This window comes from Caretta caretta, chromosome 2, assembly GCF_965140235.1.
Source record: "Caretta caretta isolate rCarCar2 chromosome 2, rCarCar1.hap1, whole genome shotgun sequence".
Taxonomy (NCBI): domain Eukaryota; kingdom Metazoa; phylum Chordata; order Testudines; family Cheloniidae; genus Caretta; species Caretta caretta.
In genome coordinates, this window is record NC_134207.1 from 267,992,965 (window position 1) to 268,101,453 (window position 108,489).

The following is a 108,489-nucleotide window of genomic DNA, read 5'->3' on the forward strand; positions in this document are numbered from 1 at the left end:
CTCAAACTTTGCAGGCATCTAAAGAGTTTGGCACCGTTCCTTGCTATTGTCCTGTTGGATGGGTGGCAACACCCAGAGCACGCAATGCCCTGGCCTGCCAGGCAAACGCAGGCTCTGCCTCGGGCCTGAGAAAGGGTGACCTGGCTTGCAGAAGGGATGGGCTCTCAGAGCTCCTACCTACATTGGTGGCGAACTGGGAGTGTCCAGCCCTGCTGAAAAATCCGCCCATTCCTAGGGGACTCACTTCAAGCACCTGCATGTGGCCAGTGCTTCTTGGCTCTTATGAGCTGTGGCTTACACACATCACCTCGCCTTAGTGTTTGGGCATGTCCGCCACCTGCCTGCCCCTTGCCCTCTGTGTCTCGCTGGTGCCGACGTACGTGGATGAGGATTCCAGTTCTGCTCTCTCCAGAGCTGTATAGAGGGACTGACATCCTCACTCCATGCCAGGATGCTGCAGTGACTGCACCCCTTCGTCCTCCGTTGCCCACACCAGGCGTGTGCTGGACAGGCACAGCGGTGCCCTCAGGGCTGAGATGCTGTAACGCACAATGTGGTTTGTTACCAGCTAGCGTTTCCTGCAACAGCATACGTCTGGAACATAGCATCTTAGCACCAGTAACCTGATGGTGCTCTGAGCCCTTTAGAAATAGGAATCCTCACCCCCTGGCCCTTTTTCCGGAGGAGTACAGAGAGGCGCAGTGACTTGTGTGAGGGAATCCATGGCAGAGCTGGGTCTGGAGCCCCCATCGGATTTATCTATTGAGCATGATTCACAGGGATCTCTAGGTATTGCATGTCCTGCCTTCCCAGCCTGTACATTAGCTACGCTGGGGTCCCTCCTATAGGTTGCGCCATGTAGCCCCCACCACTACACCTGGAGTCAGACTGCTGGGAGAAGGAGCCCTTGGTAAGTTCTTCAAGGGGCTCTCCAAATCTGGGCCTCAGAGCCAGGTTGTGCCTGCAATGTGCCCTGGACTGGCCTCTGGCTGTGGTCCTGGCTCAAGAGTACTCTTGAGTGTGTGCTGGCGGTCAGGCACCCCGGCCTTTCCCAGCTAGGCTACAGCTTCAGCCCCAGCCCCGGCCCTGATCTGCTTGTACAGCCAGCTTCCCACAGCCCTCCCCTGGCTGCTTGGGCCAGCACTGGACTGGGACCGGTGGCCATTGCTGCTGCCCATGCAGGGCTCTCACTGTGGGGGTGTCAGGCTGCCTGTAGCTGAAGAGCCAGGCCTGCCCTGAGTCCTCTCCTCTTGGCTCCTGTCATATGCCCAGCTCAGGGCCTTCACTTACCCTCCCTCCCTGGCCCATGCCTGGCTGGCCCCTGCAGCCCTCCTCCCAGCTTGTGCAAGGACCCTATTGCTTGCCCCGCAGGGGAGGAGCCCGGAGTGGCTGTTATAGCATTACTGCAAGCCATGGGTCCCTGGTGGTTGATAGGAGAATTCAGGGGCACTTTGAACCCTAGCAATCTTCTTAAGTCAGCCCCTTCTCCCCTATGTATTTATTTGCTATTGCCACCCCCAAGGGCGCTACCCCTGCCTTGCCAGCTGGGATTGTTTAGCAAGTATCAGTAGGGGCCTGAACTGGTCGTTCTGGCATCTGCCACCCACGGAGCTGCTCTGAGCACGGCTCAAGGATTGTGACCAGAGCGTGATTGAACCAGCCACTGGCCGAGACAGTGGTGGAGCAGGCCTCTCCGGCTGGGACCAGCTACTCACACTCCATCCATAGTCCCAGTGGAGGTGGCCGGTTCTCGTCAAGTGCCCAACAGTGAAATATTTAATGCTAATGATGTTTAAATTGTCATCATTTGGGTTCAGACTCAACACCTCCTTGAGATGAATGGGGCACTTTACACCTTGCTTTTGGGCCTAGTCCTAAATAACAGAGGCCATGAATTGCAACCCAGAAAGAGGCTCCACTCTAAAAAATATTAAAATCGCACTGTAATAGGGATGCACCTGGCTTTTACAGCTCCCTACAAGAAACCCTGTGGTTCTACTATACCCTGCCCCAGGAGAAGAGCAGTGAAGGAGGGTCATCCAGGCCTGCCTAGGGAGGCCTCAGGGAAGCAGCCAATCAGAGCCCAGCTGGGTCAGATGAAAGGATCTGCAGGGGCTCAGCAGTCAGTTCCTGGTGGGGACCAGATGGGCGAGGCAGGGTGCCCTCTCCAGCTGCAGAAGTTTGAGGGACTACCAGAGTTAGGTTCTGGCAGCATTTGCTGAAGCTGGAGAGAGAGGCCCCAAGAACTTTTAACCCTGAGGTAAAGGGTGCTGATAAGAGGGCCGCAGGAAGGGCCCACGGAAAGAGCAGCAAAGACTTGCAATTGGGCAGCATGTGGCCTGAGGTGGAACCTGGAGCAGGGGGCATCTCAGCTTCCCCCACCGACAAAGTGGTGTAAACCTGGAAGCCTGAATGAAGGGCTGAATTTAAAGGGCCCAGAGCTGGGGCTGAAAACTCTGGGGAGGGCAGACAGTTCCACTGGACTTTGGAAGGGGTTTATTGTGACTGTGTGAGCCAGCCAGAGGGCTGAGTTCCTGAAGACCTGCCAAGCCTGGTCAACAACCTATGGGGGAGTGCCAGAAGCGGGAAAAGGACTGCGGTACCACACTCAGCCACCAGGAGGCACTCAAGAGGTGAATGTCCCCCATTACAAGCACATTCAGTGTGGGGATGGTGGAAGTTGATCCCAGTGATAAGAGGGCTGCTCTGACTCAACACACTCAGCTTATAACTAACTAGCCCCCGGTAGCTGGAGGGGCTCTCTGCTGCCCTTCAGATTCTGCTTCAGGGAAGTGAGGCAGAGTGCAATTTAACCACTTAGCATGGAAAGGAAGTTAAGATCGGATTCTACATCCATTGGACACCACTGGGCAGCTTTCCATGGGATCAGGCTGTCTCTGGGCAGAATTTAAGTACATTTTCAATACAGCTAGAGTAGGGATGGCCAGCTACTCTGGAAGGGGGGAAACACTGGTACAAATGGGTTAAATAAATGCATTCTACCTTGGGTCCGCATTGGGAGTTCATGGGAATTCTGCCAGAACACCACATTATGGGTTGAGGCTGCAGTTAATTTTGTAGTAAGTCCTCTGCTTTGCTGACTACAGATTCACACCTATGGGAATGCTGCTGTGGTGAACACTTATTTCCCTGCCTCCAATGAAATGGTGGGAGGAAAACGGGTCACTGCTGTTTCACTTCTTCCTATGGAGTTGGGTTCAAAAACACGGCCTCTACATTTGGCTTTTTAAAGAATTTATTTAAACTCACTCCTTCAAGTGGGCTTAGAATCCAGCTGCGTACATTTAAACACTCCTATGTAACCTTCAGGCTAGGGTCTGTACGCTCACACAGTCACATAACCTTCCTTGTCTTTGTTCCCCCCTCCTGTGACGACTCCTGCTGTCAGATTAGCCAGTTGAGGTCAGGACTCAGTATCCACAATGTCTTGCACCTGCTCCTTTATTATTTAGTGTCATACATTGGTTCAAAATGCATCAACACTTCTCCTTTGTAAGAGAGTAAAAAGCACTCGAGACGGGACTGGGGGCAGAGTGCAGCTTGCACTTGCCTGTCCATCTTCAGTGTCCTGCCCTTCATGACTTCAGTAGGTTTGGGAGCACCAAGAGGGTGGTTCCCACTAAGAGCCCTGGGGTTGTAAGCCCTGCTTTCCTCCCAGCATCTGTCTGAGCGGCCTGGGCTCATACGTAGGAATCGCCACCTCTTGGACTCTCGTTATCACTGACAGTTACTCAAAACTCAGTTTAAACCAATTATTTAGGAAATCAAACACGTTTAGTTTATTACCAATGAATGTAACAAAGTCACACATTATCCAAAGTCATGTACAAGCATGGCCACGGAGGCACAGTCCAAGGCCAGACAGGCAGAGCCAGGATTAGAATGCAGGACTTCCAATCCTATGCTCACCCAAAGAACCTATTTTTAGTGGCCAGGATAGGGCTGGCTCCAGCCCCCAGGGCCATGCATGAGCAGTCCTGTCCGGTCTCTAGAAAACGACATGCAAGTGAGCAATAGGTCACTTACCCTCCATTCTTTCCATAGAGTCTTTACACAGAGGAACAGTGGTAAACCACAAAGTAGCCTACAGCTCCTAGCTAGAAGAGAATGGACATGTGCAAACCTGAAACCATGGGGGCCATACACAAACTGTACATATAAAACAAATCTGTGATGAGAATTCTAACAAGACACCAGCTGCAGGATATGAGACACCCCCCTGCTGTACACGGGGGGGGGGGGGGCGCACGCGGAGGAATCTAGCTATCAAAAGTTTCTAGTCAGTTTCCAGTTTAGCCGAGTCTGCCACATAGGCTCAGGTCTCCCTCCCAGCTCCAAGGGTGAGCGATCTCTGGCAGTGAATGTTCCTCCAGCGCTCAGGTGGTTCTGTAGCTTTGGCTGCTATATGATAAATACAGACATGGAGACCGAACCTGCAAAAACTAAGGATGTGACTGGTCCCATGGAAGTCACATGCTTAAAGTTAATCACGCCTGTAAGTGCTTGCCAGATCAGGGCACGGTGAGTGTGTTAACTCGCTGTATTGTATTTGCTTTGCTTGTTGGAAGATATGTGGCAGGCTGGAACCTATGTCTGCATTAAGGAACCCAGGCTTCAGTCTTTGGGGAAGCCTCCAGGTGATCTGGCTCTGCTCCATGCACCCTCTGATGGTCTTTCAGCAACTGCTTATATCGGAAGCCTCTCCCGCATTCGCTGCACTGGTGAGGCCTCCCTCCAGCGTGGATCCGCTGGTGTTTCAGGAGATGTTCTTTCTGGATGAAGCTCTTCCCACAGTCACTGCACTGATGGGGCCGCTCCCCCGTGTGAACGCGCAGGTGCTGGAGGAGATGGTACTTCTGGCTGTAGCTTTTGTCACACTTGGTGCATTTGTAAGGCCTCTCCCCCGTGTGGACTCTCCGGTGGCGGGTGAGCTCCGACTGCGGGAAGAGCTTCAAGTGCCAGTCACTGCATTCGTAGGGCTTCTCCCTGCTGTGGTTTCTTTGGTGCTTTAAGCCGCTCTCCACGAGCCAGACGCTTTGTCCACACGAGGCGCACGGATGGTGTCCGTCGGCACGGCTCTGCTGGTGGCTTAGGAGGTCCTGCTTCCCCGAGACGCTCTTCCCGCAGGGGATGCGCCGCTCCGATCCTTCGTCCAGGTGGACACGCTGGCGATTCCGCAGGCGGTATTTCTCGGCATAGCTTTTGCCGCACTTGTTGCACTGATGTGGCCGCTGCCCCGCGTGAATCAGCTGGCGACGGAGGAGGCTGGAGAGGTAACCATAGTTCTTGCCGCACTGTGCGCACGGGTAGGGCTTCTCACTGCCATGGCTCGTCTGGTGCCTTACGAAGCTCACCTTGGGGCGGAAGCTCTTCCCGCACTGGGCGCGGCTGTAGGGCTTTTCACCGGTGTGGCTCCTGCAGTGGCTGGCCAGCTTGGATTTCTCACCGACGCCTTTCCCACACTCTGTGCATTTATAAGGCCACCCCCCTGTGTGGATCCGCTGATGCGAGACAAGCACGAACTTTTGACTGAAGCTCCTCCCGCAGGCGGCGCACTGGAAGGGCCTCTCCCCGGTGGGCAGCCGCTGGTGGTTCTGGAGGTGCTCCTTGCGGCTGTAGCTTTTGTTGCACTGGTCGCATTCATACGGCCGCTCTCCCCTGTGGATCGTCTGGTGCCGCATGAGCACCGAGTGGCGCTTGAAGCTCTTCTGGCGTTCGCTACATGGATAGGGCCGCTCCTTGGTGTGGCATCTCTGGTGCTTCACAAAGCTGATCTTGAGCCTAAAGCTCTTCCCACAGTCAGCACAGGTGTAGGGCCTCTCACCCGTGTGGAGTCTCTCCTGCAACAGGTGAATGTCCTTTCGAGTGAAGTTCCTCCCACATTGGGCACACGCATTGGGGGCTATTCCTGCATCGCCCCTGAGCTTGGCAGCAACAGGTTTGAGTTCTCTTTCATGCTGAGTAAGTTCCCCCAGGGTGTTGCCTGGAGAGCTGACCGAAGTGCGAGGACTCTCAACGGCTGCTTCCTGTTCAGCATCCTGGAAAGCTCCCTCCTCTGCTCGTCCTGGCAACGGCCCAGGAAGCTCCAGGTCGCTAGGGCCTTCTTCGGGGCGTTGCTCCTCTGTTTTGATCGTGAGCTCAGCATCTGCTGGCACAAAAGAGAGAATCAGGACATTGATGTCACCTGGCTCGGATGAAGGACGTCTCCAATACATAACGCAGAAAGGGCTGGCAGCAGCGTTAGTCTAGAAGGGAAAAGGTAGAGGAAAGAACAACTTTTATTAGAGCAAAAACCACAGTGTATAACACACAAGCTTGGTGGCCAAACCGTTTCCTCTCTGGGGCTTGTCATCTGGTACCTGCGCAGGCTCTACCTACAGCACCTCTGCTCCTTCCTGTCTGACAGACACTCCTGCTGCTTACTCACCTTTGCCCTCCCACACACATGCCACAGGATGTCGGAGCACCCAGAATGCTTTGCAGCAGACTGGCCTTCCTGCTGGGGCGTAGTGTGAGACACACAGGAAAGGCAGGTCAGCACGGCAGTGGGAAATCAGAGGTTTCAAAGTTGGAGTGAGGAATGGGATTTATCTACAATATTCTTGTCCACTGCCAGGGGAACACACTTCAGGGTTTGGAAATCTGTACACAATCAATGGTTTTAATCGGCTTGAGTTTGGGATGGCTACACAACTCAGGAGTCACCCCAAACAAGGGCCAGGTAAGCCTTTCAACAGGACTGCACCAACATGAATTCTGCATATGCCACAGGTTACAGAACTAACTAACCAATGCCTTTTGCTGGGATTCTTTTTGTATCCCTCTTCCTTTGATGCTAGTCTCCCTTCGCTACCATGATTCTAAATCTTTCAGATGAAGACGGAGTCATCAATATTGCTAACAGGGGCCTAAAATAACTTTTCTATATTTGTTTCTATGTTTATTCTCAGGACTTTGCAGGGCCAGAAGCAAGTGCTGTGCATCCTGTTGGGAAGCTGGGGATTTCCCCCTTCAGGTGAAATAAGCTTCCCCTTTCTAGTCCTGCAGAGTTGTAATACATTGGGCCTGAAGCCAGTCAGTTCTGAATCAGTGACTATCTGAGCCTTGAGCAGATGAGCAGGCTTTGATTTGAAGCTGCTCAGAGGTTGAACACTGCACGTTCCAGGTGAGATAGATAAATGGGCAGAGGGCAGGCGTGGTGCAAGATAAATGAAGTTTGTCACAAGGTTCTAGAATTCATCACATGCACACAATGAATTTGTGTGAATTTGTATAAGAGGACAAGAATGACAGAGCAGATTACAGGACCAAAACCAGAACCACTATCTAAATTGCATCAAAGCAGTGTAACATCAGACTGTTAAGAAGGCACCCCTGTCCTAACAAGACACGTCATCACCAGATAAAGAAACAGATCAAACCATCCCGATGTGTCGAAAGAATAGTAAATATGGCAGGCGACCAGCTTGGCTTAATGGTGAAATCCTAGCGGATCTTAAACATAAAAAAGAGGCTTACAAGAAGTGGAAGGTTGGACATATGACCAGGGAAGAGTATAAAAATATTGCTCGGGCATGTAGGAATGATATCAGGAGGACCAAATCGCACCTAGAGCTGCAGCTAGCCAGAGATGTCAAGAGTAACAAGAAGGGTTTCTTCAGGTATGTTGGCAACAAGAAGAAAGCCAAAGAAAGTGTGGGCCCCTTACTGAATGAGGGAGGCAACCTAGTGACAGAGGATGTGGAAAAAGCTAATGTACTCAATGCTTTTTTTGCCTCTGTTTTCACTAACAAGGTCAGCTCCCAGACTGCTGCGCTGGGCATCGCAAAATGGGGAAGAGATGGCCAGCCCTCTGTGGAGATAGAGGTGGTTAGGGACTATTTAGAAAAGCTGGACATGCACAAGTCCATGGGGCCGGACGAGTTGCATCCAAGAGTGCTGAAGGAATTGGCGGCTGTGATTGCAGAGCCATTGGCCATTATCTTTGAAAACTCGTGGCGAACGGGGGAAGTCCCGGATGACTGGAAAAAGGCTAATGTAGTGCCAATCTTTAAAAAAGGGAAGAAGGAGGATCCTGGGAACTACAGGCCAGTCAGCCTCACCTCAGTCCCTGGAAAAATCATGGAGCAGGTCCTCAAAGAATCAATCCTGAAGCACTTGCATGAGAGGAAAGTGATCAGGAACAGCCAGCATGGATTCACCAAGGGAAGGTCATGCCTGACTAATCTAATCGCCTTTTATGATGAGATTACTGGTTCTGTGGATGAAGGGAAAGCAGTGGATGTATTGTTTCTTGACTTTAGCAAAGCTTTTGACACGGTCTCCCACAGTATTCTTGTCAGCAAGTTAAGGAAGTATGGGCTGGAAGAATGCACTATAAGGTGGGTAGAAAGCTGGCTAGATTGTCGGGCTCAACGGGTAGTGATCAATGTCTCCATGTCTAGTTGGCAGCCGGTATCAAGTGGAGTGCCCCAAGGGTCAGTCCTGGGGCCGGTTTTGTTCAATATCTTCATAAATGATCTGGAGGACGGTGTGGATTGCACTCTCAGCAAATTTGCGGATGATACTAAACTGGGAGGAGTGGTAGATACGCTGGAGGGGAGGGATAGGATACAGAAGGACCTAGACAAATTGGAGGATTGGGCCAAAAGAAATCTGATGAGGTTCAATAAGGATAAGTGCAGGGTCCTGCACTTAGGACGGAAGAACCCAATGCACAGCTACAGACTAGGGACCGAATGGCTAGGCAGCAGTTCTGCGGAAAAGGACCTAGGGGTGACAGTGGACGAGAAGCTGGATATGAGTCGGCAGTGTGCCCTTGTTGCCAAGAAGGCCAATGGCATTTTGGGATGTATAAGTAGGGGCATAGCGAGCAGATCGAGGGATGTGATCGTTCCCCTCTATTCGACATTGGTGAGGCCTCATCTGGAGTACTGTGTCCAGTTTTGGGCCCCACACTTCAAGAAGGATGTGGATAAATTGGAGAGAGTCCAGCGAAGGGCAACAAAAATGATTAGGGGTCTGGAACACATGACTTATGAGGAGAGGCTGAGGGAGCTGGGATTGTTTAGCCTGCAGAAGAGAAGAATGAGGGGGGATTTGATAGCTGCTTTCAACTACCTGAAAGGGGGTTCCAAAGAGGATGGCTCTAGACTGTTCTCAATGGTAGCAGATGACAGAACGAGGAGTAATGGTCTCAAGCTGCAGTGGGGGAGGTTTAGATTGGATATTAGGAAAAACTTTTTCACTAAGAGGATGGTGAAACACTGGAATGCGTAGAATCTCCTTCCTTAGAGGTTTTTAAGGTCAGGCTTGACAAAGCCCTGGCTGGGATGATTTAACTGGGAATTGGTCCTGCTTCGAGCAGGGGGTTGGACTAGATGACCTTCTGGGGTCCCTTCCAACCCTTATATTCTATGATTCTATGATCTTAAAATCTTTAAAGAAAACTTTGTTTGACATTTTGTCTGGCAAGGAATCACTTAACTGTTGTGATTGTGAAATCTGTACTTCCATTGTTTTGTCTTTATGGTCCCCACTTCTCTACTGTTTATCTGTATAGTCTTTGTCTGTTTTTCTGATTGTTTCTGTCTGTGGCATAACTAATTTTGCAAGATTTAAATCAACTAAAGTGGTGGGATCTGACAGGGTAAAGAATTGTTTTGTAATGGGCTGTGATTGGTGAAAAACACTGTTTGGTAGTTGCATCCGATGAAGTGAGCTGTAGCTCACGAAAGCTTATGCTCAAATAAATTGGTTAGTCTCTAAGGTGCCACAAGTACTCCTTTTCTTTTTGCGAATACAGACTAACACGGCTGCTACTCTGAAAACTGTTTGGTAGACTTTCGTTTAAAACGATTGATTGGTTAAGGGAGAGCTAAGCAGGACTCAAGTTTAACTATATAAACTGGGGTCCAAAAGGAAGTTTTTTGGAACCTAACTTCAGGACACTACCCCAGATCAGAGTTGCCAGACCTCAACACCCTGTCAATCACACTACACGGGAAGCTGGAGCCCCTGCCGATCTAATCTTGAGTGGCCACCAGGAAAAGTTTGTCTGCCTTATTGGGAGTAGTGAGCAATGTATGCTTAGTGTGTGTATTCTGTTTGGTAACTGTTAATAACAAGAAGTTAAGGATAATACTGTGTACGGCTCCTTCATTGGTAAAAGGCCCCGCAAACCTGAGCCCTAGGAACTGGGTAAGGGTAGGTGCCTAAATTAACCGGGTTAGCCTGAGTCCACGGAAGGGTAAAGGTGGGTGCCCTAGAGTGTGTGGGTAACAGGAGGGTAGCTAATGTGACACCAATTTTTTAAAAAGGCTCCAGAGGCAATCCTGGCAATTACAGGTCGTTAAGCCTAACTTCAGTGCCAGGCAAACTGGTTGAAACTATAGTAAAGAACAGAATGATCAGACACTACGATGCACACAATGTGTGGCAGAAAAGTCAACACAGCCTTTGTGAAGAGAATTCATGCCTCACCAATTTTCTAGAGTTCTTTGAGAGGGTCAACAAACATGTGGACAAGGGGGATCCAGTGTACTTGGACTTTCAGAGAGCTTTTGACAAGGTCCCTCACCAAACGCTCTTAAACAAACTAAACAGTCATGGGATAAGAGGGAAGGCCCTCTCATGGCTCAGTAACTGGTTAAAAGACAGGAAATAAAGGGTACAAATAAACAGTCAATTTTCACAGTGAAGAGCGGTAACTAGCAGAGTCCCCCAAGGATCTGTACTGGGACCAGGGCTGTTCAACATATTCATAAATGGTCTGGAAAAAAGGATAAAACAGTGAGGTGGCAAAGATTGCAGATGACACAAAACTACTCAAGATAGTTAAGTCCAAAGCAGAATGTGAAGAGTGTAAGGGACCTCACAATACTGGGTGACTGGGCAACAAAATGGCAGATGAAATTCAATGTCGATAAATGCAAAGTAATGCATATTGGAAAACATAATCTGACCCAATTACACATACAAAATGATGAGATCTAAATAAGCAGTTCCAGATCTCTTTCTTGAGGGGTGAGTCATCATGGATAGTTCTCTGCTCTGCTCAATGTGCAGCAGCAGTCAAAAAAGCGAACAGACTGTTAGGAATTCATTAGGAAAGGGATAGAAAGTATGACAGAAAATATCCGATTGCCTCTATATAAATCCATGGTACGCCCACATCTTGAATACGGAATGCAGTTCTGGTCACCCCATCTCAAACAAGGTATCAGAGTTGGGAAAAGTACAGGGAAGAGCAGCAAAAATTATTCGGGGTGTGGAACAACTTCCATATGAGAAGAGATTAAAAAGATCAGACTGTTGATCTTAGAAAAGAGCTGGCTAAAGGGGGATATGACAGAGGTCTATAAAATCCTGACTGGGGTGGAGAAAGTGAATAAGGAAGCGCTGTTTACCCCTTCACATAACACAAGAATTAGGTCACTTGATAAAATTAATTGGCAGTAGGTTTAACACAAACATAAGGAAGTACTTCCTCGCACAATGCACGCTCAATCTCTGGAACTTGTTTCCAGGTGATGTTGTGAAGGCCAAAAGTATAATTGGGTTAAAAAAATAAATTAGAGAAGTTGATGAAGGATAGGTCTGTCAATGACTGTTAGCTGAGATGGTCAGGGACACAACGTCGTGCTCTGGGTGTCCCTAAACCTCCAACTGTTAGATGCTGGGACTGGACGACAGGATAGATCACTCAAACTGCCCTGTTTTGTTCACTCCCTCTGAAGCATCTGGCAGTGGCCACTCTCAGAAGACAGGACACTGGGCTTGATGGAACCAGCATGCCCATTCTTATGCACCGACAAAGGCTAGTTACAAAGTTATGACAGATGTACAAAACAATGGAATTAGGCTTTGAGGTTTGATTGGAATTAGGCTCAGGAAGGTTTGATCGGATTTCCACCGCTCTCTATTGTCATTCCTCAGTAGTTTAAATCTATTGCTCACCCATTCTAAGATCTTCAGGGATCTCTCTCTCCTCCGAGTCCTGCTGATCCTGGATATGCAGCTCCTCCTCCTGTTTAATCCAGGATGAAATCTCATGTGTAGGAACTGGAGAGTCTGTTCAGGGGAAAGAAGGAGACTGTTTTCCCAACATCCACAAAATGCTTAGAGATTGCTTTTCAAACACTTCGCTACCAAAAACCATTTCTTTCCTGAATAGATGTAAACAGGGTAATAATGAGGATTCAGAGAAAACTACCAGAGGACAATGGGCAGAAAGTCAGAAAGGGGGGTTATTACATTTAGAACCTATTGGGGTGGGTGGAGAAATCGAGGGTCAAAATTGTCTTGAGGATAAGGAACCCTGGGATATGAGAAATCCAAAGATCCTGCCAGGATTTTGGAGTTTTAACCATGTCCTTACCCATGCTGGGCTCCGTGGGGATTTCTGTCTCTTCTGGCTCATCCCCAACACATGGCTCCTGTCCTCGTTCAATCTGGGACAGGATGCTGGGTTTGGAAATCGCAGAGTCTGTTCATGGAGAAGAAGAATAGAGCTCTTTGGTATTTAATTACATAAAACTTGATGTGATTTTAAACGCCTTTTTGTCACTGAAGGTGCCTGCTCCTATGAACCAAGTTGCAGAAGTGTTAACGAAGAGCATGCAGAAAATGGAGATAGCTGCACTCCTGCAAAAGGTGAGCTGGACTCCTGGCAGCAGATTCAGGGCTCATCAGATGGAGAGGAACACAACGCATTGTGCATCCTGCATAAAGATCTGGAGGCAGGTACTCACCTAGTGTAAACTGTCACAGCTCCATTCATTTCAATAAACAATTTACATCAGTGAGGATCTGACCCTTGGTCAATAACTCTGAGCCAGAGCCAACCCAGCTCTTGCCACATCACAACGTCTGTAATAAGTGAGTGAGAACTTATCCTTACCCAGGGAGACCAGAGTCTCATAGTTCCCCTTCATCACGTTCTCGCAAAGCTCCTTCTGCCATTTGGCTGCACTCTCCCATCCCTGCTCAGAGAAATACAGAGATGCATCAGACGACACTGGGACTGAAATCACAAGCGCTGCATACTTTCCCCCGGGGTGGGGTAATACACTGATAAAATCAGCAGTGTAGACGGAGATGGAACTGCTTGGGTGTGCCGAGAGCCATGTAGGATACACACCCTAATGTTCTGGTGTGGTTTTACTCACCTAAACCGGGCCTCGCTGTCTACACTGCTGTTTATACCCAAGCTACCCATGAGGCGCGTGCAGTGTAGACACACTCTACATGTCCACAAAGAAGCGATCAAGTCGCTTCAGTTAACTCCCTTGTTGGTGGATACACCTAACAGGTCAAAATTCGAATGTGCACGGAGGCAGAACTATCCTCAGCCATAGAGGCTAAAGGCCAATTTCTCTGCTGGTGGAATTCCACTGATTTTAGTACACCTACATCAGCAGAGAGTTTGGTCCTAAAATAACATTGAGAGGCCATGAGAAAAGACAACACAGACGGAAGAAAACCTCACCAGCAGGAGGTCAGCAATGTGAATGAATTTAGACACATAGGGACCCCTCCTACCGTAGGTCTCTGGAAGATGAGCCAACACCCCAGTAATTTGCATGAGAAGAGGCAGAAGATGATGTCAGAGTCTTTTTGAGAGTTACATCAGGGCTGACTGGGAGAATGGAACCAGAATTAAAGGGACAGGCAATCTCTCCCCCCCCAGATTTTATTCCTGGGTACAAAAGTATCTATCAGTGAGATCCATATCGGCAGTGCCTTAAAGAACCTACCAGCCACAAGACACAAACACCCCTTTCATATCTGACAATAAGCTTTACCTCTGCACCAGCTGGGATATTGGGATATTGACTTCTCCCTTAGCGCCTGGGGGGAGCCTCAGGATCCAGAAGTTCCTGTTCTTCAGCAGGTTCTCCATGTTCTCCAGCCTCCTCTGCAGCAGCCCATACTCCTGGATCAGAGTTCCCAGCACAGCCCACTTACTCTCCAGCTGGTTTCCAAACTCCACCATTGTTTCCTCACAGCGGACTAGTTTCTTCTCAGCTGTCCCCATTCTCCCATTCAGATTCAGCAACTGTGTGGCCTGAGAATCCACCTTCTTCTCTATGGCTTGAACTTCAGCCTCCATGGTCATGTTTGCAGCTGGGTTTCTCTAAGGGGAATTTCTTCAGGGCCAGCAGGTGGCTGCAAAGGCACCATGACTCTGCATCCCATTCTGGAGCCTATGTGAAAGGACAGAAATGGAAAGATATCTAGCAAGGTAAACAATACACAAGCTGTCACTCCCAGGATCTTTGTTCTAAGAGAGTCACTCTCCAGATGTGTCAAAGTCTGTCGATATTTTCATCATCAGCTGTGTTTTTACGCTCTAACAATTTAACCTGCATCAGTCTGAAATTCAACACATGAAAACTTGAACTCCACCTGCCATATACTTTCAAACTGTTCTGATGTTTTCTGAAAAGGCCCCAAATTGGTCTCATCAACAGGTTCACATATTTTGGAACCTTTTTTTGGGTCAATAACTTCATATTACAAAACAGACTTTGTAGACAGTCAATACTCTGCCTGCGTTGTGCACTTTTCCCTATTTCAAAGCACTAAAGCTTTTGGTTTGAAAACTATGACCGTTAGCTTTTACTCCTAAGTTTCTGCTTAGAGCATGACAGGACAACATCTCCACCAACATGGTCTTCTGCCTGAGTGACCCTGGGCCCAAAACGGAAGGAGAACAAGGATGGGTTTATAGTTAAAGTACTGGACAGGGACTCAGGAGATGTGTGGTCTATTTCCATCTCTGCCACAGTCTCCTTGGGTGAAACTGAACAAGTCGCATTCCTCCCTAGATCAGACCCCACTGTAAATGGGGATGAGAAGAGTCCATTTCACCTGTCCTTGTTCAGCCTTAGCTGTTTAGACTGCAAGCTCTTTAAGGCAGGGCCTGTTTCTCATGATGTGTAGATACAGTGTTCATCACAATGTGGCCCTAATCTCAGTTGGAGACCCTAGCAGAGGTTGTAATGCATATCCTAATGCCATATGAATGAATGGCAGAATTATTTTTTTACTATTATTTAACAATCACCTTAAGCGGCCAAAATCAGCATCATCAGACAGCTCAGGGCATCTCCCCTGATTAGAAGGGAGGCAGGCCTAGTATTACAGGGGTGAAATGCAGGTTTCTCTACACTTTCAAACCAACATGCGTTGTGCTGGCCCAGGGACAGCAGCCTATGCTCCCCCAATGCGGTTAAGAGTCTGGGCCTAATATCTGGTCCCCCAGGCTAGCAGAGTGCGCTGTGCTGCAGGGAGAGGCCTTCACAAGCCTCAAGTGGCCCACTTTGTGCCAGCAGGCATTGCTCTGAAAGGAGCTGCACCCAGATCTTGACTGAAGGGAGAGTCCCGATGATCTGGGACTTGAGAAAGGCAGGTCAATCAGGGAGGATGATTGGGATGGAGAGGAGAAAGAAGACTAGAGAACCCAGCCAGACTCCTTGTATGAAACATTTCCTCCCTCCGCCACCAGCAATCTGCACTCAGGATCAGTTCAGGATCAGAGCTGGAATTTAGATCTCACTCTTTCCCAGCGCTAACAGCCAGGATGGTACACACAAACGCTCCCCGCACCACATCCCCGGGCAGTTTTAGGACACCAGAGCCAAAAGACTCCGCCAGGTCTAGAAGTTGCAGGACAGAGAAGACGGGGCTATTGTCCTTGACCCAGAGGGGACAAGTGAGACAAAAGCCAATCTCTGCCCGGGCCGTGGGGGGGAGGAGTGCGAAAGGGGTCAGAGACAAGGTAACTTTGGAACCTCCCCCCTCTTCTTCCCCACATCAGGGCCGAGCCCGCCCCTGGCAGGGCTCTGAAACCCTGGGAAACCGCCGCGGGCGAGGCAAGCCCCCAGGGGTGCTGCCTGGCTGGGAGAGCGCGCAGAGGGCGGCCGAAGCAGGCCTTGCCCCAGGCCGGAGCCGCGGCCACTCGCCTTCCCAGCAGGCTTTAGCCCCGGGGCCACGGCAAAGCAGCCGCGGCCCCGGACGCCAGCCGGCCCCGAGAGGGGGCGCAGAGAACGCGCCGCCCCGCGCTCCCGGGGCAGCCCGGGCCGGGCGGGGAGAAGCTCCCGGGGCCCGAGGCCCCCCCGCCCGCCGGGCCCTTACCTGGGCAGCGGCCCGCTCGGCCATGGCGCCCCCGGGCGGGGCTGCTCCCGCGGGCCCGGCCCGGCCGAGCCCCGCTCCCGCTGCGGGCTGGGCAGAGTCCCGGCGCCGCCTCGCCACGGGCCGGCCCCGCTGCCGGGCGGAGCAGAGCGAGCGCGGCCGGGAGGGAGGGAGGGAGGGAGGGAGCCGCGGCCTGGCTGCCGGGGCCGGGAGCGGCGGGGAAGGGCCACGCACCCCGCCGTTCCCGCAGGATTTGAACCCGGGGCCGCCCTGCGGAGCGGGCCGCTGTTCGCACGAGCCCTTGTGGGCACTGAGCAGCGCCGGGGCGGGTCTCCGGGGGTCTCTCTGGGGAACGTGCATCCTCCTCTGGGGCGGGCGATTAACCCAGCCCTGGGCTGACAGCCCTGGAGGTCCGTCCCCGCCCTGCCTTCCACATCCACAGCCCGTTTTGCATCTGCCCAGTTCCACACCCACGGTGCCCGCGGCCAGGCCCACCCCGCTCCTGTCTGGGGCAGCCTGTCTGACGCCAGCCCTGGGCCCTTGCCGATGACCGGCTCCCATGCAGGGTCCCTCCCTCTGCAGGAAGCGCAGGCCTGTCTTTATGCTTAGCTGCTGCGGGAATTAAAGGGCGAACTGCACATCCCGTGCACCAGGCTCCCAGTGATAGATGCCGCCCCCACCCCCAGCTGTTACTGCCTCTAAGGCATAAAAATACAACAGCAATTACCCCCTCCCTGCAGCATTGCTGTTGGGACCTGCAAGGGTTGAAGCCCTGGCTCCAAAATACTGTGGAATTGTTTCATACAAGTGAAACTTCACAAGGCCCCTGCATGGGGGCAGGCAGGATGTACGGGGTGAGAATGGGAATGAGTATTTTTGGGTATTCTCTGTGTGTATATAAAGTCTGCTGCAGTTTCCACGGTATACATCTGATGAAGTGAGCTGTAGCTCACGAAAGCTCATGCTCAAATAAATTGGTTAGTCTCTAAGGTGCCACAAGTACTCCTTTTCTTTTTGCGAATACAGACTAACACAGCTGTTCCTCTGAAACCTATTTTTGGGTGAGCTCTTATCCTTGTCCATACCTGTCGCACCACCACACCTCTCCCTACGCACACCACACCAGCCACACAACCTGTTCAGACAGGAGCCCAGTGCGGAGCCACCTTACAGCCCCTTTCCTCCCCTATAATGATGGCCAGCATTTGGGCCTACCTCACTACTGGTTCCATAATTCATTTGGGCTGTACCGTCCAGGAGAAAAAAACCCTAGCTGTACTTTGTGAATAGATTAATTTTGTCCCTTTAATTTCCCATGCTGCTCTAATCGTCTCTGGCAGCAGCCCCCACTGCCAAAGGCAGTACATGGTTTGTAGGTGAGCCTGACGCAAATAGTCATACAGTTAAAAGCTAGAAGGGACTAGCAGATCTAGTCCGACCTTCTGTATATTACAGGCCACCCGTCTACTGTTGAAGAGCATTAATTCCTGTTGACACAGGGCAGTGGAAATGTAAAGCACTAAAGAAGGGGCATTAGGGCACCACCCTCTGTTATAGAGCTTTCAGACTCTTTTGTAAAGGATCTACATGCTCTTTAAAAAGTGTATTTCTGTTCTGAAAAGCAACTCTCAAATTGGCATTGTAGGGGCTTGTTTACTGTCATTCAATTATTTCTCTGTAACATAAGCACAGTTAATAAGTAAAATTTGTTTTTCCCAGCCCTGGAATCTCAGACTGGATTTATCTGAATCAGGCTAGGTTCTGTCTTATATAGCCCCAAATTAAGCCATCAACGGCCATGAAACCTCATTGCTTTTAATGGGTTTACAGAGGTGTAACTGCATAGGATGTAGTAACAATGATGCACATGAAGGAATAGACTCCAGCTCCTTCTCTTAATTGTGTTGGCTCTGCAGACTTAAACAGGCTAAGCAGAAGAAAAACTTAGTTTTGTTAATGAAGTCAGGAGCTAAGGCTCTCAAGACACATAGGAGCAGAGCTTTTGAGTAAGAAGTTGCTATTTTCAATTTCACTTTTCAGGGTAGAACAACACCTTCCACTGTTCTTGCTGCACCAGTTTAACCACACATCCTGATAAACAGTACAAGAAGTTCTGTTCAAAAATAATTTCTAATTCACTTAAAAGCCCTCTTTCCACACTGGTGAGCTAAAGTATATTTACACGTTTTCAACTAGAACCATGTTTTAAACTGTGCCAAAGCGGTTTAAACATTGTTTAAAGCTACAGGCCTTATGCAAGATTGAAACATTATTTATTTGTATGGCAGTAGCACCTAGGAGTTGCAGTTATGGAGCAGGACTCCATTGTACTAGATGGGGTACAAACAGAGTAAAAGGAATCCCTGCCCCAAAGAGCTTCCAATGTAAGTAAGCATGTTTTTTTCTCTTCCATTTTGCTGCTTGCCATTTACTGACCCAAAGGAAGTCCTTTGACTAACTGCAGCACACTTAAAATGGGAAGGAAGGAGAGGTGATGACAAGAAAGAAGCTGCTAGGAAGAGGATTTTAGCTGCAGGAGAATCTATCCATCTTGGGAAAATGCTCATGCTTCAGATGACCTCCTGTGTTACGTCAGACTGACAAAACCTCTAATACAACGTGTTAAAACACAGCAGACAGGATAAATCAGGTAATAACATTTATTGGTCCATAAAAGTTAACACACAAGCTTTCTCATGCCAAAGATGTTAAAATTATTCAAGTGCTGGCAGTTTATACAAAAGCAGAGACTTTATACAAAAGCAGAGACTAAAAGGTTGTATGGATGTGTTCACAGTGATTTAAATGAACACAATGGTATCGACTATATATCAAAGTCGCTGGATGATTACACCCAGGCTGCTGAAAGGTATTCTCTGCACCCCCATCTATTTTCTAGAGCAGACTGACAATAGCAGTAAACAGGAATGGACATACTTACTTGTTCATGTGCGTTGAGGTTTAGAAAAAGGGGGAAAACTGTTGCCATAGTGACTACTGATGGAACAGAAGGCCTGAAACTGCAGAGTGAATGGCCAGTTACCCATTACAAGTAATTCCTTTTCATTCAACCTAACTATAATAGGCCAAATCCTGAGAGGCCTGGACAGTGCTCAGAAACTCTTAAGCCTCAGGTCAATATTCTCCTGAAACTAAGACCTGAGTCCAGTATATACTATAATCTTTACAAAGATGTTTTTGACCTGAATGCACTGCAGTAGCTTCATGTTAAGTCCACAGGGGCATGCACTTCTCTGATGCGAACACTTATTAGCAGCCAGCTGCAATTAATGTAAGTGAAAAACAAAATTGAGTTTTCAGTGTTACCCCCTCACAAATTTTTGTTCTGATTCAGAGATTGAAGACCTGGCTCCTAAGCATGGTGGAAGATATTTATCAGACTTATTTTTGCAGCGATTTTCCCCCCCGGACTTTGGTTCTTTACAGGATAACTAGGAAGCCTAAAAACAGCAGCCAAGCAAAAATTAGAACACCCACCCCCCCACAAGCCCCAACTCTATACTAAATGTCACAATTGCAGGGTCTTTTTGGTCCTTGTGCTGAGTTTTCTATATTTTAGCACACTGGCAGCCTGCCCCTGCCCTGGAAAAAACTCATTGGCTTCAGGGGAGACTGGATCAGGGCCTTGGTGCATATACAATCAAATTTAGGCCCCAATCCTGCAACTTCCTCCATGTGGGCAGTTGTGTCCGTACAGAGCCGCACTGTCTTCAGCAGGGCTTGATGCAGCAGTCTGCTCAGTCTCACAAAGTTAAATGATCAGAACCTTAATTTGGTGCTAGGCTAGCAATAGAGCAAAATTAGTTTACACTTTGCACACGTGACTAAGCCATGTAATAAAGAGCTATGCAGAAGCATACACCCATATTATCCCGTCCATCAATGTTTAAACAAAGGAGAACAAAGTGCCTCAGAAGAATTACATTCCCTACCCACCAAAGAATTCTTTCCCCCCTGGAATCTGTGTACAAACAGCACCATTTACAGGCTGTAGGGCCACTAATATCCCAGCATGGAGATGTGTTAGCTAATGGAGTGATCACAGTACTACAACATTATTTCAGTTGCATGGCTGGAGAAAAAAAAAATCTTTAAAACAAAAGTTCTTGGATAATTTTTTATGTAGTTTTCTCATTTCCCATATGTACAGAAAACCCACTTTGTTTCCAGTCATTAGACTTTTAAATACTGAGGAATTGCAAAAATCTTGTCTTTTTTGAGAGAAAGAAAACCCAACACTTAATAAAATCACATAGTAATAAATGTTTGGTTTATAAATAGTGATCTTACACTTAATATCGGCAGTGTTATGCACGCAAGCAACACTTGACTATCTTATAAAAACTACATTAACTCTGTAGCATTTTTTTTAAAATCAGCGAATTCTCAGAAGGGACCACTCAAGTTTTCCAAGACATGGTTCATGTTGATGAGGCTCTTTTGGAAAGTGTTTAATCTGTAAAACATTGCAGGATCCTAACAGTATTGTTTTTTAAAAACAAGTGGATTATTATTATTTTTTAAAAAGTTCTCACCTGGGTCACATCTAACCTCATGTTCCTGTTTTCCCTAAAATAAAGTCCAAGAACTAAAGAAAAGCATTGACTGCTCAAAATAAAGATTCAATACATTTTTATACAGTGTGTGTGTGTGTGTGTGTGTGTATAACAGATTGACATACACAGCAAGGTAAGCTTTAACTGGAAAGGTCTTCAAACAGGAGTTGGACCAACACTAAAGTAAAAATCATCTCAATAATGAGTTTGACAGATATAAAGCCAAGGTTCATGCCCTCCCTTCCCCTTTGTAGAGTTCACGTGAGCACACTGAGCATCCTTTCTTCTCAAGGGCTCATGGATTTAGAAGCTCATGAGTGTGCTCCTCTAAGAGAGGGAAGTTTGAATGTCTGCTTTTACTTACCTTTATAACGCGATAACATCCTCTTCCAATTTGCTGGAGCTGATGTACTTTTATTAGGCAACTATTTACAATCATGCTACCATGTATTTTCTATTTTAACATCAAGGAGCCCAGTTTCTATTTCCTGCAAAAGGCCCTGGGAAATTTCCGGCTGCCTCTGCTCTGCGCTATGAATTCTCAGGTGATCTTTGAGCGACTGTTTATACCTAAAGCTTTTGCCACACTCGGCACACTGGTAGGGCCGCTCCCCCGTGTGGATCCGCTGATGTTTCAGAAGATGATGCTTCCGAATGAAGCTCTTCCCGCACACCGTACATTGGTAGGGTCTCTCTCCCGTGTGCAGTCGCTGGTGGTTCAGAAGATGCTCCTTCCGCATGAAGCCTTTCCCACAGTCTGCGCATTTATAGGGCCGCTCCCCCGTGTGAATCATCTGATGCCTGATGAGTCCTGAGTGACAATTGAAGTTTAAGCCACATTCAGTGCATTCATAAGGTCTTTCCTTGGCGTGGTTTCTCTGGTGAATTATAAGGCTTATCTTCAGACTGAAGCTCTTCCCGCACTCGGCACAGGTGTGTGGCCTCTCACCTGTGTGGATTCGACAGTGGTTTGTTAATTTGGATTGCTCGGTGAAGCCCTTCCCACACTCTGTGCACATGTAGGGCCGCTCTCCCGTGTGGACTCTGTAGTGGTAGGTGAGCCTGGACTGGTGGATGAAGCTCTTCCCGCACTGTGAACACACATAAAGCCTCTCACCTGTGTGGAGCCGGAAGTGGTTGTTCAGATTGGATTGCTGGGCAAACTTTTTCCCGCACTCGGAGCAGGAATAGGGTTTCTCAGCGGTGTGGGTTCTCTGATGTGATATGAAGATGTCTTTCTGGCTGAAGCACCTCCCACACTCACTGCACAAATATGGTCTTTCTCCCAGTTGGCTTCCCTGTTGGGCGGCGACGTTTGGAAACTGACCAAACTCTGTTTCACCTTGAGTGGATTCCCCCAGACTGTGTGCTGTAGAGGTTGCGTTTGAGATGAGCTGCATGTTTGAATTGGGCTGATTTTCGCAGCTGGCTACTTGGAAAACACATGCTTCTGATCTTCCTGATAAGGTCACAGGCAGTTCCTGGTTCACAGGACCTCTCTCCTGAGGACGCTCCTCATGTTTGACCAAGAACCTATCATCTGCTAGAGGGGGAGCGGGGGGAGAGTGGGGGGGGGGGGGGGAAGGAGGAGATAATCCTTACGTTACTTATGCATCAATTTGAAATAAAGAAACCCCTTAAGATTTGGAGGTTTCTGATTCATAATGGAATCCCATGAAGTTGGATTTCTCTTCTACATGTGCTACAGAAATGCTCGGAATGGTCTGTTGAAACAGTGCCAGGTAAGAAAGACTTCACTCTCAATCTGTAGGTACTAGAACAGGGGAGGGCAAACTATAGCCCGTCAAGGCTTTCAATCTGGCCCGCAAGAATGCCAGCCCATGGTGCAGCAGGGCTAAGACAGGCTCCCTGCCTTCCCTGGCCCCACACCACTCCTGGAAGCAGCTGGCACCATGTCCCTGCGGCCCCTGGGGGAGCAGAGGGCTCCGTGCGCTTTCCTTGTTTTCAGGCACCGCCCCTCGCAGCTCCCACTGGGCGGGAACGGGGAACCGTGGCCAATGGGAGTTTCAAGGGTGGTACCCACAGGCGAGGGCAGCGCGCGACAGAGCCGCCTGCCCCACTCCACCCCCAGGAGTCACTGTCGGACATGCTAGCTGCTTCTGGGAGCGGCACGGGGCCAGGGCAGGCAGGGAGCCTGCCTTAGCCCCACTGCAAACCGCTGCCACCCCAGAACTGCTCAAGGTAAGTGGCACTGGGCCAGAGCCCGCACCCTAAACCCCTCCTGCACCCTGCACCCCAACCTCCTGCCCTACCCCGCACTCCTCCTGCACCCCAACCCCCTGCCCTGAGTCCCCTCCTGCACCCCAACCCCTTGCCCTGAACCCCTTCCTGCACACCGCACCACCTCCCACACTCTACATTCCCTCCTGCACCACAACCCCCTGCCCTGAGCCCCCAACCCCCTACCTTGAGCCCCCTGCTGCACCCCAACCCCCTACCCTGAGCCCTCTCCTGCACCCCCACCCCTTGCCCTAAGCCCCTTCCTGCACACCGCACCCCGTCCCATACCCAACCCCCCTTCCCTACATTCACGGCCCTGCATATAATTTCCCCACCCAGATGTGGCCCTCAGGCCAAAAAGTTTGCCCACCCTGTACTAGGAAGTTACCCATATCCAGCTATTTACAGAGAGTTCTCCATTGGGCTAGCTCCTCACCCCAAACTGGCCTCTAGATTGACGAGTCAAAAATGAAGCTCTAAGAATCATTCTTGCCATGTCCCATCATTTTTCACCAAAATTACAACACAGCTGGCTCTAAACCTTATTTATTGCCTGATCATACAACTGGTGTGGGACAGAAGCCGAGTGAAAATCTTCCCCTTTTTTTCTAGTGCGTTACACCAAGACGACATTTTGAGCTGAGTTATTTTGTGATGAGTTTCACTTCTAAGAAAAGTCTAAATCCAAAGCTTTGGAACTAAGAAGGGGCAATACATGTGTCTAGATCTGTATTCAGTCACACCAAGATAAAAGGGGACACACTCTCTCTGATTTCCTAGTGCTTTTCAAAATACAAGATCATTCCCCGTGATGTTTCCAAAGATAAATTGAGGACTTTTACCTAGAAATCAGAGTCACAGAAGAGCCTTGTGCTGTATGGAACCAGCCTTCTATGTACACGTGATTAGTGTTTTAAGCCCCCATCTTGCAAGATGTTCTGCACAGGTGGAGGACTGTACAGAGCTCAGGACAGGATCAGGGTTTATCTGTTTACAGAAAGTTTTATATATAGGAATAAAAACTGGTATGGAGTGGAGTGAAGCTTTCACTGTTATGGAGAGAGGAAAAACAACATTCCCAACTGTATAAGAATTAAGGGACTTACAAGTGCTGTCAAAAAATCGTTTAAGTATTAATATTCATTTTACCTGGCAAGTGGTATAAGGTGATATTTACTGTGTGGGGCATGGATGAATACTTAATGAGCAACTACTGGTTCTTTTATCAATAAAGCACCTTTAAAATTAAAAAAAAATTAAAAACTGAATGTTACAAGGCCCTCAATCCCAACACTGGAGGAAATCGGTCATATTGCAGTCTGCCTCCTTCTGGTTCTCTACACCATACTCTGCCTTCTGGGCCATTTTTAATAACAAAGAAACTGAAGGCCAAGTCCAGTTCTGTGGAGATCAGTCACAAGAGATGGGCACTCTTTCCAGGAGGAGAGGAAAAATTAGTCATATCCCCACTCTTTTTACGCTTGGGCAACTAGGGTTCCTAGCCCACACAGCTGCTGAAAACTTTCCCCTCAAGTGGATTCTCCACCTGTACCCCACTGGAAATCTAACAGCTGCCCCTTCACCTCCGACTCATTAGCAAAGCCCTGCCTCTGTCTTTCCATTGGAGCTGCATCCATGGGGAATGTCCTCCCTCCAGGATGACACTCTAAACTCAAAATGTACAGAGAGATGGCTCTGCCTGGGCCTCCCAACAAATCCAGGGGACCAGCCACCTCAGGAAAGTAACTCTCAGGCAATTTACTCACTGTTCCTCAGTTATTTCACTCCTGTACTCACTGGTGCAGGTACTTCTATGCGTTTCTTGTTCCTTAGCATTCTCTTGAGCTCGTATGCTCTGCTCCTCTTCTTGTTTAATCCATGAGATAATGTCCGTGGTAGAAATGGGAGATTCTGTTCAGAGGAAAGAGGGTGACATCACAGCTTATGTATAATCCACGGAACATCTTATTCAGTATTTGAGAGCTGATCTGAAACCAACACAATGGACCAAGTATCCGGTTGGAGCAAACTGGCACGACTCCACTGAGAGTTGCATTAACATATACCAGTGGTGAATTTGACTATTTCTTTGCTGGAAGAGATGCACGTTCTGACGGTTTGCACATGTTAAAATGGAAATTAAAAAATATGGGGTGAATATATCAGATGATCAGAACACTCTGAAGAGCCAGAACAAGGAGAGATTGGTGCAAGAGCAGGATAATAAAAACCTGCTCACAGGAATTTAAGCTGTGACTACATGAGCAGGATTCTCAACATTAACTGCAATCAGTGTTCCAAGTGGATTTTATGTATTACCTGTGCTGGGACCGGCAGAGACAGAAGTAACTGGGGCAGGTGGAAAGTCATGAATGACGTCTGCAATGAAGATAAGAAAATGGTCAGTTAAAACGTATCAAACTCATGTGTTTTTTCCTCATATTTCTATTCTTTGGTGGAATTCCCTACTTTTAACTACACTCACTTTTCCATTTCAGTCCATTACTCACCTGTGCTAGATTCTGTATGGATCTCTCTCACTTCCAAGTCCTGCAGCTCCCCAGCACAGAGCTCTTCCCCTTGTTCAATCCGCGATAAAATATCAGGCTTGGAAATTGCATGGTCTGTTCAGGGAAAAGAGGTATTGAGGATATAGTAAGTACTGATTTTAGTTTTAAAGGGGTTCTCCTGGTTTTAACCCAACCTCCTTGCCTCTCTGGAAGAGACAGATAATCTGCACAGATGTAAGAAATGGTGAACGAAGATCATGCAGAAGAGCAAATGTCTGCTGGAAAATGGGAGCTCCTTACAGGATGGGGGGGGGGGGGGGTTCCCTCACACAACCCCAAAGTGCAGACTGCTGGGCTTTACTGGGCTGCTGGAGAATAAAGGCAACCTATAGGATATCAAGGAACTGGAAGGTCTCTAAGTGTGTTGGACACTTCTCCAAAGCTCATCATCATCGTATCTTGAGAGAAAAACCTGCCACCATTCATGAGCAGCTGTCAATCCACCCACAGCAAGATATGCAGACATGTCAAGAATACCGTGAGGCTGGCAGTATCAAAGGTATCTGGCAGATCTAAAAGAATCAGACTAGACACTTGGATCTTCATTTCTTTCCAGGAAGAGATCACTGACTAAGGAGCCAGTCTAAAACAAAGGTGCCTGTGCTCAGATTTCCTTGGCTCCTACAGATACTGCCAGAGTTGCCTTGCTATAATCCTCATCATAGAAAGGGGGATTCAAGACAAGTCAATAATCAGAAAGACAGTCTGTACCAAGGGACAGTTTCCAGAGCAAGGACCTAGTAATCACTTCCTCAAAACTTGCTGGCACTCTCAGGTTTGCATAAATTAACAGCACCTTAGTCCTCCCAAATATCAGGTGGGCCTGGGTTCTTGTGTGAACCTTTTGCAAAGCCCTAATTTTAAAAATGTGTGTTTCTAGTATAACATGGGCAGAAACCTTGAGACAGCCATTAATGCAGAAGATCTTGCAACACCTTCACACAATGAATAGGTCAGGTTTTTGGACATGGCCGGAGCTTACACCAAAACAATTAACTCAGTACCAGAAAACTCAGAAGGTGGGGGGATCAGGAACCCCGTTAGCTTTTTGAAATCTCTCTAAATTGGGAAGATTTGTGGAGCTGGTCTATCACACAGGGTCTGAGATAGGTGCTGATCCACCAGAAATCAGAAGAAGTTGAGAACAGCCTTGGGATAGAAGAAATTCATCAAGTCAGATTGCAAAGCCTCCAATAAGTGTAAAATGCTCTTTACCTAGTGAGATCAAAGACTCATAGTTGCCCTTCATCACATTCTTGTAAAGCTCTTTCTGCCACTCTTCCAAATTCTCCCACTTCTCCCGGGGAATTTGGATTGAGACATCATCAAACGCCACTGGGACCTGAAATCACAAGTGTCACACACTCAGCACCTTCTGCTGCTATCGCCTCCTGACACCAGCTATCCTTTCACCTTGTAGAACAGACAAATGGGTTGGAAATTGCAGAAATTTAGCTTTGGGATGACTGCCCATTGGTCTGTATATAAGCAGGTGGGTCTCCCTCCCATGTCCAGTCAACAGGTGTCCACTCCAGAATAACCATCATGAAAACTGGCACCAAATGATGGCCTTGCTAGAAGTCTCTGCATTGAGACTGGAATGGGCTTGGAGAGTGAACTACTTGCTTACCCTTAGAGGTGGTCTCTCGAGATCAGGTACAGTAGGAGCGACAATGGCACTGTGAGTTGGGAGGCAGTGGGAGTGGATTAGTCATGTTTATATGGAAAACATTTTAAATAGTATTCCCACAGAAACTTTAAAATTTTTAAAAAATTAGACAAAGCATTTTAGAAGTCAGGAGCATGTAGTTATGGCCTTTGATTTCAAGAGGATCTATATACATCTAGTGACTGTTAAAGGTATTATTTAAAAATGCCTTTCACTTCTGCTTGCTAACCAGCCCCCTAGTGCTGACATCACTACACGTCAAAAATCTACTTTGCTTTATCCAGTACTGAAGAACACTGCATGCACTATACAAACATTTGTCTTTTGAGTATTTATACAACACATCACCCTGGAATCCAAGCCCCTCTCAGTAAGATTACTTCACTATGCATCTAATCTAATGGCCCAAAAACCCTTTACAGAACACACATTACTCGTAACTTGGCTATTTAACATGGATCACTCAGTTTCCGAAGTGCTGGAGAGGCTATGGACCAAGAGGTGACTAACTGCACATGGTAATTTTGCCCTATTTTTAATCATATATTCTAGAATCAAGTATTATCCCATTGTTCTCAGATACTGTACTGGAACAAGGTACAGCTCAAACACCATTCTTGTTCGGAGTTTGTGGAAAGACAACAGGTAAATACTGTAGACTGGAAGCCATCCCAAACATGGTGGTTTTTCACAGTATGGGACTTTGGGCCAGATCCTGCTTTCACTTGCAGCAGAATCTGGAATAGTCAGTGAAGTTAATGGAGTCATTCCAGTTTTACAATAGGAACTGGCCCATCAGCTCTCCCTGTAGAAAGTGACATGCCTCTGAAGAGAGCATTAAGACCATTACCTTTTATGAACAATGTAGAAAACTATAAAATATATAATTTATATAAAAACAGATTGAATAGATTTCCTCCCCATTTAAATATTTTTTTTTAAAAAACAGATGAATACCTGGCTGTGGATTATAATGACTAACAGTAGATTGTATTCATTGTCATCTGTCCTTTGCTTGGTTAATATACCTATGTCCGCAAAATATATATATTTTTTCAACTTAATAGAAATTGTTTAGATGGTCCTTACCCAGAAAGTCAGATCTATAGCTTACATTTCTTAAAGTTTGGGAGACTTTCAGGAGGAGGTTATGGTTTGCTTCTCTCTTAGATTTTTAATTTAAAAAAAAAAATGTTAATAGTTTTAAGCCATGTACTTATCCTGGAAAGCAGCATTACTCAGCTGGTTGAAGATACGTTGAAAAATGCATCTAAAATTTGAAAGCATCCAATATCCCACCCAAAGAGCTTTGTTAAAAGAAGGTTATGTTTGCAAGCGTAGCCTATGAAATGAAAGAGAACTTTGAAGCAACCAGCTCTTTGGGCAGCTAGGCAGCACCATCTGCTACCAGAGCCATAAAATGCTCTCATACAGTAGGGGCAGCATGCCTTTAATGGCTGGCAGCTGGTCACAAGCCCCACATGGAGGGCACAGGAGCAACTGGTGAGATGAGGAAGGCGGAGGGGGCAGAGCCTTCCCCTTTCTGCGCACACGGTGGCGGGCCAAATAAAAAGATCTGGCAGGTTTCATGTGCCCCCCGCCCGGGCTGCCAGTTGCCTATCCCTTATTATGGTCCAGTGGTCAGGGCCCCCCAAAACAGAGGCCTTGTGCGAGTATGCATTGGTTAATTTGGGCCTGGCTATCCACCAACAGTTTTCAAACAGGCTGTTAAGATGGAATTTTATTTTGTCCATCCTGTATGCTAATTCCTGGGGGCGGGGGCATGTCGCATTAACAGAGGTGAACCCAAAGGGGGTCACGGCATGATATAGTCTGGGATAAACACCGCACTAGATAGTGCCCACCTTTATTGTGTGAGGCAGGGGTCCAGGGTCCCAGGGAAAACAGCATGTAATCATGCCCACCTAGGGACTGTACTGTAATGCATATGGATAAAGAAGCAGACTTAAGTTTAGGGGAGCAACGGATTTTGGCATTTCCAGACTTAAGTGTTTCACTTTGGAAGCATAAAATTATTTTAACATAGGGATTTTTATATGAAATTTCTTGTTTTGTTTTTAAAAAAAAAAGATTTTTCTTTTTTTTATATTGAACTGTTCGCTAGACTGCAGCAGAATGCTCATTCTGCATGATACACCGGAGTAGGGCAGTGCAACATGGGTATACATTTCATAATTGCTTTCACATATCTTGTGGATCAAGTACTAGCTTAATAAGCAATACAGCTAGCAGCCAGTCAGACTGCTCCTTCCAGCCAAGCTATTTTACAATGGTGATTTATAGGGACATAAAAACTTCTCCGATACAGTATACATTAGTTTTACACGAAAGTACTAGATGGGTTACTGTTACCTTTGGGTCTTCTCCTTTACTAGCAGGGGGAATTCTTAGGATCCAGAAGTTCCTATTCTTCAGCAGGTTCTCCATGTTCTCCAGTCTTCTCTGCAGCAGTCCATACTCCTGGATCAGAGTTCCCAGCACGGCCCACTTACTTTCCAGTTGGTTACCAAACTCTACCACTGTTTTCTCACAGTCCACAAATTTCTTCTCAGCTGTCCCTGATCTCCGCTCCAAATTCAGCAATCGCATAGCATGAGACTCCACTTTCCTCTCCACCGCTTGAACAGCAGCTACCACAGTCCACAAGGAAATAGCCGCAGTCTGCAGTTGGGTTTCTTTCACAAAACTTACATCTGGGATAAGGGGAGCTTGTACCTCTGTGTCCCATTCTGATGCCTGTTTGCAAGGACAAAAATTAAAGAGAGCTGGGTTTATGTTCCCAACTAGCAAAATAAGCTACAAAGAGAAACAACATAGAAGTAGATCACGTGCTACAGGCTGTTCAAACCTTGCAATTAGATCTTTGTTTTTAATAGGGTCAAATTTAGAGTTGTGCAAAACAGTCCCAACAAAACCAATATATGATCTAGTGGACTGATAGTCAGGAGACCTGGGTTCTATTCCCACCTCTGCCACTGATCTGTGTTGTAACACGTGTTGTGTAATTTCACCTCTCTGTGACTGCTTCTTGTCTACACGGTTAGCACTTCGGAGCAACGACTGTCTTTTACTATGGGTTTGTATAGGCTGAGCACATTGAAGCTCTGATCTTGGTTGGGGCCTTCGGGCATTATTGTAATACAAAGCAAACACCACCACACCAACCCATCTGTGCTGGGATTATTACGAAGTGAAAACTCAGATGATGTGCACCACTAAGGTTCATAAGCCTTGCTAACACACCTGGGACAGTTTGCAACAGAGCCAAGCAAAACTCTGGTTACTACTGAGATTTGATTTGAGGCTTTGGGTCTGTTTGACACTCAAAACGAGATTTAGAGGGGTAGCCAAATTAGTCTGTATCCACAAAAACAAAAAGGTGTCTGGTGGCACCTTAAACACTAACAGATTTATTTGAGCATACATTTTCGTGGGTAAAAAATCCACTTCTTCAGATGAATGGAGTGAAAATTACAGATACAGGCATAAATAATATATATTGGCACATGAAGAGAAGGGAGTTACCTTACCAGTGGAGAACCAGTGATGAAAAGGCCAATTCAGTCAGGGGGGATGTGGTCCACTACCAATAATTGATGAGGAGGTGTCAATACCAAGAGAGGGAAAATTGCTTTTGTAGGGAGCCAGCTACTCCCAGTCCCTCTTCAAGCCCAAATTGATTGTGTTAAGTTTGCAAATGGATTGTAGTTCTGCAGTTTCTCTTTGAAGTCTGTTTTTGAAGGTTTTTTGTTGAAGCATGGCTACTTTTAAATCTGTTATTGAGTGTCCAGGGAGATTGAACTGTTCTCCTACTGGCTTTTGTATGTTACCATTCCTGATGTCTGATTTGTGTCCATTTATCCTTTCACAAAGAGACTGTCTGGTTTGGCCAATGTACATGGCAGAGGGGCATTGCTGGCACATAATGGCATATATATCACATTAGCAGATGTGCAGGTGAATGAGCCTCTGATGGTGTGGTTGGGTCCTATCATGGTGTTGCTAGAGTAGATATGGGGATAGAGAAGGCAACTGGGTTTGTTACAGGGATTGGCTCCTGGGTTAGTGTTTCTGTGGTGTGATGTATAGTTGCTGGTGAGTATTTGCTTCAGGTTGGGGGCTGTCTGTAAGCAAGGATTAGCCTGCCTCCCAAGGCCTGTGAGATCGTTTTCCAGGATAGGTTGTAGATCGTTGATGATGCGCTGGAGAGGTTTTAGCTAGGGGCTGTATGTGATGGCCAGTGGTGGTCTGTTATTTTCCTTGTTGGGCCTGTCCTGTAATAGGTGACTTCTGGGGACCCATCTCGCTCTGGCGATCTGTTTTCTCACTTCCCCAGGTGGGTATTGTAGTTTTAAGAATGCTTGATAGAGATCTTGTAGGTGTTTGTCTCTGTCTGAGAGACTGGAGCAAATGCGGTTGAATCTTAGGGCTTGGCTATAGACAATGAATTGCGTGGTGTGGTCTGGATGAAAGCTGGAGGCATGTAGGTAAGCATAGCGGTCAGTAGGTTTCCGGTATAGGGTGGTGTTTATGAGACCATCACTTATTTGCACTGTAGTGTCCAGGAAATGGATCTCTTGTGTGGACTAGTCCAGTCTGAGGTTGATGACAGGGTGGAAATTGTTGAAATCCAGGTGGAATTCTTCAAGGGCCTCCTTCCCATGGGTCCATATGATGAAGATGTCATCAGTGTAGCATAAGTAGAGGAGGGGTGCTAGGGGACAAGAGCTGAGGAACTGTTGTTCTAAGTCAGCCATAAAAATGTTGGCATACTGTGGGGCCATGCGGGTACCCATTGCAGTGCCACTGACTTGAAGGTATAAGTTGTCCCCAATTTTCCGTCTCTTGGTATTGACACCTCCTCATCAGTTATTGGGCGTGGACCACATCCATCCTGTCTAAACTGGCCTTCAACATTGGTTCTCCACTTGTAAGGTAACTCCCTTCTCTTCATGTGCCAACATATATTTTTGCCTGCATCTGTAATTTTCACTAAAGAAAATTTTCACATGCATCTAAAGAAGTGGGTTTTTTACCCATGAAAGCTTATGCCCAAATAAATCTGTTAGTCTTTAATAAAACAATATTTGGGATGGGAATTTCATAAGGAGTCATGTGAAAGAAAATCTTCACATAAACCCTATTAAGGCAAACTTTTGAGCACTCTGCAGTTCTAATTTGGATAGAATAGTCAAAAGATCTGTTAACATTTTCACTATAGGTAATGTTTAGAGGTTTATAATACATTGGTCTGGGACTTGACCCACAGGTTACATCAGCAGAGCTGCCGCTGATTTGCTAAATTCATTACAGCAATTCTGCTATTTTCTTTCTTTAGAATATTCTGGCCTGACCAATTCTTGTCTGCCAAGCTGAAACACACACTTCACTCAAACCCCTCCTTAAGACTCACTTCTTCCACAATGCCCACAAAAAGCAACTCGACAATAGTAATGTTTTATGAAAAAAAAAAAAACCACACTTAACTGAACCACCAGAATATGCATACATCCAATACCTAAATCCTGCAGGCTGCTCTGTGTGGGCAGAACCCTGTGCATTGCCCCACTGAAATCAACAGGACTAGGGATGAGCGCAGAAGCGCCATCACCAAGGAACACTGTGCAGGACCAGGGCCTAACTGGCTGACTGACAGATAATCCTATAGCTGTGAGAGCCCCATATCCATTCCCTTCTCCTTGTTACACTCACTCGTCGTGTCTAAAAATCAGGTCCCAAGCCTACAACTGAACCCGCAGAGGACGACCCTGGCACCCCATGGAGATGGCGCACAGTCTTCCCCAGGGCGCTGGGGGCCGAAGAGCGGCAGCAGCCCCTTAGGCGGGAAGGCTCCTGACCGGCCCGCGGTTTACTGTGCGTCCAGGGGAGCAGGGCGCAGCCCGGGACACTCCCCGGCCAGACAGGTTCCGCTCCGGCACCTGCGCCACCGAGCGCGCAGCCCACAGCAGCCTCCGGGGCTACTCCGGACAGACGCTCCAGCAGCCTCTGCGCCCCCGGCAAGAGCAAACCCCGGGCGGTACCTGGCACGGACCCGACACCTGCCTCAGGGTATTTGGGCCGAGCGGGGGCGCCGGTCCCTGCAGCGGGGGAAGCACCAAAGCCCCGGGCCCTGCTCCCAGCCGGAGCCACCCCCGCTGCTGCCCGGGACCCCGGGACCGGCCGCCCCCGCCCCGGGGCTCAGCCCCAGCCTGGCCGGGCAGCGCCGCGCTCCCCGCGGGCCGCTCCCGGGGCCCGGGCCGGGCGGGGAGAAGCTCCCGGGGCCCGAGGCCCCCCCGCCCGCCGGGCCCTTACCTGGGCAGCGGCCCGCTCGGCCATGGCCCCCCCGGGCGGGGCTGCTCCCGCGGGCCCGGCCCGGCCGAGCCCCGCTCCCGCTGCGGGCTGGGCAGAGTCCCGGCGCCGCCTCGCTAGGGGCTGGGGCTGGGCAGCGCGGCCACGCCGGGGAGGCAGAGTGCATGCCGGGAGTTGGCGCCCCGCCCCGCTCCTGCAAAGAGAAGGGGTCCCAGGAGCCTGCCCGCGTAGGAACAGCGCCACCTACCGTGGGCGGAGCGCAGGGCGCGTGTCGCGCGTTCCGTCTGGGCCGGCTCTTGGGGTCTGCGTCTGCCCCCTGCCCGTGCTGGGGGCGCATCTACCCCCACCCCTTTGCACAGGGCTCGGGTCTTCGTGCCTGAGCAGCGCTGCTATGAACTCCCAGCCAGCTGCCCCCATCAGACACGAGGAGCCCTGGCTACCCCTGGGGCGAGCTGTGCCTGTGGCCTGGTCTGGGGACTAGCCTAATAGTTTCTTGTTGAAAATCGGTGAAATCGCCTATTTGAGAAGATCAAGCTAGTGCCCGGTTAGGAGCTGACCTAGGGCGACCAGATGTCCTCATTTCATAGGGACAGGCCTGATCATAGAATCATAGAATATCAGGGTTGGAAGGGACCTCAGGAGGTCATCTAGTCTAACCCCCTGTTCAAAGCAGGACCAATCCCTGACTAAATCATCCCAGCCAGGGCTTTGTCAAGCCTGACCTTAAAAACTTCTAGGGAAGGAGATTCCACCACCTCCCTAGGTAACACATTCCAGTGTTTCACCACCCTCCTAGTGAAAAAGTTTTTCCTAATATCCAACCTAAACCTTGCCCACTGCAACTTGAGACCATTACTCCTTGTTCTGTCATCTGCTCCCACTGAGAACAGTCTAGAGCCATCCTCTTTAGAACCCCTTTCAGGTAGTTGAAAGCAGCTATCAAATCTCCCCTCATTCTTTTCCATAGACTAAACATCCCCAGTTCCCTCAGCCACTCCTCATAACTCATGTGTTCCAGTCCCCTAATAATTTTTGTTGCCCTCTGCTCGACTCTTTCCAATTTTTCCACATCCTTCTTGTAGTGTGGGGCCCATAACTGGACACAGTACTCCAGATGAGGCCTCACCAGTGTCGAATAGAGGGGAACGATCATGTCCCTCGATCTGCTGACAATGCCCTTACTTATACATCCCAAAATGCCATTGACCTTCTTGGCAACAATGGCACACTGTTGACTCATATCCAGCTTCTCGTCCACTGTAATCCTTAGGTCCTTTTCTGCAGAACTGCTGCCGAGCCATTCGGTCCCTAGTCTGTAGCAGTGCATGGGATTCGTCCGTCCTAAGTGCAGGACTCTGCACTTGTCCTTGTTGAACCTCATCAGATTTCTTTTGGCCCAATCCTCTAATTTGTCTAGGTCCCTCTGTATCCTATCCCTACCCTCCAGTGTATTTACCTCTCCTCCCAGTTTAGTGTCCTCTGCAAACTTGCTGAGGGTGCAATCCATGCCGTCCTCCAGATCATTAATGAAGATAGTGAACAAAACCTGCCCCAGGACCGACCCTTGGGGCACTCCACTTGATACCGGCTGCCAACTAGACATGGAGCCATTGATCACTACCCATTGAGCCTGACAATCTAGCCAACTTTCTATCCACCTTATATATTCGGGGCTTGGTCTTATATAAGCACCTATTACCCCACACACACACACACTCCCTGTCCCCATTTTTCACACTTGCTGCCTGCTCTCCCTAATCTGACACCCCCCCTCCGGGGGACTCTCCTGCAGAGACAGAGTGAGGGGCGGCCCCAGGATCCCATGCACCCAGCCCACCTTCCAGGGGGGCGTTGTGCAGGCGGGCGGGGAACAGCCCAATGTGTGCGGGCACCGCTGCCCTCTAGCGGATGGCAGCAGAGTTACACACAGGGGGAGCGCTCGGAGGAGACGGGCGGGCGGGCGGGGCGTGGGCGGGGCTTGGGGCGGAGAGTGGGCGGGGCCGCGGGGAGGGAGGCCTGGAGGGGGCGGAGCCAGGCGCCGCTCCTGGTTGGCTGCCCAGAGCGGCCCCCGGCAGCCAGGCCGCGGCTCCCTCCCTCCCGCCCTGCGGGCCGCGCTCGCTCTGCTCCGCCCGGCAGCGGGGCCGGCCCGTGGCGAGGCGGCGCCGGGACTCTGCCCAGCCCGCAGCGGGAGCGGGGCTCGGCCGGGCCGGGCCCGCGGGAGCAGCCCCGCCCGGGGGGGCCATGGCCGAGCGGGCCGCTGCCCAGGTAAGGGCCCGGCGGGCGGGGGGGGCCTCGGGCCCCGGGAGCTTCTCCCCGGGCTGCCCCGGTTGGAGTTTCCCAGGCACTGGGGGCGTCTCCGGCCTGTGCGGGGCCCCTTGCGGCCGGTCCGGGGAGCAGGGCCCGGGGCTTTGCTGCTCCCCCGGCTGCAGGCACCGCCCCGCCCCAGTCTCCCCGGCTCCCGCTGCGGAGCCCGTCATGGCCTCGCGGCGCGGCCCCCCCGGTGCCCAGCGAGCCCAGTCCCCACCCGGTGAGTGTGCAGCGCTGCCCCGGCGAGCAGCCCGGGGCCCTCCCGTCTCCGTGCCCCGCGCGCCTCGCCCGGGCCCCCGCACCCGTAGCTGGGTCTTTCTGCCGTGCCCCCGCAGACTCCGGGGGTCTGCTCAAAACCAGAGCTGCGCGCTCCACGGGCAAACACCCGCGGCTCCTGCTTTCGGCTCCTGTCAGCCAGCGCCGCTCGCTGGAGTCTGTTTCCTGTGGGTCAACAACGGACTTGTGTAGGTCTCGTGCAGAGTCACCCCTGTGAAAACCTGCTGAAGGCAGTGGGGTTATAGGTGTGCCCAAGAGGGTATAATTGATGTATCATATACATAATTTAATATGGCCAAAATAGCCATAAGGGTAGAAGTTGCTTTGCTGAACCCTGACTACTGGCAGTAGTACATGACTGGGAAAGAAGGTAGCCTGGCTCTCATTTCCATATTATATTTATTTGGATCACAGTAAAACCCTCTTCCCCTCATTACAGTTGGAGCTGCATTGTGCTGGATGCTAGACAAACACCTGACATGGGGAAAGGAGACTGCCAGATTTGTCAGTGTCACATTCCCCACTTTCAATTTCTGTCCTTGCTAACAGGCTCCAAAACGGGACCTAGAATCTCAGCACCTGACACTTTTGCATCCCCCCTCCGGCCTCAAACAAACCTCGCAGAGAGAGATGCAACTGCAGACTGCAGAGATTTCCCTGACTCTTGTGGCTGCTGTTCAAGACATGGAGAGGAGGGTTGATTCTCATGCTGCATGTTTGCTGAATCTGGAAGGGAGAACAGGGATGACTGAGAAGAAACTAGTCAGCTGTGAGAAGACAGTGGTGGAGTTTGGGAACCAGCTGGAGAGTAAGTGGGCCCTGCTGGGAACTCTGATCCAGGAGTATGGGCTGCTGCAGAGGAGGCTGGAGAACATGGAGAACCTGCTGAAGAACAGGAACTTCTGGATCCTGAGGCTCCCCCCAGGCACTAAGGGGGAAGTTCCCAAGGTAACAGTGTCAGAGCTAATGATGAAGAGTAGATACAAAGCCTAACCATGAACTACTGAAGTGTTTTTTTTTCCAGAACTTGGTATATTGGCCCTTTAATTCACCATTAATAAAATAGCTTAGAACAAGGGAACTGATCTGGCTGCTTGTGTTGTGCTAGTTCACAATTAAATATGTTTAGTATTTTATTTCAAAGGAAACAAGAGGGAAGTCTTTTTAATGGAAGATAAAAGGAAGCAAGGCTCAGAATGTGATCACAACACAAGGCGCTGAATTTGTGATATTTGTGATTCCAGGTGCCAGTAACATTTGATGACATCTCAGTCTATTTCAATGAGCAACAGTGGGGGAATTTAGACGAATGGCAGAAGGAGCTTTACAAGAATGTGATGAAAAGCAACTATGAGATGTTGATGTCACTGGGTAAAGATCAGTTTTTGCTCTTTTGTTAGAAAAGTTCTGATCTTTGAAATATTACATTCTCTTCCAGATTTATTCTGGTCCTTTGATTTCTGGTGATTGGCCATTCTAGTTATTGGAAACTTGGTGATATGGGCTCAGCTCCCTTTGCTGTCTGCATGACAAGTGGCATTCCATTCCATTCAGCTTTTAACACTGTAGAGTTTAAAGCGCCAGCTCTCTGCAGTGTGGAATGTGCACATGCTGCATTTATCTCCATGTTTATGCATTTAAATGATGGTATATTTGGAAATCATAACTTTGTAAGTATACAAGTCAGGAACAATCCATCTCAACTTTAGATAACACTGTTGTTTAATAAGCATTGGGCTGTTCCTGGCTTGACTGTGGCCTCTTACGGGACTGAACTCTGTGCAGGTTTACAAGGTGCATGGATACTGAAGTGGTGGGAACAGTGTGAGACCCTACATAGGTAGCAAGTGGATTAATACTTGTGTATGCATAAATCCACCTGTGTGTGGAGATCTCTGGCACCCTTCCAGAAAGCACACACACATCTCCCTCTGTAACAACTTAATGTGCGACTGACAACTGACACAATTGCTTTATAAATCTCTTGTATCCCTGGGACTGGGACCCTGCTACTTCAGCTGTAGAGACCCAGCCCTCTACCACTTGGAGCACACCTATATAGCAGTAATCCCTTAGCCTCTGTGTGAGGCCAGGCTAGAGGGCAGCATCAGACAGCGTACTGTCTCTGACTCATTACTTCATAGCACCTGGCATTTCCCCCTACAATGCCTTCAGTAACACTTTTGCTTCTGTTCTAATTTCTAGCAGTGGGATGAACTAAAATAACTCAAAATCTTTAATGAAAGTTAATAGTGTACTAGCTGCTACTCCTGAAGGATACATGGATTGGTAGGGTTGTGATATACTGCTGTGCTGGTAAGAGGCTTGTCTTTCATTCCTGTCCCTAGTTGCCTGGCATGGGTCAGGCTTACAGACGGTTAAATATCTTTGTTATATGGCACTGGGCCCAGTATTCTCGGGCTCTTGTGGCTAATATATGTATTACAAGCCTCTGTTGGATGGGATGTAGGTGTGGCTGCTGCCGTGGAGGAGATAAGAGGTAACTGGAGGGGAGGAAGCAGTAGCAGAAGTTGTTTTCTTCCCCTCCTTCCTAAATCATTCTGTGGTGGCTGCAGCCCTCAAAGGATACACCCGTCCAGTAGAATGCAGTGATATACATACATACATACATACATACTGTGGGAAGACAGACTCATGCAAATCTAGCCTATTACTATACACTGTCTCTTAATATCTTTCTCCATGAACAGACTATGCCATTTCCAAACCTGACATCCTATCCCGGATTGAACGGGGGGAGGAGCTGAGTGTCGGGGACCAAGGAGACGCAGAGGAGAGAGGAATTCCTACAGACCCCAGCACAGGTAACTGATATGTCAGAAGCACTCGCACAGTTAATACAGTAAAATGCTGGAAATCCAGCAAGACTTTTGAACTCTTCTTGTGGCGAGAGATTGATCTCTTCATAGTTGTGGCTATGACCAGCTTTGCATGATCAGCCTGACTCTTGGCATGTGCCTCCTTCCCCAACTCTAATTATACGAGAAGGCTTGAAATCATAAACTCTTTACTATCCATGGTAGTTCTTGCAACTGTGCACGTACAGCCCTCAAGACCCTTGCAATTAAGCTATATCTGCTTTGCCAGATAAAAGGGGAGGTGATCAAAGATGTTCTAGCTGTGGACACTGAGCACCAAAATACTATATTTGAGGACTAATGTCTTCGGCTCTCTTGGTGCCTGATTTAACATGTAACTTAGCTGTGATCTTATAATACTCTTCATAGACTTGTAGCTCCAGTTTACGTGGAGGGTAGACAGAGTGGCAAGCATATGAGGGCAGAGTTAAGGCTGTTTGAGGTACCTTAACTCTCTATTTCTGTATGTTCCAAAATCAATATGGTTTTTAAGTGTAGCTTTATCTTTGAATTTCTGGTGTTCATACTAGTTTGTAAAACTGAAATGCCGTATCAATGTTTATTTCCTTATTTGTGCCAATGTAACATTTTGTGTGTGCAAACCATTGGTCTGAATCATTAATGGAGTTGCCCGGGTGTAAAACTGAAGTAACACAATGGTGAGTCAGGCCCTGGGTCTCTTGTTATGTTTTATCCGTGTTTTCCTACTCTCTTGACATAACACAACTGAGACCTTTTCTAACTCGAGCTAATCCCTCATGAGCTCTTTTCTAAAGAATATGGTGCATGTTGGAAAAACAATGTGAATTTTTGTTCCTGTGAACAGAATCTCCAGTTTGTACACAAGAGGGTTTATTACTTACTAAACAAGAGGAAGAGTTGTATGTTGGGGATCAGCAGGATTTGGAGGGCAGAAAAGTCTCTAAAGAGCTCTACACAGGTGAGTTAAAGTTGCTCAAATGGGGCGTGAAATTGAAAGGTTAATAAACTTTGAGCTCTTATCTTTTTCTACATATTCCAAATCTACAACCAACACTTGTTCATATCTCCATGGCAGACGTCAGTCAGGCTTTCTATCAGTCCTGACTGATTTTGGGCATTTTCTCTTTCTCATCTTCCATCCATTTTCTGAGAGTTCAGAATTGGTGACTGCTTCTTTCCTGTGCAGAAGGTAGTAGATGTAGGAAATAGTTTTCCTCCCTTAACCCTCCTTGCTTGGCGTCTTAAGCCCAGGTGGCCATGAATTTCTGATTTATGGTGGTTACTGTGATTTCAGTCTTTCTAAATAAGGCTTTTGGAGCAGGGCCTTATGTGATTAGTCTTTTCAGGCAGATGGTGCCAGGGAGCATAGAACTGATACCTTAACCTGGGGAAGGAAAGCCAATTTTGTGCATGTATTTGTGCATATATATAAAATTTAACACACACAAACTATGTTAAAAGAACATTTAAGATTGCAAAGTCAAACACTCAAAAGTTAAGAAATGCCAGAATTAAGCCTTCCTGTGCAAGCTAAATTTGGCCCCCCTGTGCAGATGCATTATGATACAATCTTTAATTAAATGATCATACTATTTTTTTCCACAGGAGCCCTGCCTCATTTACTGAACAGGATGGACTGTGCTGTGGGGATGAATCAGGGTTGTGGCTGATCAGAGGCTTATAATTTGGTCAAATGTGGGTGAATTTTCATGGGGGAGGCAATAAGCACATCCCTGACACCCGTGGGACCCTGTACCACAAGTCAAGTCCTTGCTCCAAATCAAGGAGGTGCAGGAAAACGAAAAGGTTGTAAGAATTATTTTTATCTGGGTAAAATGGTTTCCCCCCTTAGTCTTGTTCTTGGAAATGGCTGAACTCTTTTAGCTGAAACTTTCTATTAAAATTCAGCCTGAAGTAGACACCTGGCGTGGAAAACATCAACCCTAGCAGTTAAATTTTGGCAAAATTTATAAGCAACTGAAAAGAGGGTCTTATAATAGGAAGTATTGGGTAACTTTAACAATAAGTGGCATTACAAGCTCCTCCTATAATATACAGTGCATGAGTAAATACACACGTACTGTATAAATGCAATGATAGTGGGTCCGTCTAGCACATCAGTTTTGAGCTCCAGCACCCATCTTTCTTTTTCTGTTTCTTATAACTTTCTGAAACAGAGTCCTTTGTCTTAGCTGCTTCTGCCCAGAGCCTAACTGCTTTGTTTTTAGAAATTTTGAGGAAATATTATCTATTTTTGGGGGGGGTAGTGGAAGAGATGGGAAGTGTATTTTAATAAAACACAACCAGATTCCCTTATGTTCTAATGCTAATTGTTTTTACATTCAATGCCCAAACTAAACTCCCATCTAAACTAAAGAGCTAAACTCTGACTTGGAGTTCAGGGAAGCTGTGGGGAGTATCAAGCCAAACTAATACAGATCAAGAAATATATAAGCTCCACTGGCAACTTCTCTTTTGAAAAAAGAAATTTCTTACGAAAATTTCATAAATGGGGCGTGTGGAATTAAGGCTGAAAAGCTCAATCTTAACATTCACTCCTTTTGGTTATGCCTTTAATATGATTCTCATATCTGCTAAATAATACATGATACAATACAAACTGGAATTTTATACCCCCTTATGTTGAGAAAGTTGTATAAGAACTTGGGTATGCGTGTGTGTTTATTTTAAGGTCTAACTGAGATTTACAAAGCACGCCAGGTTTGGGGAGGGGGAAAAACAGATTTTGCAGCCACTTTTACATTCACAATACTTGTATCTCCATCTTTCTCCTTGACTAGACCATGCCGTTTCCACGTCTGACACTGTATCCCAGACTGAGGAAGGCAACAAGTTATGCGTCAGGGCCCTGCTAGAGTCAGAGAATACAGAAATGCCTGTAGACCCTTGCACTGGTAAGAGATCAGAACAACTCAGATGGTGTTGGCCAAAGCTGGGCACCCAGCAATACCTTTGGTAGCTCTTATAACCATGTCTTTCCTGCTGCTTTATCAGCACTTTTGCATGACAAATGTGACTTGCCAAGAACCTCAACCAGATGTAATCTGGGGTTCCTAACTATTCCAAAATCCTTCGTTTTCCTAACTTCTACAGTGAATGCTTTGTAATATAACTCTTTCCCATGAACAGGATTTCAAATTTGTGCTACTGACATTTTATCACTGATTAAACAAGAGGGAGAGCCGAGAGTCTGTGAGCAGCATGATTCAGAGGAAAACAAAATCCATACAGATCCCAGCACAGGTCAGTAAGGGAATAATACTCCCAATGGAAAAGCTAAATTAATGCCAAGTTAAATTAATGTAAATGCAGAAAATTCAGGACCTTTTTAGTTGTGTCCACACAAATCCAATAATTCAGTGCCATCCTCTTGATATAGGATGAAGCATCCTCCTAATGTGGGTCATGGATTAGCTATAGTTTCTACAAAATAGACACAAGTTTGGTTAAAAACTCAGAGGAAATGGTTGTCAAATAGGAAAGAGGTATCAAGTAGAATCCCATATGGTTTAGACCTAACACTATTCAGCTTTCAACCTGCCAGGACCCAAATATAGGAAAAAAATATTTTGAAAAAGACCCAAAATGAAGGACACCCAAGAATTATTCACACAGGAAATTGCTAATAGTGTGGCGTTAATTCCCTTAGTGTAAATGACTTTCTGTAAGCTGAGCTTCGTGTGTGCCTTTATTACTGATGTAAATAATTGTCAACAATAGAAGTGAGGGGACACCAAATTTGTGTGGAACATAAGTAACTGAGACTAAAACGAGTGGTATCCCAATATGGTAGTGTGAAACAGATGCCATTCAGTCTTCTCATTAACAACCTAGCAGGTGTAGTGTGGAGCCTTAATGTATTTAATGCATGGATGAGACAAAGGTGGGATGGATTAGATACACCGAGGAGGAGACTATTAAAATATAGTGATCATGATCTACTGGACGCCTCTACTGAAATCCATTGAAAAACTAATCTTTAAAGCTAAATGTCAAATGATCAATGTGGGGCGGAATAATTCCTTAGAGAATGCGGGAACGTGCCCACAGGGTGGCAGTACACTAGTGCAGTCGCAAGAATGTCACATACTCTGTTGGGCTCCATTAACAGGAGTATCAAGTGTATAATAAGACCCTAGCCCTGCAATGAACTCTCAGCATGGTTACGCTATAGACAAGAGCCCAGAGCTCTGGGTGTGCGCAGGGGGTTGCCCTATACAAAGTTTGTTGTGGGATCAGAGCTCTCAGTGAGGTTAATGTTCTGCTATGCTCAGCACTGGGTAGGCCTCAATTGGGTAAGTTTTCAGGTTAATGGTGTTCCTTATTCGGGCCTGTAATGTAAACTGATTGTGTACTGACTGTAAATTCCTGATTTTCAGAGGTGCTGAGCATCCACAGATCCTTGCCTGACTTTATTTGGAGGTGTGGGTTCTCAATGTCTCTGAAAATCAGGTCCCAAAACTTTTGTGTATTTACTGATCCAGTGCTAAGACTAAACTCTTCCAAGCAGGGCACAGGTCTTGCCGTAGGTTTGTAAAGTGCTGACCAAATCTCTGACTCTGCAATAAGTGATTTTTAATAGACCTGGTTGCAGAGACTAAATGTTTTCTATTTTTCATCAACATTTTAATTTCAGTGAAAACTTTCCAAGCTGTTCTACTCAGTAATAAAGCCTATATTTTTATTTAACTTGATTATCTGTGCTTCAGAAACAATATAGCCACAAACATTTTTCTGGTTAAGGCCTTTGGTTGGTTGCAATCGGAAGAGGTTTCCTCAGTTGTTTTACCTTCTTGTGATTGTATGTTTATTTCAGCGAAAGATGGAAGCACAAACAAGGATAAGCTCCCTGAAAATCCTCTTGAAAGCATCGTGTACGAGTCTAGTTTATACGGAAAACTTGGAGAAGAGTGTTTGCCAAATCCCAAACAGAGAGTGACATGGAAGTGTCTGTACAATTCAAAAATGCAGCAGGCAACTGCTACTGGGAACAGTCTGGGGGTTTCATCTCACTGTGACAAAAATTTATTAATCCATCAGGAAGAAGCCTACCCAGAAGAGAGACTGTATACAAGTACTGAATGTGAGAGAAACTATACTCAAAAGGTGTATCTTCAGAATCACCAACAAGCCCACACAGGAGAGAGATTGTTTGCATGTGCTGAGTGTGGGAAAAACTTCCAGCTGAAGATAAGTTTGACAAAACACCAAAGGAGCCATGGAATAGAGAAACCCTATGAATGCAGCCAATGTGAGAAGAGCTTCATTTGCCACTCATGGCTCATTAGACACCAAATGATTCACAGTGGAGAGAGGCCATATAAATGTACCGAATGTGACAAAAGCTACAGCAGAAAGGATTATCTTCTAAATCACCAACGCCGGCATTTAGGGGAGAAACTATTCCAGTGTAATGTGTGTGGGAAAAGCTTTGTGCTGAAAAGAAGTTTAGTTAAGCATCAAAAAAGTCACATGAAAGAGACCCAATCCACTTAGCCAGTTGAGTTGTCTTAGACACCAGGTGATTCACACGGAGAAGCTAGAACAATCATTTTTTGAGGGAAAAACTGAGTAGGAAATCTATGATCCTCAAAAATAGTCCTGTCACAACTTCATCTGAAGGCTTCACAGGGACCTGGATACACAACAGAGAGACCAGCCTGATGTAAAAAGAGAGGATGCATTAGTATCTGTTCACAATCTACTATGTGAGACAGAGCTAACTGAAAATAGGTCAGAAAATGCATGTTCGTGTGACACACAACAGGAAAAAGGGATAGCTGGCTCTTTACTGAGAGGAGGGACTCCTACCATTTGAAATTTAGAACCCATTTCTGAACCCCTTCAGAGAAGCAGCAGATACTTAGGAATGGAGTTTGGGAGGTCAAATGCACCCCTAGCTCCCATTTAAGTCAAAGGTAGCTCTCGGTATTCAGTACCTCTGTAAATCAAACATTTAACCCATTGAAGCCAGGCAAATGGAGCTATCTGAAGATTTCCTGGCTGACTCTCCTTATGACTAGAGAAAGCTTACGGTATAGATCTCTTTTTGGACAGCCTGAGTTTTCCACCTTCCAAATGTAATGTTCCATATTACAGACAGTTGTATATATGATTTGATGTGTGCATTACTGAAGATTTTTATATGATGATTGTCCTGGTTTTGAGACACTTTTTTCTTAATTTTCACTACATTTGGGTTTTGTAGGAAACATTATGGGGAATCAAGTGGATAAGCGTTTGGCTCACTGCAGCAGCTTTAGGTTATTGGTGTCGCTACTTTTCACGGGAAGGACAAAAATGTACCTGAGACAGGAGCCAGCCCTCTTCAGTAACACCAGGTTCTTGATAAAAGAAAATTTCTCTAATCTTGCTTTTGATGGCACTATGGCCCTCTGGGGGGAAAAAACCTTTAGGGGCAGCAGGGCTGGGTAGTTAAGTTGAGCAAAATGCCATGAAAGCCACTATTATCCATAAATAATACAAGTCAGCTCCTCAGCTGGTATAACTTGTCATAGCTCCTTTGCTGTCAGTGAAGATTTTAAAAGTTACAGCAGCTAAGGATCTGGCTCTGTATTTATAAACTCTTACTGAAGTTCATGTGAGACCGTCTTTAGTTTTTTGTTTTTGTTTTTTGTTTTAAATAAAATTGTCAAGAAAAATCCTCTTGCTCAAACTTGCCAGGATTGTTTCTAGCACCCCCTGATGCCTCTTCTGGGGGACTGAGCTATCTTATAGAAAAGATGAGGGGAGGGAAAAATAAACCAACAGGGCAAAACCTAATTCTGGCAGCAACCATCTTGTAAGCTCCATCCAAATGGCACCCCTTCACAATTTGTTTTGGTAAAATCCACTGATGAGTTACTGTTGGGGAAAATGCAAACAAAAATTAAAAAAGCAGATTCTTCACAATCACGTCTTCAGCCTATTTAGACCACCCCAAATCTCATGTTACAGTCTCACAGGGTGGAATTCAGTTTGTGAAGTCAGTGGAGGTTGTGAGGAGCATTTTGCCCTTCATGGGATGTAAACTGAGAATTTTCTGCCGCTTGAGGTGCAGCGTTATGTCAAATAAGTATGGCTTAGGATAAGAGTTCAGCCCAACAACTGCGCTTAACAAAACGAAGGTAGTCTCAGCTGGAGAATTCGGAAGACAGCCATGGAACAAAATGACTGTGTGCTATGCCCAAAATAGAGGCGTGAGGTATTCTTTATAGTGTATTCTTTGTGAAGGAAATGGATTCTGCTTAGTTACAGAAGACGGAAAATTGGTATAGGCACGTGTATTCAGCAAAAGAATCAACATTTTATGGTCTTGGTAAAATCTTTATGGGTAATTTTGTTACTTTTCTGTTAATATGGACCTTTCACTCAGTCTGAGTAGAATCTATTTTTCTCTTTCTCACCCCCATTAATTAGCTGATGAGCTGTTGTGATTGTTTACTAGAGGTGTAATTCTACCATTCTTATCTTTGTGGCACCTTAGAGACTAACAAATGTATTTGGGCATAAGCTTTCATGGATCTGATGAAGTGGAGTTTAGCCCATGAAAGCTTATGCCCAAATAAATTTGTTAGTCTCTAAGGTGCCACAAGGACTCCTTGTTTTTGCTGATATAAACAAACAGTTACCACTCTGAAACCTGATTCTTATCCTTGTGAATGGATTATCTTGTGTGATATATTGCCATGGATAACATTTTGTTCCTAAATTAATACTGTTGGGGGTAGTTACTTGCCACAGAACATGTAGTATTTCCTACCCTCAATTAAAGGAATAGGTAGTGTAACCGATCACTGGAGCTGTCCAGATACATTTGGGCCTTACCTCCAGCCCTAGCTTGCACGAGGAGTTCTGTAGACCTTAGTAGGGCTACTCCTACGAGTAAGAGCTGCAGGACGGGGCTTTCAATGTGTGTTTGTTTTATGAAATACAAATACTGGTAAATACAGTACATCAATCTTACGAACAAGCAGCTATACCAATCATTTTTCACAATTGGGGGTGGGGGAATCACACAATGGAAGTGATGTTGAAGAACAAATCAACATCACTTCAAATTCTGATGCCTCCAATGGAAATTACCTTGCAGTGGTTTGAAGGACAGGAAGAAAACAATGCAGTACACCATACTGCAAAGGCTAATTTTGAGATAATTAATTTTATGAATGATTCAGTCCACAGTTAATTTAAAGATAAAGGTTCTATGGTGTAGTTTAAATATAATGCAGTGGTTTCATTGCCTTTTAGAAAGGGAGATTTAACATTTAAAGGAGCAGTGTACAAAAGGACTATGTGCCACTTAAGCCTATCAGTCTCCTAAACAGTGCATAGTAGTCCTTGTAGCAGATCTTTGCACATGAGTTATCTTCAACCTTAATGAAATACCCTTGGTGGGAAGGTTATCTGCATGAATGATGTGTGTCTCTCTCTGGTGGCCATTGGTATACTGGATCCTACTCATAACAATGTTTTATACTCATGTTCTATTTTGGATACTATGATGTAATTATTACAAAAAAAAGTTTAAGAACAGTAGAAGCTGTTCATTTACTAAATAAATAGAACTCAAATAGTACTCCATTAGTAGGAGGGTTGTGTTTATCAAAATAAACTGACCCCTCTTTTTTAAAAAAACAACAAAACACAAAAATATACATGTTTCAGAGTAGCAGCTGTTAGTCTGTATCCGCAAAAAGAAAAGGAGGACTTGTGTCACCTTAGAGACTAACAAATTTATCTGAGCATAAGCTTTCGTGAGCTACAGCTCACTTCATCGGACACATTCAGTGGAAAATACAGTGGGGAGATTTATATACACAGAGAACATGAAACAATGGGTGTTACCATACACACTGTAAGGAGAGTGATCAGGTAAGGTGAGCTATTACCAGCAGGAGAGCGGGGGAGGGGTTGGGGGGGGAGCCTTCTGTAGTGATAATCAAGGTGGGCCATTTCCAGCAGTTGACAAGAATATCTGAGGAACAGCAGGGGTGGAGGGGGGGAGGGAATAAACATGGGGAAATAGTTTTACTTTGTGTAATGACCCATCCACTCCCAGTCTTTATTTAAGCCTAAATTAATTGTATCCAATTTGCAAATTAATTCCAATTCAGCAGTCTCTTGCTGGAGTCTGTTTTTTTGAAGTTTTTTTGTTGAAGAATTGCCACTTTTAGATCTGTAATTGAGTGACCAAAGAGATTGAAGTGTTCTCCGACTGGTTTTTGAATGTTATAATTCTTGACATCTGATTTGTGTCCATTTATTCTTTTACGTAGAGACTGTCCAGTTTGGCCAATGTACTTGGCAGAGGAGTATTGCTGGCACATGATGGCACATAGCACATTGGTAGATGTGCAGGTGAACAAGCCTCTGATCGTGTGGCTGATGTGATTAGGCCCTATGATGGTGTCCCCTAAATAGATATGTGGATACAGTTGGCAACAGGCTTTGTTGTAAGGATAGGTTCTTGGATTAGTGGTTCTGTTGTATTTGGTTCAGGCTGGGGGTCTGTCTGTAAACAAGGACTGGTCTGTTTCCCAAGATCTGTGAGAGTGATGGGTCGTCCTTCAGGATAGGTTGTAGATCCTTGATGATGCGTTGGAGAGGTTTTAGTTGGGGGCTGAAGGTGATGACTAGTGACATTCTGTTATTTTCTTTGTTGGGCCTATCCTGTAGTAAGTAACTTCCGGGTACTCTTCTGGCTCTGTCAATCTGTTTCTTCACTTCAGCAGGTGGGTATTGTAGTTGTAAGAATGCTTGATAGAGATCTTGTAGGTGTTTGTCTCTGTTTGAGGGGTTGGAGCAAATGCGGTTGTATCGTAGAACTTGGCTATAGACAATAAATTGCGTGGTGTGGTCTGGATGAAAGCTGGAGGCATATAGGTAAGCCTAGCAGTCAGTAGGTTTCCGGTATAGGGTGATGGTCATGTGACCATCGCTTATTAGCACCGTAGTGTCCAGGAAGTGGATCTCTTGTGTGGACTGGTCCAGGCTGAGGTTGATGGTGGGATGGAAATTGTTGAAATCATGGTGGAATTCCTCAAGGGCTTCTTTGCCATGGGTCCAGATGATGAAGATATCATCAATATAGCGCGAGTAGGGGCATTAGGGGATGAGAGCTGAGGAAGCGTTGTTCTAAGTCAGCCATAAAAATGTTGGCATACTGTGGGGGCCATGCGGTTACCCATAGCAGTGCCGCTGATTTGAATGTATACATTGTCCCCAAATGTGAAATAGTTATGGGTGAGGACAAAGTCACAAAGTTCAGCCACCAGGTTTGCCGTGACATTATCGGGGATACTGTTCCTGACGGTTTGTAGTCCATCTTTGTGTGGAATGTTGGTGTAGAGGGCTTCTGCATCCATAGTGGCCAGGATGGTGTTTTCAGGAAGATCACCGATGGATTGTAGTTTCTTCAGGAAGTCAGTGGTGTCACAAAGATAGCTGGGGGTGCTGGTAGCATAGGGCCTGAGGAGGGAGTCCAGATAGCCAGAGAATCCTGCTGTCAGGGTGCCAATGCCTGAGATGATGGGGTGTCCAGGATTTCCAGGTTTATGGATTTTGGGTAGCAGATAGAATACCCCTGGTTGGGGTTAGCAGTGATAGGCTAAGGAGAGGAGACACATCTTTGAGGCTAAGATTCAAGTGCTGCCACTCAAACCATCTGTAGTTTGCTGGTTGAGAAGTCTAGGTCTGAGGAGCCAGAGGATGCTTTATCTGTTCAGCATTGCTGTTAGAGGGGAAACAAGTTATTTGAGCCCATAGTGGCATTCATTTGGGATCAGGACTGGGGGAGGATAGATGCTTCTGATCCTTATGTTGGGGGATAGTGAGAAAGAGAGAGTGGTAATATGGTGGGAGAGATGTGGCCAGACAGCCAGAGTTGAGGGAGACAGTGGGTTAGGTTTACCTGCCAGCCATCTAGGCATACCTTGTACCTCATATTCATACCTCCTTAGGGTTGGGAGTGTGTCCTCTCACAGGGCCAATGTTAGGGAAAATGGTGCCATAGGCAGACTTGAATTTTTGCACTTTTTAAGCTTAAGTATGTAGTGATATTAACGAAAGTTTCAGAAATTAAGCTGTAATCTCAAAAGTTTTTATCATTTACTAAAAAATACAAATGACAATTCAGTTTTATTCAAATAAATGTCAAAAAATAATCGCTAAATGACAAACAGTAAACTAAATAAAAAAACAAACGTTGTTCACCAAGACTCAGAGGGCAAGTCTGTGTGCCTTTGCTGCCGCAAATTCTGATATTGCTTGTGACAGGCCTATATTTTGAGCCACAGCATTCTCAATACACAGGATGGCCAGCGAAGATTGTCTGTCATCTCCCATGGTCGATAGCAGATATGTTTTTATGAGCTTCAACTTTTAAGAAGCTCCAGTCGTTGCTCGCCGCTGTTACAGGTACGGTTAACAGGATCCTGAGTCCTATCCATGTGTTTGGGAAGTTGTCATTAAGTTCATCGTTGTAAATAAATGGTAGAATTTCTTGAGGAGCACTACAGTCCATTGGAAGCAGACTTTGGAGATAGCAAAGTTCTTTGCAGAGGTCACTGCCATTAATGTCCGAGCTCTCTCCATATGTCAGTGCACTATGAAGGTTCTTACAGTGCTTCATCAAAATTTCTTTGTCAGAGTTGTGGTATGTTATATAGAAAGCCCCAAAGATTCACATGTTGATTCATTTGCTCAAACAGTTCTTCCAGAGACATCAGTGTCTAAAAGCTCGTTGAAAAATTCAATTTTAAACTTGACTTCTGGATTAACTGTTTGTTTCATCTTCACATTCATGGCTGAATTGATGCTTTTTACGATGAACATGGTTTAAACTCTACATCAACACCAAGATTTTCAGCTATTTCCTTAGCTGTTGTCAGAGCTCCTTTGTACCTGACTTCCCTGTAGTTTATCAAGTTTGTGGCTGCAACAATGTTGACGTTTTTCTTGCTTTGCATGCTTTTGTTCACCACATTGACTTGAAAAAGGATATCGTACCACACCACAATGGAGACAAGAAACTTGAATTCAACTAGTTCACATGCCAGGGTGAGTGCTTCATGACAGACACCTGCATCTGCTTGCTCTGATTCAGCCAATGCGATGAGGGCATCATGGACTTCAGCTGTTTGGTATCAAACAGCTTAATTCTGCAGTCCTAGTGTGTTTCACATATTGGCTTCACAGTGATATTGACATGATCTGTGAGAATCTCCCAATGATGAACAGAGGTAGAGAACAGAAGGTAGATCCTTTTGCAGAATGCCACAGGGGGAGATGGACTCTGGTGAAGATGTTGCAGCATCCCCCACCACAAGATTGAGCAAGTGACATTCACATGGAACAAAAAATGCTCTTGGGTTTTGGTTAAGGATTCTTGCCTGTACACCCTTGTTTTTCCCCTTCATGTTTGCACCGTTGTCCTAACCCTGGCCCTGGCAGTCTTGGATATTTATGTCACGTTCCTTCAGAGTAGTAAGTATAGTATCAGTTAGTCCTTCCCCTGTGGACTCGTCCACTGTTTTAAAACCAATAAAGTGCTCCTGAATGGTCACTTTACCATCTGAAGTATCAAGGAACCTAATAGTGAAAGACATCTTTTCATAATAAGAAAAGGAGTACTTGTGGCACCTTAGAGACTATCAAATTTATTTGAGCATAAGCTTTCATGAGCTACAGCTCACTTCATTGGATGCATTCAGTGGAAAATACAGAAGTGAGCTGTAGCTCATGAAAGCTTATGCTCAAATAAATTGGTTAGTCTCTAAGGTGCCACAAGTACTCCTTTTCTTTTTGTGAATACAGACTAACACAGCTGCTACTCTGAAATCTATCTTTTCATAATGGCGCTCATCTGGAGTGCAATCCAATATAATGGAGTAGAACTTAGTACTCCTTAACCTTTTAAGAATATCTTGCAGCACTTTCTTCACCAATAATTCAATTATCTCATTCTGGATTGTTTTTCCAGAGTAGTGATCTGTCACCTCCCTGGAAAGTATGCGTCGCAAATGTTCCTTCATTACTTTATTGTACTTTCCTAGTAATTCCACCAAACCTAGGAAATTCTTGTTCATCGTGAAGAGCCTGTCAGATAAACCTTGGAAAGCCATGTTATTTTTAGAAAGATAAAGTGTTATTGTCATGAGCCTCTTTACAATGTTCTCCCAGTGTTTTGTCTCTTGTTTAATTACACATTGAAGATCCATGTTCATGCAATTATCCTGTTTTAGCCTTTGCTCTGCTTTGATCCACATTTGGTAGGAACTGAACTGACTAGGCGACTTTTCATGATGCATGAGAAAAGCTGAGACATGTTCTTCAATCATTCAACCCCTTGAATGCTAGGGATGATTTTGGATTCAAGTCAAAGAGCTTGCAGCAGAAACAGAAAACCTTGTCAGTGGAATCTGAGTAAAGCAGCCAGCGCCACTTTAAAACTTTGCCATTTTCAAGCTTTCTGTATAAAAACATCATAGAAAAATGGCAATTCTGCTCATCCAGAGGAAAATCCATGTCCTTTACTTTTGGTGGACCATTGGTCACTAGCAGAGCTTGAATTTTGGGTGTTATACTGGACCATAAAGCAGGATCAGAAATGGTATTGCTAAAAAATTGGGGATTGGTCCTGCTTTGTGGGGGGAGGGATAACTCAGTGGTTTGAACATTGGCCTGCTAAACCCAGGGTTGTGAGTTCAATCCTTGAGGGGGCCATTTAGGGATCTGGGGCAAAAATTGGGGATTCATCCTGCTTTGAGCAGGGGGTTGGACTAGATGACCTCCTGAGGTTCCTTTCAACCCTGATATTCTATGATTCTGTGAATGCTTATAATGGGAATCATTTAATCTCTGTCACTAGTGGCATCGTCATTATTCTGGTTCGGATAAAGAATTTGTTTTGTTTGGATCTCTTTGTTTTTCTTTTGCTGATCCTTGAATGTTCAGTTGTGGATTCTCTATGCATTTTTCATCTGATGTCTCTGCTGTGACAGTCTTGCGGCTACTACTGCAAGGGTTGTTAACCTATATTAAGTATTTTTTCATTGTATCTACATCTTTCTTCATTGCAGTCATTAAATGAGCTTTTTGTTTCCTTTTCTGTGTCCCTGACATCTCATCTTAGGTACTTGCGAAATTGTCCTTCCAAGTTTCATGAAATAAAAAAAATATATATCTCTTTCACTACTTTTAAAGATGTCCACCCTCTCTGTGGTACAGTCAAATGAATAGTGCCTTCAGCTAAACAACTTGACGACTGAAGAGCTCTGAGACTTATAGGTATATTTTCAAACAGGGAGAGGAGGTACTACCAGGAAGAAAAAATGTGGGGTGGACAGAAGGGAAAGTTGCTAAGATCTGGATACGATGCTGTGACATTGCACTCCATAATGCTTTATAAAAATATTTATAAATGTGAATATGATGTAACTGGAATATGCATTATGCAAAAGGTCTCTTGTAAGGTATCATTACAAATCTTATCTGAGTGTGTTCATCCTATTTGTATATATGTATCATTCTTTTATCTAAAACTAAAAATATGAAGTATTACTCTGAAATCCTACCGTAATTATGCAAAGTGTGGGCCATTAATGGTTGCTTGGAATTTTGATGGATCCCATTAACTAGAACAGTGGTCTGTAGATGGCTGTTTACCTGCAAGCCTCCACTGTCTATGTACAGGCCAGTCCTGAAAGAATGGAGGGTGGCTCAGAGGACTTGTGAACATGTCACATGACACTGAAATCCATCTTTAACCTGGTGCTTTTCCATTTAGAAGGAGGGGTGGGAAGCCAGAGAGACCCAAAGGATACTTGCCTTGTGTCAAAGGTATAAAAGGGGATGAAAGAGAACAAAGCGGGGATTCCAGTCATGTGGAATCCCCTGCCTTTCACCTAAGATGCCTGCTGGAACTAACAAGGTCTGTATCAGGGGAAAGGATTGGGCCCAGACTAGGAAGGAGTCTAGTCTGTGAAAGAAGCTTATTGGAACATCTCTGAGGGTGAGATTTCATCTGTAATCAGTTTCTTAATGTATTAGGCTTAGACTTGCATGTTTTGTTTTATTTTGCTTGGTAATTTACTTCTGTCATTACCTGAAACCACTTAAATTCTACTTTTTTTTACTTAATATCACTTTTGTTTATTAATTAACCAAGAGTAAGTGATTAATACCTGGGGGAGCAAACAGCTATGCATATCTCTGTGTTATAGAGGGTGCACAATTTATGAGCTTATCCTGTATAAGCTTTATACAGAGTAAAACAGATTTATTTGGGGTTTGGATCCTATTGGAAGTTGGGTGTCTGGGTGCTGGAGACAGGAGCACTTGCTAAGCCATTTTCAGTTAAGTCTGCAGCTTTGGGGGCATGGACCAGACCTGGGTCTGTGTTGCAGCAGGCTCGTGTGTCTGGCTCAACAAGGTAGGGTTCTGGAGTCCCAAACTGGCAGAGAAAACAGGCTCAGAGGTAATCTCAGCACATCAGGTAACAGTCCCAATGGGGTCTCTGTGATGGAACCTGTCATAAATGCTCCCTCTACATTTCCACACCACCATGCACTTTGATCTCCCCTAGTCCCTTGCTGAGAACAGTGGTCCTACGTTTAATGCTGCTGCACTGGGGTCACCACGCTCCATGTTGGTTGAGTGGGGGGGGCCCTCCGGGTTGCAGGGTAATGAGCTGAAAGTGGGGAGGGGTCTGAGGGAGGCAGAAAGGGGCTGTGGGCCTGCTGGAGGAAGGAGCTGGCTATGTTTGAGGGGAGCTTGGGAGAGGGGATGGGGCCGTGTCTGGGGATAGGCAGTAGTGTCTGTGGGAGACTGATGGGTGGGGCTGGGCGAGAGCTGAAGGGAGCTCCAGGGGCAGCTGGCGGGGTGTGACTGAGGGGAGCTCTGGTGGGGTGTGGGGGTGACTGAGGGGAGCTCCAGGGGGAGCAGGGGCATGGGCTGGGTGCAATGGAGGGGAGCAGGCTGGGGGTGACTTGGGGGAGCTCCAGGGAGAGTGGGGTGGGTGCGACTGAGGGGAGCTCTGGGGGGTGGGCTGGCTGCCATTGAGGGGAGCTCTAGGGAGAGTGGGTGGGGGCTTGGGCTGGGTGTGACTGAGGGGAGCTCCAGGGAGAGCGGGGTGGGGGTGGGATGAGGGTGACTGAGGGGAGCTCTAGGGGGAGCGGGGGCACGGGCTGGGTGCAATGGAGGGGAGCTCCGGGGAGAGCGGGAGGGGAGCAGGCTGGGGGCAACTGAGGGGAGCTCCGGGGAGAGCAGGCGGGGAGCAGGCTGGGGGCGACTGAGGGGAGAGTGGGATGGGGGTGGGGTGGGGGTGACTGAGGGGAGCTCCGGGGAGAGTGAGGGGAACGGGCTGGGGGTGACTAAGGGGAGCTCTGGGGGATCCTGGGAGTGACTGCGGGGAGCTCCGGGGGGAGCGGGAGGGGAGCAGGCTGGGGGCGACTGAGGGGAGCTCTGGGGGGCGGGCTGGCTGCCATTGAGGGAGCTCCAGGGGGAGCGGGTGAGGGCCTGGGCTGGGTGCGACGGAGGGGAGCTCTGGGGGGTCCTGGGAGTGACTGCGGGGAGCTCCGGGGGGAGCGGGAGGGGAGCAGGCTGGGGGCGACTGAGGGGAGCTCTGGGCGGTGGGCTGGCTGCCATTGAGGGGAGCTCCAGGGAGAGTGGGGGGGGTGGGATGGGGGTGACTGAGGGGAGCTCCAGGGGGAGCAGGGGGGGGTGGGATGGGGGTGACTGAGGGGAGCTCCAGGGGGAGCAGGGGCACGGGCTGGGAGTGACTGCGGGGAGCTCCGGGGGGAGCGGGAGGGGAGCTCTGGGGGCCGGGCTGGCTGCGACTAAAGGGAGCTTTGGGGAGAGCGAGGGGGCCGGGTGCGGGCGAGGGGAACTGCGGTGGGGAGGGGCGATTGAGGGGCCGTGTCCGGGGGGCGGCGGGCGGCAGAGTCTCTGGGGGGCGGGGAAATACCAACCACCAGGCAGCGTGGGGGCGAGGCGGGAGGCCTGATTACAAGAAACCTCAGTTTTTCCCAGCCTGCACCATCGCCCGACTCGCGATCTGAAAGGCTCTTCCGCAAGGTCGACAGCCGTCTCCACCAATCACAACTCGGTCCTGCCAGCGGCGGGCCAATAGGAATGCCCAGGTCGGAGCAGCCCACCACTGTCGCTGGTAGAGGAGACTCCTGGGGGAAAGTGGAAGAGTCAAGAGGCTGATTGGTTCCTCAGGCCCGTCGATCACCAGTCAGAGGACAACAGCCGGAAGAGGTTGGCCAATCAGAGGAGAGGACGGAAGAATGGTGTCGTCCTGGTAAGACTGAAGCTTAGAGCCGTTACGCATCCTAGCTGGTGTCGATTCTGATTGGTCGTTGTCCTCGCTCCCTACCGTAACCTTCCCTGCTCACGGGGGTGGGTGGTCGTCTCCCATTGGTGGGCACTGGGCGGCGACCAGAGGCGCGCGCAAGGCGGGGCCGTTACAGGCTGCTGCGCGCGCTGAGGGAGGGGAAGGGGGAGGAGGGAGTGGGACGGTGATGAAGGGAGGGACTGAGAGGGGGAAGATGGCTGTCCGGCAGTGGAGGTGAGAGACTCTCAGGGAGCCCCTCTGGAAGGGGGGGGGAAGAGGCTCCGCTTCCCATGATGCCCCGGGGCGGGGTGGGGGGATGCTCCCCAATAAGTCTGTGTGGGCTGCTGGACGGGGTGTTGCCCATCCCCCCCGTTAGAGTGGGGCTGTCTGCTCCCCGACCCCTAACGCACCGGGGCAATGGACTGCGTGTGGTGGGTTGTACATTCCCCACAATGCACTGGGGTGCGGAGTGGGGCTGCTTTCCTCCACTCCCCCCGCAGTGCGTCAGGACAGTGACCTGGGGCTGCCGTCACCCCCGCAGCCTACTGGGTTGATAGATCAGGGCTGCCTAGGCGTAACCCCACAATGAAACAGAGAGGAGGGTTCACTGTTCCCCTCCTCCCCCCATTGACGTGCTGAGGTGGTGGAGCAGGGCTCTCTGCATTTCCCCAGCGCGATGGAATGGTGCTTCTCCTTGACAGAATAGCTGGTGTAGGGCTGCCCGTGTGACCAGAGTGTCGGGAACTTCAGACACTTTCAGGCATGTAGGAATGGTGGAAACGGTCAAGAGATTTATTCCAGGGAAAGGAGATATCCCAGAACCAGTTCTGGGGTGTTTGGGATTAAATTTGCTTGTACTATGCATTCCCAACATTCTCCCTTCTAGAGTCCCTTCTCTTGACATTTCCTTTGCCTTCACACATGCCTTCGTCCCAATTTAAAACGTAGGTACATATCTGATTTGTTGACTACAGTCCCCTGTGCATCAGCATATACTTGAGTTCTTGCAGTCCAACGTGCTTCTTCCATATGTCGATCCTCTGATATTTGCTTCTTCTCCAATGTGCAGCCAAAGTCTCCTTCTCTTCCCGACAAGTATAAAGCTGACATTTCCTCATATGAATTGCTTCTTTTTGGACATTGTACATCATCCTTCTGTTGCTGCCTTCTGTGTAACCCATATGTTATAAATATTTTTTTGCTGCTGAATATGGCAAAATTTTTAGCAAATATCCTGATTGATAGGGTGTTCTTGTGTGTATGCATAATACAGGGGTGTTTAATATATGGGAGATGTACATGGTAGTGTTAAATGTTAAAGAAACATTTTAGTTTGGGGGTGTAAATAGGTACTTGGACTTGCGGAAACTGTATGCCAGTATATGGTTTAAGGAAGAGCAGTATATAATTTAAGAAAGCAGGAGCCTGACTTTTCTCTGTATTTTACAGATATAAACTATGCTGAGGTCCACGTGTCCTGTATTGAAGTCTGGCTCCACAACTACATTTTGCTTCACTGTGAACTTAATCTTTTCCTGTATTATACAACGCTGTATGTTGTTGAGGTGCATATATCTACTGCTCTTAATATTAAAGCAATAGTTGATTATAAACCCTGCAAACTGACCTCTTGGCATCTTATTACTGTTTTAGATTTGTTTCTACTGCTCATTTTACAATGGTTTATTGCTCAGCTTTGAACTGTCAAAATGCTACAAGTGGGGTATATAAGAACAGTACAGTTACTTTCTATGGTTTTCCTTTACATAACAAACCTCTCTTGAAGCAGTGGATTCACAACATGGGTCGGGAAATGGGAACTCCATCAAAACATCAGCGACTATGTTCTAAACATTTTGAGGACAGTTCTTTTGAAATTGATCCTCTAAAAATTAGGAAAAACCGGCGCCTACTGAAAGAAGCAGTTCCCAAAAAATTCATTTTGGGTGAAGACGGAAACTGGCTTGTTGGAACACCTCAAAGTTTCTGTGGTGGAATAAGTAATAAAACTCGAAAACGAATCCGGAATCCTGAACATTTGAAGGTAATTTAAATATTTGATATTCTATTTGTTTCTCTTAAATTAAGAGAGCATAATAAGAGAATACTTGGATGGGAATTCTCCAAGGGAACACCTAGGTGCTGCAGGAAATAAAAATATAAATGATTCAGTAGGTTGCACTTTTCCCTTTGAGTTGCTACTTAATCATTGTGCACCGTGGAGTTAGGAGGCACATTGTTGCTGAGCTCTTGTGAATACAGACAATATTATGGTGCTTCTCTCTTGATCCTGTTTCAGCTTGTGCAATTACATTCTGCCCAAGTAAAAATTTCTGTTTGGCATTTCAGTTGGATACTATACTCTTCTTTACTTCCTGCTCCAAAATGAATCCCAATCCTGCAAACCTGTACTCGTATGAGTGAGTAGTCCTTACTCATGTGAATAATCTCATTTGATTTGGGATGACTTGATTGTAGTATAGAGCTTATACTGTGTATGTTTGTTGGATGTAGTATTGTTGTAGCTCTGTTGGTCCCAGGATGTTAGAGAGATAAGAATGGGAGATTATATCTTTTATTGGACCATTTATGAGGGTGAAAGAGGCAAGCTTTTGAGCTACACAGACCTCTTCTTCAGATCTGGGCAGACCTTGTTAGGGACTGTTAAATAGTGTCTAAGTTTCAGTTCAATTCAGTATCTTGTACATCAGTTTTGGTTGGTGATCCTGTTTAGAACCAGATATTACAAATCATCATCTGAGTAGTGCTTACTCATGGAATAGTTTTCTAATGTAAAAGTGAATACTCATATGACTACAGATTTGTAGAACTGGATCCATAGGTTGTACAATTGATAAAATTTGTGAAACACTTAGATACCCATTTGAATGAAAGGCAATACATAAAGGCAGAGTGTTCACTCCTAATATTACCAAATGGATACAAGCCACGTGGGAACAATAATACTGATCAGGCAAGTATTGATACAACTTTACATGTAGTTCGTGTCCTTTAATATTAAAATTAATTGGGTGGAGAGCTACAGGCTAGATGTGAAATTGGCAGTCTTGGATGTATTTGCACTAGCTTTTCATTGAAGTTTTGTTTTATTTTCAAAATTTTATGTTTATAACTGTAGGAGCAAAAATACTGGCAAACGTCATCAGAGATTGTTTAATCTTTGCGGAGGTTGTGGGCATTACACAAGATTCAAGGCCAAAAGAAGGACTTCCTATCTGGGAAATGAAAGAGGAAGTGGATTTAAGAAACTGCAGCTATAATACTGCACTCAACTCTGGTCACCTCAAATCAGAAAGATCTAGATGAGTTGGAAGGAACTGAAAAAAGGAGCAACAAATTAGATTAAAGTGTTGGAGGGTTTAATTTATAAGGAAAGATCTTTTTAAAAATTTATCTTTAAAATATGTATTGGTGAAGGAGTGATACAACAGTCTGCCAGTATTTGGAAGGTATAAATGCTAAAGAGAGAGCAATAACTCAGTTTGGTGCAAGACAGTATGCTCGTTTACAATCCCTTTCTTCTAGCTAAAGGAAAATTTAAGTTGATCACCAGGAAAAAGAAATCCTGGTAGTGAGATCTATTGAACTGTGGAGTTGCCTCATAGCTTGAGTCATTTAAAGTACATTGGACAAAGAAAGCACTGAAGAATGTGCTGAAGAGAACAACTGCACTGAGTTTCAGAGATTGGCCAAGATGACTTTGATAGTCTTTACTTCTACCTTTTTGATTCTGTTGCTTGGGAAGTCATGATTCAGTGAAGAGCTACGGAATACCACCTTGAAACGATTATACTGACTTTGAGAGCAACATAGCAGTATAAATATCTAATTCCTCTTTGTAAAGGTGATATACAGTAGCTGTCAGATATAGAGTGCCATCAGAAACACCCGGCAAATGACTGCATATGTAATATTCTAAGTAAGGCCCTTGTCAGGATGTAATTGTATGCAATACTTTTTATTTCAGGTCCCAGGGACATTTGATAATGTTGCAGCTCCTGACGGGAAGAATTTAGAAGAGTGGCAAAAGGAGCTTTACAAAAAAGTGATAAAGGACAATTATGAATCTTTAATCTCACTGGGTAAAGGTCAGTTTTCACTCATTCTCTGGAAGTTGTGAAATGTGTACAGTTCTTGGGCTGGCTCCGGTCTGTTTTCTCAAATCCTTTGATTGCTGGTGGATCAGTTCTTAGATGCTCCAAAACCTTTGTGATAGAAGATCAACTCCATACGTCCTTTTCTGTAAAAGAAGATTGATAGACACAGTCATGTTTCTAATACCTCTATATCCACCACTTTCCTGCTGTGAATAATGCTTATACACTATTCAGTTGTGTATGTTGAAGCCACATGCACAGATGCTACTTTCCATGTGTGATGTGGATGAAGCACTCCTTCAGTAAAGGATATTTCAAGAATAAAGTATTTAAGTAATTTGTGATTATATCATTTCTTAATCTATATGCCAACTCTAAAACAAGAAAAAATGGCAATGGGAAAGATGTCTGTTCTCTTCCTCTTGAAGGGGATCTGGACTTTCAGCTGACTTATAAACTGCCAAGTGGTTTAGTACATATGGTGTGATTGGGATTCTCCCTGAATTTCCTGAAGGGAGCAAAACTGATTTCTGAGCAAACATTCTGCCTTTCTGCAGGATCTTTATTCAAGTAATCTGCAGATCCTTTCTGATGTTTTCTAGGATTACTTACATTTAAGCATTTTTTTTTTTTTTTTTTTTTACTTCTAAGATTTTTTTTTAACTCCCTCCACCCTCACCCCAATTAAAGTGTGCCTTTTGGGCACACGCTTTCATCCTTGGCAGTTTTTGCTTAATTTTAGGTGAAAGAATTACATCACAAACCCCATGGATCTTTTAATCATGAAGTTTTAGTGTGAGCTGCTCCTACTCTGATTCCTCCCCACCCCACCTCCCAGTACCTGGTCTGTATACAGTTTTTGTACTGACTTAACTGCTGCTGTGGTGGTGATGGTGGTGGTGTGGGGTTATCTAAGTAGTTAAATTGGTACAACCCTGTGTGTGGTGCTGTTTCAGAAAATTAGGAACACCTGCGGGGAAAAAAATAGCCACTTGTGAAAATTTTGGTTTAAGTGACTTGCTCAGCATCACATAGGAACTCTGTAGCAGAGGCAGGGACAGAATCCAGTTCTCCAGGGCAATATTCAGTGGCATTAACCGTGAGGCTACTCTTTCTTTTCCTGCAATTCTCTGCCTCATTCGCTGCACACCATCCAACTTCTGCAACAAATGAAGCAGGGGTCCTACAGACAACAACCTCTTTCACAACACAACCTTGATCTATTGTCAAAGCACAATCAGTCTTTTAAAAGGAATGGGGCAGGAGTTGTGTGAAAACAGTATATCGTCACATAATTAAAGACTATCATAATGCATATGCACAAGGGGGCTGAATTAAGGTTATAGGTGTCCTTCATGCTAGACTTTGTAACCTTCATGTTCTTTTAATGTAATTTTTTGGATGTAATTTCTTAAGTATTCTTTTAAAAAAAAAAAAATCATCCTGAGGAATAATATTGTCCCTCCCACATGGGTCATCAGCAGAATTAGGATCTTTGGATTCATGCAAACCTCTACCACTTGAGGTAACGGAGTAAGTGGAAGGAGTAGAAGGCTTTTATCATTTGTGAGGGTGTGGCACTAGAAGGGGATGGTGATACACACTTAGCCAGTGGGTTTCACAGGTATTTGCTAGATGGCAAAAGAATATTAAATGGACTGAATTACATGTTCTTTGGTGAGTGTTTTCTAGTGACTACAGAGCTTTCCACCCCTGTGCTCCCTTCTGCTCTTATTCCTTGGCAGACTCCTGCCCCTTCTCCTAGCCTCCTGTGTCTTCTGTCCCATTCCCCCCACCCCAGCTCTGCATCTCTTTTCTCCTCACCTGTCTGCCTTTGAATCAGGCGCTTTCATTCTTCTCCACACTGCCTAGGTGTCAGCAGTAGGAGCATTGAAAGCATAGAAGAGAGAGTCTCCTTGCTCTAGTTTTAGTGTCTGGTGTTATAGTGACCCCCAGCAGGTAGGAGGAGCAATTGCAGGGAAAGTCCTGCTCAGCCCATGCATCCCTGGGATAGAGCATGCTCAGTTGCTCCGTAGGGATGGTGCATGTGCCATCTGTCAGTACATAGGAGTTGTGTGGGGATGGAGAGGAAAATGCTATTTGCAGCTGCAAGGTGTGCAAATAGCAGTGATGTCAGCAAGGGGCAGAATTTAAATTCCAGTCCCTTGGGTTTTCCTGGGGAGGTCAAAGCCACTGTTTTTAAACAGATAGTAATGAAAACCGGGATTTTGACAAAAATAAATAAGTCAATCAAAAGTCTCATAATCTGAACAGACTCAAAAATGGTCACCTTTAACACTGTTACCTCTGCACAATTTACCTACTACCACAGCAATGTAAGCATTAATTTCAGATAATGTGACATTCTTTGAAGTTTAAAAAATCAGTGAATATTAAGAAGATATTATGGGACTTTTTTTATTCTTTGTCCAAACTATTCAGTCTCCAAACATGATATGCAGTCAAGAGAAGAGCTACGTGTCAAGGCTCAGCAGGGCTTGGAGGAAAGAGAAATGTCTATGAATCCTAGCATAGGTGAGTAATGGATTCAGACCTCTCAGAAGAGTAAATGACTTAAAGCTGGCAAGAGAAACCATCATGATGAACACTTCTGTAGTTTTTGTCTTTTCTCATGTATTGCTATTTTATAACAAGACCTTGTCATAAGTTCATTGTAGATATGGGAACCAGTGAACTTTCTGGTCTAAGGCAGATTCTCTCCTTTCATCCATCCAATTTCTAAGTGTTTGGATAACATGTTGTGTTATTACTAGTACTCTTTAATACTAAAAATCACATACTGATATACATATACATAACCCTTTTTAAACAAATGGTATGACACATGCCCTACCTTGCAGAACATGTGGTCTAAGATGAAGCATCTCTTGGTACTTATATGGCCACCATTACTAACATAGTGGTTGAGTGACATGGAAAAATAATTTAGGGTGATCGTGGTGAAGAATTATTAGTAAGGAGCATGAGGTAGGAAGAATTCCATAAGGTGTTTTAACAAAAGGTTTGAAAGCGCCAAGACAGGGTGCTTGGCGAAGAAGAGGGATGATGCCCCAAATGTAGGGGTACTGTAAGGAGCAATGCTAAGAGTCAGAGAAGGGAGCAGTAAGGTGAGAGAACAGGGAGGAGCATGGGAAATACAGAGGGAGTAGGGGGAAAATGAGAGCAGAAATGTTGGAGACAGGATGATCTATGCCTTGAAGGAAAGGGCATATTTCTATTTAATGCAGTAAAAAAGAGGGGCAGGGAGTTAGGTGATTCAGTTTGAGTGAGAGGGAGAAAGATGACGCAGCAGCTTTTTGTATGGAGTAGAGTGGAAGAGATTAGAATCAAGGCAGCCACAGAGAAGGTTACAGAAATCAACAAGTAAGATGGCAAAGGTACGGACAAGGGTTTTGTCAGTAGCAATAGAGAGGCACAGGTAGATTTTGAGGGTATTAAAGTTGTAGAATCATCATTACTGGTGATATTCATGGCTTCTACTAGGGATGGTTTACGAAGTCAAATCTATCTTGTTAAAATGCAGGGAGATAGATTAGATGACATAGCATGGAGTTCTTTCAATCTAAATTACTTAAACTTCTGGAATTGGCAGTTTATGAGAGGCATTTTATATGCAAAAGTTTGAGTGACATACATTATTTACTGGTCCAATAAGTTATCACTTTTCTGTTTTTTGTTTCCCTCCAAGGAGCAATATGACCTACAAGCATTTTGTGCATTATGGATCAGGAATGTTTTATTCTTAGGAGATTTCCTTTTCCCAAACAGATGAAATGAATGTTTGGATTCTTTTTATTCCAGTGGATGATGGGATTGTGATCAAAACTGAAGTGCAGGATAATGAGGAAGCTCCAGAAAATGTGGAACTGCATGGATCGTTTTCAGGAAGATCAGAAGACCTGGTTTTCCAAACTCCTGACAATGGAATAACTTGTGAGAGTAATTGGAGCACAGAAACAGAGCTGAGGAATCTTACTGGAAGCAGAATGGGTAACTCTACTCTTGGGAAAGGAGATTCCAATAAATTCAAAGGTATCCTTTTCTACCAGGAGACACCCACAGGAGAGAGACTATATCTATGTACAGAATGTAAGAAAACCTTTAAATTGAAGATAGGTCTTTTAAAACATAAGCGAATTCATGCAAAAAAGAGTCCGGTATCATCATACATATGTACAGACTGTGGAAAAAGCTTTGGTCGCCATGCAGATCTTATTCGACACCAGAGAACTCACACGGGAGAGAGACCCTATAAATGTACAGAATGCGAGAAAAGCTTTACTGAGAAACCAAGACTTACTAATCACTTACGAACTCACAACATATGCCTGTAACCACTGTGGCAAAAGCTTTATGGGAACTGATTTTCCACTCAGTCATCAACAAATCCATCTGAGAATATGAACCATACATATGTACCAACTGTAGGAAAAGCTTTTGTGTAGAAGACCTTTTATAACACTGAATTGAACTCCAGCATGGGACGGACCAGTCATTTTAGCTCATCTGTTTAAACCGTGAGAAGCAACTGAGTTTATTAGCTATCAAAATGATTCATGAAAGGGGGGAGAACGGACACATAAAAGCGTATTGACTATACCAAAAATTTAATTCAAAAAAGCATATTCTAGAACACCAACTAACCTATACTAGAGAGAGACTGTATCATTGCAGAAAGCGTGGGAGAAGTTTGACGTGAGGAACCTTTGACACATCAGAGAATTTACGGAACAGAGCAAGATCATTCACAGAATTTTAGATAGAAATTAGAGCTTCAAAGAGCCTTAGATCAGTTTAAGAGATTGGCCTTCTTGATGTAAAAATAGGAAATAAATGGGAAAGTCCATTAAGCACACGCAAATGATAGTGGTGCCAGCAGTGCATGTTAGTATGGCCAAAGACAAAATGTAGTTCAAACTTCCACAATTCAGAGTAATTTATAGCACACGAGATGCAGGCTTCATTTTTGAGCTCCTGGAAGAGAAAACAGAAATGGATAATGTTCTCCTTTCTGTCGCTTCTGTGCAACATGAAAGATGAGAGGCAGAACTGATGTGGGATTATTCTTCTCTCTAAACCAAAAGCAGCACTGGCTCCAATTTAAGAGGAAATGTCAGCAGATGGAGATAGGGGGAAAAAATAGTGGTGTCTTCTGCTTAAAAACATAATCAAACACAGGTCAGAAAATCTTACCAAACCTGTGCATCTTGTTGAAAGCCTTGCTTAAAGGTGGCCTGCAAAGGATTAAAAAACACCTGTTTTTTGTGCCGTTTTTTTAAACCTTATGATGTGGACTTTCTTGCTGGGGGGGAGGGCGGCGAAGTGGATGTTAAAATAAATCCTCCAAATTCTGTGGGATGTTGATTTTAACATTGCCCAATTGTGCCTACATATGAGCAGTTAGGGAGAACTAAAGAGGGGGAAAAAGAGTAAAATTTTATATTGTATGATCATCTGTTACAATGAAGAGTGCTATGTTGTAGTATACATAACATTTGTTTTCAATGAATGATGCCTGATGATCGACTGGAAAATCCAGTCAAAAAGGGGACCTGACAGTGTCCAGTCAGATCTACTGATGGACACCCAAAGTCCCATCACAGAGGTCAGGGAGGTGCCTGGTCACTAATCTGTGCCAGCTCCTACTCAGCTGCCGCCTTCTCCTACCTGTGTTGGGCAGCTGCAGCTCCCAGCCCTGCCTTTGCAGACGTGTACCTCCTGACCAGGGCAGAGAGGGGAAAAGCAGTGAGCCACTGAGGTGGGGCCTTGGGGGAAGAGGTGGGCCAGGGGTGGGGTCTTGAGGGCAGGGGCAGGGTTGTTCCAGCTGGAGTGTCCAGTTTTTAAATACAAAGTTGGCAACCCTACTGGTAACTGAACTGATGGGGAGGTTCGCCAAGGTTGTTGTTATTCTAATTGCTCTAACTTAATCTTATTTTTCCTCTATTAAATGTTTGTATTATTAACTAGCAGGTAAGCAGTTAAAAGAATTAATTTTGCAAGATGCACATTGAATAGAGCAAAAGGTGGTCCACGGACTGCTTGGTGGTGGGTATGCAGAGAGTTGTCTGGTCTCATGTTGCTGACTTCTCCTTCCAACTGCTAAATCGCATGAGAGACAACTAAACCTACATTAAATGCTTTCCAATTATTACTTTCCCAAATAAGCAGTTCCTGGAGAATGATATGCGCTCCTAAATAGGGATTCTCTGCAACCACGAATGTGTGGGCATTTGATCCCCTAAATGATCTCTGCATTAAAATGTGATTCAAACCATGAAATGGTTCGAGAACCCCCTGAAATAGAGGGCTGAATCTGGCACTCTAGTTACACTCCTGCAATTGGTGGCTCAGGTGCAACCCAGAGCAGAATCTGGTCAAACAACTCTGTAGAATGTTTCCCCCTCTTGATCAACAAGTACAACAGCAAAAGTAGTTTCCTCCCTTGGGAAGGATCCATGTGGTAGCAATAGCTCAGTTCCAGAGGTCTTATTGAGCAAATATTGATGATAGGTAGAAGATAAATGCAGAACTTCCAACATCACAAGTAAACAATAGCTACTGAGGATGCAAAACGTTATCAACTTGTGGAGCATGACCCTCATGCTCCACAAGTGCTATGCAGAATAATAGTAGGACCTAGCATGTATATATAGGCTTGGCAGAATTTGATTTTTTAAATATACTTTTAGCAGATGAGTGTATTTTAAGCATTTGAAATTTTTTTAATTGATTTACATTGTCACTCGTGAAAATATAGGTTTTAAGCATTTTTTGTTTATCAGTTTGAATTTTCACAGTTGTAGGAAACTGGGGGATCAGACAGTTATTTAAAGATGGTAGACATTGAGATGCAAAAAGTTAAAGCTTTATAAACCATTAAACACAAATTTTCAACATCACATGTCAAAATATCCTTAAATCAACAAATCCTACCTGTTTTTATTATTCATTCTCTAGTCCATTTGTAACAAGCCTTATTCAGAAGTCTGTCACTGGATTTAACTTTAATAAGTTCTCAATCCACATTTTTCTTACTTTGCCTATCTGTAAACAGCAGTTATTATTGATGGAAATATTTTTTGTTGATTTGTGCTTACATGTGGTGAAATTGACATTTTCTGACATTTATTGATAAAAGTCCAATCTTTCCAAGCCTTGTCATATAGCACTTTATATGTTCAAATGGTAATCAAATAAAACATTAAGCAGAAAACATTGAATACTGAAGAGGCTTTGCAATAAAATTAGATTCTCCCACAGAATAGAGTGAAAGCTGGTAGGCAATAGGGGTGAGCTACTGTTGAATGCAATGGGAATTAATAGCTAGAGGAATCATGAATTTTGGAGAGGTATAGAAATGTGGCATTCTGTTTTATTTTTTGACCAACAGCTCAAAAACTGGAAAGGAGACCAAGAACCAGACCCCTTTTTTGTTGAAATGGATTGTTTTTCCTTAGTTGGAAATGAGACCCGTAAAAGAATCTGGAATCATGAGCCTTTGTATCTGTCACGTTGTGAAAATTGCACTTGCACATAGAATCATAGAATCATAGAATATAAGGGTTGGAAGGGACCCCAGAAGGTCATCTAGTCCAACCCCCTGCTCGAAGCAGGACCAATTCCCAGTTAAATCATCCCAGCCAGGGCTTTGTCAAGCCTGACCTTAAAAACCTCTAAGGAAGGAGATTCTACCACCTCCCTAGGTAACGCATTCCAGTGTTTCACCACCCTCTTAGTGAAAAAGTTTTTCCTAATATCCAATCTAAACCTCCCCCACTGCAGCTTGAGACCATTACTCCTCGTTCTGTCATCTGCTACCATTGAGAACAGTCTAGAGCCATCCTCTTTGGAACCCCCTTTCAGGTAGTTGAAAGCAGCTATCAAATCCCCCCTCATTCTTCTTTTCTGCAGGCTAAACAATCCCAGCTCCCTCAGCCTCTCCTCATAAGTCATGTGTTCCAGACCCCTAATCATTTTTGTTGCCCTTCGCTGGACTCTCTCCAATTTATCCACATCCTTCTTGAAGTGTGGGGCCCAAAACTGGACACAGTACTCCAGATGAGGCCTCACCAATGTCGAATAGAGGGGAACGATCACGTCCCTCGATCTGCTTGCTATGCCCCTACTTATACATCCCAAAATGCCATTGGCCTTCTTGGCAACAAGGGCACACTGCTGACTCATATCCAGCTTCTCGTCCACTGTCACCCCTAGGTCCTTTTCCGCAGAACTGCTGCCTAGCCATTCGGTCCCTAGTCTGTAGCTGTGCATTGGGTTCTTCCGTCCTAAGTGCAGGACCCTGCACTTATCCTTATTGAACCTCATCAGATTTCTTTTGGCCCAATCCTCCAATTTGTCTAGGTCCTTCTGTATCCTATCCCTCCTCCCAGTTTAGTATCATCCGCAAATTTGCTGAGAGTGCAATCCACACCATCCTCCAGATCATTTATGAAGATATTGAACAAAACCGGCCCCAGGACCGACCCTTGGGGCACTCCACTTGATACCGGCTGCCAGCTAGACATGGAGCCATTGATAACTACCCGTTGAGCCCGACAATCTAGCCAGCTTTCTACCCACCTTGTAGTGCATTCATCCAGCCCATACTTCCTTAACTTGCTGACAAGAATACTGTGGGAGACCGTGTCAAAAGCTTTGCTAAAGTCAAGAAACAATACATCCACTGCTTTCCCTTCATCCACAGAACCAGTAATCTCACCATAGAAGGCGATTAGATTAGTCAGGCATGACCTTCCCTTGGTGAATCCATGCTGGCTGTTCCTGATCACTTTCCTCTCATGCAAGTGCTTCAGGATTGATTCTTTGAGGACCTGCTCCATGATTTTTCCAGGGACTGAAGTGAGGCTGACTGGCCTGTAGTTCCCAGGATCCTCCTTCTTCCCTTTTTTAAAGATTGGCACTACATTAGCCTTTTTCCAGTCATCCGGGACTTCCCCGGTTCGCCACGAGTTTTCAAAGATAATGGCCAATGGCTCTGCAATCACAGCCGCCAGTTCCTTCAGCACTCTCGGATGCAACTCGTCCGGCCCCATGGACTTGTGCACATCCAGCTTTTCTAAATAGTCCCTAACCACCTCTATCTCCACAGAGGGCTGTCCATCTCTTCCCCATTTTGTGATGCCCAGCGTAGCAGTCTGGGAGCTAACCTTGTTAGTGAAAACAGAGGCAAAAAAAGCATTGGCAGAAGCACGTTGATAGGGTGTGTAAATGACACAATATGTGCTTTCCCCAATCTGGGACTGAGCACGTTTGCAAAAAGAGAAGTACTCCCCTTCTTAAGAGTCTTCTGCTCAGTGTTTAACTGAATTGGTATTATATCCTGCTAAAAAACAGTCTGCTGTGCTAGTCAAGTGCAGTATCTTTATGTGTGATAAAGAAAGTGCAAAGACTTCATTGAACCCAAAATAAAGTGAAAAAGAAAACATGGCTCTTCAGCAGGCCATTTGGAGCTAACGAGATAAGTTTTATGTTTTGTTTCCAAAGATATAGGGTCTGTTCCTGATTCCATTGAAGTCAATAGGAGTCTTAGACCCATAGTGGATAAGTGAATAGTTTGTATGTGAATTTAACCTCCTCCCCCCAAAGCAATAAATGTTATACTGTGTAAAATGAACAGGTATTTTTCATATTTTATTAGTGGTCGGCATAAATCTGAAGTATGTTTTCAGGATCTGTGTTGATAGACTAGGGTTGCTTTTAGCAGAGATTCAAGGAACAAACATTTAAATAAGAGGTTAACTGAACTCAGAAAAGATACCTTCAGAAATAGCGGTAGTAGTAAAGACGACTAGCCTCGCATGAAAAATACCTGTTCATTTTACACAGTATAACATTAATTGCTTTGGGCGGGGGAGGTTAAATTCACATACAAACTATTCACTTATCCATGTGAATTTAACCTCCCCCGCCCAAAGCAATTAATGTTATACTGTGTAAAATGAACAGGTATTTTTCATGCGAGGCTAGTCGTCTTTACTACTACCGCTATTTCTGAAGGTATCTTTTCTGAGTTCAGTTAACCTCTTATTTAAATGTTTGTTCCTTGAATCTCTGCTAAAAGCAACCCTAGTCTATCAACACAGATCCTGAAAACATACTTCAGATTTATGCCGACCACTAATAAAATATGAAAAATACCTGTTCATTTTACACAGTATAACATTTATTGCTTTGGGGGGAGGAGGTTAAATTCACATACAAACTATTCACTTATCCACTATGGGTCCAGTCTTGCTCCCATTTACGCCATATTTGCAGCTCACAAAAGCTTATGCTCAAATAAATTTGTTAGTCTCTAAGGTGCCACAAGTACTCCTTTTCTTTTTGCGGATACAGACTAACACGGCTGCTATTCTGAAACCTATATTTGAAGCTAGTTTGCTATTACGATTCAATAAAGATTTTTTTAAAAAAGTGATTGCCTTCAAATGACAAGTTACAGCATGAGCAAAACATCTGTGAGCACAACACAATAAGCAATTGTCCTAGTCCAAGGGGACGTTTTAGAATATATTATAGTAGATCTGAACTCTATCAGAGAAGTACAGGGAAGATGCCAAATATAGTAACTGTCTTATCCCGCTTTTGTTAGATGGCCCCTGTCAAGGTTCGTTCCCCACTCTGAACTCTAGGGTACAGATTTGGGGACCTGCATGAAAGACCCCCTAAAGGTTATTCTTACCAGCTTAGGTTAAAAACTTCCTCAAGGTACAAACTTTCCCTTGTCCTTGAACCCTATGCTGCCACCACCAAGCATGTTAAACAAAGAACAGGGAAAGAGCCCACTTGGAGATGTCTTCCCCTCAAAATATCCCCCCAAGCCCTACACCCCCTTTCCTGGGGAAGGCTTGATAAAAATCCTCACCAATTTGTACAGGTGACCACAGACCCAAAGCCTTGGATCTTAAGAACAATGAAAAAGCAATCAGGTTCTTAAAGGAAGACTTTTAATTAAAGAAAAAGTAAAAGAATCACCTCTGTAAAATCAGGATGGTAAATACCTTACAGGGTAATCAGATTCAAAACATAGAGAATCCCTCTAGGCAAAAGCTTAAGTTACAAAAAAACACAAAAACAGGAATATACATTCCATTCAGCACAGCTATTTTACCAGAGCTAGATTACTTACTAACTTTTTACAGGAGTTCTGAGCTGCAGTCCTGATCTATTCCTGGCAAAAGCATCACACAGACAGACAGACCCTTTGTTCCACCCCCCTGCAGCTTTGAAAGTATCTTGTCTCCTCATTGGTCATTTTGGTCAGGTGCCAGCGAGGTTATCTTAGCTTCTTAACCCTTTACAGGTGAAAAGGTTTTGCCTCTGGCCTGGAGGCATTTTATAGTTCTGTATACAGAAAGGTGGTTACCCTTCCCTTTATATTTATGACATGTCCCCCTCCCCCTAATCACAGATAGGGTGAAACACCGGCTGTGATTTCTTCCTGGAGCTCTAGGAGAAAACAGAGTCAATAAGACACATGCACCTCTACATATACTACCAAATGTATAAAGACTAACAATATTTTCCACATCTCAAGGACGATTTTAACCAGTTGATTCTGGGAAACTTTCACGGGAGAGTGCATCAGCCACTTTGTTAGAAGCTCCTGAGATGTGTTGGATGTCGAAATCAAAATCTTGGAGAGCTAAACTCCACCGAATAAGTTTTTTGTTATTTCCCGTAGCGGTATGAAGCCACTGTAGCGCAGCATGGTCGGTTTGCAGGTGGAAACGCCGTCCCCAAACATATGGACGTAGCTTTTCCAGAGCGTAGACAATGGCGTAACATTCTTTTTCACTGACTGACCAGTTGCTTTCCCTCTCAGACAGCTTCTTGTTGAGAAACCCTACAGGGTGGAATTCTGGATCCGGTCCTTCCTGCATTAAAACTGCTCCCACACCACGCTCAGACGCATCTGTGGTTACTAGGAACAGTTTGTCAAAATCTGGGGCCCTTAGCACAGGGTCAGACCTGAGTGTCGCTTTAAGCTCGTTAAAGGCCTTCTGACACTCTTCGGTCCACTGAATGGCATTTGGCTGTTTCTTTTTGGTTAGGTCTGTCAGTGGGGCAGCGATTTGGCAGTATTGCGGTACAAATTGCCTGTAATATCCGGCCAAGCCTAAGAAGGATTGGACCTGTTTCTTTGACTTTGGGACAGGCCACTTTTGGATAGCATCTGGTGTCCAAGGTGTAAGTCACTCTGTTTCGGCCTATTTGACACTTCTTAGATTTAACAGTTAGTCCTGCCTCCCTTATGCGCTCAAGGAGTTTTTGTAGATGTTCCAGGTAGTCTGTCCAGGAATCCGAAAATATGGCCACATCATCAAGGTAGGCGACTGCATAGTCTCCCAATCCCGCTAGGAGACCATCTCCAAGTCTTTGGAAGGTGGCGGGTGCATTCCGCAGCCCGAAAGGGAGTACATTAAATTCATACAGCCCGACATGTGGTGAAGGTTGACCTTCCCTTGGCGGATTCATCTAGCGGTACCTGCCAGTACCCCTTGGTTAAGTCCAAGGTAGAGATGAACTGGGCCCGTCCCAGTTTCTCCAATAGTTCATCTGTGCGTGGCATTGGATAGTTGTCTGGGCGAGTTACAGCATTTAGCTGATGGTAGTCGACACAGAAACATATCTCCCCATCTGGTTTGGGAAATAGAACCACTGGAGATGCCCATGCACTGCCAGAGGTGCAGATTACCCCCATCTGTAGCATATCCTGGATCTCCCGTTCTATAGCTGTTTTAGCTTGAGGAGACACCCGGTAAGGTTGGACTTTAATTGAGTGAGCATTACCTGTGTCAATGGAGTGGTATGCCCGTTCGGTCAGTCCTGGGGTGGCTGAGAATGTCGGTGCGTAGCTAGTGCACAGCTCCTTGATCTGCTGTCACTGCATACGCCCAAGGGTCATAGAGATGTTTAGCGCTTCTACGCCACCATCACTTTTCCCTTCATAGTAGACACCTTCAGGACACTCAACGTCATCTCCTCCCTGGGCTGTAAACTGGCAAACCTTTAATTCTCTGGAATAAAAGGGCTTTAGAGAATTAATATGGTATACCTTAGGCTTTCGGTTGGAGTTGGAGAATGCTATGAGATAATTAACAGCTCCCAGGCGCTCTTGGACCATGAATGGCCCTTCCCACGACGCTTCCATTTTATGGGCCTGGAGCGCCTTTAAGACCATGACCTGGGCCCCTACTTTGAAGAAACGCTCTTTGGCATGTTTATCATACCAGGCTTTTTGCTTTTTTTGAGCATCCTGTAGGTTTTCTTTAGCAAGGGCTAAAGAGGTTCAGAGGGTGTTTTGTAGGTTGGTTACAAAGTCCAGATTGTTAGTTCCTGGAGAAGGTGTAAACCCCTTACATTGCTGATTCACCAACTGTAATGGCCCCTTAACCTCGCGGCCATATACAAGTTCAAATGGGGAAAACCCTAAACTGGGATATGGTACAGCTCTGCACGTGAAGAGCAACTGCTGCAACACAAGGCCCCAGTCATTGGAGTGCTCATTTACGAATTTACGTATCATGGCCCCCAAAGTTCCATTCAACTTCACCAGGCCATTTTTTTGATGATGGTTAGGGGTGGCAACCAAGTGATTTACCCCATGAGCTTCCCAAAGGCTTTCCATAGTTCCTGCCAGGAAATTAGTTCCTGCATCTGTGAGGATGTCGGAGGGCCAACCTACCCTGACAAAAATGTCTGTTAGTGCCCGGCACACACTTTTAGCCCTGATGTTCCTTAGAGCTACTGCTTCTGACCATCGGGTGGCAAAATCCATGAAAGTCAGTATGTACTGCTTTCCTCTGGGTGTCTTTTTGGAAAAGGACCCAGAATATCCACAGCTACTCGCTGAAATGGAACCTCAATGATGGGGAGTGGCTGGAGAGGGGCTTTGACCTGGTCTTGGGGTTTTCCCACTCTTTGGCATACCTCACAAAACCAGACATAGGTAGAGACATCCTTGCCCATTCCCTTCCAGTGGACCGACTTTCCCAAATGGTCTTTGGTTCTGTTCATCACGGCATGGCCACTAGGATGATCGTGGGCTAAGCTTAATAGCTTTACCCGGTACATAGTTGGAACTACCAACTGTCTCTGAGGATGCCAGTCTTCCTGGTGTCCGCCAGAAAGAGTTTCCTTGTATAAAAGTCCTCTTTCTACAACAAACCTGGATCGATTAGAAGAGCTGAGAGGTGGTGGGTTGCTCTGTGCCACCGTCCAAGCTCTTTGGAGGCTTTCATCTGCTTCCTGTTCGGTCTGGAACTGTTCCCTTGATGCTGGAGACATCAGTTCCTCATTGGATTGTGGATCTGGGCTTGGTCCCTCTGGAAGCGATGTAGGGGATGGGGCTGTTTCCGTTGTCTGTGAACCACTTTCCACTTGTGCACTACATTGGGGTTCAGGCTCCGGCTGAGCCTCTTGTGTAGGGTTATCGGCTGCTGCCGGTTCAGGTTCGGTGGGGCCCTCTGGTGGTGAGGTTGCAAGTACTGGATTCAGTGCTGGCAATGGGTCTGGTGCTGGTTGTTCCGCCAGTTCCGGTTCTGGGACCGGCTCTGTCTGGGTCTCTGGGACTGGATCCACTACTGCCGTTGCAGATGTTGGCCTGGGGTCCAGTTCCATCACCTCTGACCGGGTCCTGGTAGAAGTTTCCGGAACAGAGCTAGGGGTGACAGCTTGCTTAGCCTGGCTGCGGGTGACCATTCCCACCCTCTTGGCTAGCTTCACATGATTGGCCAAGTCTTCCCCCAACAGCATGGGGGTGGGATAATCATCATAGACTGCAAAAGTCCACGTTCCTGACCAGCCCTGGTACTGGACAGGCAACTTGGCTGTAGGCAAATTGAAAGAGTTGGACTTGAAGGGTTGAATCGTCACTTGGATCTCTGGGTTGATTAAATTGGGGTCCACTAAGGAAGCATGGATAGCTGACACTTGTGCTCCGGTGTCCCTCCATGCGGTGACCTTCTTCCCGCCCACACTCACAGTTTCCCTCCGCTCCAAGGGTATCTGGGAGGTATCTGGGCCTGAGGACCTCTGGTGTGATTCTGGTGCAATGAACTGTAATCTGTTGGGGTTCTTGGGGCAGTTGGCCTTTACATGCACCAGCTCGTTACATTTAAAACATCGTCCAGCTGACGGGTCACTGGGGCAAGGTGGGTTGCTGGAGAACGGTGTGGCAGGACGATAAGGTGTCTGGAGTGTTCCTTGGTGTGTAGTTGGGGCCTTGAGCTCTCCCCGGAAGTAGGGTGAGGTCGGAAGTTGTCCCTTCTGGTCTCTGCTCCAACTGTGACCAGGATTGTTCCTCTCTCCTCCCTCCACCTGTTTTGTTCCGGTTTGCCCCTTCTGATATTCGCCCCAACTGCTACTAATTTTTTTCTTTTCTGCCACCTCCACCCATTTGGCTCCAATCTCCCCCGCCTCAATTACAGTTGTGGGCTTCCCATCTAGGATGTACCTTTCTATTTCCTCAGGAACACCCTCTAAGAACTGCTCCATTTGCATTAGGAAGGGCAACTCTTCTGGAGATTTAACACTTGCTCCTGATATTCAGGCATCCCAATGTGGTAGGCATGTTGGGTAAATAACACATCTGGTTTCCACCTTAGGATTCTGAACCGCCGACGGGAATGCTCGGGTGTTAGCCCCATTCTGATTCTCGCCTTGGTTTTAAACTGTTCATACTTGTTCATGTGTTTCTTAGGCATTTCAGCCGCCACCTCTGCTAAGGGTCCACTGAGCTGAGGCCTCAGCTGTACCATGTATTGGTCGGTAGAGATGCTGTACCCAAGGCAGGCCCTTTCGAAGTTTTCTAAGAAGGCCTCGGTATCATCGCCTGCCTTGTAGGTGGGGAACTTCCGGGGATGTGAGGCGGTACCTGGAGAAGGATTGCTAGGGTTTGTTGGTATATTCTGCTGAGCCTTTGCCTTCTCCATCTCCAGTACATGCTTCCTCTCTTTTTCCTTTTCCTCCTCAGCATGCTTCCTCTCTTTTTCCTTTTCCTCCATAGCTCTCCTGTGGGCAGCCTCCATTTCATTTTCCTTTGTCTCTGCCTCCATTTCTCTCCTGTGGGCAGTCTCTTTGGCTTTTTCTGCCTTGGGTTCTGTCATCTTAGCCTGTCTGTTTTTAACTAACTTTACACCCAAGAGTTAAAAAACAAAACAAAATTGGCTTGTAAAATTTAGTTGTGCTGATACTTGTGTTCTGTGATAGCTATTCTCAGCCTACAGAAAAATCCTCTAGCTGCTCTTAGCTAAAAAACAAACAAACAACCTCTTCAGGTCTGTGAAAAACTTGTGAGTTTCCCTGCAGGAGGTTAACTACCCTGCCTTTAGGTAGAGAAAACTCCAGCTCACAAAAGGAAGATCCCTTTGTTATGCCTGCTGATGTCCCTTTTTTCAAAACCCTTTTAAAATCCTGCTGTGCTTCTGGTTCAAAATGATCTAAAAAAAAATCTCAAAATGATCCCACCGCTCTGCCACCATGTCAAGGTTCCTTCCCCACTCTGAACTCTAGGGTACAGATGTGGGAGCCTGCATGAAAGACCCCCTAAGCTTATTCTTACCAGCTTAGGTTAAAACTTCCTCAAGGCACAAACTTTGCCTTGTCCTTGAACCCTATGCTGCCACCATCAAGCATGTTAAACAAAGAACATGGAAAGAGCCCACTTGGAGACATCTTCCCCCAAAATATCCCCCCAAGCCCTACACCTCCTTTCCTGGGGAAGGTTTGATAAAAATCCTCACCAATTTGTACAGGTGACCACAGACCCAAAGCCTTGGATCTTAAGAACAATGAAAAAGCAATCAGGTTCTTAAAGGAAGACTTTTAATTAAAGAAAAAGTAAAAGAATCACCTCTGTAAAATCAGGATGGTAAATACCTTACAGGGTAATCAGATTCAAAACATAGAGAATCCCTCTAAGCAAAAGCTTAAGTTACAAAAAGACACAAAAACAGGAATATACATTCCATTCAGCACAGCTATTTTACCAGAGCTAGATTACTTACTAACTTTTTACAGGAGTTCTGAGCTGCAGTCCTGATCTATTCCTGGCAAAAGCATCACACAGACAGACAGACCCTTTGTTCCACCCCCCTGCAGCTTTGAAAGTATCTTGTCTCCTCATTGGTCATTTGGGTCAGGTGCCAGCGAGGTTATCTTAGCTTCTTAACCCTTTACAGGTGAAAAGGTTTTGCCTCTGGCCTGGAGGCATTTTATAGTTCTGTATACAGAAAGGTGGTTACCCTTCCCTTTATATTTATGAGAGCCCCTGAAGTGTGTAAATGGGGATGGGAGAGAAGTGATGTTACAGGCACACAGTAAACATTGTTATTTACTATTTGTATTACTGTAGTGCCTAGGAGCTCTAGTCATGGACTAGGACCCCAGTGTGCTATGGCCATATTACGTCTTTACCTGTATAGGGGCCATATAATTCTGTGAATTTCCTCAATGGCCATGGTTACCCTGAAAATGTAAAATAAGCCTTGGGCCATAGCATATTATTTTGCCAAGAATCGTAGTGAAGCAGACAGTAGAATAAAACATATATAGCCTTCAGAGTCTTTACTTCTGCTGAGTAGCCAGATTAAGGTCTGGAAATACCGTGTAAAGATTTTCCGCCCTTCATATTTTAATGGGTTTGAATTGTCTTGCTGACATAAATAAACTTCCTCTGTCACACTGATCTGTCCAGTTTGTGATTACAGTACAGTCTGACAGTTCATTAATGCTGTCCATCGGTGATGTTTATTTTTAAAAAATCTGTAATGTGCCTAATATGTTGTGGGTGCTAAATAATAATAAATAACAATACTGACTCCTCAGGTTGTAAACTTGTAGCCGCATTTTCAGGAAGAGGATCCCTATGTACAATAACAAATAAGCTCCTGGTCCCTCCCTGCCTCACTCTAAGGGGGAATGAAAAGCAGATAACAACTCGACCTCTATTTGTTGTTCCTCTGTTGTGCGACTAAAACAATGAGAAGTAGATAACTATGTCTTGCTAAATTGGGGTTGGGCTGGTGCCATCTTCACATTTCAACATTGTAAGGGAGAATGCATGCTGCATACACGTATCTGAGGATTCTGCCCCTGGATTTGGTTCATCCATGTTTGGCTGGGGGTGGGACTGGCCAAATGCCCAAATAAACTTGTTAGTCTCTAAGGTGCCACAAGGACTCCTCTAAGGTTGTTTTTGCTCCGACAGACTAACACAGCTACCACTCCGAAACCTGGCTAGATTGAGACTCCACCGCAAACGGATCCTGACTCTTGCTGTAGCTGGACCCCCTGGCCGCATGGGGCACTGCTGCTGATCCCTGTGGTACTCCTTTGTTTGCTTCCCCCGTGCAATCTTTGTACATTCCCACAATTCTATGACCTAGGGTGACCAGATGTCCTGTTTCTATAGGGACAGTCCTGTGTTTTTGGACGTTTTCTTATATAGGTGCCTATTACCCCCCCCCGCCCCACCGCTGTCCTGTTTTTTCACAGTTGCTGTCTGGTCACCTTACTGTGACCAGTCTATAGTTGTGCATCCACAGCCTCTTTTCCCCACAGGAGTTCACAATGATGACGGGAGCAGTCACTGTGGTGCATTGTGGGATAGCTGCTGGAGGTCGGTGAGGTGTCTGCACTCACACTTCATTGACCAGAGCCGGTACATTGACCATGGCTCCACTTCCTTCCGGTTCATGCCTGGTGTTATTGTGCCTTCATAATGTAGACACAGTGTAGACACAGGTGCAAATGCAGTGCAGAGCATGTGCAAGGGGGACTTACAGGCTGTGTAGTAGAGGGCAGGGCTAAGAGTCGCATTTTAATTTAAGGTGTAGCTGAGGGGAGGCTGGAGGCCAAGGGCAGTTTAAACTTGATGCTAAGGGGAGCAGCTGCTGCAGCAAGTTAGAGGGAGAAGCGACGTCTCAAGGCCTCGCTCAGGGGGTTGGTTTGGTTCCATGGCCGGGCAGGAGCCGGCACACGAGAGCCTGTGGAATGAGCCCAAGCCTCAGCACCTGAGACACGGGGTCCAACTCGCAGTGCTGGGACTCTGCCCAGCCTGGAGTGGGAGTGGAGCAGAGCTCGGCTGGGCTGGTTGCTCCGTGTAGGAATGTGCTACCAGTAGCAGTTACTGATACACAATGGACTGTAAGAAACTGCTATTATAGTAAACTGCTACCTGATGCAGCAGATGCCTACAGGTAGCCGTTTCTGGCTCTATTGTATACGTAAAATTGCTCTGCGTAGAAATGTGCTGCCTGCAGCAGTTATTTATACGTGTAGAGTGTAAGAAACCGATTCTGTAAAAAGATGCTACTTCCCTCCTAGGTCACGTTTTCCAGACCTTACTTTTTCTTTTTTTCTCTTCTCTGGACTCTCTCCTATTTGTCCACATCTTTCCTGCAATGTGGTGCCCAGAACTAGACACAATACTCCAGTTGAGGCCTAATCGGCACAGAGTAGAGCGGACATCCCAGAGTGATGTTCTGGTTTTTTGCAGCAGCATTACACTGTTCACTCATATTCAGCTTTTGGTCTGCTAGGACCCCTAGGTTACAGTACAGTCTTTCCAGATCCCTTTCCACAGGACTCGTATTCAGCTTGTGGTCCACTATGACCCCCAGATCCCTTTCCGCAGTACTCCTTCCTAGGAAGTCCTTTCCTATTTTCTGTGTGTGCAGCTTATCATTCACACACTCTATAATTGTACTCTCTATGCCATTATCTCAATCATTGATCAAGATTTTGAATAGAAACTTATCCAGAACTGATCCCTGGAGAACGCCACTCGTTATGCCCTTTCAGCCTGTGAATCACTGATAACTACTGTCGGAACTGTTTTCCGACTAGTTTTGCACCCATCTTATTTTAGCTCCATCTAGGTTGCATTTCCACAGTTTGTTTATGAGAAGGTCGTGGGAGACCGTATCAAAAGCCTTACTAAAGGCAAGATAGACCATGTCAGCCACTTCCACCCATCCACAAGGCTTGTTACACCATTAAAGAAAGCTATCAGTTTGGTTTTACATGTGAGACTGCTTGAATTAGCTACATCAGATGTCCTTTTTTAGCAAAGTAGGACCTGTCGCTGCTGCAGGTAGCCTGGTCCTACAGACAGCATTTACACACACACACCCACACCCCTGCAATCTATAGGGATGTGCTACCCAGCATACACTGCCAAACCAAAGCTTCCCAAAATACAGTGGGATATCTTTCAGAGTAGCAGCCGTGTTAGTCTGTGTTCGTAAAAAGAAAAGGAGGACTTGTGGCACCTTAGAGACTAACCAATTTATTTGAGCATAAGCTTTCGTGAGCTACAGCTCACTTCATTGGATGCATGTAGGAAAAATACAGTAGGAATATATATATATATATATATATATATATATATATATATATATATATACAGAGAACATGAAAAAATGGGTGTTACCATACACACTGTAAGGAGAGTGATCACTTAAGATGAGCTATTACCAGCAGGAGAGTGGGGGGGGGCGGAGGTAGAGAGAGGAGAGGATAAACATGGGGAAATAGTTTTACTTTGTGTAATGACCCATCCACTCCCAGTCTCTATTCAAGCATAAGCTAATTGTATCCAGTTTGCAAATTAATTCCAATTCAGCAGTCTCTCGGAGTCTGTTTTTTAAGTCTTTTTGTGGTAATATTGTGACCTTTAGGTCTGTAATCAAGTGACCAAAGACATTGAAGTGTTCTCCAACTGGTTTTTGAATGTTATAATTCTTGACGTCTGATTTGTGTCCATTTATTCTTTTATGTAGAGACTGTCCAGTTTGACCAATGTACATGGCAGAGGGGCATTGCTGGCACATGATGGCATATATCACATTGGTAGATGTGCAGGTGAACGAGCCTCTGATAGTGTGGCTGATGTGATTAGGCCCTATGATGGTGTCCCCTGAATAGATATGTGGACACAGTTGGCAACAGGCTTTGTTGCAAGGATAGGTTCCTGAGTTAGTGGTTCTGTTGTGTGGTGTGTGGTTGCTGGTGAGTATTTGCTTCAGGTTGGGGGGCTGTCTGTAGGCAAGGACTGGCCTGTATGCCAACATTTTTATGGCTGACTTAGAACAGTGCTTCCTCAGCTCTCGTCCCCTAATGCCCCTACTCTACTTGCGTTATATTGATGACATCTTCATCATCTGGACCCATGGAAAGGAAGCCCTTGAGGAATTCCACCATGATTTCAACAATTTCCATCCCACCATCAACTTCAGCCTGGACCAGTCCACACAAGAGATCCATTTCCTGGACACTACGGTGCTAATGAGTCACATAAACACCACCCTACACCGGAAACCTACTGACTGCTAGGCTTACCTACATGCCTCCTGCTTTCATCCAGACCACACCACACGATCCATTGTCTACAGCCAAATTCTACGATACAACCGCATTTGCTCCAACCCCTCAGACAGAGACAAACACCTACAAGATCTCTATCAAGCATTCTTACAACTACAATATCCACCTGCTGAAGTGAAGAAACAAATTGACAGAGCCAGAAGAGTACCCAGAAGTCACCTACTACAGGACAGGCCCAACAAAGAAAATAATAGCACACCACTAGCCGTCACTTTCAGCCCCCAACTAAAACCTCTCCAACGCATCATCAAGGATCTACAACCTATCCTGAAGGACGACCCATCACTCTCACAGATCTTGGGAGACAGGCTAGTCCTTGCCTACAGACAGCCCCCCAACCTGAAGCAAATACTCACCAGCAACCACACACCACACAACAGAACCACTAACCCACGAACCTATCCTTGCAACAAAGCCCGTTGCCAACTGTGCCCACATATCTATTCAGGGGACACCATCATAGGGCCTAATCACATCAGCCACACTATCAGAGGCTCGTTCACCTGCACATCCACCAATGTGATCTATGCCATCATGTGCCAGCAATGCCCCTCTGCCATGTACATTGGTCAAACTGGACAGTCTCTACGTAAAAGAATAAATGGACACAAATCAGATGTCAAGAATTATAACATTCATAAACCAGTTGGAGAACACTTCAATCTCTCTGGTCACTCGATTACAGACCTAAAGGTCGCAATATTACAACAAATGACTTCAAAAACAGACTCCAGCGAGATACTACTGAATTGGACTTAATTTGCAAACTGGATACAATTAACTTAGGCTTGAATAGAGACTAGGAGTGGATGGGTCATTACACAAAGTAAAACTATTTCCCCATGTTTATTCCCCCCCCCCCCCCCCCCAGTTCCTCAGACGTTCCTGTTAACTGCTGGAAATGGCCCACCTTGATTATCACTACAAAAGGTTTTCTCTCCCCCTCCCCCGCTCTCCTGCTGGTAATCGCTCATCTTAAGTGATCACTGTCCTTACAGTGTGTATGGTAACACCCATTTTTTCATATTCTGTGTGTATATAAATCTCCTCACTGTATTTTCCACTACATGCATCCGATGAAGTGAGCTGTAGCTCACGAAAGCTTATGCTCAAATGAATTGGTTAGTCTCTAAGGTGCCACAAGTCCTCCTTTTCTTTTAGTGGGATATCTATTCATGGTGCACCTCACTCTGAATCTACACAAGTGCTTCTGGTGAGTACCCTGACCTGCTGAGACAAGGAGTCCACGAGGCATGCACACGAGTGACATAGTAACCGTAGTGACTCTATGCTGACATAACTTGAGTTAACACACACTTAAAGTGTAGATATGGCCTTAGGTATATTAAATGTTTGGGAGAGGTAACAGGAACAGTATGAGGGTAGACGAAGATTCATTCAGGTGTTTAGGCTCAAGGCATTGGAACTGGCCTTGCTGCACCCTACAGGCTCAGGAACAAAAAGGCACATAAAAATAGATATAATTTATTTATTAAAATTTCTTGACTCAAGGGTGTATAACTCATGATTTTAGAATTCTTGTGGTTGTAAAGGTATCTTGGAGTTGTAGATGTGTGTTCATTATATTTTGAAAGGCAAAACTATGAATGGGTTGAACAAAGAATTAGATCAGTCCCTAAGGATAAGTACATTGGCTATTAGCCAAGATAATCAGGGATGCAGGCCCATGCTCTGCCTGTCCCTAAACCATCCTTTGACTGCCAGATGCTGGGAGTGGACAATGGGATGGTTCACTGAGTCATTGCCTGGTCTGATCATTCCCTTAGAAGCACCTGGCATTGGCCACTGTCACAAGACAGGATACTAGATTAGGCAGACTATTAGTCTGACCCACAATGGCAGTTGTAATTTTTGCAGAAAATTACAATAGATTTTTTTCCAGGGAGAAAGATGTTATAGGAGATAGTATATGGCCTTTATTGAATATTTGAGAATCAAGTACACAATGGCATGCGGAAAAACACTAGACTGAAAGGCAAAATAACAGTTGCAAAAATGCAATCCCCATTGGTGGACTGACTCAAAACAAAGTTTTGACACTAGACCAGAAATTCAGTCAGCTCTAAAATGAGAAGAAAAAAATTAAATTTAAAAATTCAGGGAACCCCAGCAGCAGATAAGACAACTTGGGAAACTGCTAGGAGACTCTATGCAATCAGATACCGTGATAAGGGATTCTTTGTTTCTGAGGGGATATATGTAAAATGTTTCACTGAATTAAGTCTCAGGGATTATCTACACTGGCAAGTTAAAGCGCTCTAACTTGCTGGCTCAGGGGTGTGAAAAATCACCCCCCCCGAGCGCCGCAAGTTTGAGCGCTTTAAAGCACTAGTGTGGACAGGTTTGGCTCCCAGTGCTGGGAGCTAATCCCCTCATCGAGGTGGATGACCAGGAGCACCAGCACCCGCGGGAGCAGTTTGAACTTTGTAGTGTAGACATAGCCGCAGTAGGTTAGATCAAAGAGGAGCTGCATTGGCTAGGCATTGGGATGCCTGTGTCGTTAAGAACCCAGCCCTGGGAAGCCGATGCTGAGAGGTGCTGTCTGTGAGAGGGGAAATAAAAAAGCCTCTTTGCCCCCCCCCCCCCACGATTTTTGCAAACACAGGGGTCTCAATCCCACTGGGGTAACTGCCCCCCCCCCCCGGCCTGTGCCGGGTTTTGCCCTCTATCATCCTCTGCCAGCGCCTCACTCCTGGGATTAACTCCTGCTCCTCCCCTCCCAGCCCTGATTTTGCCCTTTAGCCCCCTTCTCATCCTGCCTCCAGCTGCTGGACCCCCCTGACCAGTCAATTTCCGCCCCCAGCTCAGACCCTGGCCACCCCCCTGCTCTGATTCACCCTCTTTGCCCCTTTTTAACCCCTGTCCAAAGCAGTCAGGAGAATCCTACAGCTACTAAGGGCAGGGGGAAGGGCAGTGGCTTCGGAGGATGAACTGAGCATGCTCAGTGCACTGTAAGTAGCACATTCCTACAGAGACTAACAAATTTATTTGAGCATAAGCTTTCGTGAGCCACAGCTCACACTTTACTACACTACACCCGGCCCGCGGGAGCAGCCCCACCCGGGGGGGCCATGCCCGAGCAGGCCGCTGCCCAGGTAAGGGCCCGGCGGGGGCGCCTTGGGCCCCGGGAGCTTCTCCCCTCCCTGCCTCGGTCCCAGGAGCCAGCCCGCGGGGAGCGCAGTGCTGCCCGGCCGGGCTGGAGCTGAGCCCCGGGGCAGGAGCGGCCGGGTCCGGCTAGGATGGGGCCATTTGCAGCTGAGCAAGGACCGGGACTTTGCTGCTCCCCGGCCGCAGAGATCGGCCCACCCGGCCAGTGGCGACCGTGCCTGGCTTGGGCTGCGCATGGAGAAATCTGCAGTTTGCACCCCCCACCCCACCCCAGGGTTTTGGGGTGCGCGGGACACAGCGGTGCGGCCGGCTACCACTGCTGGGGGGAATTAATAATTGCTGACTAGTGTAGAGCCCGGCTGCCGGGTACAGCTGGCAGTGCCGTGGGCCTAGCGTGTTTCCCTCTCTCCTTTGGAAAAGGATCTGCCATGGGGTGCTGGAACAATTTGTATAATGGAGCTGCTGAGAGCCATTGAACTAAATGGTGTAATCTCTGTATATAATGGAAACCACTTGAAGTCAGGGGGTGCAGCAGCACCCCCAGTTCCAGCACCTATGGATCTCTGTGTAGACTTTGTCCCTTAGCTGTAAAATTCCCAAAGATTTATCAAAAATATCTTTCTTCTGCTCCTTTAAAGCAGCAGAGGGACAGCATGGGGAAGAGTCTGTGTGCAGTGTATTCACTTCCAATGGGGGAAAAGTAGATTTGGATTTTACATTTCAGCTTTGCTTATTGGATCCCCGCTGGGTTGAAGGATGGCTACTTTTAAATCTGTTACTGAATGTCCAGGGAGATTGAAGTGTTCTCCTACTGGCTTTTGTATGTTACCGTTCCTGATGTCTGATTTGCGTCCATTCATTCTTTTACATAGAGATTGTCTGGTTTGGCCAGTGTACCTTGCAGAGGGGCATTGCTGGCACATGATGGCATATATCACATTCATAGATGTGCAGGTGAATGAGCCCCTGATGGTGTGGCTGATGTGGTTGGGTCCTATGATGGTGTTGCTAAAGTAGATATGGGGACAGAGTAGGCAGTGGGGTTTGTTACAGGAATTGGTTCCTGGGTTAGTGTTTCTGTGGTGTGGTGTGTAGTTGCTGATGAGTATTTGTTTCGGGTTGGGGGGCTGTCTGTAAGCGAGGACTTTCCATGAAGGTCACTTTCCTAATAGCCATCTCTGACGTTATTGACATAAGCTGGGATTGTATAGATCATTGTTGCAACCAAGGTTCTGTAGTGGCATCAAATCTTATATAAAGGGGGTCAAATGAGGTGTCTAAGACAAGGTTACGGTTTGCTGATTTTGATTATGCTGTCTATATGCATGTATCATTTTTGTATTTAAAGTTATAAGTATTGGCTCTATACTGTCTGTAGTTCAAACTTGTGCTACGCTTCTGGGTGACACCCCAGACAAGTTGGTGTCAGCTCTGCCTACCCTGCTTACTGGCCCATTAAGGACCATCAGCTACACAACTGACCCATTGAGAGAAGGCAGACGCCTTGTAACTCAGCAAGGTGTGCAGGGACATGCCTATGGACAGAACTATGAGGTTTTTCCAGGCCATGGGATGGACAGCTTGTCTTTGGAACAAAGAAAGCAGAGACCACATGGCAAGAGACTATAAAAAGCTGCTGCAGCTCCTCCATCTTGTTTTCAGTCCTGCTTCTGACCTCTGGAGGGACTTAGCTACAAATGGAGGCTCTACATAAACGACTGAATAACCCATCCCAGCAGTGGATGGACTCCAGAGACTAGATTTGAACCTGCAGTTTATTCCATCACTGCTGCAAGCCTGAACCAAGAACTTTGCCATTCCTGTGTGTCATTGATTCCATTTAACCAATTCTAGCTCTCATCTCTCTCTTTTTTCTTTTATGAATAAACCTTTAGATTTTAGATTCTAAAGGATTGGCAACAGCGTGATTTGTGGGTAAGATCTGATTGGTATATTGACCTGGGTCTGGGGCTTGGTCCTTTGGGATTGAGAGAACCATTTTTCTTTTACTGGGGTATTGGTTTTCCTAACCATTTTTCCCCATAACGAGTGGCACTGGTGGTGATACTGGGAAACTGGAGTATCTAAGGGAATTGCTTGTGTGACTTGTGGTTAGCCAGTAGGGTAAAACCAAAGTCCTATCTGTCTGTCTGGTTTGGTTTGCTTTAGAGGTGGAAAAACCCCAGCCCTGGGCTGTAACTGCCCTGCTTGAAGCAATTTGTCCTGAATTGGCACCCTCGGTTGGGTCCTGCCAGGACCAGCATCGTTACACCTTCTCCTCAGCTAGAAGGGTTGGCGAGCTTGAAGCGATGATGGCAGTTCCTTCTTACACTATATTCCATAAAGATAAGGTTTCTTTGCATCTACACCCCAAATTCACCCCAAAAGTCGTTTCAGAATTCTATCTTAACCTATTGATTCACTTACTGTGTTCTTCCCAAAACCACGGTCCACAGGGGAACGAAGACTCCACTCCCTTGACATTCGGCAGGCCTTGGCCTTTTCCCAGCAAAGAACAAAACCAATCAGGAAATTCCAGAGAATAATTGTCACTATAGCAGAAAGAACCAGGGGGCGCGCCATCTCCACCCAGAATCTCCAGATGGATCTCTGGTTGCACTCTGCTCTGCTGGCAGCTCTCGGACTTTCCCCACCCCATAAGGTGAGAGCTCATTCCACCACAGCACACGCAGTGACTCTGGCATCTCTTCAGGAGGTGCCCCTCCTGGACATCTGTAAAGCGGCCACATGGGGCTCCGTTCACATGTTTGCGAGACATTATGCCCTAGTGCAGGTCTCTGCTAATGCCTCCTTTGGGATGGCAGTCCTACGGTCGGCTCTACCTTCTACATCCTCAAAACTGCCTCCTACTTAAGTTCTGCTCGTCAGTCGCCCACAGTGGAATACAATAGGGACCATCACTTGAAAAAGAAGGGGAAGTTACTGAGCTGTAACTGGAGGTTCTTTAGGATGTCTGGTCCCTGTCTACATTCCACTACCCACCCTCCTTCCCCTCAGCTTTGGATCTTCTTTGATTCACAGTAGAGAAGAAACTGGAGAGGCCCAAATTAAATGTATACCCAAAATTTAAAAACACAGTAGAAGAACTAAAAGAGAGGCACTGTGGCTTAACAACCATGTAGAAGAAGCAATGAGAGATAAAAAGGCATCTTTTAAAAAGTGGAAGTCAAATCGTACTGAGGTAAATAGAAAGGATCATAAACACTGGTAAATTAAGTGTAAAAATGGAATAAGAAAAGCCAAAAAGGAGTTTGAAGAACAGCTAGCCAAAAACTCAAAAGATAATAAAATGTTTTTAAGTACATCAGAAGCAGGAACCCTGCTAAACAACCAGTGGGGCCCCTGGACAATTGAGATACAAAAGGAGCACTTAAAGATGATAAAGTCATCGCAGAGAAACTAAATGAATTCTTTGCTTCAGACTTCATGGCTGAGGATGTTAGGGAGATTCCCAAACCTGAGTCGTCCTTTGTAGGTGACAAATCTGAGGAATTGTCACAGATTGAAGTGTCATTAGAGGAGGTTTTGGAATTAATTGATAAACTTAATAGTAACAAGTAACCGGGACCAGATGGCATTCACCCAAGAGTTCTGAAAGAACTCAAACGTGAAATTGAGGAACTATTAACGATGGTTTGTAACCCGACCTTTAAATCAGCTTCTCTACCCAATGACTGGAAGACAGCGAATGTAACAACAATATTTTAAAAAGGCTCTAGAGGTGATCCCAGCAGACAGGTAAGTCTAACGGCAGGGCAGTACCGGGCTAATTAGTTGTAACAATAGTAAAGAATAAAATAGTCAGACACATAGATGAACATAAATTGTTGGGCAAAAGTCAACATGGTTTCTGTAAAGGGAAATCGTGTCTTACTACTCTATTAGAGTTGTTTGAAGGGGGTCAACAAACCTGTGGACAAGGGGGATCCAGTGGACATAGTGTGCTTAGATTTCCAGAAAGCCTTTGATAAGGTCCCTCACCAAAGGCTCTTACGTAAATTAAGTTGTCATGAGATAAGAGGTAAGATCCTTTTATGGATTGAGAACTGGTTAAAAGACAGGGAACAAAGAGTAGGAATAAATGGTAAATTTTCAGAATGGAGAGGAGTAACTAGTGGTGTTCCCCAAGGGTCAGTCCTAATTTACGTAAGAGCCCTCACCAAAGGCTCTTACGTAAATTAAGTTGTCATGAGATAAGAGGTAAGATCCTTTTATGGATTGAGAACTGGTTAAAAGACAGGGAACAAAGAGTAGGAATAAATGGTAAATTTTCAGAATGGAGAGGAGTAACTAGTGGTGTTCCCCAAGGGTCAGTCCTAATTTACGTAAGAGCCCTCACCAAAGGCTCTTACGTAAATTAAGTTGTCATGAGATAAGAGGTAAGATCCTTTTATGGATTGAGAACTGGTTAAAAGACAGGGAACAAAGAGTAGGAATAAATGGTAAATTTTCAGAATGGAGAGGAGTAACTAGTGGTGTTCCCCAAGGGTCAGTCCTAGGACTAATCCTATTCAGCTTATTCTTAAATGATCTGGAGAAAGGGGTAAACAGCGAGGTGGCAAAGTTTGCAGATGATACTAAACTGCTCAAGATAGTTAAGACCAAAGCAGACTATGAAGAACTTCAAAAAGATCTCACAAAACGAAGTGATTGGGCAACAAAATGGCAAATGAAATTTAATGTGGATAAATGTAAAGTAATGCACATTGGAAAAAATAACCCCAACTATACATACAATATGATGGGGGCTAATTTAGCTACAACTAATCAGGAAAGAGATCTTGGCGTCATCGTGGATAGTTCTCTGAAGACGTCCACACAGTGTGCAGCGGTAGTCAAAAAAGCAAACAGAATGTTGGGAATCATTAAAAAAGGGATAGAGAATAAGAGGGAGAATATCTTATTGCCCTTATATAAATCCATGGTGCGCCCACATCTTGAATACTGCGTACAGATGTGGTCTCTTCATCTCAAAAAAGATATACTGGCATTAGAAAAGGTTCAGAGAAGGGCAACTAAAATGATTAGGGTTTGGAACAGGTCCCATATGAGGAGAGATTAAAGAGGCAGCAGGTTTAAAACAAATAAAAGGAAGTTCTTCTTCACTCAGCGCACAGTCAACCTGTGGAACTCCTTGCCTGAGGAGGTTGTGAAGGCTAGGACTATAACAGGGTTTAAAAGAGAACTAGATACATTCATAGAAGTTAAGTCCATTAATGGCTATTAGCCAGGATGGGTAAGGAATGGTGTCCCAGTGTGACAGATTTCTGTCACCAATCCGCCTGGGGCATCAGGTGATCAGGCTGAGGCCACAGGATCTTTAGGGGAGGAGATGAAGGAGCACACCAAGTGACTAAATTTTAAAGCTTTATTAATAAAATAACAGCAGTGAGTGCGGGGTGCTCCCCATGTCACTCAGAGGAAGGAAGAAAGCATTAGTGCCCATGCCCTAACCCACTTTCATACTCACACACACACAACCTAGGGCTGGCCAAGCCTGGGTGTAACGTAAGAAGAAGAGTGGACGAGAGTTCTGTCATGTGCACAGGTTGTCCAGGGTCCGCTGTTGGTCTCCGATTTGCTTCAGCTTTTAGGATGGTTTTAAGTCCCGGGGTCTTTTGTGGGAGTTTTGTTCAGGGACCTTTGTCCCCCATGTTCTTTGTACCAGTCCAAACCGGCTTCCTGTGGCCTCTTCAGCTTTCCACAAAACACACCAGCTTCAGGGACGCGAAACTTGTTTTCCCCCTTGCCGGTCTTCACTGTCTCAATAGCTTTTTTGCAATTCCCTGCAGTCTTGTTCAGTTTACTGCTCTGTTCTCATGGCTGGTCGGGGTTGGAATCCAGGCCCCCGTCTTTCTTGACAGGCAGCCGAGAGTCAGTTGTGTGCCATGGCCTTTGGCTGGAGTCCGCGTCTTATCTTTGGACCTAGCTCGAGTGTCAAGTTAATCCGTTCTCTTCTCCCTCCTTCCCTCCCTCTTCGGCCTCTTGCAACCTGCAAAGGAACCTTTCACTCCACACTCACACCTTTGAGCCTTCCCAAAATGCTTTGCAATGCCTGCACCAGCGTTAGCAACATACAATGCTGATCTGCCTCCACAGGGGACCCCCTGAGGGAGGGGGCCATTGGGGTTGTGTGACACTAGCCTCTGTTTGTCAGAGGGTGGAGATGGATGGCAGGAGAGAGATCACTTGATCTTTACCTGTTAGGTTCACTCCCTCTGGGGCACCTGGCATTGGCCACTGTCGGTAGACAGGATACTGGGCTGGATGGACCTTTGGTCTGACCCAGTATGGCCATTCTTATGTTCTTATTATGTTCTTATGAGAGATAGTCGATCGGCCTTGCCCTTTATCCCCTCGGATGGAGGCACAAGCTGCGTCAGGGCGGACCAACGGATACTACCCTTAAATTCTCTGGCTCTGGGTGCGTGGTGCACATGGGTAACCCGCAGTGGAAAGCAGATAGGGACCACACATCTTGAAGCATCTCTAGTTACAGGTCAGTAACTCCCATTTATTTTATTAGTTCCTATTGTCAATCCTTTTGCCAACGTAAAGAGTCTTCTTTAGTACCTATGAGAGGTAGCTCCTTTAATGAACTAGTACCTCAATATAGGACTTGAGGGGTAACTAGATTTCCTTCTGGGTGTGCAACAGTGCCCTGGATTTGAAATTCATAGGAAAATATTACGTGCCACTGATAAGTGAAATTTAAAAAAAAAATCTCTCTCGTGTGAAAGGTAGGTGCTGCCAAAACTTGACGAGCACTCCACACGCTTGCTCAATGAGGAGGCTACATTGAGTCTGGTGGTTTGGGCATTTCTGATTGGGACATTTGTTAAAAAGATTTTTTTTTTCATTGGCTACTAATGAGACACCAGAAAATAAAAATTATTTTCAGGCATTACCAACCTCTACTGCTACCTTTGATATAAAGTCACTGGATGCAGGTATCAGGAAACAACTGCAGCAGATGATGCTGAATGTGTCACATTTGTGATTTCAGGTCCCAGTGACGTTTGATGAGATCTCTGTCTATTTCAATGAGCAGGAATGGGGGAATTTAGATGAATGGCAGAAGGAGCTTTACAAGAATGTGATGAAGAGCAACTATGACACTTTACTCTCACTGGGTAATGATGTATTTTCATTCATTTATCAGAAGTTCCATGATCAGTGCTTTTTACATTTCCCGTGGTTTCAGGTAGATCAGCATTTACTTAGAACTTTTGTGACTGGTCCACCTTACACAGCCCCCATTTAAAGAGACTAAAAATACCCAATAATGGGCTTAATACTTTAGTGTCCAGTATCAAAGTACTAGCTATGTTTTTCTTGTGCGTATTTAACTGATACACGCAGAGAAAGATTTTCTGTCCAATCTCTACCTGCTCAGAATCAGACAAGATTAAATAAACAATCCCCCGTATATGTGGATATTTCTGAATCAGCTGCAGGGTCCAAAACTGATCTTCTCCCAGATGTTTTATGTTTTTTTTAACTATTTTGTCTACACTCAAATTGCCAATCATTTCTGGTGATGAAAGGGGATTGGTTTAACATAATTCTCAGTCCTTTGAAATTGTAGCAAGTACTCAGTGTGCTATTAATAAAGCATAATAATCCCATGATCAGACTATGCAATTTCCAAACCTGACATTCTGTCCAGGATTGAACATGGGGAAGAGCCATGTGTCAGGGATCAAGGGGACCCAGAGGAAAGGGAAGTGTCTACAGACACCAAGACAGGTGAGTAGTGACTGATTATGTAGGGCTGTGAAGGAATGATGTTGTTTATGTATGGCACAGGGATATCCATATCCCAGAACAGAGGTGGGCAAACTATGGCCTGCGGGCCACATCCGGCCCACGGGACCCTCCTGCCCAGCCCCTGAGCTCCTGGCCCGGGAGGCTAGCCCCCAGCCCCTCCCCCGCTGTTCCCTGTCCCCCGCAGCCTCAGCTCGCTCCGGCGCAAGGCTCTGGGCAGCGGGGCTGCGAGCTCCTGGGGCAGCAGGGCTGCAGAACCCGGTGGCATGGCTGGCTCCAGCCGGGTGGCGTGACTGTAGTGCCGCCTGCCACCGGTGCTCCAGGCAGCGCGGTAAGGGGGCAGGGGGCAGGGAGCAGCGGGGTTGGATAGAGGGCAGGGGAGTTCGGGAGGGGGTGCTCAGGGGGCGGGTGTGGATAGAGGTTGGGGTGGTCAGAGGGCAGGGAACGGGGGGGTTGAATGGGGGCAGGGGTCCCGGAGGGGCAGTCAGGAAGGAGGAGGGGTTGGATGGGGCAGTGGGGGGCAGTCAGGGGCAGGAATCCCGGGGGGCAGTCAGGAAGAAGGGGTGTTTGGACGGAGCAGGGGTTCCAGGGGGGCAGTCAGGAATGGGGGGGGGGTTGGATCGGGGGCACTTAGGGGCGGGATGCCCGGGGGCGGTCAGGGGACAGAGAGCGGGGGGGTGGATGGGCCAGGGGTTTTGGGGGGGCCGTTGGGGCGAAAAAAAGGGAGGGGGTCAGATAGGGGGTGGGGGCCGGGCCACGCCTGGATGTTTGGAGAGGCACAGCCTCCCCTAACTGGGCCCTCCATACAGTTTCAGAAACCTGATGTGGCCCTCAGGCCAAAAAGTTTGCCCGCCCCTGTCCTAGAATCTCATTAACACAATGTGGAATTCAGTGTTTTTGTTTTTTTTTTCAAAGGGAAAGTTAAAATGGGAAGAGTTGGGGGCCTGTTAATTGTGGCTCTCATCTGGGAGATCAGCAGTGCTGCTCTGGGTAGCCTGTAATGGTATGTCTGCAGAGGGATAAAAGCCCCACAGCATGGTCATGGCTGGCCAATTCAATTGACTCGGGCTTGCGGGGCTCAGGCTATTACCGAAAATTTCCTCTCTTTACTAAAAGGATTGTGCTTGCAGTTTGAATCCGCTTTCCTGTTAAAGTTGATTTCCAGCCTTGTAACGTGTGGCCGCGTTACTTCCCAGCAATGAATGTTGGAGAACAGCGATAGCACGTACTAACACTACGGCATGTACCACATTTCATTGCTATATCTATATTAAAGCGTTTTTGAGATATTAATTAAAAACTTGGAAAATATTTTGAATATTTTTACAGGAAAATTTCATAAGAAAAACTAACTTGCAATTTATAAATAAAAATGTATATTATGTATATTAAAAATACTTCTTACTTCATTAAAACTGCAAGAAACATGTTAAAATATTAAAATATACTTTAGTAATAATTTTGTATAAAAAGGAAATACTATCATTTTTTGTCCAGAAAATCCAAAATAAATTCGAAGTACCTTAAGTGGTTAAGATATCACAATGATTTACGGAAAAGGATGTCAACGACGTCTTTACTTCTGAATTTGAAAAGCCCAAATTTTTTGCTTTTGCGAAAAGCAAAGAAGAAATTGGCAAGGTGGAAAAGGAAGTGAATGGCGAGCTCAAACCATGTAGCTTCAAGACAAGTGAAGCAAGTGCCATGAAAAGTTTCAACCTTTGGTGGCACATAAAACCGTAACCATCCTGAAAACTCTGGTTAGAAAAAAGGACCAGGAAGATGAGGCAAAACAGAAAGCTGACGCAGCTAAACAACGTTCATCTGGCTCTTTGAAAACTCCTGGAGAAAAGATTTTTTATGGAGCTTCATCTGAAAAGAAACCCAAAATTGAGCAAACAAAACTTAACTCATATTTGAAGTCCTCAAAGGTTACAGTTACCATGGATGCCAATACTTTCCGTGAAGGGCTGATGGAAATGGTTTGCTTGAGTTCAACACCGCTCACTACCTTCAGGCTAAAGAACAAAGGATTCCAAAAAATTGCAGGTGAAATGGGTCGGCAGCTTGGCGTTTCGACAGGGCACGATGCGGTTCGTCATTTAGTTGTCAGCACAGCTGAGTCTGGTCGCCAAGAGCTCAAGAAAGCTTTGGAGCAAAAATTGTGCTACCTGAAAATGGATGCGGCAACTTGTGGAAACAGACATTCCTTGCAATCAGTGCTCAGTACTATGAAGAAGGAAAAGATAAAGCCGTGGTAAAAACCTTGGACATAATCGACACTGAAGGGCATCACAATTCTTCGTGTGTGAAAAGTCAAGTAAAAGCTATTTTAGAAAAATTTGGGATCAGTGAAATGCAAGTGCTGAGCATCTGCGTTGACAATGCAGCAAACATGACATGTGCCGTCAAAAATTTCAGCGAGGACAATGAAACCATTTCTACCTCTGAGAACACAGATGTGGACAGAACTGAAGCTATTTTGCCTGATGAAGGCACTAAAGGAATGGATGAAATCAAACTCAACATGGATACTGCTGCACAATGGGTTAATGACCCTAGCCTCATACTTCCAACATGGCTTCATGAGGATGACTCAAAAGTCCAACTGATGAGGTGTGGTATTCACACTCTTCAGTTGGCAATCTGGGATGGACTGAACAAAGAACATGCAAAGAAATTTCTGGCAAAAATTCGACAAGTCGTTGTCAAACTACGAACCCCAAGTATTCAAAGTGTTCTGCTTGATCTACATGGGGTAACTCAATCATTGGATACTGTGACTCACTGGGGTTCAACATTTGCGATGATTGATCAGCTTCTCGTTTTTCAATCTTACTGTGAACAAGTGACGGCTGCTGCTGGAACAAGAGAACTCAAGTTAACAAAAGCTGAATGGGATGAAGTGAAGAACCTGCGAGACCTCTTGGCAAAACCAAACCAAACAACCGTGAATCTTCAAGCTGTCGATGTAACCCCGGGAGTTTTAATGAAGGAATGGCGAAAACTGTCAAAATTCTTGCAAGAAAATGGTGGACAAATTGCAGAAGGAATTCTATCCTCCATGCAGAAACACGAAGAGAAGCTTTTTGACAATATTCATTTCCTTGCTGGAGTTTATGTTGACCCACGGTATCGGATTCTTCTTACCTCAAGGGAAATACCAAAGGCAAAGGAAGGGCTCCTTGATATTGCTCGACGACTCGAAAAACAAAATCTATTGCTACATTTGAACTCGGCGAAAGAGGTTGAAGAAAACAAAACACAACAAAAGGAGTCCTCAACCATAAAATTTGCGTTTTCGGAAAGTTCACATCCTTCAGAAATAGCAGGCTGTTCTCAAACTTCCGTCTCCACTCTGAACTTGTTTGAGCGTCCATCCCTGAGACATCTTCAACCATCACAGGGAAATGGAGATAATTCAAGCACCAATTCTTCAGAAGAGGATGCCTTTGAAAAGGAATTGGATAAACAAGAAAGATGCTGGCGAGTTTCTGCGATTCATAATTGTAACGAAGCGTTATTTGAGAGAAACTTTCGGGAAGATTGTGAGGCGATGGAGTCTATTGGTATGCTGAAAGTTAAGTCTGTTTTTGAGGCCATTCACAGCTACCCACACCGCATGCAGGCTGCCTGTAGAATTGCTTCGAGCATGCCAACAACTCAAGCTGGTGTAGAGCGACTGTTTTCGGCTTTAAAGTTAATTTTAAATGGTTTGCATCAGGGTGTGAAAGACGACTTGATTGCTGCAATAATTTTTTACAGAATGAATTATGAATGATTCTAGTTTGTATCATTGTTGATGACATTTAAATGGTTTTAAAAGTCTGAATAAAAATAATGTTTTATCAAAATGACAGAATGCACTTTTTTATTTAGTTAAAAATTAATTTGAGTCGGAGAGCGGAGCGGAGTCGGAGCGGAGCTGGAGCAGTCACTATTGGTGCCGGAGCAGAGCAATTCAAAAATGTGATTGCTCCAAATCCCTGGTTAAAACTGCAGCAGAGCAGACAGATGAAATCTCAGGAAGAACTGCCTCAGTGTAAGGAGAGTGATCACTTTAGATAAGCTATTACCAGCAGGAGAGTGGGGTGGGAGGAGGTATTTTTTCATGCTTTGTGTGTATATAAAAAGATCATCTACACTTTCCACAGTATGCATCCGTTGAAGTGAGCTGTAGCTCACGAAAGCTTATGCTCAAATAAATTGGTTAGTCTCTAAGGTGCCACAAGTACTCCTTTTCTTTTAGTGTAAGAACAGTAGGACAAAGGAACAGACACCTGGGGAGGTTGTGGAAGCTTCTTCACTGGAGCTTTTCAATAGGAGGCTGGAGAGCCATCTGTCTTGGGTGGTTTAAACACAACAAATCCTGAATCTTGGCAGGGGGTTAGACTAGATGATCCTTGCGGTCCCCTCTGACCCTGTGGTTCTATGATTATAGCAGCCAAACGTGTAACACGATCCAGTGGCTGGAAATTGAAGCTAGACAAATTCAGACAAGAAGTAAGACACTAATTTTTAACAGTGAGGGTGATTAGCCATTGGAACAATTTATCAAATGTTGTAGTGAATTCTCCGTCACTGACAATTTTTAAATCAAGATTGGATGTTTTTCTAAAAGAGCTGCTGTTTGTGAAACAGAAGTTAATTCAGGGAAATCCTGTAGTGGAATATAGGCAGTCAGACGAGATGATCGCAATTGTTCCTTCTGACTTTACAATCTGTGAATAAAATCCAGAGACTGTGAAGGACTTTCCCACTGTGCAAGTTGTACTTATAACTAAAGGAACCAGCCATCAGGAAACTCCCGCCCAATTCAGGACACTACACAACAGATCTCTTTGGTGGCAATGCCAGAGGGTAGCCATAGACTATCTGACAACATAGTGTCAATGGCAGCAGTAGCCATTCAGGATTAAAAGTTTGACGAGCTTGCTAAGTAAACTAAACATGTGTAAGGCCAAATCAGAACTCTCTCTGTTTGTGCTTTGCAAAAAAATAAATACTGAAAGAATTCAACAGCAAAACTCAATACTTCTTGCATGATACACCGGATAGTGAAATATCACAACCTACTAAGCAATAAAATTGAGATCCTGAGAACATCAAATGAATACTGGATACCAGAAATATTCATGTGAGATCCCAAAGTGGATCCACTTGCCTCTAAAAGGGCTGGTCATGTCCCTAAAACAAGAGCAGAGTTGGCTGAAAGAACCTGAGCTGGAACTGTGATCTGTTGTGCATCTCACTTGAGCAACAGTGGAAAATATTCATTCACTTGCACTATACATTTACTTTTAAATAACCTGTAAATGATCACAATACTAATTTTTCTTGTCATACACGCCTTCTGACAATCTATGGGTAAGCATAATGTTAATATAGCCCAGTAAGCTAAGAATCCACTGTGGTGATAAGCTGTATCTTGCTACATGAAGGGCAGAGACTTCATTGGACCTAAAAGAAAATAAGGAAGTATATGGGACCTCATCAGCCCATTCAGAGCTAATTGGGATTAGCTCTTAACCTGTTTTAACACATAGTGAATGAGTGGTTGGTATATTTAATAACTTTTGTCTTTGACAGGTTTCAGAGGAACAGCCGTGTTAGTCTGTATTCGCAAAAAGAAAAGGAGTACTTGTGGCACCTTAGAGACTAACCAATTTATTTGAGCATGAGCTTTCGTGAGCTACAGCTCACTGATGAATGTGATGAATGTGAATCTGATGAAGTGAGCTGTAGCTCACGAAAGCTCATGCTCAAATAAATTGGTTAGTCTCTAAGGTGCCACAAGTACTCCTTTTCTTTGTCTTTGAAGCATTTGATTTTAACTATGTGATTTCTAAAGATAACTAAAGTGATTTCTGCTATCCCTAAGTTTTATTTCTAAAGGACAGTCAAGATCTTACCTAGACGTTTAGGGCTTTGGAATATAATTTGTCTTGTTTCTTCCTGATGCAAAACATGGAAAGTATCAATTGGAACTGGGCCCGTTCCAATAAACATTAAACACTGTGGACGGAAGCATGTCGTGGGAGCAACATACTGCTTCAGGCTAATAAGCAGAACCAGTTTATCTCAATTAAGATTTGCCAGTCCATTGCTGGATGGCTGCAATTTGAACAACTCTGACCTGAGTCAGAACTGGCATACACGCTGTGCTGCCTTTCAACTGTATTTTCAGTGCATCTGTACATGCGTTGTTTTGCTGCAGTAATCTGGTAAATGTACCTTAGTTGGGCTATTCTGCACTATTGAGATTAGCCACTTTTTCACAAAAGAAACATTTTAAGTGCGGGTGATGTTAAACACACGACCACCCATCCCGTAGTCCAAACTGCAGAGGACAGGAGCAGTTCTCTGAGCCAGTGAGTATTTTAACAGTCAAATAGGTTCAAGCCAGTCTGAAATCTATTGGAGTGCAGCAAGGGTTTAAAAAAAAAAAACTAATTAAAACTCACCCATGCAGGGCTGCTTACAAAATACATGACAATGGCTAAGCAGCTGCGACTGCTGCTAGTTCCACTAATTATAAACTTCTCACGGTTACCTTGTGCTTTCTCCACCGACCCACCCACTCATTTGTTTTAGTCACCCGTTGATGTGACACCCGAAGACCACTCAGAAGCCTCTGTGGGTGTGGAATGCAGCTGTCCATTTACACTCGTGCCCCCAGCAAATTACCCACAAGGGAGCCTGTTGCTGGGGCTGGAGTGAAAGGAAACCAAGGCTAGAGAGTGGATGGGGAAAAAGGGGGAGTGGGAGGATGAGAGCCCGGAGAGAAGGGAATAAGGAGGAGTAGGGCCATAGGTGCTGGAACTAGGGGTGCAGTTGCACCCCCTGGCTGGAAGTGGTTTCCATCATACACAGGGTTTACAGTTTGGTTCCACGGCTCCCAGCATCCCCACAATATAAATTGTCCCAGCGCCCCTGAGGAGCGCCCAGATCCTCAAAGGCTCCTAATGTCCATTGATTTTGGGATCTGAGGAGCTGGGCTGGAGGCCATGGCTCATGGGGTGGGAGGAGAAAAGAGCAGGGCAGACTCTCTGAGAAGCGAGCTGTAGCTCACGAAAGCTCATGCTCAAATAAATTGGTGAGTCTCTAAGGTGCCACAAGTCCTCCTTTTCTTTTTGCGAATACAGACGAACACGGCTGTTGCTCTGAAACCTGTCTGAGGTGAGTTCAGGCTGATAGAGGCCGGCACAGGGAAGGGGGGCGGTGGGCCCCTTTATTCTGGCACCCACAGGTGCTAAAACTCTCCCCTGCACGGAGGGCGACCGGGGTCCCTCAGTTAAAGACCCGCCCACGCTGTCACGGCTTTGCCCCCTGAGGTGGCCCCCGGTCCCCGGCTTGAAGACGTATGGACGCGTGTGTTACAACCGCTAACAACAGTTCCAGGCCATCAAAGCGGCGGCCGCGGCCGATGCCGAGCTTCCCCCGCCAGGGGCCGCTGCCGCCCCGCTCCCCGCCGCCCCGCCCCGCCGCTCCCGGCCCCGGCAGCCAGGCCGCGGCTCCCTCCCTCCCTCCCGCCCTGCGGGCCGCGCTCGCTCTGCTCCGCCCGGCAGCGGGGCCGGCCCGTGGCGAGGCGGCGCCGGGACTCTGCCCAGCCCGCAGCGGGAGCGGGGCTCGGCCGGGCCGGGCCCGCGGGAGCAGCCCCGCCCGGGGGGGCCATGGCCGAGCGGGCCGCTGCCCAGGTAAGGGCCCGGAGCAGGGGCGCTGCGGTACGTAGCCCCGGTGCCTGGCCCGCGGGCCCCTTGCAGAGCCGGGGCACGTGTGCCCAGCGACCCCCCCCCCGGCTCCCCGCAGGGCCTGGCTCGAGTCCCCTGGGGCTGGGCGTTTACACGTTGCCCGGCGGCTCCGAATGCAGGCGCAGAGCGGTGCAGCGGGGCAGAGCTGCCTTTCCCGGGGGTCCGTCCTGACCTCCAGCCCGGGGGGCGTAGGGTCGGGGGCACCCTGCCCTAGGGTGACCAGGACTGGCCCTGTAAAATCGGGACATCTGATGTTTGGGGCTTTTTCTTATATAGGCACCTATTACCGCCCACCCCGGTCCGGATTTCTCACATCTGCTCTCTGGGCGCCCTACCCTGCCGCTGGGCGCAGCTCTTAGCGCCCCGCTTCCTAGCGCTAGCGAGAGTGGGCCTAGCACTGCCGTAGCCGGGCGGGGGGAAGGCTAGCAAGGAAATGCCTTGATTCCTGGGCTGTGGCTGGTTCTTAGCGCCTCCGCTCGCCTGCCTCAGGTGGCCTTTGGAGCTTGTGCCTGCTGAGCTGCATCCTGGAGGGTGGTAGTCAGGGCCTGGCGGCTGCAGGTGCTTGGCTGCAGAGGGTGTTAACAGGGCACCAGCATCGCTTTACACAGGAGGCTCATTGCAGCGTCAGAGGGTTACCTAATGTCAAGCAGCCTGGATTCTATTTCGGAGTTTGCTACTGACTTGGGTGAGTTATTTCCAGTGCTTAATTTGTAATGAAAGCTGAGCTGGGGCTCAAGCAAATAGGTGCTGGAGCTTAAGCAATTTTTTGGACTTTCATAACTGATGTGGCGAAGCCAGAGGTGCTGGGACTATGAACGCCTAAGCCTAGAGGTGCCAGGGCTCAGCTCTGGCAAGCCCTGGCACAAATGAAGCACTGGTCCTTTCATCCCTGACAGCCTGGCACACAGAAGCTGTACAATGGGAGTGGTAATAGATTCTTATTTCTCACATAAGGATTTTGAAAATGCATCAATTGTTCTTAAAGTGCTTTGATGTGCAGGGATGAACATTGGTAGGGGAGGAGCACAGAAGTTTGAACAGGTTGGGCCCAATGTCGAAAAATTTTAGATGTGCAAGTTTCACATGCAGTTGTCATGATTGTGTGCACAAACCGCGTAACTGCCAAGGTTGAGTACAGTGTAGCTGTAGCCTTGTTGGTCCCAGGATATTAGCGAGACAAGGGGGGTCCAGTAATATCTTGTATTGGACCAACTTCTGTTGGTGAGCGAGACAAGCTTTTGAGCCAGCCAGAGCTCTTCTTCCGGTCTGGGAAAGGAATGGAAATGACCACAACCAGGCATATGCATGCGCAGTTACCTGGACGGTGTGTATGTAATTGTGCACTTCTTTCGTATGTGCAGTTCCACACCTAACTTTTCAAAACCAGGCTCGTAAAACATTGCATAATTTTTTATTTAAAATAAGTAACTGAATTTTTACATGCACCTGGTGTGGCTACACAACATCATTATAGTTATGTGCATGAGAGGGTTTTCTCTCTGCTTTTTAGGTGTCATTCAAATAAAAAGCCAAGGAGTTTGACGAAGGGAGTGTTCTCGCTTGTTTGGATTCTGAGCATTACACCGAACAGCTACAGTGTCAGAACTGTACTGGGAGACCAGGGATGCAACCAACTCCCAGAGCTACTTAGGAAAGAGCCTTCAAAGGTTTCTAACAGATCAGCTGGAGGAATCTCTAGAACTTGCCTGCTAGTGACATTGTAACGTAGTAACATTTTACGTTACAAACCATGCCAGCTCGCTGTGTAGTGGCCAGGTGTTCCAACACCACCCAAGATGGTGTATCCTTGTTCAAATTTCCAAAAGACCCTCATATTAGGAGCCTTTGGGACAGATTTGTTCGGATGAAGAGAGCAGACTGGAGAGGGGGACACGACCGCTCGCTGATCTGCTCTGCGCACTTCACAGACGAGTGCTTTGACATTTCAAGCGTGACGCAAAAAAAATTAGAATTTGGAAAGCGGTTGCTTCTAACCAAAACAGCGGTTCCGACTCTGAACGTCTGCCCGAGCATGAACGGGAACCCACAGTCCCTATCGCAACCAAAAGGAAGAGGAGCCTTCCGGAAAAAAATCATCGAAGAGGTACCTAAATGTTGGTTGATGAATAACACTATGTGTTTATATTGAGAGGAAGAACAGTTCCTTGGCTGAAGCAAAGGATTGAGTGCCAGGAGTCATGAGTTCTGTTCCCACTTCTGTACTGACTTGCTATGTGATTTTTGGACAGGCCACTTAACCTCAGTTTCTCTGTCTCTACATGGGGAATAATACTTCATGCCTCCCTGGGGTGGTTATGAGTCTTAATGTGTCTGTGATTGTAAATTGCTTTGAGATCCTCCAAGGGAAGGTGCTGCAGAGATGCAAAGTATTGGGATTAGAACTGGGTGAATATTTGTTGCCAAACTTTACGTGGAATGAGCTGGTTTTAGATTTTGGGAACCTTTGGGAAAAATGTAGCAGTTTTTTGGGGGAAAAGTTGGTTGAGACAAAAGAGGTGAATGAAACTTCAACCTGGAGGATCTCTGCAGGGCCAGAGAAATGGGCACGGGCCTGTGACCCCTGAACTCTTTCCATGTCTGCTACTGACTGGCCTTAATCATGCTTCACGCTTCTCTAGTGCTTTATAAGCCTGGTTCACTGCAGTCTTCTGTCTAGCTGGGGAGGTGATCAATGGAGGTTCATGTTCTCACACACCTAGCTCTCCTGATGCTCAGGCCTGTATTTAAACTGCTGGACCACAGTGCTCTTGAGGCAAGTTTCTTATCCCCAGCAGGTCTCAGTTTTCCCATCTGTAAAAATAGCAATAATCATACTTTATTTAGGAAGCCAAGTAAATTTGATGACTGAGGAGATCTTAATTTACCGAGAGGAAACCTAGGACACAGTGAAATGATTTGCCTAGGAAGCATGGTGATCTAGGGCATTAGATATTATTTGGGGACAGTTCTGGAAAAACATCAAGTTCGTGACAAGGACATGAGGAGAAGAAAGGGACGTGGATTCAAATGTTGGTCCAGACACATTTACTCTTTGCCCTGGTGCAAGTTGCTTAACATTTCTAAAATGGTTTCTGCACCTGAATGCTGGGGATAAGGATACCTATCTACCTACCTACCTGGGGTGTTGTGAAATTTAAGTTTGTACAGACTGGAGCACCGATTTTGTACAGTTAGTTTGTTCCTATCCTGTCTGGTCACTGCTGGAATATAACACCATCTCCTGATGGGATAAATGTTGGCGCGCAGATGGGCCATAAGAGAGAACGAGAGACCCAGGATATGTCAACACTTGGAGTTGGTTGTTTGATTCCCATTTTAAGGAGGCATATTTGCACTAGCTCCGATCGAGTTAACATGCTAAAAATAGAGCACAGTTGCCGTGGTGCAAGCAGTGGGGGAGGCGAGCCGCCCCGAGCGTGTGCCGCTGGACTTGGGCAGTGTGTCCTCGGAACGGCTAGTGCTTCCTGCCACTCACAGCTGACACTACACTTCTCTAGAGCTAGTGCAATGATGTCTCTTCGCGCAGGGAATTCCCCGTCTAGCTCATCCCCTGGGAGTCTCTGGGGCCCTGTGGCAAGGAGACCTCATGCCAGGCTCATTAATTCTCTTCTCATAAGATTGTTGTAGTGATTGACTCTTGTTTGTAAATGAACGTGATTAGAAAAGCTCTTGCCTTATATTGCAGTTTTCCTCAAACAAATTAGGACAAAACCCGAGATGCATGGGACATTTCAGTTCAATACCATTCCCATTGACCCTTATAAATGAGGATTATAATGAAAATGTCAGCAGCTTTTTAACCATCACTTCTGGAATGTGAGCCGGTGATGATAAAGATGCAACCTTGAACAGTCTGGGCGGCCTGTTGCATGTGAGCGGCTGCTTGTCCTGTTTCTTTGTAGCTAACTTTGCCGATAGGGAACGTGACTTCAACTCTGTTTTCATTTTCTGTCCTTGAAACAGGCTGATGAATGGGAGGTGGAACCGCAGCCCCTTGCCGCCTTGCAGCCACCGGTCCTCCCGGAGCAAACGTCTGTACAAGAAACACCACTTCCAAGTGCAGAGGCTTCCCTTCAGACTGTACTAGCCGCAGTCCAAGCTGTTGAGAGGAAATTAGATTCTCATGCCACGCGGTTGCTGGGTCTGGAAGGGAGAATGTGGATGGCTGAAAAAAAGCTAATAGGTTGTGAGAGAACTGTGGTGGAGTTTGGGAACCAGCTGGAGAGTAAGTGGGCCGTGCTGGGAACTCTGATCCAGGAGTATGGGCTGCTGCAGAGGAGGCTGGAGAACATGGAGAACCTGCTGAAGAACAGAAACTTCTGGATCCTGAGGCTCCCCCCAGGCACTAACGGGGAGGTGCCCAAGGTAACTAGTTTTATCTGTGTGGTGGTAATGCCTAAGAGTCCCCGTCACGGACCAGGACCCTACTGTGGCAGGAGCTGTACAGACACAGAACAAAAAGACAGTCCCTTTCCCAAGGAATCTACGATAGAAGTGTCGGATGAGATGGAATGGGGGATACAGACAAGGAGACGTTTCTTGTTGATGTGATGGGCAGTGGAGGGATGCAGAGAGGGGGGTGATGTGGTCAAAGCGATAAGCTAGGAAAATAAGCATTGTCACAGCACATCTCAACGAGCACTAAGGAGGCAGAAGTCAGCATAGAGTAGAAAGGATGGTCTTGTAGTTAATGCAGAGGTCTGGGAATCAAAGTCTGAGTCTAGTTGTTATCTAGCCCTGCCTTGAGTGCAAGGGACTGGACTAGATGACCTACTGAGGTCCCTTCCAGTCCTAACCCGCTATAATTCTATGATTCATTTCCCAGCTCTGCCACAAACTTCCTGTGTGATCTTGGACATGCCTCTTAACTTCTCTGAGCCTCATCTTTAAGATGGGGATGATATTTACCTTCCTCACAGGGGTACGTGAGGCTTAAGCCACCAGTATTCGTAAAGCATTTTTAATCCTTCATGTGGAAGGGGCTGTACCATGTTAAAAGGTTTATTAAGTAAGCCCCTTCTATTACCAGATACACGAGGGATTTTTTTCACAGGCTCGTTCTTTCCTTGTCTTTGCTGCTCTAAAAGTGCTCAGATTTGATGGGGTGGCAGAGGGTTTTTTGAGCCAACCCCTGTGCTGATCAGAACTAGTTAGATGACTTTCACCCCACTCCCTTCTCGTGCTGATGGGAGCAGTTGGGGGAAAGGGGAGGGAATGGAAGAACAAATCTAACATCTTGAAAAACCTCTCCAGATTAAGGAAAGGATAGAAGCCCAAAGTTCATAGTCAGAGAAGACACCCCGTGAGGTAGGGCAGGGCTATAATCCCCAGGTGTACATCTGAGGCACAGAGAGACTGAGATTTGCCCAAGGTTCCACAGGATATTCGTGGAAGAACAGAAATTGAACCCCGCTTAGCGCTGTAACCACTGGACTATCCTTCCTGTCTGCTCTTACCAGCCCTTTTCAGTTTTCGACTTTCCCTGCTGCCTCTTTGCCATTTTAGAGCCTTCCTCTGCAACACTCTGCACCTCTCATAGGCAAAGCCCACTGGGCCTGTGCATTTCAAAATGTTACCCTCTCATCTCAGATACCAACTGAGCGATTCGCATTAGCCTAACAGCCAGAAAGAGGTTGGACTTTCCACACTCAAACTTTTCTTTTGTGTGTGAAACCCACTTGCAATGAACCCTGCTGTGCCTCTCTCTGGTACGCTGTCCCGTCTGCTTTCCGGTGCGCCTGCAGAAACTGTGCTGCACCTGGGAGAGAACTGTACAGACGGACCCATGAAGAGAGGGATGCAAATGGGAACCGCCGAGACCGGTTAATGTCAGTGTTACTCAGACTTAATGTTACGAAATTCCAACACCGTGAAAACAATCCATTCATATTGTGCCGAGTTAATGCACCTTATTGGCTGGCATTTACTGTGCCTGTCAGCTGATTATGGTTCCTTGGAGCTGTTCAGTCAGTGTTAGTTAGACCCTTCTCACTGGGAAATCAAAGATGCTTAACCTGCAGATTGCAAAGTGAATCATTTTTACTTGATTAAACTCCCATTATCCTGCATGGGAGTGGATGGGTGGTTATGGGCTCAGACGTTCTCTGCAGACAGGCATCCCATCCCGGAAACCCCTGGCACAACTAGCCTTAGCTGGTCCCCTGGTTGGCAGATGGAAAAGCCAGCGTCCGAAGGGCAGCAGGCGTGGAATGGCCCGATTCTGTGAATGTGATCCTTCCAGGTGACAGTAAAGATGGGGGTGCCATTGCTTGCTGTGTGAACTAATTGAGGAGCTCAGAGTCTAGATTTTCTTTTATGAACAATTAATTTAGAGATGGGCGTGAACCAAAGCTCTGCTTTGAAGCATCCTGTTGCTACAATGGACAGAACCAAACCCCAGATTCAGAAGACTCCCAAACTGCAATGTTTGCAGTCCAACATTTCCCTAAATCTGCATGTTCAAAGATACTCTGTTATAAACTCTCTGCTTCTCCTGTGTTTCTGCAGCACCTAGTACAATAGAGATGGATCTTGACTGGGGCCCCTGGGACCTACTGTCACATTAAATAATGATAATGTCAAGCTGCAAACTCTGACCCCTGTATGGGGCCAGATCCTCAGCTAGCCTAACTAGGCATAGCTGCTTTGAAGACAATTGAGTATTGCTGATTTATACGAGCTGAATATCTGGCCCATGGTATCTTGATTCTGGCTAAACTCAAATTAAATTAACTTTAAAACATTCTTAGAGTTAACATAAAAAGGTCTGTGTGACAGAATTAGAAGGTGGTGAGTGACTCCCCCCTTGTAATTTCAGGTACCGGTGACATTTGATGACATCTCTGTCTATTTCAATGAGCAGGAATGGAAGAGCTTGAATGAATGGCAGAAGGAGCTTTACAAGAACACCATAAAGGGGAATTATGAGACCCTGATCTCACTGGGTAAGGATCAGTTTTCATTCCTTTATTAGAAGTGGTGAGATCTTTCATGGACTGGGTTTCCTCCTGCTCACAGTTCCTTTGATTTGTGCTGGGACAATGCCATTAGTCTTCCAGATGTTTATGATAGCTCAAGTTCCTCACATCCTTCTGTGGAAGAAATACCAAAATATACACTATTGGGCTTAAGGCCACCACCTCCTCTTATCCCATACTAGAAGCACAGTGGGATCTACGTTTCAAATTCAATCTAGATACAGAAAGTTGCTAGTTTCCATGTCAGCTGTTGATGAAAAATGTATCCAAAGAGAAACAACTGAAGAGTCAAGTCCAGGGTAATATAAACCCCAAGCAGGTGCACTTCCTCCTGCAGATCCCGGGGAAGCATAAAATAGTTAGCACTGGTGGTCCCGTCTGCATGGGAGAAGGAACAGTGTTTTAACTGGCATTGTGGGTTTCCCCCCCACATGGCTGATTTTGTGTAGGCAGCGACAGAATAGCTAATTAAAATTCACCGTTCTTGAGGAATTGTTGTTGCCCTTGGTGACCGCAGATGAGGCTGATGACAGTGTTACGTTGGGGCCGAAAAGGCCGATGTGAGAGTGTTGGTCCTTTCTGCATCGAGGGCATATGTAGCTCAGTGTTGAGGAAGGGATTATGTTCTGTGCCCGCTGAATCTGCTGCTGTGTATGACTCAGCGCCTCAGGATCAAGATCTGAGTAACCCCATCCCTGAGTGCTCGCCAGCGCGATCTGTCTATTGTGACAGCTCCCAGCTGCAATGTTGCATTGCTTCTGATTATGCTGCAGTGTGTCCTTGAAGCGTTTCTTCTGGCTGCCTCCTGTATAGTTACCTGCTTCCAGTTTTCCATTCCACAGCTGCTTTGGCATTCTGGTGTCCTCCATCCTCAACAGCGTAGCTGTGATGCAATGAGCATGCGTCAATCCCTGTGGAGTTGCTC

General features: G+C 46.1%; 3 protein-coding genes and 1 long non-coding RNA gene across 8 annotated transcripts; 2 read left to right on the forward strand and 2 right to left on the reverse strand.

Annotated features, from left to right (window-relative positions):
• Window positions 1–3,773: 3,773 nt before the first annotated feature.
• Window positions 3,774–33,683, reverse strand: LOC125632985 (uncharacterized). The gene is made up of 14 exons (XM_075124756.1): window positions 33,549–33,683; window positions 29,589–29,972; window positions 26,762–26,888; window positions 25,487–25,600; window positions 25,296–25,355; window positions 24,774–24,887; window positions 21,180–22,278; window positions 20,715–20,748; window positions 16,162–16,290; window positions 13,827–14,158; window positions 13,435–13,453; window positions 12,401–12,508; window positions 11,980–12,093; window positions 3,774–6,266 (listed from the first exon to the last, which is right to left on the reverse strand). The coding sequence occupies exons 1-14, from the start codon at window positions 33,570–33,572 to the stop codon at window positions 4,620–4,622; spliced, it is 4,305 nt and encodes a 1,434-aa protein (XP_074980857.1). The 5' UTR covers window positions 33,573–33,683; the 3' UTR covers window positions 3,774–4,619.
• A 1,933-nt stretch (window positions 33,684–35,616) lies between these two features.
• LOC125632993 (uncharacterized) lies at window positions 35,617–53,516 on the forward strand. Of its 2 annotated transcripts, none has more exons than XM_048842039.2 (8): window positions 35,617–35,810; window positions 36,678–37,076; window positions 37,373–37,499; window positions 38,840–38,953; window positions 39,834–39,947; window positions 41,791–41,904; window positions 42,140–42,253; window positions 43,827–53,516. In XM_048842039.2, the coding sequence occupies exons 1-8, from the start codon at window positions 35,787–35,789 to the stop codon at window positions 44,504–44,506; spliced, it is 1,686 nt and encodes a 561-aa protein (XP_048697996.1). In that variant the 5' UTR covers window positions 35,617–35,786; the 3' UTR covers window positions 44,507–53,516. The 2 variants fall into 2 exon arrangements, with proteins under 2 accessions (XP_048697996.1, XP_048697997.1); XM_048842040.2 differs by lacking the exon at window positions 35,617–35,810 and adding an exon at window positions 36,302–36,316.
• Window positions 53,517–56,212: 2,696 nt separating this feature from the next.
• On the forward strand, window positions 56,213–65,767 carry LOC125633009 (zinc finger protein 212-like). Of its 4 annotated transcripts, none has more exons than XM_048842114.2 (5): window positions 56,213–56,315; window positions 57,798–58,392; window positions 60,337–60,457; window positions 62,909–63,001; window positions 64,289–65,767. In XM_048842114.2, exons 2-5 carry the CDS (start codon window positions 58,027–58,029, stop codon window positions 64,819–64,821), a joined length of 1,113 nt encoding a protein of 370 aa, XP_048698071.1. In that variant the 5' UTR covers window positions 56,213–56,315; window positions 57,798–58,026; the 3' UTR covers window positions 64,822–65,767. The 4 variants fall into 4 exon arrangements, 3 of the variants coding, with proteins under 3 accessions (XP_048698071.1, XP_074980803.1, XP_048698072.1); XM_075124702.1 differs by lacking the exon at window positions 56,213–56,315 and adding an exon at window positions 56,390–56,413; XR_012666665.1 differs by lacking the exon at window positions 56,213–56,315 and adding an exon at window positions 56,531–56,582 and having other exon boundaries at window positions 64,176–65,767.
• On the reverse strand, window positions 60,312–71,701 carry LOC142070722 (uncharacterized). Its single transcript, XR_012666673.1, has 2 exons — window positions 71,637–71,701; window positions 60,312–60,609 (listed from the first exon to the last, which is right to left on the reverse strand). It is a non-coding gene; the product is annotated as an uncharacterized LOC142070722 (long non-coding RNA).
• Window positions 71,702–108,489: the final 36,788 nt, after the last annotated feature.

Coding starts and splice junctions, on each gene's coding strand:
- LOC125632985 (XM_075124756.1), bottom strand. CDS start 33,572: ATGGCCGAGCGGGCCGCTGCCCAG. Junction 16,291..20,714: donor TGAGGTTAGATGTGACCCAG/GTGAGAACTTTT, acceptor TCCGCCCGGCAG/CGGGGCCGGCCCGTGGCGAG. Junction 12,094..12,400: donor CCCCACGGAGCCCAGCATGG/GTAAGGACATGG, acceptor TCCCCTGAACAG/ACTCTCCAGTTCCTACACAT.
- LOC125632993 (XM_048842039.2), top strand. CDS start 35,787: ATGGCCGAGCGGGCCGCTGCCCAG. Junction 39,948..41,790: donor CTCTAAAGAGCTCTACACAG/GTGAGTTAAAGT, acceptor CTCCTTGACTAG/ACCATGCCGTTTCCACGTCT. Junction 41,905..42,139: donor GCCTGTAGACCCTTGCACTG/GTAAGAGATCAG, acceptor TCCCATGAACAG/GATTTCAAATTTGTGCTACT.
- LOC125633009 (XM_048842114.2), top strand. CDS start 58,027: ATGGTTTATTGCTCAGCTTTGAACTGTCAAAATGCTACAAGTGGGGTA. Junction 60,458..62,908: donor TTTAATCTCACTGGGTAAAG/GTCAGTTTTCAC, acceptor CAAACTATTCAG/TCTCCAAACATGATATGCAG. Junction 63,002..64,288: donor GTCTATGAATCCTAGCATAG/GTGAGTAATGGA, acceptor TTTTTATTCCAG/TGGATGATGGGATTGTGATC.